Consider the following 118,773-nt stretch of genomic DNA (forward strand, 5'->3'; position numbering starts at 1 on the left):
GGGCGTGCAAAATTATTCAGCCCCCTTAAGTTAATACTTTGTAGCGCCACCTTTTGCTGCGATTACAGCTGTAAGTCGCTTGGGGTATGTCTCTATCAGTTTTGCACATCGAGAGACTGAAATTGTTTCCCATTCCTCCTTGCAAAACAGCTCGAGCTCAGTGAGGTTGGATGGAGAGCATTTGTGAACAGCAGTTTTCAGTTCTTTCCACAGATTCTCGATTGGATTCAGGTCTGGACTTTGACTTGGCCATTCTAACACCTGGATATGTTTATTTTTGAACCATTCCATTGTAGATTTTGCTTTATGTTTTGGATCATTGTCTTGTTGGAAGACAAATCTCCGTCCCAGTCTCAGGTCTTTTGCAGACTCCATCAGGTTTTCTTCCAGAATGGTCCTGTATTTGGCTCCATCCATCTTCCCATCAATTTTAACCATCTTCCCTGTCCCTGCTGAAGAAAAGCAGGCCCAAACCATGATGCTGCCACCACCATGTTTGACAGTGGGGATGATGTGTTGCTTTTACGCCAAACATAACGTTTTGCATTGTTGCCAAAAAGTTCAATTTTGGTTTCATCTGACCAGAGCACCTTCTTCCACATGTTTGTTGTGTCTCCCAGGTGGCTTGTGGCAAACTTTAAACAACACTTTTTATGGATATCTTTAAGAAATGGCTTTCTTCTTGCCACTCTTCCATAAAGGCCAGATTTGTGCAATATACGACTGATTGTTGTCCTATGGACAGAGTCTCCCACCTCAGCTGTAGATCTCTGCAGTTCATCCAGAGTGATCATGGGCCTCTTGGCTGCATCTCTGATCAGTCTTCTCCTTGTATGAGCTGAAAGTTTAGAGGGACGGCCAGGTCTTGGTAGATTTGCAGTGGTCTGATACTCCTTCCATTTCAATATTATCGCTTGCACAGTGCTCCTTGGGATGTTTAAAGCTTGGGAAATCTTTTTGTATCCAAATCCGGCTTTAAACTTCTTCACAACAGTATCTCGGACCTGCCTGGTGTGTTCCTTGTTCTTCATGATGCTCTCTGCGCTTTTAACGGACCTCTGAGACTATCACAGTGCAGGTGCATTTATACGGAGACTTGATTACACACAGGTGGATTGTATTTATCATCATTAGTCATTTAGGTCAACATTGGATCATTCAGAGATCCTCACTGAACTTCTGGAGAGAGTTTGCTGCACTGAAAGTAAAGGGGCTGAATAATTTTGCACGCCCAATTTTTCAGTTTTTGATTTGTTAAAAAAGTTTGAAATATCCAAAAAATGTCGTTCCACTTCATGATTGTGTCCCACTTGTTGTTGATTCTTCACAAAAAAATACAGTTTTATATCTTTATGTTTGAAGCCTGAAATGTGGCAAAAGGTCGCAAAGTTCAAGGGGGCCGAATACTTTCGCAAGGCACTGTATCTAGTAAACTTGTTAACTACTTCATTGGATGTTTCCAGTGGCAAATGGGTTACTGCATATCCTTGGACATCCTGCAATAATTTTCTGTTTAGACAGTTCTGTATTTTTTTTTTTTTAATTCATGGTAATTCACCCTTACGAAAAAAATATTGCAGTCAGAGAGTATAACTGCAGTACACTACAGTATAACTGCAGTTAGTGTGCAGTAATAACTCCAGTTAGAGTGCTGTATAACTACAGTATGCTGCTAATACTCCGTCCAAAATCACATTTAATTTACTGCAGTAATTTTGCAGTTCAACTGCATTTACAGCGCAGTATAACTGCTGTTCAACTGCAGTTATTCTGTAATTGCTGAGTCCAAAATACCACAGTCGACTGCAGTTACTGCGCTTTTACTGCAGTTTTAAACTGTTATAATTTTGTGGGTGTGGCTTGAAGCAATGAGTGACGTATTTCAAGGGCAGTGGCCATGCTGACAGCAGTCATTCAGTACAGCACTGTTTCTGTTCAATGGAATGTTCCAGAACGTAAAAATGTACTGAACCCAGTCCTGGCTTGCTCCCCCGTTCTCACCAACCTGCATCTAATTGGTTCACTCTCCTGTCTCCGCCTGCTTTGCTTACCTGAGCTTTTCACCTGATTAGTTCCTCTGTATCAACAGTCCTTTCTCTGATTGGTTCACCTGACTGGCTCCGCCCTGTTTACCTGATTGGCCCCACCTTGCTGACCCCCGGGCTGTGATTGGCTCCCTTGCCTGGCAGGCTCCACCCTACTGACAGTCAAACACAGCAGCTTCGCAGTGCTTCTTTTACTATTAAGTTTTTTGTTGTTTTCTCTTTGTCAGAGATAGCCTGCTCTCTTTCCACATATTTAATGAAGTGCCGTACAGTTACAGCTTTAGTTCACATTTACATATGCGTTAACAGCTAACCTACTTCAGAGGAAGTTCCTTTGCTGTGTCTCTAAAAGTGAAGTTGTGCTACTTATTTTATTTATTTTTATGTGTTGAGTGTGTTTCATTTGCAGTGCTAGACCATGGCTATGAGTGCTTTGTGCAAAGTGAATCATAACAAGGAAGAGCTCTTATCTGAATAAAATAGCCACTAGAGCTCTTATCTGACCAATGGGCAGCCACGGGCCTTGCCTCGACTACTGAAGGTTTCCTTGTGCCGTTAATGTGCAGTCTGGCATGGCCTTATGGGCAGGGCCCTGTCTTGGGGGTGTCGCAGGGACTTTGGGCTTAGGGCTGCCATCTGTGTATCTCTCCTGTTACCTCAGTTGAACCAGATGCAGTCAGAACTCCAATCTATGCAGACGTCAGAACTAATAATGCCACTTTGAATCCAGTCATGAGTCAAGGGCACCAATCAAAAAGTGTTTAGATGTATTAAAGCAGCATGAGTACCAATCAGAATGGTCTATTCAGAACATACACCAATCAGATTCCGTTGTTATAATGTGTTTCTCAGAATGATTTGCACCTATGCACCTCCTCCTCCCCTGTTGCAGGGATACTTCTAATGGTGCTTTAGATCACTGGTGCTCACACAACATGGTGTCCAACCAGAGAAACAGCTGAGAGACATGGACATTGTACATCCATGTCATACAATAGGGAGTTGATCCCAAAACCTGGTGTGCTTATATACGGTAGAAGACTGTGTTGTACATAGAATCAGCTGGAGAGACTCTGAGGAAATGGTGCAAGGAGGCTATAGATTTTATATGTTTGATGCCATCCATGGACACCCATGAGATTTCCTGCCATACCTTTACAGCCGTCTCTCCTGCTCATTGACTCCCTCCTACCTCCTCCTCATCTTCTTCATCCCCCCCTTTCTTCTTCTCTTTCAGCAGCCTGTGCTAACCCAAATCCAAACCGAGTGACTCATTTTGTCCTCAACAAGGAGGCCTGTGCCTCATTCATATTGTATACACATATACAGACACATATATATATATATATATATACAGACACACACACACACACACATACATACATACACACATATATATATATATATATATATATATATATATATATATATATATATATATATATATATATATATATATATATATATATATATATATGAGAGAGAGAGAGACCGAAACATCTATGAAGTGTGTCTATGTGAGTTCAGAATTCTGTCAATAACAAAACATATTGAGCATTAAAACAAGTTTTTTTTTTTTTTTTTTTTTTTTTTTTTTACTGGCCAAAGGATAGTGTGTGGAGTGACTTATGTGACTTTCCTCTGTTTTGTACATTACAAGAAAAAACTCATCAGAAAGCACTCAACTGTCACATATGTCACCACATCTGGGTACACCAGGACAACAGAATTGAAGATGACAACAAACAAAACACACAACACAGAGACTGGCTGGACAATGCATATGCAATGACGAAGTCACTCCAAACCTCCACTTTTACAAAGGTAGTGATAGTCCTCACTCACAAGTGCAAATTTCTATCCGCTGTGCTGCAGAAAATAATATCTTTGATACTTTAGTGAGCTGCAAAAATAGGATGTATTCCCCTCTGTACAGAAAGACTTCCCTGTCTGTGGTTCTCACAAAGAATAGTCTGGCCTAAGAAACCTTGAGACACAGGCCAAAGGAAAGGAGTGAGAAAATGATTCCATTCTCATTTAGATGAGCTAATGTTACAGTGTGCGAAATCTATTTTGAGACTCTCTCACATACACACACGTGCACGTTCTCTTTCACACACACACACACACACACACACACACACACACACACACACACACACACACACACACACACACACACACACACACACACACACACACACACCATTGGGTTAGAGTGAGACCTGAGTCTCTGTACAGAGGGGAATTGGCTATGCCGGATTAAGTGATATGACATGCTATTCTATAGAATAATTTCTCTGTAATTAATATTACCTGATTAAACTAATCATGTAAATGTAATTAGCTAGAAAGCCGGGGAAATAATGTTTATAGAGCTGTTATCTTCTGAATACACTCTTAAAAACTTCTTAGTGATCCTTTCGTGCGCCAATCCCGTTTACGGGATTGATTTGACAACACCCAGTGAAATAGCAGCGCGCCAAATTCAAAAACAGAAATACTCATAATAATAATTCATAAATCATACAAGTGTTAACAATAGGTTTAAAGATGAACTTCTTGTTAATCCAGCCACAGTGTCAGATTTCAAAAAGGCTTTACAGCAAAAGCAAACCATGCTATTATCTGATGACAGCGCCCAGCATACCAACACATGAAAATCATAATTCAACCCGCCAGGCGCGACACAAAAGTCAGAAATAACTATTTAATTCATGCCTTACCTTTGAAATTCTTCTTCTGTTGGCACTCCAATATGTCCATTAAACATCACAAATGGTCCTTTTGTTCGATAAATTGTCGTTATATCCCCAAAATGTCCATTTATTTGGCACGTTTCATTCAGAAAATACACCGGTTCCAACTCGCGTAACATGACTACAAAGTATCTAATAAGTTACCTGTAAACGCTATCCAAACATTTCAAACAACTTTCCTAATCCAACTTTAGGGATTTCTTAACCTGTTGAACGTAGGGGGCAGTATTTTGATGTTTGAATGAAAAACGTACCCAAATGAAACTGCCTATTTCTCATGCCCAGAATCTAGAATATGCATAAAATTAGAAAACACTCTAAAGTTTCCAAAACTGTCAAAATATTGTCTGTGAGTATAATAGAACTGATATTACAGGCGAAAACCTGAGGAAAATCCAACCCGGAAGTGTTGTTTTTCCTGAAAGCTCTCTGTTCCATAGCCTGCCTTCGTTCCATTTAAAGGGATATCAACCAGATTCCTTTTCCTATGGCTTCCCCATGGTGTGAACAGTCTTTAGACATAGTTTGAGGCTTTTATTTTGAAAAAATGAGCGAGAAAGATCACATCGCGTCATTGGATGGCTGGGTGCCAGCAGCGTTTTGCATGTGCAATAGCTTCTCTCTCTCTCCTATTGAAGAAGCTACAGTCCGGTTGAAATATTATTGGGTATATATTGTAAAAACAACCTGAGGATTGATTATAAAAAACGTTTGACATGTTATAACGAACTTTACGGATACTATTTGGAATTTCCGTCTGCCCGATCTTGACCGCTCGAGCCTGTGGATTTCTGAACATAACGCAGGTATTTTATATATAATTTATTAATTGTATATTTTATATATAAAAATAATCTTTATGGAACAAAAGGAACATTTCTTGTGTAACTGGGAGTCTCGTGAGTGCAAACATCCGAAGATCATCAAAGGTAAGTGATTCATTTTATTGCTTTTCTGACTTTCATGACCATTCTACTTGACTGCTAGCTGTTTGTAATGGTTTTTCTGCTGAGAGAGATGTCCTTACATAAATGCTTGGTATTATTTCGCCAAAAAGCTTTTTTGAAATCTGACACGCCAGGTGGATTAACAACAAGCTGTGTTTAGCTATATTGCACTTGTGATTTCATGAAAATGACATATTTTTTGTAATTTAATTTGAATTTGGCGCTCTGCAATTCAGCGGAAATGATCCCGCTAACGGGATGGGTGAATCAAGAAGTTAACGTAAATAATCAATAAAATTTAATTATTAAGATGGGATAAACTGTGTTCAATACAGGACGAAAACCAAGTGGAGCGAGCTTTCAGGTCATGCGCCACAGTACACTAGACTCGACCCTCGTTCTGAACAGCCATACTTCTTCATTACTCAAAGGAAAAACATCAACCAATTTCTAAAGACTGTTGACATCTAGTGTAAGTGATAGAAATTGCAAGCAGAAATAGAATAGAAATCTAGATCCACATAGAAAACCAATTGAAAAGAGTGACCTCAAAAAAAAAATAATCCTGGATTGTTTGTCATCGGGATTTCGCCTGCCAAATAAGTTCTGTTATACGCACATACATAATTTTAACAGTTTTAGAAGCGTTAGGGTGTTTTCTATCCAAATTTATTATATGCATATCCTAGCTTCTGGACCTAAGTAGAAGGCAGTTTACTTTGGGCACACTTTCCATCCTGATGTGAAAATAGTGCCCCCTAGTCTTAACACGTTTTTAAAGACCTAGTAATCTTTACATCATGTAATGGTGTGTGTGAATGGTTTAACATAACCCAGCGTAACCAGCCTCACGTGCGCATACATGAACAGATAAACACTCACAAACAAACATGGGGGAACAGAGGGTTAAATAATGAACAGGTAATTGGGGAATTGAAACCAGGTGTGTAAGACAAAGACAAAACAAATGGAAAATGAAAAGTGGATCGGCGATGGCTAGAAGGCCGGTGATGTTGACCGCCGAACACCGCCCGAACAAGGAGAGGGACTGATTTTGGCGGAAGTCGTGACACATCAGTAGCAGTCAATTATCAATCGTCACCTTATTCAGTTTAATCTGAACATTGTAGAATTCTTGGTAGAATCTTCACAAACCCTGGCGAACAAGTTGAATCAGCAATACAACATTTGGTTTATTTGTTTATTTATTAAATAGCTAAATAATCACACAGAATTAAATTAAACACAGAATGGATAGTACATTGATTACTAATTATGTCATAAATGAAAAACGTCCCTTGTGGACAGAAACGATATGCCCGCTGGTTACACAAAGAGAGGGGGTTAGGTTTGAATGAAAGCGAGCAAAGACGAGGAACAAAGAGTTTTGGGTGTCAATGTGTCACGTTCTGACCTTTATTTCCTTTGTTTTGTCATTATTTAGTATGGTCAGGGCGTGAGTTGGGGTGGGCAGTCTATGTTTGTTTTTCTATGATTTGGGTATTTCTATGTTTCGGCCTAGTATGGTTCTCAATCAGAGGCAGGTGACATTAGTTGTCTCTGATTGAGAATCATACTTAGGTAGCCTGGGTTTCACTGTGTGTTTGTGGGTGTTTGTTTCCGTGTCTGTGTTTTTCACCACACGGTACTGTTTTGGGTTTCGTTCATTCCACGTTTATTGTTTTTGTATTTGGTTGTTCATGTGTACATTTTCGTATTAAAAGAACCATGGACACTTACCACGCCGCATATTGGTCCTCTGATCCTTTTCGCCTCTCCTCTTCGGAGGAAGAGGGGGAAATCCGTTACACATTGGGACCTCGTGAGCCATGCTATTGTAAATACTGAATCCTATACATTCTACATAACAGTCCATTTGGAAAAGGAAAATGCTAGGAATATTTACTCTGAGCTGCGCTTCAATAGGTTGGTTGTAGATGGAAGGCCGTGTTGCCCAACAGAGATCTTCTTGTCCTCGGAAGAATGTCTCTGATGGTAAACTGGATACGTCGTCCGGCCTTTCGTGGCTGCAGCTAACTCAACTGGCTAGAAGGTATCACTTCCAAAGTGAATAAGAGTTCAAAGTTCATACCAAGTTGCCATACTTTTAAGCTTGTGCTATATTCTGTTATCATCTGAGCCCTTTTAACGTGGGACCGTCGTCCTCACGTCCTCGGAACAGAAAGGTACATTTTCGTCAAGGGCTTTATATAAGAGGGGAGAGAAGGGCGTGTTTCATAGATTATAACCAATGTCTCTTCACATGGGCGGGCCACTGAGCAGAGCTTTAACCTTATGAAAACCCAATTCTCTCATTTGGAAGCTAAAATTACATTTAATCTTTTCACAAGTAGTTTCATATTTAAACATTTAAATTGCACAACAATTCCATGTGAATCTGAAAGAATGTGTAGACTTTCCAAGATACAGTTTATGTCGTCCTGTCATCAGTCATAATGTCTCAGATGCCAACTTATCTGGCATCATATTCATTGAGTACCAATGCATATTTTCAACTGGTTGGATTACCGAAATATGGTTCCTTTCCCCCCACCTTTTGATGTTCCCAGACTCTCTATGTTTAACAAAGGCTTTTCAAGAGTCCTTCGGTAGAGACAAGAGAGAGGAAAGGGAGAAAGGTATTTATGGGGTGGGGTCATAAACCTTACCCAAATCCCAACGTCATGACACTGTCATCTGTTCAGTAAAAGGCTAGTTAACTTAATATGGAGATGTCATTCACTGTCTCTCAGTGTTCTATGTTTGTGGGTACAATGATATTGATGAAGGGAACATAAGACTTAGACAATATTTGAGTTTTAACACATCGCCGTAGTGTGAAATATTATTCACAGACTTTCCTCAGCCTAGTCTGACAGTGTGTCCTGCAGTCATCAGAGAGAGAGAGACTCCGTTTAGTTAAGCTGAGCTGTCTGAATCCTCCTTTTGTCTCTGTAACTCAAGTGTTTCTTCTACATAGTGGGAAGAGTGAACTTACTCTAGCTTCATTCTGTAGACATACACTCACAGGAGCTCAGCTGCTCAGATGAACAGGTCAAAGTTCACCAGCTGAGGTCAAAATACAATGGCAGTACAGTGCTACAGGTTCACAGTTTAGATCCATATACAGTGAGCCTTCTGCAGTCTCAATGCAGGGTAAGAAGACTATTTGAATGGTTGTAAACCACGTACTGTTGTGCCATGACTACCATGTTCCTCTTGGGATATTTCATCATACTGTTTGTTGTCATAAGCTATTACATGAAGCAACTAAGGAATATATTATCTCCTTAATTTCCCATACTGTCGCTGTATGAGGTAATGGACTCAAGATCCGTAAATGGAGGGTATGAGATTTAGTCAAGTAAGCCCTTTTTCTACTTAGCCAGAGTCAGATGAAATCAGGGAAACTAAGGTGAAGGTAGTTTCGCAAGTTATAACTAGTGCTAACCCTAGTTAGCAAATAAAATCCACAAAATGCCAACCCCTTAATTATTCTATTTTCACAGACCTTCCTCAGCTGAAAGTGAGTTCTGGAGTCATCAGAGAGAGAGAGACTCAGTGCAGCTGAGCTGTCAAACTCAAATGTAATTGAAGCCATGTTATGCAACATATCAGCTGTTAAAGACAAATACACTGAGAGAAAAATAGTGACTGAGAAATGATTCTGAATGTTCCTCTGCAACATTAGCCACACTTTCCATATGAGACTGGTTTCTGCTATCTGTGGTTTTCCTGTGAACAAGTTCCACATCTACTTCTCTATTCAAACAATCCCCTCTGACACAGTCACCATCTTCTGTGAAGTTAGACTAACAGTCTGTAGATGTCTGATAAATGGTGTTGTTCATCCCTGATATGGCTGGTCATCTGTTTTTGGTCATCCTCCTTTTCGGTGAGTTATTCCTCCATTCCAAGTTCCATCATCTGTTAGTTCTTCAGGATTCTCTCTCCTCTTTTAATATTTTACTTCAGGAACTCTTTATATATTTCAGAATCTCATGGCTGTAATAATTGTGTCTTATTCCATTGATCATCTTATTGATGTATTTTTCTCTATCATTATATTTTGTTCAGATCAGAATGACTACTGCTTGATAACATGCACATGGATCTATTGTTGTATATGATACTTTACCAACTTCTACAAAGTGTTCTTGTCTATCATGCTATTTTTGAATGGCACATTTACCTGATCAAGACCTATTGTGTTATTTCCAGTCACCTTCCAATACATCGAAGCCCAAGGTCCTTGTGAGTGTTTTTAACTTTTACTAAATAATAATACCATCAATCAATCAAAGTTATCTTGTTAACCCAAACTACATAATTGTGGATGCATTGCTATCATCTAAAAGACAACATTGAATTAACTATTTTTCTTTTTCAAACGTATATCAGGTGCTGCGATATCTATGAGAACTTACATTTTGAAAATTAATTTATAATTAAATGACAAGTGACACACTCCATCAACCCCCACACACTCCATACATGCATACCAAATAGTCAATCCGATTTACTTTCATTTCACACGCAAGAATGTAAGGAATTAAGTGAAAGGAAATCGTTGTAAACACAGCACCCATGATTAAATGGAACTCATAAATAGGCATGATATCAAATAAGACATGCTGTTAGTTAATATAAAGAGAATGACAGGCTCTAGTTTAGTAAGAGTGACATATACAGTGGGGCAAAAAAGTATTTAGTCAGCCACCAATTGTGCAAGTTTTCCCACTTAAAAAGATGAGAGAGGCCTGTAATTTTCATCATAGGTACACTTCAACTATGACAGACAAAATGAAAAAAAAAAAAATCCAGAAAATCACATTGTAGGATTTTTAATGAATTTATTTGCAAATTATGGTGGAAAATAAGTATTTGGTCAATAACAAAAGTTTATCTCAATACTTTGTTATATACCCTTTGTTGGCAATGACAGAGGTCAAACGTTTTCTGTAAGTCTTCACAAGGTTTTCACACACTGTTGCTGGTATTTTGGCCCATTCCTCCATGCAGATCTCCTCTAGAGCAGTGATGTTTTGGGGCTGTTGCTGGGCAACACGGACTTTTAACTCCCTCCAAAGATTTTCTATGGGGATCTGGAGACTGGCTAGGCCACTCCAGGACCTTGAAATGCTTCTTACGAAGCCACTCCTTCGTTGCCCGGGCGGTGTGTTTGGGATCATTGTCATGCTGAAAGACCCAGCCACGTTTCATCTTCAATGCCCTTGCTGATGGAATGAGGTTTTCACTCAAAATCTCACGATACATGGCCCCATTCATTCTTTCCTTTACACGGATCAGTTGTCCTGGTCCCTTTGTAGAAAAACAGCCCCAAAGCATGATGTTTCCACCCCCATGCTTCACAGTAGGTATGGTGTTCTTTGGATGCAACTCAGCATTCTTTGTCCTCCAAACACGATGAGTTGAGTTTTTACCAAAAAGTTCTATTTTGGTTTCATCTGACCATATGACATTCTCCCAATCTTCTTCTGGATCATCCAAATGCTCTCTAGCAAACTTCAGATGGGCCTTTACATGTACTGGCTTAAGCAGTGGGACACGTCTGGCACTGCAGGATTTGAGTCCCTGGCGGCGTAGTGTGTTACTGATGGTAGGCCAGCTCTCTGCAGGTCATTCACTAGGTCCCCCCGTGTGGTTCTGGGATTTTTGCTCACCGTTCTTGTGATCATTTTGACCCCACGAGGTGAGATCTTGCGTGGAGCCCCAGATCGAGGGAGATGATCAGTGGTCTTGTATGTCTTCCATTTCCCAATAATTGCTCCCACAGTTGATTTATTCAAACCAAGCTGCTTACCTATTGCAGATTCAGACTTCCCAGCCTGGTGCAGGTCTACAATTTTGTTTCTGGTGTCCTTTGACAGCTCTTTGGTCTTGGCCATAGTGGAGTTTGGAGTATGACTGTTTGAGGTTGTGGACAGGTGTCTTTTATACTGATAACAAGTTACAGGTCTGTCAGAGCCAGAAATCTTGCTTGTTTGTAGGTGACCAAATACTTATTTTCGACCATAATTTGCAAATAAATTCATAAAAAATCCTACAATGTAATTTTCTGGATTTTTTTTCTAATTTTGTCTGTCATAGTTGAAGTGTACCTATGATGAAAATTACAGGCCTCTCATCTTTTTAAGTGGGAGAACTTGCACAATTGGTGGCTGACTAAATACTCTTTTGCCCCACTGTACATTACATTCAAATAGAGTGATGCAAAAAGGAGTCTCTGTCCTTTCCTAACAGATCCAAAACCAGACATTACAATCAAATTTGATGAGGACCTCAACATCATCTGTTTGATTCCTGGATCCTTCAGTCCTGACACCACCTGTAACCTGTATGTTGGAGAGGAGAGTCAGCCATCCCTCTCAGCAAAGATCATGAAGAGAAAAGCTATCTCAGCATCCGGACAGCAGTTCTGTCAATTCACTCCAAAACATAGTGATCTGATCAGTCGTCTTCAGTCAGTGAGGAGTAAGGAGGTGAGCTGTGACTACAGAGTGAGCTCAGGACCTAACTCTCTCTCTCCACGCAGTGATGGGTACAACTTTACAGGTGAGTCATTATCTAAACAAATGTATCAGTGCTGCAGGTCTTCATGATCTGACTCACTTTGATTTTAGCATCTTCTTAGTATGACATACTCATTCTGACCAACAAACTAAATACTACATTTCAATCCCAAATGATTTTAGAGCTGGTGGGAGTTAACATTAGTGATCCAGCAACTAAACCCTTTCCAGCAGGTAGGCTACACATTCACAATAAATCCATGTAATATAGCCTACACCTTCACAATAAATCCATTATGTATTTTAGACAGGTCTGAAGAAGCATGACATGAAGAACATTTAGTCTATTTCAGAAGAAAATAATATTGTACTCAGAGTCAGAGTGACAAATGGCTGTGGTTTACACTAGTTCATTTAGCAGACAAGATTTTCTTATAATCCCGTGGTATTATTTTATATTATGAAGAATACAATGGAACAAATGCTTAATTTAGAGTTATTATTAATTAACTTTAGTTGTTCTACAAACAATGGGCTACATGTTTAGATTTTTAGTTGATAGTAAGGCTGAATGATGAGACTAATGATGATTTGAAAAAAGTTTGTTGAAAGGCATGAGCTCTGCTCAGTTTTTTTGTGCAGGATGTACACACTCCAATAGTGTAACGGTTTTCTTCTGGTGAAAGAGAGGCGGACCAAAATGCAGCGTGGTTAGTTTTGTACATCTTTAATAAAGATGAAAGTACAACAATCTACAAAACAAGAAACGTGAAAAAAAACGAAACAGTCCTATTTTTTTTATTTTTTATAAAAATAATTTATTATCATCAATACCATTCATTCTGTACAACTCATAATTTCCATACAAACTCAAATAGTGGTATTTTAATTTAAACAAAACAAAAACCCCAAACAAAACCTCAGGGGAGCATCTTCCCTCCCCGTCATCCTACAAACTACCTTTCCCTATCTCCCCGTCCCTAATCTATCCCCTTACAAATCTAAATGACACCCAGCCCTAAACCCCCCTTCCACCTCTCCCGGGCAGCATGCTGCCCCCACTTCCTTTCCTCCCTCTTCATCCTCCCCCTCAAATCTCCTTCCACCCTCCTCACTATCCCTTCCACCCCCCAATCTCTCCCTGTCTTCACCATGTTCTGCCTGGCTTCCCACAGCCCCCGTTTAAAGAGACTCATGAGAAGCCAGAGCAGAAACCTGTCCCTATCCGTCCCTCTCGCTCTCCCTACACCTCTCTCTAACCTGGCCCACGTCAATACAAAATCCCCCCTTACCAAACCTAACAACACCCGTGCCCTAGCCCATACTACTCCGGCAAAGGCACAGTCCCAAAAGACATGGCGCACAGTCTCCTCCCTGCCACAAGAAGATCTTGGACAGGTGGGGGATTGCACCAAACTATACCGGTACATGATGGAACGTACCGGCAAGCACTTATGGAGGCTCAACCAATTCAGGTCCTTGAGACTGTTGTCCAGACCCCGCGCCTGCACTCCCTCCCAGACCACTTCCGAGATGCCCACTACAGGCGCCAGACTCCCTGCCTTTCTGACCTCCTCGTACAGGTGCCTGTGATCTAAACCTACTCGGGCAACTTCAACCTCAGGGTGCTCACGCAGCCACTTGGCCGCATGACCAAAGTGCCACGGCAGCTGTTCCGCCCGAGGACCCGTGTTAGACCACACCATTACGCTTCTCGCCTGATACGAGAAGAACACCCGCAGGAGGTAACCGGACGGGTGTATCACTGGATGTGCAAGCTCCGTTAACAAGAAAGAAACAAAAATTGCGTCCAGCTTGAGGGGGAAATGTGGTACCCCCCTACCTCCCTCCCCGATGGGACAAAGCATGCGTGCCCTGGCAACCCACTCGCACCTGCCACTCCACATGAACTGAAACACAAGCCTCACTAGAGGCCTCCTCAGACTAGCCGGCAATGGGTAGATGTACGCTAAATACAAAAGAGACGGCAACACATCCACCTTTAGAACCAGGACTTTGCCCATAAAAGACAAATACCTAGCCTTCCACATTGCTAGCTTCCTCTGTACCACTGCGATACGCATGTTCCAGTTTAGCGTCGCTGAGCCGGAGGTCTCAAAATGGACCCCGAGAATCCTCAGGGCCCCCTCACAGAGAGATAACCCCCCGGGCACATCCGTTCTACCGCGCCATCTTCCGAAAAACTTGACGGAAGACTTTGCATGGTTCAGAACTGCTCCCGACGCTCGGGTGAAATCCCCAAAGATGGCAAGGGACCTTGTCAGGCACGAGTCCTTGCACAGCAGCAAGGAAGTGTCGTCGGCGTACTGCATCATCTTAACACGCAGCCCACCACTTCCAGGGATCAACAAGCCTTCCACCCCTGTGTCTGCCCTAATGGCAGCCCCCAGAGGCTCCATGTACAGAACGAAGAGGAGAGCCGAGAGTGGGCAACCCTGCCTGACCCCAGACGAGAGGTCAAAAACGTCACCCAAGTGACTATTTACACTAACTCGGCACCCCGCTCCGACATACAATGTACGAATCCATCCTATGAACTTCTCCCCAAATCCTAATCGACCTAACACTCTGAATAAAAATGATCTATTCACACGATCAAAGGCTTTCGCCTGATCTAGCGCTGCTACCATTAAAGGCAGTCCTCTATCTTCAACCCAAGCGATGGAGTCCCTGATTAACTGTAGGTTCCATCTAATAGAGCGGCCCTCTACCCCGCACGTCTGATCCTCATGGACGACGTAGGGAAGGGCTGTGCGCAACCGGTCTGCTAAAACCTTTGCAAGTAGCTTGTAATCTACACACAGCATGGTCAACGGCCGCCAGTTGCCAAGGTCTGTTACTTCCCCCTTCTTACATAAAAGTGACAGCACACCAACAGCCATTGATCCCCCCGGGACCCCCGTCTCAAGGATGGCCTTCAAGACTTCGAGGACCACTGGTCCAAGTATACCCCAAAACTTGAGATAAACCTCAGCCGGCAGCCCATCTATCCCAGGCACCTTCCCTTTTCCCATCCTCCTAAGAGCGCTCTCAACCTCTTCTAGTGAGATCTGGGCCTCCATCACTTCTCTAATGTCCTCCGGCAACCGCCTGGACAAGTGTTCTAAAAACACATTTCCCTGCTCTACATCTATTTCCCTTTCCTTAAATAAACCTTGGAAATGATCAGTTGTCACCCTGACCATATCCTCTGGTTCTCTAACTATACTACCATTTTCTTCCCTAACGCCATGCATTACCTTCCTACTCTGTCTGGCCCTAACCGACTTAAAGAACATAGCAGAACAAGTCTCATTGTGTTCTAGAAAGCCACTATGCGCACGCTCCAGGAAAGCTCGAGCCTTCCGCTCCTGCAACTCCCTGAGCTGCGCCTTTAGGGTTGCGGATCTCTCCCAGTCAAACGACCCGCCGAGGTTGCCTGCCTCGTACTCGAGTTCAATTAACCTTTGGATACGATCCACCTCCCTCCTCTCCTCCCTTTTTTTCCTCTTGCAATATCCTATTATAAAAGCCCTAATCCTCACCTTAACTAATTCCCACCACTCTAACACCCCCTCGCACATGGACCGGAGACCCTCAAGCCTCCAAAAGAAACCATAAAACCCGTCAACAAAAGCCTGCTCCTCCAGCACATCCCGATCTAGCTTCCAGTACCCCCTACCAAAGAGGCAGACTGGCGACCCCACCTGCAGGAGCACCCCGTCGTGATCCGAAAAGAAAACAGGCAACAGCCGCCCAGACAACTTACCCAAAGACTTGGGTACAAAAATATAGTCGAGCCTCCGCTCAACCCCCCTGGAGTTGCGCCATGTAGGACCGTCCATTTTCGGAGTAGTGTGCAGACCACCATCTACCAGACCATGGCAAGCCATTAGCCTGGCAATGGCGCCTGCACTGCTATCCCCCCCTCTTCCTAAATCTCTATTAAAATCCCCCCCTATCACTAATTTCCTATTTGTGACACACAGGGGCATCAGACAGTCCACCATCTCCCTCCTGTCTGCCACCACCTGTGGTCCATACACCACCACTAATCTAAAATTACAATCCCTTATCGTGACATCCACCCCTATAACCCTCCCCTGCATTACCACAAAATAATCCTCCACTTTAACCTCCCTGTGCCCACACAAAATCCCTACCCCCGATGAGTGCACCCCCCCAACACCCCAAACCGACTCCCCCTTGTCCCACTCCCTCTTAAACCTATTAACATCCCCTCCATCCCTCAGGTGAACCTCCTGTAAAAAACAAAAATCAAACCCCACACCCTCCAAATAACTAAAAACCGCCCTCCTCTTAACACAATCCCTTAAACCCCTTACATTTAAACTAACAAAAGTAAAATCAGACCCCATGAAAGAATAAAATAAAAACATGTAATACACTCAAATTCTAAACCCAGACAGAAAAAAACAAAAACAGGAGACTCACCCGATGCTCCCCTGCTCCATATCTACCGGTGATGACACCATCTGTACTCCCAACATCCCCCCCTCTTCCTCCATCTCACCAACCCAGGATGCAGGAATAGTGTTTGGCTCCGGGGTGCCCTGCACCCTGGGTCTACCCCCACAATCCTCCCCCTCCCCAGTGCTGCAGCTGGATTGGAAAAAAATTCGGGGAGGCTGAGTCCCCAAACAAAAAACTCCCCACCTCCTCCTGTACCCAGTCCTGAGTCCTGTTAGGTGTGTCCCCACCCAACAGATATTGAGAGCCTGTGGAAACCAGCAGCAACCCAGAGGTTTCTCCCACCCCCATCACTCTCTTGGCCATCCCCTCCCTCTCACTGTCGGCCAATCGCTCCCTCCTCTTCATTCTCTTCTTTGGTGATGACGGCAGTGGAGAGATACCAACCCCCCCCCCCCCCGCCAGCTCCTCCACCATACCCCTCATCTCTTCCACCAGGGCACATTCCCCCCAGTCCACTTGCTCTTCCACCGTCTCCTTCTCCACCACTCCTCCATCGCTTTCTTCTCTCTCATGCTCCTCCACTCGGTTGCCGTCTTCCGCCGCTTTTCCTGGTTCTCCTACTCCCGTGCCTTCCGTTTCCTTCTCTCTTCCTTCCGCCGCTTCTTGCTCCTCCTCCTTCCTTGTGGCCTTCCCCTCTGGACCTGTACTCTGATCATGAGGCGTGCTTCCTTCCGCTCCTGTTCTTCCCCCATCCCCCGCCCCTGCTCCCCCCCCAGCCGCAGACGCATATGACCGCTGACGGGCTGGGCACCCCCGCCACAGGTGTGCTGACGAGCCACACCCATGGCACGTCTTAGGCTTGTCACAATCCCTCGCCTCATGATCCTCAGATGCACAAAATCTGCATTTTCTTGTACTGCATGAGGCGAATATGTGACCGTAGGCCATACAGCGTCTGCAAAATGGGGGCTGATGTGCATAAAACAACGTCCCCCTGTCAGCCCCTAGGGAGAACATAGCAGGAGGATGGAGGTAGCCACCATGTCCCTTTGGGTCCTCTCTGAGGAGGGCCTGGAAACCTCTCCTCCCATTCCAAAACCCAAGGGAGTCTTTGAGGTGCCTTGATGAGGAGACGTTATCCATATATCTCCCCAGAAAAGCCCTCACCTCTTCGTCCTTAACGTAAGGGTTGTAAATGTTGACAGTTACTACCCTAAAATTATTCTTCGCCAGGCTTGTTATTTCGTAGTGGCACATCGGCCTCTCACCTCCCACTGCTCTTGCCCTTCTCAGGATATCATCGTGTTTTGCCTCTGTATATAGTGCCACGTCGTATGCTCCCTCCAACGAGTTGCCTTGGAAACAAAACACGTCCTTCACCGTCAGCTTTAGAATCCCCATCAATATTATCCTTCCAAAAGATTCCCGTCCTAAAGGCTCCATCTCCTTTTCCTTCCAAGCAAACCTAACTGTGTTAGCCAGCCCAATCCCAGGGACCGACCGTGTTGATGTATTTAGCACCATCTCCGCAAGGAGAATGGCGCTCGTTCTCTTCTCTTCCAAAACAAGTGAAAAGAAAAAAAAACAAATGACTGAGCCTATCTGGTGCAAACAAACACAGAGACAGGAACAATCACCCACAAGAGACCTAAAGAATATGGCTGCCTAAATATGGTTCCCAATCAGAGACAACGATAAACACCTGCCTCTGATTGAGAACCACTCTAGGCAACCATAGACTTACCTAGAGGACTACTCTAACCACAATCCCATAATTACAAACAACCCCAGACAAAACAAACCACATAAATCCCCATGCCACACCCTGGCCTCACCAAAATACTAACGAAAACACAGAATACTAAGGCCAGGGCGTGACAAATAGTCTCTCATTCACAATTTGACAAGCACTTGATAATGCCTCGAATTCCACGGTGGCATCCTCTATGTGGCCGTAATGCACCCTAAAAAAATCCATGCCTTTTGCGGCCCGGAGTGCTGCGTTGCGCCCTTCTCCCTGAGTGTGCTGCCAATTCAAAGCTCTCTCACTCATACAGCTCTCTGTCACATGATAGGGTCTTTCTCACAGGCTACAAGTTAAGACAGACACAGAGACGCAACTGTGCACGTCCTTACCCAATTGCGAGGTGCCTATTGAAGGTATTGGGAGAACTGTCCACATTTATTTATCGTCAGCCAACAAGATATGTTGGCTTAACGAACAGAAAAAGCACTAGCCTGTGTCAATCTGCTATCCCCCATTGTACAAAAATCAACCTATTCCATTCTGTGCAAGAAATAGATATACCAAACATAGTCTGGGACAGGTGTACGATGCGATAGTGTTACGGTTTTCTTCGGTTGAAGGAGAGTCGGACCAAAATGCAGCGTGGTATTCTTGATACATATTTAATAAAGAAGAAAACACGAACAATACAAAAACAACCCATAAACCCATGTCACACCCTGGCCTGACCAAAATAATAAAGAAAACACAAAATACTAAGACCAGGGCGTGACAGATAGGTCCCAAATTAATACAACCGCTAGCATCCCAAAAAAAAAAAAAATATTTTATGCAATGTGGCTGACGCAACAGATCAGAACGTTTAGCTTAAAATGTTGCTAAACTATTTGGCAATTTCTTCACATTATAAGAGCAGCAATGCGCACATGGTAGTAGGCTATACGTGCGATTGTTCCATTAGCGGAAAACACTATTATCAAAAATGACCGCTTGTAAATGTAAAAAAAAATTGACCTCTTGTAAGTAAGCATTTCAAGTTAAGTTCTACACCTGTTGTATTTGGCGCATGTGACAAATAAAGCCAGTGTAGCGGTAACACGGTCACCGCAACAGCCCTACTGCTGCTGTTATTCTATTGCAGAGCTTGTTACAGCAGTAAGAAATTCCCTGGTTCTGCTTTGCCCCTCATCAACACAGTGAGTCCTACAACAGGTGTATTGGTCCTCTAAGGGACCGTCTTTGCAAATACAGTTTCCAACTGTACATTCAGTCAAAGGTCTGGGTGTCAACTATAATGTGCCACATTATGCTTTGTAAACATGCCATATTTCTGTTGACTGAGTTGTGTTGTTTTCTAACTAAATGATGAATACCTTAATTCTTGTGTAATCAGATACACAATTAACTTGTATTGTAATGCTTCCCAGCAGGTTCAACTGTTAGTTCTACTTGGACCCCAAACACCCCAGCGAGACCAACTACCAATAGTCCCACTAAATGTAACTTAGTTTGCAGTTAAACATTTTCTGTTCTCATTAATTCACTAAAGCTCCAACCGGTTTACTAGAATACCTATTCATAGCTGCTTGTAATTTCAGTCCAGATTTGTGTACTTTTAGTCCATCTGATTTGTAGGTAATGTGTAATATACTTCTCTTTGTCTGCTTAATTATTGACTTTCTGGTGTAATGAGTTCTCTTCTCACCAGGTTTGACCTCTCCTTTGACCCCCAGTACAGCACTGAATCCATCATCAGGTGCGTTAGTCATCTTTACCTAGTTAGCAGATAGAACCGAAACCAATAGAAATGCTTTATGTTCCTCGGGTTTTTGTATGGTTTTTTTTCATTCGAAATTTGCCTGATTATAAAAAAAGAGGTTCATACTTTACTAATTAAATCAACCCATTTAGATACATTTAGATACATTTAGGTAATACGTTTTGTGTAATTAGAATGACTTCCTTTCACAAGGTTCGACTGTTAGTTCTACTTTGACCACTGACACTCCAAGTAAAGGTAAGTATATTCACTACATTTTAGTCTGTGATAAATTGTGTTGTAGTTGTTGATAAAGGGTATCTCTCTTCCATGTGCACATAAGGTCAAAGCTCCACAGACATTGTTGTGAATTCAAACAGTCAAGAAAGCGTTCCAGTGTCCTTCTATGTGTCCTTCTCTAGCTGCCTACCTGTCTATTTTACACAACTGAGACATGCAACCTCACAATTTAATGCCACATTTTCTGAGATCAAATGAAGAGATGTATTATTGACCCTGGGGATTTTTTAAACTTTATTTAACTAGGCAAGTCAGTTAAGAACAAATTCTTATTTTCAATGGCGGCCTAGGAACAGTGGGTTAACTGCCTTGTTCAGGGGCAGAACGACAGATCTTGTTAGCTCGGGGATTTGATCTTGCAACCTTTCAGTTACTGGCCCAACGCTCTAACCACTAGGCTTCTGGAGGGGGCGTTCAAATACTTTTTCCAATTGTACATTCAGGAAAGGGTCTAGATTTTAACAATAATGTGCCATATAATGAAAATCTGAACATTTAATCTCTCTACTGACTAAGTTCTGATGTTATCTGACATAAATAATGAATAGCTTTATACTTGTGTAATCAGATATACAATCACTTTATTTCTCCCATCAGATTCGACTGTTACTTCTACTTTGATTACTGGCATCACAGTGAGACCAAATACCAGTAATTAGGCCCTAAGTTTAGCTTAGTAACTAGAATATTGTTGTTCACATTAATTCAGTAAACCTCCAACTGGTTTACAAGAAAAATATACCTATTCATAGCTGCTTGTCCTTTTAGTCTGTAGGTAAAACATTGGATGCTTTTAACTTTCTTCTTAAAATGACCATAGTAGATACAGTGCCTTGCGAAAGTATTCGGCCCCCTTGAACTTTGCGACCTTTTGCCAAATTTCAGGCTTCAAACATAAAGATATAAAACTGTATTTTTTTGTGAAGAATCAACAACAAGTGGGACACAATCATGAAGTGGAATGACATTTATTGGATATTTCAAACTTTTTTAACAAATCAAAAACTTAAAAATTGGGCGTGCATAATTATTCAGCCCCCTTAGGTTAATACTTCGTAGCGCCACCTTTTGCTGCGATTACAGCTGTAAGTCGCTTGGGGTATGTCTCTATCAGTTTTGCACATCGAGAGACTGAATTTTTTTCCCATTCCTCCTTGCAAAACAGCTCGAGCTCAGTGAGGTTGGATGGAGAGCATTTGTGAACAGCAGTTTTCAGTTCTTTCCACAGATTCTCGATTGGATTCAGGTCTGGACTTTGACTTGGCCATTCTAACACCTGGATATGTTTATTTTTGAACCATTCCATTGTAGATTTTGCTTTATGTTTTGGATCATTGTCTTGTTGGAAGACAAATCTCCGTCCCAGTCTCAGGTCTTTTGCAGACTCCATCAGGTTTTCTTCCAGAATGGTCCTGTATTTGGCTCCATCCATCTTCCCATCAATTTTAACCATCTTCCCTGTCCCTGCTGAAGAAAAGCAGGCCCAAACCATGATGCTGCCACCACCATGTTTGACAGTGGGGATGGTGTGTTCAGCTGTGTTGCTTTTACGCCAAACATAACGTTTTGCATTGTTGCCAAAAAGTTCAATTTTGGTTTCATCTGACCAGAGCACCTTCTTCCACATGTTTGGTGTGTCTCCCAGGTGGCTTGTGGCAAACTTTAACCGACACTTTTTATGGATATCTTTAAGAAATGGCTTTCTTCTTGCCACTCTTCCATAAAGGCCAGATTTGTGCAATATACGACTGATTGTTGTCCTATGGACAGAGTCTCCCACCTCAGCTGTAGATCTCTGCAGTTCATCCAGAGTGATCATGGGCCTCTTGGCTGCATCTCTAATCAGTCTTCTCCTTGTATGAGCGGAAAGTTTAGAGGGACGGCCAGGTCTTGGTAGATTTGCAGTGGTCTGATACTCCTTCCATTTCAATATTATCGCTTGCACAGTGCTCCTTGGGATGTTTAAAGCTTGGGAAATCTTTTTGTATCCAAATCCGGCTTTAAACTTCTTCACAACAGTATCTCGGACCTGCCTGGTGTGTTCCTTGTTCTTCATGATGCTCTCTGCGCTTTTAACGGACCTCTGAGACTATCACAGTGCAGGTGCATTTATACGGAGACTTGATTACACACAGGTGGATTGTATTTATCATCATTAGTCATTTAGGTCAACATTGGATCATTCAGAGATCCTCACTGAACTTCTGGAGAGAGTTTGCTGCACTGAAAGTAAAGGGGCTGAATAATTCTGCACGCCCAATTTTTCAGTTTTTGATTTGTTAAAAAAGTTAGAAATATCCAATAAATGTCGTTCCACTTCATGATTGTTTCCCACTTGTTGTTGATTCTTCACAAAAAAAATACAGTTTTATATCTTTATGTTTGAAGCCTGAAATGTGGCAAAAGGTCGCAAAGTTCAAGGGGGCCGAATACTTTCGCAAGGCACTGTATGTAACAAATTTGATTAATACATTTGTTTTTATGTAATATGAGTTCTCTTCTCACCAGGTTTGACCTCTCCTTTGACCCCCAGCACAGCAGTGAATCCTACATCAGGTGTGCTAGTCATCTTTACCTAGTTAGCAGATAGAACCTAAACAAATAGAAAATCTTCCCCAGGTTTTCTTACTCACAAACTTCCCCTGATTTAAAAAAAGAGGTTGATATTTCATTAATTAAATCAACCCATTTAGATAAAAAAAAAATTATAATCAGATCCAAGGACTTTACTTTGCACCAGGTTTGCCTACTAGTTCTACTTTGACAACTGACACCCCAAACAGTCCTAATGATTTTAGTTTAGTGGCGTAATAAGTTGTGTTGTGTGTTAACTGTTATTAAACAGTCTCTCTCTTGCATGTGCCCAGGAGGTCAAAGCTCCACAGAAAGCGTTCTGGGTAAGCATCCATCTCTAGCTGACTACCTGTCTTTTCCTACACAAATCAAACAACTGAAACATACAACATCACAATTAACATTTTTTATAAACTCTTGAGATGTGGTATTGACCCTGGGAACACAAGCTAATGACCTTCCCAATGTCACCAAACAGCAATTATGTCAGGCAGCAGTGGGTGTGGCTTCTGGGGGGGGGGGGGGGGGGGGCATTCAAATACTGATTCCAATTGTACATGCAGTCAAGGTTTTAACAAATTATAAAATAGTGAACATGTCATATTTCTACAAAATCAGTTGTGTTCTACTGACTCAGAAATAAGGAATACATTTTGTCTTGTGTAGTCAGATACAGAATTAACTTGTATTACTTTCCAGCAGGTTTGACTGTTACTTCTACTTTGACCCCTGGTATCACAGTGACAACAACTTGTAAGTATCGCTTAGCTTGCGACTTCATTTTTATTCACTCGAATTCACTGAAGCTCCAACTAGTTTACTCATAAACCTATTCATCGCTGCTTGTACTTTCTCTCTAAACTGTTGTACTTTTCTTAGATATGAAACATATTTTTTCATCTCCTGCATCAGGTGTGTCGGTCAACTTTAGCTAGCAAAACTGAAACAAATACAATACCTTTATCTTACCCATGTTTTTGTATTTAAACTTCTTTTATCACATATTTGCACACAGGAGGTCAAAGCTCCAAAGACAGCGTTGTGAATTCAAAGTGTAAAAAAATAGTTTTGGATAAGTATCCTTACTTAGTAATCTCACAACAAAAATGAACGTGTGTGTTCCTACTAGCGCTGACTTTGCTGATAACTACTTTGTTGGGGGAACTTGATACGATTGTGATATGTTGTTGTCTCACTAAGAGCGTCTGCCGAATGACTTAAACGTAAAGGTCAAATGTTTAGCTGACTAGCTGTCTTTTCTCACACATATGAAAACAGAAACATTTTCTAAGACTGACAATAATATGGTTTACCATTTAAGTATTTACTTTGGGATTTAGAGCTAATGATCTCTCCTGATGACATCATGTCACCAAACAGCTGTGCAATCATGGCAGGCAGCAGTGGGTGTGGCTTCTGGAGTGGGTGTGTTCCTGATGGGATTGACAGCTATCTGTCTCTGCTGGAGGACCAGTGAGTACTTCTGATTCTGTATATCAAACATTTTCCTTTGTCATGTAAGTGAGTAGGTGCCTTTGACATGGTCATTTGGTGATATTGTATAGGGTATGCTATATTCAATATAATATGGTCCAATTTGTTTTTCAGAGAAACATTCTCAGAGGTAAGAATTCTCCTTGTGAATATGATGCAGATTCTATCTCAACCTTTATTTCTCTATTGTCCATGATGAGATGTTCTTACCACAACCTTCTTATATACTTTTATGTTGTACAGACCTACATCCAGACAGGATGATCACAGCCAATGTATGTTCCAAACAAAATACATCAAACACTGCACACATTACTAACACAACTACACACATGCATGTACAGTCACAAATTGTATTTACATTTTAATTTTGTTTATGTTGTAGGTGATTTGGTGATGGGAGCTATGAGCAGTGCAGGCATGTTGGATTCAAAGGATGCTGGGATCTATTCTCTCGTCACCTCTGTACCGTCCACGTTTTTGCCCTCAGGTTAGTTTGTAACATAACGTCTTCTGTCCTTGTCTTCCCCACCTGGCACGTGAATATTGGACCCTCAACACAATAACACTTTGTCACTCAATGTCAACTCATTAAAGAAGGTGTTAGCCACAGCATCTTGAAAGAGTGAGAACAGAGCTGTAAGTCCACAGAGTGGTTTGAGACAGGAAGAGAAGTGTGGAGTGACATTAAGCACAGCAAATTAACACGCACAACCACAACCACACACACACACACACACACACACTAACTCAGTCTCCCTCTGTGTTGTACAGGCCCTGTTGAAGAGAATGGACAGTCATCTGAAAAAGACAATGTAAGTTCAGAATCACTCACTGTGTTTGGTGATTGTGAACGACTCAGTTTCAGATTGATGTTACATCCACTTAGTATACACGGTTACATTTACAGTACTGCATATTCAAGGGGCTGAAGTTAAACTGCCTGTTTCTTTTCTCTAGTCTGATACGTACCACGTATACAGCTCAATCCCCGACCGACCAGCAACATCAGCCCAGCCGGATGGGTTGTACAGTCTTCTGCAAGCACACTGACACTACACCACTGGCTCTCTGTAGCTATTTCTCACAGAAATACTCTTTCTTGCAGGATGACCTTTATTTATCAAACATCATGTTACTGTAAATAAGTATATAATACATCTGCTGCAGTACCGTTTCTATTTATAAGCAACATAAGTGGCTGCCATCCCATAGCAAAATGTGTAGAACTGCAGGAAATAAGCTTTAAAACTGAATTTCTTTCTACCCCAAGGCATAATGTGTACAAATGCGGGAAATTAGCTTTATAACTGCAAAGTTCCCTCCGCCCCATGGCAAAATGAGTAGAATTGCAGGATATTAACTTTAAAGCTGCACATTTTTCACTAAAATGTTTTTCTCGCTTAGGGCCCCGAAAATGCTAGAAACTGCCCTGATTTTCTGTAGCACACATGGACACCTGGCTTCGTTTACTGTTTTAGTATTTTTATTTGGGGGTGTTGGAGGGGTCCGGGAATACTCCCCAAAATCTTGAAATCAAAATAGATCAAAATGAATATTTAGGTTTTAACATTTTTTACATCGTTGGTAACATCAACTCTGAAAAATATAGATTTCCTAAATGCTTAAAATCTCCCCAGTACCCCATGCGTACATGTTATTTGACGTCAATTTACTCAGCACTTCAGAGTCTCCCTTTCAATGTGCAGTGTTGTAGACACATTCTACCATTGTAGTTCAATGACTGCAAAGCAGTTAAGTTGTAAATGGTGTGAGACCATACCTTTCATGCCAATTATTTTCTCCAGTTAACTTTGGAGATGAGCCTATTTTGACCATCCTGATCTCGCGAGCCTTAATTTGATCCTAAACCTGTACAGCAAAAATGAATCCTGCAGCAAATGAAAATGTGAATTAACATGTGGATTGTAATTATTGGACATTTTTGTAGGGGTTAATACATTCAAACCTAAATACACTATACATTTGCATTTCCTGCTGTACAGGAAAATTCTCATAAAAAAATAATGATCAAATTAAGATCCTACATCTGTACAATGTTTCGAAACACACTATAGCCCAACAGTAAAGATGGTGGATCAGGCTATGGGGATGGCTTATTTTGTTTAAAAAAGTGGTGGGTCCGCCCTCACCTCCTAATCCCTCTTCTATAAGATTCTTGATATACAGTAAATACAAAATCATACACTTTTTTACTCTGTTCGAAACGCTCTCTTCTGTAAAACAAAAAAGCATGCAAAATACATTGAATTCAACCATTCCCTCGTCTTTGTTAGTATTTTACATTATTTGATTTTGATCTTGATTATTCAAGATAATGCTAAAAATATGTACTGTTATCAATGTCATTGTTTTCAGGCCGTTGGTGAAGATCAAGGTGCTATTTTCCCTAAACGTTTTTTTCAGTCCATATAACTACCTTGTCATCTTAACCAAACCTCTTTTGGTCTGTTTCCCAGAGACAGTTTATGCTTAGTTCTGGACTAAAAAGCATGTTCAATGGAAAAGTTACATATTTTTGGTAAACTTAATCTGGGTCTGGGAAACCAACCATTGGTGTTATGGACTACAGGTAGTCAAGGACATTGATAATTTTGCATCCAGATTCTCTGTATTGTGGTTAGTTCTACTGTGAGGGGGCAAAGATGACTACATTCTCCTGCAGCAGTCACAGACAGTTTGCAGATCACATACCAACCAGTTCATGTATGCTGTCACGTATCTACACCTACAAACAGGTGCACGAGTGCACAATAAACACAAACCACAGCAGGGTGGAAAGGATGACATCTTGTCCTCTTGAAACTTCAGCCTATCACATTTGTGACTCGTTTCAGGAAACTAGGCATATGTCAGGCGTCACTACTTCACAGGAGAGGCATTGACTTTAAAAAAAAATCTAAATGCATTTTTTGGGCAGAAATGCCATCTGGAACATGTATGCTATCTGTAAATATGAATACAATTGTTAAATGATGAACCTACTTGATTTAGCCACGGAAAAAGACAGGAACATTGTGAGATGGTGACACAGATATGGCAGCTCTGCTTCTAGCTACTAAGCAACTTGGCAGTTATTTCTTACATTATTACCCCAGGAAATGTTTTGTGTTATTACATACAGAACTATTCGATATCAGAGCGGCGGTAACTCACCAGCAAAATTACCGGGAATACTTTCTCAAATTGGATCCTGTGTTCGTACCCCCCGGGTCAATTGAACTGTTTCCAGAGGCTGATCCAAAACAATGCCATTGGAGAAGAGGTATTCGGACTTCTAGTCCAACTCAGGTGGCGCGCACACCATCCACCGCTTCCAAGAATATTACTCGCTAATGTTCAGTCTCTGGATAATAAAGTAGATGACCTCAGGGCAAGAATCTTCTTCCAAAGAGACATCAGGGATTGTAACATACTCTGTTTCATGTAAACATGAATCTCTCGGGATATACTTTCCATACAGCCAGCTGGGCTCTCAATATGTCTTGCTTCAAGATGTCAACCATTGTTCTGAGACCAAGAAGGCAAAAGTAACTGAAATAAATTACTCTCGCCCCGTAGCACTCACTTCTGTCATCATGAAGTGCTTGGAGAGGCTAGGTGATCATATCGCCTCTACCTTACCTGACACCCTAGACCCACTTAAATGTGCTTACTGCCCTGATAGATCCACAGATCACCATCGCACTGCACACTGCCCTATTCCATCTGGACAAGAGGAATGCCTTTGTAAGAATGCATTTCATTGACTATAGCTCAGAATTCAACACCATAGTACCCTCCAAGCTCATCATTAAGCAACTGGGTCCTGGACTTCCTGACGAGCCGCCCCGAGGTGGTGAAGATAGGAAACATCACCTCCACTTCGCTGCTCCTCAACATAGGGGCCCCACTAGGGTACGTGCTAAGCCCCCTCCCTGTTCACTCATTACTGGTTGGCCACTCACAAATCCAACTCAATTATCAAGTTTGCAGACGACACAATAGTAGTAGGACTGTAGTAGGACTGAAACCCTGGGAGTGTGGTGCCAGAAAAACAACCTCTCACTCAATGTCGACAAAACAAAGGAGCTGATCGTGGACTTTAGGAAACAGCAGAGGGAGTATGCCCCTTTTCACTTTGACGGGACCGCAGTGGAGCAGCTGGAAAGCTTCAAGTTCCTCAGCATCACTGACAATCTGAAATGGTCAAACCACACATACAGTGTGGTAAAGAATGCGCAATAGCACCTCTAAGAAATTCGGCTTGGCACCTAAAACTTTTACAGATGCACAATTGAGAGCATCCTGTCGGGCTATATCACAACCTGGTACTGAAACTGCACCGCACGTAACCGCAGGGCTCTCCAGAGGGCGGTGCGGTCTACCCAACGCATCACTGGTGGCAAACTACCTGCCCTCCAGGGCACCTACAGTACTCAATGTCACAGGAAGGCCAAAAATATAATCAAGGACAACAACCACCTGAGCCACTGCCTGTTCACCACGCTATCATCCAGAAGGCAAGGTCAGTACAGGTGCTTCAAAGGTGGGACCGAGAGACTGAAAAACAGCTTCTATCTCAAGGCCACCAGACTGTTAAATAGCCCTCACTAAGCGCCTTCCACCCGGTTACGTAACCCTCCACCTTACTGTCACGACTTCCGCCAAAGTCGGTCCCTCTTCTTGTTCGGGCGGCGTTCAGCGGCCGACAATCACTGGCCTTCTAGCCACAGCTGATCCACTTTTCATTTTCCATTTGTTTTGTCTTAGTCTTACACACCTGATTTCACTCGCCCAATTACCTGTTTATTATTTAACACTCTGTTCCCCATGTTTGTTTGTTGTATTGTGGTCCGTATTGTGGGCTTGGTAATTCTCTTGTAGTTTGATGACTTTGAGTAAAGTAACTTTTATTCACTCATCTCTGCTGTCCTGCGCCTGACCTCCTCTGCACCAGCTACACACAGACCCTTAAAAAAATCACTCACCTGAAGAATGGAGTCAGCAGGTGCAGGCACCCTCCCAGGTGCAGTGGAGGAGCGCCTTCATGTTGCAACGTCTGGGCACAGCCATGGATCGCGTGCTGCAGACGATGGATCGTTGGGAGAAAGGGGGAGGTTTTCCAGCACCTCCACCAGTCCCACTACAACAGATCCCACTGTCCACCCTTCTTCCACCTGGTCACAGCGGGATTCGACTCGCGCTTCCGAAGGAGTATGATGGGATGGCTGCCGGATGCCAGGGGTTTCTACTACAGCTGGAGCTTCACCAGGCAACCGTCCACCCGGCTCCTTCGGGGCGTGAGAGTTTGTCCGCCCTTGTCTCCTGCCTCACAGGCAAAGCCCTCGAGTGGGGCAAAGCCCTGGAGTGGGCCAACGCCGTTGGTCCATTACGCAGAGTTCACCCGCTGCTTTCTGGGAGTGTTCGACCACCCGCCAGAGGGTCGAGTGACGGGTGAACGTCTGAGGCAGGGGCCATTCCCTGCACCATCTGTGGCCGCAGAGGGCACACTGCTGGTCGGTGCTGTGGGGGTTCCTCAGGGAGTCGAGGCAGCAGGCAGGGCACTATCATGTCATCCCAGGTGAGTCAGCACCAGGCTCACCCAGAGCCCCCTGTTGCTCACATGTATGCGTTTATTTCATTTCCTGAGTTTTCCCCGCATTCCCAGCATAAGGCGCAGATTCAGGCGCAGCTGGGAATTTTATTGACCGTTCATTTGCTCGTAGTTTAGGGATTCCCCTTGTTCCTGTGGATATACCCTTCCCTGTGCACGCCCTAGATAGTCGAACATTAGGGTCAGGGCTAATTAGGGAGGCCACCGCTCCACTTGACATAGTTACGCAAGAGGGTCACAAGGAGAGAATCAGTCTCTTCCTTATTGATTCTCCTGCGTTTCCCGTGGTGCTGGGCCTACCCTGGTTGGCCTGTCATAACCCCACTATTTTGTGGCAACAGAGGGCTCTCAAGGGGTGGTCACGAGAGTGCTCAGGGAGGTATGTGGGGGTTTCCATCGGTGTGACTATGGTGGAAAGTCCAGACCAGGTTTCCACCGTGCGCATCCCCTCAGAATATGCCGATTTGGCTCTCACATTCTGTAAGAAGAAGGAAACCCTATTACCACCCCATCGAAGGGGGGATTGTGCGATAAATCTCCTGGTAGACGCTGCCCTTCCCAGGAGTCACATGTATCATCTGTCACAAGCGGAGACGGTGGCTACGGAGACATGTCTCCGAATCCCTGCGTCAGGGGTACATTCGGTCCTCCACTTCACCCGAGTTTCGTTTTTGTGAAGAAGAAGGATGGAGGTCTGCGCCTGTGCATTGATTCTAGAAGTCTCAATCAAATCATGGTGAGGTACAGTTACACGCTACCTCTTTTCGCCACGCCGATGTCGTCAATGCACGGGGCGCGCTTCTTCACTAAACTGGATCTCAGGAGTGCGTACAATCTGGTGCGTATCCGAGAGAGAGACGAGTGGAATATGGCGTTTAGTACCACCTCAGGGCATTATGAGTACCTCGTCATGCTGTACGGGTTGATGAATGCTCCATCAGTATTCCAATCCTTTGTAGACGAGATTTTCAGGGACCTGCACGGGCAGGGTGTAGTGGTGTATATCAATGATATTCTGATATACTCCTCTACACGCGCCAAGCATGTGTCCTTGGTGGTGCGCAAGGTACTTGGCGACTGTTTGAGCATGACCTGTACGTCAAGGCTGAGAAATGCCCGTTCTTTCAACAGTCTGTCTCATTCCTAGGGTATCGCATTTCCACATCAGGGGTGGAGATGGAGAGTGACCGCATAGCAGCGGTGCGTAATTGGCTGACTCCCACACGGTAAAGGAGGTGCAGCAATTTTAGGGTTTGCCAATTATTACCAGCGATTTATCCTGGGTTTTGGCCAGGTGGCTGCTCCGATTACCTCACTGCTGAAGGTGGGTCCTGTACGTCTGCAGTGGTCAGTTGAGGCGACAGGGCTTTTGGGCAGCTGAGAACTCTGTTTACCTCGGTTCCTATGCTGGCCCATCCGGATGCCTCTTTGGCATTCATAGTGGAGGTGGACGCGTCAGAGGCTGGGATCCGAAGCTCCGCCCCTGTGCTTTCTTCTCTAAGAAGCTAAGCCCGGCGGAGTGGAACTATGATGTACGGGACCGGTTGCTGTTGGCTGTGGTTAAGGCTTTGAAGGCGTGGAGACATTGGCTTGAGGGGGCTAAACACCGTTTCCTCAACTGGACTGACCACCGCAACCTGGAGTACATCCGGGCAGCTAGGTGGGCCATGTTCTTTACCCGTTTTGTGTTTACACGGTCTTACAGAGCAGGTTCACAGAATGTTAAGGCAGACGCACTGTCCCGCCTGGTAGCGCCGGTCTAGTGGGAGCTGGACGCGGATATTGAGCGGGCTTTGCGTGCTGAACCCGCTCCACTCCAGTGTCCCGTCGGACTTCAGTGTCCCGTCGGACTTTAGCTATTTCTCACAGAAATACTCTTTCTTGCAGGATGACCTTTATTTATCAAACATCATGTTACTGTAAATAAGTATATAATACATCTGCTGCAGTACCTTTTCTATTTATAAGCAACATAAGTGGCTGCCATCCCATAGCAAAATGTGTAGAACTGCAGGAAATAAGCTTTAAAACTGAATTTCTTTCTACCCCAAGGCATAATGTGTACAAATGCGGGAAATTAGCTTTATAACTGCAAAGTTCCCTCCGCCCCATGGCAAAATGAGTAGAATTGCAGGATATTAACTTTAAAGCTGCACATTTTTCACTAAAATGTTTTTCTCGCTTAGGGCCCCGAAAATGCTAGAAACTGCCCTGATTTTCTGTAGCACACATGGACACCTGGCTTCGTTTACTGTTTTAGTATTTTTATTTGGGGGTGTTGGAGGGGTCCGGGAATACTCCCCAAAATCTTGAAATCAAAATAGATCAAAATGAATATTTAGGTTTTAACATTTTTTACATCGTTGGTAACATCAACTCTGAAAAATATAGATTTCCTAAATGCTTAAAATCTCCCCAGTACCCCATGCGTACATGTTATTTGACGTCAATTTACTCAGCACTTCAGAGTCTCCCTTTCAATGTGCAGTGTTGTAGACACATTCTACCATTGTAGTTCAATGACTGCAAAGCAGTTAAGTTGTAAATGGTGTGAGACCATACCTTTCATGCCAATTATTTTCTCCAGTTAACTTTGGAGATGAGCCTATTTTGACCATCCTGATCTCGCGAGCCTTAATTTGATCCTAAACCTGTACAGCAAAAATGAATCCTGCAGCAAATGAAAATGTGAATTAACATGTGGATTGTAATTATTGGACATTTTTGTAGGGGTTAATACATTCAAACCTAAATACACTATACATTTGCATTTCCTGCTGTACAGGAAAATTCTCATAAAAAAATAATGATCAAATTAAGATCCTACATCTGTACAATGTTTCGAAACACACTATAGCCCAACAGTAAAGATGGTGGATCAGGCTATGGGGATGGCTTATTTTGTTTAAAAAAGTGGTGGGTCCGCCCTCACCTCCTAATCCCTCTTCTATAAGATTCTTGATATACAGTAAATACAAAATCATACACTTTTTTACTCTGTTCGAAACGCTCTCTTCTGTAAAACAAAAAAGCATGCAAAATACATTGAATTCAACCATTCCCTCGTCTTTGTTAGTATTTTACATTATTTGATTTTGATCTTGATTATTCAAGATAATGCTAAAAATATGTACTGTTATCAATGTCATTGTTTTCAGGCCGTTGGTGAAGATCAAGGTGCTATTTTCCCTAAACGTTTTTTTCAGTCCATATAACTACCTTGTCATCTTAACCAAACCTCTTTTGGTCTGTTTCCCAGAGACAGTTTATGCTTAGTTCTGGACTAAAAAGCATGTTCAATGGAAAAGTTACATATTTTTGGTAAACTTAATCTGGGTCTGGGAAACCAACCATTGGTGTTATGGACTACAGGTAGTCAAGGACATTGATAATTTTGCATCCAGATTCTCTGTATTGTGGTTAGTTCTACTGTGAGGGGGCAAAGATGACTACATTCTCCTGCAGCAGTCACAGACAGTTTGCAGATCACATACCAACCAGTTCATGTATGCTGTCACGTATCTACACCTACAAACAGGTGCACGAGTGCACAATAAACACAAACCACAGCAGGGTGGAAAGGATGACATCTTGTCCTCTTGAAACTTCAGCCTATCACATTTGTGACTCGTTTCAGGAAACTAGGCATATGTCAGGCGTCACTACTTCACAGGAGAGGCATTGACTTTAAAAAAAAATCTAAATGCATTTTTTGGGCAGAAATGCCATCTGGAACATGTATGCTATCTGTAAATATGAATACAATTGTTAAATGATGAACCTACTTGATTTAGCCACGGAAAAAGACAGGAACATTGTGAGATGGTGACACAGATATGGCAGCTCTGCTTCTAGCTACTAAGCAACTTGGCAGTTATTTCTTACATTATTACCCCAGGAAATGTTTTGTGTTATTACATACAGAACTATTCGATATCAGAGCGGCGGTAACTCACCAGCAAAATTACCGGGAATACTTTCTCAAATTGGATCCTGTGTTCGTACCCCCCGGGTCAATTGAACTGTTTCCAGAGGCTGATCCAAAACAATGCCATTGGAGAAGAGGTATTCGGACTTCTAGTCCAACTCAGGTGGCGCGCACACCATCCACCGCTTCCAAGAATATTACTCGCTAATGTTCAGTCTCTGGATAATAAAGTAGATGACCTCAGGGCAAGAATCTTCTTCCAAAGAGACATCAGGGATTGTAACATACTCTGTTTCATGTAAACATGAATCTCTCGGGATATACTTTCCATACAGCCAGCTGGGCTCTCAATATGTCTTGCTTCAAGATGTCAACCATTGTTCTGAGACCAAGAAGGCAAAAGTAACTGAAATAAATTACTCTCGCCCCGTAGCACTCACTTCTGTCATCATGAAGTGCTTGGAGAGGCTAGGTGATCATATCGCCTCTACCTTACCTGACACCCTAGACCCACTTAAATGTGCTTACTGCCCTGATAGATCCACAGATCACCATCGCACTGCACACTGCCCTATTCCATCTGGACAAGAGGAATGCCTTTGTAAGAATGCATTTCATTGACTATAGCTCAGAATTCAACACCATAGTACCCTCCAAGCTCATCATTAAGCAACTGGGTCCTGGACTTCCTGACGAGCCGCCCCGAGGTGGTGAAGATAGGAAACATCACCTCCACTTCGCTGCTCCTCAACATAGGGGCCCCACTAGGGTACGTGCTAAGCCCCCTCCCTGTTCACTCATTACTGGTTGGCCACTCACAAATCCAACTCAATTATCAAGTTTGCAGACGACACAATAGTAGTAGGACTGTAGTAGGACTGAAACCCTGGGAGTGTGGTGCCAGAAAAACAACCTCTCACTCAATGTCGACAAAACAAAGGAGCTGATCGTGGACTTTAGGAAACAGCAGAGGGAGTATGCCCCTTTTCACTTTGACGGGACCGCAGTGGAGCAGCTGGAAAGCTTCAAGTTCCTCAGCATCACTGACAATCTGAAATGGTCAAACCACACATACAGTGTGGTAAAGAATGCGCAATAGCACCTCTAAGAAATTCGGCTTGGCACCTAAAACTTTTACAGATGCACAATTGAGAGCATCCTGTCGGGCTATATCACAACCTGGTACTGAAACTGCACCGCACGTAACCGCAGGGCTCTCCAGAGGGCGGTGCGGTCTACCCAACGCATCACTGGTGGCAAACTACCTGCCCTCCAGGGCACCTACAGTACTCAATGTCACAGGAAGGCCAAAAATATAATCAAGGACAACAACCACCTGAGCCACTGCCTGTTCACCACGCTATCATCCAGAAGGCAAGGTCAGTACAGGTGCTTCAAAGGTGGGACCGAGAGACTGAAAAACAGCTTCTATCTCAAGGCCACCAGACTGTTAAATAGCCCTCACTAAGCGCCTTCCACCCGGTTACGTAACCCTCCACCTTACTGTCACGACTTCCGCCGAAGTCGGTCCCTCTTCTTGTTCGGGCGGCGTTCAGCGGCCGACAATCACTGGCCTTCTAGCCACAGCTGATCCACTTTTCATTTTCCATTTGTTTTGTCTTAGTCTTACACACCTGATTTCACTCGCCCAATTACCTGTTTATTATTTAACACTCTGTTCCCCATGTTTGTTTGTTGTATTGTGGTCCGTATTGTGGGCTTGGTAATTCTCTTGTAGTTTGATGACTTTGAGTAAAGTAACTTTTATTCACTCATCTCTGCTGTCCTGCGCCTGACCTCCTCTGCACCAGCTACACACAGACCCTTAAAAAAATCACTCACCTGAAGAATGGAGTCAGCAGGTGCAGGCACCCTCCCAGGTGCAGTGGAGGAGCGCCTTCATGTTGCAACGTCTGGGCACAGCCATGGATCGCGTGCTGCAGACGATGGATCGTTGGGAGAAAGGGGGAGGTTTTCCAGCACCTCCACCAGTCCCACTACAACAGATCCCACTGTCCACCCTTCTTCCACCTGGTCACAGCGGGATTCGACTCGCGCTTCCGAAGGAGTATGATGGGATGGCTGCCGGATGCCAGGGGTTTCTACTACAGCTGGAGCTTCACCAGGCAACCGTCCACCCAGCTCCTTCGGGGCGTGAGAGTTTGTCCGCCCTTGTCTCCTGCCTCACAGGCAAAGCCCTCGAGTGGGGCAAAGCCCTGGAGTGGGCCAACGCCGTTGGTCCATTACGCAGAGTTCACCCGCTGCTTTCTGGGAGTGTTCGACCACCCGCCAGAGGGTCGAGTGACGGGTGAACGTCTGAGGCAGGGGCCATTCCCTGCACCATCTGTGGCCGCAGAGGGCACACTGCTGGTCGGTGCTGTGGGGGTTCCTCAGGGAGTCATGTCATCCCAGGTGAGTCAGCACCAGGCTCACCCAGAGCCCCCTGTTGCTCACATGTATGCGTTTATTTCATTTCCTGAGTTTTCCCCGCATTCCCAGCATAAGGCGCAGATTCAGGCGCAGCTGGGAATTTTATTGACCGTTCATTTGCTCGTAGTTTAGGGATTCCCCTTGTTCCTGTGGATATACCCTTCCCTGTGCACGCCCTAGATAGTCGAACATTAGGGTCAGGGCTAATTAGGGAGGCCACCGCTCCACTTGACATAGTTACGCAAGAGGGTCACAAGGAGAGAATCAGTCTCTTCCTTATTGATTCTCCTGCGTTTCCCGTGGTGCTGGGCCTACCCTGGTTGGCCTGTCATAACCCCACTATTTTGTGGCAACAGAGGGCTCTCAAGGGGTGGTCACGAGAGTGCTCAGGGAGGTATGTGGGGGTTTCCATCGGTGTGACTATGGTGGAAAGTCCAGACCAGGTTTCCACCGTGCGCATCCCCTCAGAATATGCCGATTTGGCTCTCACATTCTGTAAGAAGAAGGAAACCCTATTACCACCCCATCGAAGGGGGGATTGTGCGATAAATCTCCTGGTAGACGCTGCCCTTCCCAGGAGTCACATGTATCATCTGTCACAAGCGGAGACGGTGGCTACGGAGACATGTCTCCGAATCCCTGCGTCAGGGGTACATTCGGTCCTCCACTTCACCCGAGTTTCGTTTTTGTGAAGAAGAAGGATGGAGGTCTGCGCCTGTGCATTGATTCTAGAAGTCTCAATCAAATCATGGTGAGGTACAGTTACACGCTACCTCTTTTCGCCACGCCGATGTCGTCAATGCACGGGGCGCGCTTCTTCACTAAACTGGATCTCAGGAGTGCGTACAATCTGGTGCGTATCCGAGAGAGAGACGAGTGGAATATGGCGTTTAGTACCACCTCAGGGCATTATGAGTACCTCGTCATGCTGTACGGGTTGATGAATGCTCCATCAGTATTCCAATCCTTTGTAGACGAGATTTTCAGGGACCTGCACGGGCAGGGTGTAGTGGTGTATATCAATGATATTCTGATATACTCCTCTACACGCGCCAAGCATGTGTCCTTGGTGGTGCGCAAGGTACTTGGCGACTGTTTGAGCATGACCTGTACGTCAAGGCTGAGAAATGCCCGTTCTTTCAACAGTCTGTCTCATTCCTAGGGTATCGCATTTCCACATCAGGGGTGGAGATGGAGAGTGACCGCATAGCAGCGGTGCGTAATTGGCTGACTCCCACACGGTAAAGGAGGTGCAGCAATTTTAGGGTTTGCCAATTATTACCAGCGATTTATCCTGGGTTTTGGCCAGGTGGCTGCTCCGATTACCTCACTGCTGAAGGTGGGTCCTGTACGTCTGCAGTGGTCAGTTGAGGCGACAGGGCTTTTGGGCAGCTGAGAACTCTGTTTACCTCGGTTCCTATGCTGGCCCATCCGGATGCCTCTTTGGCATTCATAGTGGAGGTGGACGCGTCAGAGGCTGGGATCCGAAGCTCCGCCCCTGTGCTTTCTTCTCTAAGAAGCTAAGCCCGGCGGAGTGGAACTATGATGTACGGGACCGGTTGCTGTTGGCTGTGGTTAAGGCTTTGAAGGCGTGGAGACATTGGCTTGAGGGGGCTAAACACCGTTTCCTCAACTGGACTGACCACCGCAACCTGGAGTACATCCGGGCAGCTAGGTGGGCCATGTTCTTTACCCGTTTTGTGTTTACACGGTCTTACAGAGCAGGTTCACAGAATGTTAAGGCAGACGCACTGTCCCGGCTGTATGACACAGAGGAGCGGCCCATAAATCAGATTCCCAATCTCCCGGCCTCCTGCCTGGTAGCGCCGGTCTAGTGGGAGCTGGACGCGGATATTGAGCGGGCTTTGCGTGCTGAACCCGCTCCACTCCAGTGTCCCGTCGGACTTCAGTACGTTCCGTCTGCTGTCCGTGACCAGTTGATCTATTGGGCCCACACATCACCCTCCTCTGGTCATCCGGTGATTGGTCGAACGGTGGGCTGTTTGTCTGGGAAGTACTTGTGGCCCAACTTGGTTCGGGAAGTGAGGGTTTATGTTTGCTCCTGCTCGGTGTGCTCCCAGTGTAAGGCTCTTAGACACCTGCCCAGAGGTAAGCTTCATCCCTTACCCATTCCACAACAGCCTTGGTCACACCTGTCGGTTGATTTTCTAACGGAACTTCCTCCCTCACAGGGGAACACCCCGATCTTGGTCGTTGTGGATCGTTACTCTAAATCCTGTCGCCTCCTCCCTCTGCTCGGTGTCCCTATGGCCCTACAAACTGCAAAGGCCCTGTTTACACATGTCTTCCGGCACTACGGGGTGCCTGAGGATATACTGTCTGATCGGGGTCCCCGGTTCACTTCGAGAGTCTGGTGGGCGTTCATGGAACGTTTGGGGGTCTCGATCAGCCTTACCTCGGGTTTCCACCCCGAGAGTAATGGGCAGGTGGAGAGAGTGAACCAGGATGCGGGCAGGCTTCTGCGGTCCTATTGCCAGGACCAGACGGGGGAGTGGGCGGCGTTTGTGCCCTGGGCGGAGATGGCGCAGAACTCGCTCCGCCACTCCTCCACTAACCTCTCCCCCTTTCAGTGTGTATTGGGGTACCAGGCAGTTCTAGCACCGTGGCATCGGAGTCAGACCGAGGCTCCTGCGGTGGACGAGTGGTTCAGACGCGCGGAGGAGACCTGGAAAGTCACCCATGGTCATCTCCAGTAGGCCGTGCTGCACCAAAAGACAAGCACGGACCGGTGTTTGCACCAGGGGACAGTGTCTGGTCCCGACCCGAAACCTGCCCCTCCGCCTGCCCTGCCGGATGCTGGTCCCACGGTTTGTGGGGCCATTCAAGTCCTGAGGAGAGTGAATAAGGTATGTTACAGGTTACATCTTTCCCCCGATTACCATATTAACCCCTCGTTCCATGTGTCTCTCCTCAGGCTGGTGATGGCTGGTCCGCTCCAGGACTCTGAGATACGGGAGGTTCCTCCGCCCGCTCTGGAGATCGAGAGGGCCCCGGCGTACTCTGTCAGTTCCATCCTGGATTCTAGGCGTCGGGCCTTCAGTACCTCGTGGAGTGAGAGGGGTATGTTCCGGAGGAGAGGTGCTGGGTTCTGGTGGCTGATGTATTAGACCCTGAACTAGTGCATGAGTTCCACCATCGCCAGCCGGATCGCCCTGCGCCTAGCCCTTCGGGTCTGTCATGACTTCCGCCGGGGGACAGTCACGACTTCCGCTGAAGTCGGCTACTCACCTTCTTCGGGCGGCATTCGGCGGTTGACGTCACCGGCTTTCTAGCCATCGCCGCTCCATTTTTCATGTATCCATTTGTTTTGTCTTGTTCCCTGCACACCTGGTTTTCATTCCCGAATCAATTCATATGTATTTATTCCTCTGTTCCCCATCATATCTTTGTGTAGGATTGTTTGTGTTACCTGCATTTTGATATTGTGGATATTGTTATGCGCATTGCTTTTGTCTATGTTCCGTGTTTTGGGCACATTTTATGTTTTTTTGTGCTGTCATTTTGACCGGAATAAAAGTGTGCCTGTTCACTACACTCTGCTCTCCTGCAACTGACTTCGCCTCCGATACACACTCCTAACACAAATACAGTTGTCAAACACATGAAACCAAAAGGCCTAAGACAAATCTTTTACTCAGACAGTTAATTTGTTGGTTTTGAAAATGTAATTGAAGCCATCTGTCACGGTATTCTAGGTGTGAAGGAGAGTCGGACCAAAATGCGGCGTGTCTATTGCAATCCATGTTTAATGAAGAAACACACTAAACACAAACACTACCAAAACAATAAACTTAACGAAAACCGAAACAGCCTATACTTGTGTATCCTAACACAGAACAATGACACTAAGGACACTAAGGACAATCACCCACGACAAACTCAAAGAATATGGCTGCCTAAATATGGTTCCCAATCAGAGACAACGATAAACACCTGCCTCTGATTGAGAACCACTTCAGACAGCCATAGACTTAGCTAGAACACCCCACTAGCTACAATCCCCATACATACCACCTACAAAAACCCATGCCACACCCTGGCCTGACCAAATAAATAAAGATAAACACAAAATACTTCGACCAGGGTGTGACAGAACCCCCCCCCTAAGGTGCGGACTCCCGAACGCACCTCAAAACAATAGGGAAGGTCCGGGTGGGCGTCTGTCCATGGTGGCGGCTCCGGCGCGGGATGTGGACCCCACTCAATCAATGTCTTAGTCCCCTCTCCTCGCGTCCCTGGATAGTCCACCCTCGCCGCCGACCATGGCCTAGTAGTCCTCACCCAGAACCCCACTGGACTGAGGAGCAGCTCGGGACTGAGGGGCAGCTCGGGACTGAGGCAGCTCGGGACTGAGGGGAAGCTCAGGCAGGTTGATGAATCTACCAGATCCTGGCTGGCTGGCAGATCCTGGCTGACTGGCAGATCTGGAAGAGTCTGGTCGACTGGCAGATCTGGAAGAGTCTGGTCGACTGGCAGATCTGGTCGACTGGCAGATCTGGAAGAGTCTGGTCGACTGGCGGATCTGGAAGAGTCTGGTCGACTGGCGGATCTGGAAGAGTCTGGTCGACTGGCGGATCTGGAAGAGTCTGGTCGACTGGCGGATCTGGAAGAGTCTGGTCGACTGGCGGATCTGGGAGAGTCTGGTCGACTGGCGGATCTGGGAGAGTCTGGTCGACTGGCGGATCTGGGAGAGTCTGGTCGACTGGCGGATCTGGGAGAGTCTGGTCGACTGGCGGATCTGGGAGAGTCTGGTCGACTGGCGGATCTGGGAGAGTCTGGTCGACTGGCGGATCTGGGAGAGTCTGGTCGACTGGCGGATCTGGGAGAGTCTGGTCGACTGGCGGATCTGGGAGAGTCTGGTCGACTGGCGGATCTGGGAGAGTCTGGTCGACTGGCAGCTCTGGCTGCTCCATGCTGACTGGCTGCTCCATGATGACTGGCTGCTCCATGCAGACTGACAGCTCCTTGCAGGCTGGCAGCTCCTTGCAGACTGGCAGCTCTGGCTGCTTCATGTAGACTGACAGCTCTGGCTGCTCCTTGCAAACTGACAGCTCGGGCTGCTTCATGCAGACGGACAGCTCAGGCTGCTCCATGCAGACTGACAGCTCAGGCTGCTCCATGCAGACTGACAGCTCCTTGCAGACTGGCAGCTCCTTGCAGACTGGCAGCTCCTTGCAGACTGGCAGCTCCTTGCAGACTGGCAGCTCCTTGCAGACTGGCAGCTTGAGCGGCATCCTGCAGACAGGCAGCTCTGGCGGCTCCTTGCAGACTGGCAGCTCCTTGCAGACTGGCAGCTCCTTGCAGACTGGCAGCTCCTTGCAGACTGGCAGCTCTGGCTGCTTCATGTAGACTGACAGTTCTGGCTGCTCCTTGCAAACTGACAGCTCGGGCTGCTTCATGCAGACGGACAGCTCGGGCTGCTTCATGCAGACTGACAGCTCAGGCTGCTCCATGCAGACTGACAGCTCATTGCAGGCTGGCAGCTCCTTGCAGACTGGCAGCTCCTTGCAGACTGGCAGCTCCTTGCAGACTGGCAGCTCGGGCTGCTTCATGCAGACTGGCAGTTCTGGCTGCGCTGAACAGGCGGGAGACTCCGACAGCGCAGGAGAGGAGAGAGGCTCCGGCTGCGCTGAACAGGCGGGAGATTCCGGCAGCGCAGGAGAGCAGAAAGGCTCTGGCCGCGCTGAACAGTCGGGAGACTCCGATAGCGCAGTAGAGAAGAGAGGCTCTGGCTGCGCTGAACAGGCGGGAGACTCCGACAGCGCAGGAGAGGAGAAAAGCTCTGGCTGCGCTGAACAGGCAGGAGACTCCGATAGCGCAGGAGAGAAGAGAGGCTCTAGCTGCGCTGAACAGGCGGAAGACTCCGATAGCGCATGAGATGAGAGAGGCTCTGGCTGCGCTGAACAGGCGAGGCGCACTGTAGGCCTGATGCGTAGTGCTGGCACAGGACGTGCAAGGCTAGGGATGGGCACAGGAGGCCTGATGCGTGAGACTGGAACTAACTTCACCAGCCGACTAAAACGGACCTCAGGACGAGTATGGAGCGCTAACCCAGGTGCCATCAAATCCCTGACACGTTCCGTCAGGCGAATTCTATGCAAAATGCACCAACACAGCAACTCCCTCATTTCTCTCTCCTCCAATTTCCCCATTAACTCCTTCACAGTCTCTGTTTCACTCACCTCCAACACCGGCTCTGGTTCTGGTCTCCTTGGCTCCTCACGATAAACAGGGAGAGTTGGCTCAGGTCTGGCTCCTGACTCTGCCACACTCTCCCTGAGCCCCCCCCCAAGAAATTTTTGGGGCTGACTATGGGGCCTCCATCCGCGCCGCCTTGCTTGCTTCGCAAACTCCATTCTCCTATATCCTTCCGCGCACTGCTCCATCGAATCCCAGGCGGGCTCCGGCACTCTCCCTGGGTCGGCCGCCCACCTGTCGATCTCCTCCCAAGTCGTATACTCCTCTTTGGGCTGCTCCTGTTGTTTCTTCTCCCGCTGCACCTTTGGGCGGCTACACTCCCCTGGTTTAGCCCAGGGTCCTCTCCCGTCGAGGATTTCCTCCCATGTCCAGAAATCCTTATTGCGCATCTCCTCGCACTGCTCCTGCCTGTTGACACGCTGCTTGGTCCTTTTGTGGTGGGTGATTCTGTCACGGTATTCTAGGTGTGAAGGAGAGTCGGACCAAAATGCGGCGTGTCTATTGCAATCCATGTTTAATGAAGAAACACACTAAACACAAACACTACCAAAACAATAAACTTAACGAAAACCGAAACAGCCTATACTTGTGTATCCTAACACAGAACAATGACACTAAGGACAATCACCCACGACAAACTCAAAGAATATGGCTGCCTAAATATGGTTCCCAATCAGAGACAACGATAAACACCTGCCTCTGATTGAGAACCACTTCAGACAGCCATAGACTTAGCTAGAACACCCCACTAGCTACAATCCCCATACATACCACCTACAAAAACCCATGCCACACCCTGGCCTGACCAAATAAATAAAGATAAACACAAAATACTTCGACCAGGGTGTGACACCATCTGATGCAAAAATCATCTGTTGAAGACAAATAGCTACAGACAACAAAAATAACGACTGATAAATTATTCTGACTGTTCCTCTGCAACGTTAGCCACACTTTCCGTATGAAACTGGTTTCTGCTATATGTGGTTTTCCTGTGAACAAGTTCCACATCTACTTCTCTATTCAAACAATCCCCTCTGACACAGTCACCATCTTCTGTGAAGTTAGACTAACAGTCTGTAGATGTCTGATAAATGGTGTTGTTCATCCCTGATATGGCTGGTCATCTGTTTTTGGTCATCCTCCTTTTCGGTGAGTTATTCCTCCATTCCAAGTTCCATCATCTGTTAGTTCTTCAGGATTCTCTCTCCTCTTTTAATATTTTACTTCAGGAACTCTTTATATATTTCAGAATCTCATGTCTGTAATAATTGTGTCTTATTCCATTGATCATCTTATTGATGTATTTTTCTCTATCATTATATTTTGTTCAGATCAGAATGACTACTGCTTGACAACATGCCCATGGATCCATTGTTGTATATGATACTTTACCAACTTCTACAAAGTGTTCTTGTCTATCATGCTATTTTTGAATGGCACATTTACCTGATCACGACCTATTGTGTTATTTCCAGTCACCTTCCAATACATCGAAGCCCAAGGTCCTTGTGAGTGTTTTTAACTTTTACTAAATAATAATACCATCAATCAATCAAAGTTATCTTGTTAACCCAAACTACATAATTGTGGATAAATTGTTATCATCTAAAAGACAACAGTGAATTAATTATTTATTTTTTTCAAACGTATATCAGGTGCTGCAATATCTATGAGTACTTAAATTTTGAAAATGTATTTATAATTGAATGACAAGTGACACACTCCATCATCCCCCACACCATACATGCAAGCAAAATAGTCAATCCGATTTAATTTAATTTCACACGCAAGAATGTAAGGAATTAAGTGAAAGGAAATCATTGTAAACACAGCACACATGATTAAATGGAACTCATAAATAGGCATGATATCAAATAAGACATGCTGTTAGTTAATATAAAGAGAATGGCAGGCTCTAGTTTAGTAAGAGTGTCACTTGTGACATATACAGTGGGGCAAAAAAGTATTTAGTCAGCCACCAATTGTGCAAGTTCTCCCACTTAAAAAGATGAGAGAGGCCTGTAATTTTCATCATAGGTACACTTCAACTATGACAGACAAAAATGTTTAAAAAATCCAGAAAATCACATTGTAGGATTATTTATGAATTTATTTGCAAATGATGGTGGAAAATAAGTATTTGGTCAATAACAAAAGTTTATCTCAATACTTTGTTATATACCCTTTGTTGGCAATGACAGAGGTCAAACGTTTTCTGTAAGTCTTCACAAGGTTTTCACACACTGTTGCTGGTATTTTGGCCCATTCCTCCATGCAGATCTCCTCTAGAGCAGTGATGTTTTGGGGCTGTTGCTGGGCAACACAGACTTTCAATTCCCTCCAAAGATTTTCAATGGGGTTGAGATCTGGAGACTGGCTAGGCCACTCCAGGACCTTGAAATGCTTCTTATGAAGCCACTCCTTCGTTGCCCGGGCGCTGTGTTTGGGATCATTGTCATGCTAAAAAGACCCAGCCACGTTTCATCTTCAATGCCCTTGCTGATGGAAGGAGGTTTTCACTCAAAATCTCATGATACATGGCCCCATTCATTCTTTCCTTTACACGGATCAGTCGTCCTGGTCCCTTTGCAGAAAAACAGCCCCAAAGCATGATGTTTCCACCCCCATGCTTCACAGTAGGTATGGTGTTCTTTGGATGCAACTCAGCATTCTTTGTCCTCCAAACACGACGAGTTGAGTTTTTACCAAAAAGTTATATTTTGGTTTCATCTGACCATATGACATTCTCCCAATCTTCTTCTGGATCATCCAAATGCTCTCTAGCAAACTTCAGACGGGCCTGGACATATACTGGCTTAAGCAGGGGGACACGTCTGGCACTGCAGGATTTGAGTCCCTGGCGGCGTAGTGTGTTACTGATGGTAGGCTTTGTTACCTTGGTCCCAGCTCTCTGCAGGTCAGCAGTTTGGAGTATGACTGTTTGAGGTTGTGGACAGGTGTCTTTTATACTGATAACAAGTTACAGGTCTGTCAGAGCCAGAAATCTTGCTTGTTTTTTAGGTGACCAAATACTTATTTTCGACCATAATTTGCAAATAAATTCATTAAAAATCCTACAATGTAATTTTCTGGATTTTTTTTCTAATTTTGCCTGTCATAGTTGAAGTGTACCTATGCTGAAATTACAGGCCTCTCATCTTTTTAAGTGGGAGAACTTGCACAATTGGTGGCTGACTAAATACTTTTTTGCCCCACTGTACATTACATTCAAATAGAGTGATGCAAAAAGGAGTCTCTGTCCTTTCCTAACAGATCCAAAACCAGACATTACAATCAAATTTGATGAGGACCTCAACATCATCTGTTTGATTCCTGGATCCTTCAGTCCTGACACCACCTGTAACCTGTATGTTGGAGAGGAGAGTCAGCCATCCTTCACAGTAAAGATCAAGAAGAGAAAACACCTCTCAGCATCCGGACAGCAGTTCTGTCAATTCACTCCAAAACATCTGATCAGTCGTCTACAGTCAGTGAGGCGTAAGGATGTGAGCTGTGACTATAGAGTGAGCTCAGGACCAAACTCTTTCTCTCCACGCAGTGATGGGTACAGCTTTGCACGTGAGTCATTATCTAAACAAATCTATCAGTGCTGCAGGTCTTCATGATCTGAGTCACTTTGATTTTAGCATCTTCTTAGTATGTCTATACTCATTCTGACCAACGAACTAAATACCACATTTCAATCCCAAATGATTTCAGATCTGGTGGGAGTTCATATCAGTGATCCAACAACTATGCAGACACCTTCTATAGCAGGTAGTCCACATGCAGCTGTTACACATGTTTACCTTTGTTTCAATATGATTTTTAACAGAACACTGTTGTTGTGATCAAATTTTTTACATTATCCTAGCATAACAGTGAATACTACAGCAGGTGTGTTGGTCCTCTAGAGACAATTTTTTGTTGTTGTTGCAAATATCCAATTATAAGTACATAACACGTCAACCCTATACTTATTAGCAATCTTGAGTATAAATATGAATAATTCATGATTAAAGAATGATTAATATGAATAATGTACCTCAACTCAAACCACAGATTTTAAAGGAATCAACAACTCTAAATAAGATAATGTCAATTGATGTTGTTCTCATTTCAGAAACCGTATTTGTCATCCTGACTCCTCATTCTACTGAATCAACCGCTCCACTCGTCACAACCTCAGAGATCTCTACAGGAAACACCACTGACCCCACACGGACTCCAATGGAGAAAGGTAAGAATAATATACAGCATTGTGGTTTAACAGGAATTGAGAGGCTGCTGGTGATTCTCTGACAACAAGTACAAAATGTGTAACACTTACAGTATATAGTTACTTTTAGAATGATCTTATACTGTAGCTCCATGTTTAGCTCCATGAACAATCCAATGTCAACTTCAACCGCTGTCATTCCCAACATAGAAAAGACAATGTGACTGAAAACAATGTTACAGGACACTACCGTCTTACACTGAGTTTACAAAACATTAAGAACACCTGTTCTTTCCACGACCTAGACTGACCAGGTGAATCCAGGTTAAATATATTATCCTTTCTTATTGATGTCACTTGTTAAATCTACCTCAAAAGGCTAAAGATTGTCCACACTCTACAGTTTCCCATTTGTATCAAGCACAGGAGGTTTATGGCACCTTAATTGGTGATGACGGGCTCGTGGTAATGGCTGGTGCGGAATGAGTGGAATTGTATCAGGCATTCCATTTATACCGTTTCAGCCATTACAATGAGCCATCCTCTCCTCAGCAGCCTCCACTGGTATCAAGAATTGTCCACCACTGAAAGGACATCCAGCCAACTTGACACTACTGTGGAAATTGGAGTCAACATGGGCCAGCATCCCTGTGGAACGCTTTCGACACCTTGTAGAGTCTATGACTCAACGAATTGAGGCTGTTCTGACGGCAAAATGGGGTGGGGGAGGTGCAACTCAATATTTAAGGAAGCTGTCTCCAATGTTTGGTATACTCAGTGTATATCCCTAAATCAATGAAGTAGCATTTTACTACATTCTACAGTACATATATCATAAAGATATCCCTCTCCTCTCTCTCCATCAGAGCCCCTTGATTTCCTGTGGCGTCACATTCTCACTGTGCTGTTCCTACTGGCTACTTGTGGAGTACTTATATCCTATGTCATCTCCCATCAATGCCCTAAAGGTCAGTTTACCTGTCAATCACTTCCTATAAGCCAATAGGAAATAGTAATGTATAGATTGTAATGTATGATGATTTGGGCCATAGCAAGGCTAAGTAAAAAAATAAATAAATGTGATTTGTGTACATGTTGTTTACGCTAAAGGTGTATGTGAATATGACACTAAAATGTACACCGTACATCTGTCTTTTCAGCTGTTCCAAAGAGAAGCAGGAGGGTGGACCAGAGCAATGAAGACTTTTCGTTGACAGTGTGCTAAATCACTGTGCATACCTACAAACATACAGGCACGCACGCACATGCCACACACACACACACACACACAATTATATTTTTACATTTAAAAAAAAAGTTTTACGCTTTATGCATCTTTGAGATTTGTCATTTTTCTTTTGAAATTGAGTGCATGATAGCGTTGCACGGCAAGTTGAAAACTTAATGTACATAGTGTACATACATACATTGACTGTACAAAACATTAAGAACACCCTCCCCCCAGTTTGAAGTTAGTTACTAACTAGTGTTAGGGGCATGGACTCTACAAGGTGTTGAAAGCGTTCCACAGGGATGCTGATTCCAAGGCTTCCCACAGTTGTTTCAAGTTGGTTGGATTTCCTTTGGGTGGTGGACCATTCTTGATACACACAGGAAACTGTTGAGAGTGAAAAACCCAGCAGCGTTGCAGTTCTTGACACAAACAGGTGCGCCTGTCACCTACTACCATACTCCGCTCAAAGGCAAGTAAATGTTTTGTCTTTCCCAATCAATGTCTCAATTGTCTCAAGGCTTAGAAATCCTTCTTCAAATCTGTTTCCTCCCCTTCATCCACAATGCTAGAAGTGGATTTATTAAAGAAAAGGTCTGTGAGAGCCGGAATTCTTACTGGTTGGTAGGTGATCAAATACTTATGTCATGCAATAAAATGCAAATTAATTACTTAAAAATCATACAATGTGATTTTCTGGATTTTTGTTTTAGATTCCGCCTCTCACAGTTGAAGTGTACATATGATACAAAACTACAGACCTCTACATGCTTTGAAAGTAGGAAAACCTGCAAAATTGGCAGTGTATCAAATACTTGTTCTCCCCACTGTATATATATATATATATATATTATATAAACTTGCATCAGTGAATCATTAAACATCTTTATAAACCCCTAGCAACCACCAACACTTCTCTACAGGAAAAGTGGAGATTACATTCTACAGCAGCTAGGTCTACACTTAAATGCCACAAACAAGTAGTAGAAAAAACTGCTTTATTTAAAAACATACAAAGTGGATAAACGGAGTACACTCTGCTGCTGCCCTCTTGCCTCGTTTCCCTGCGGTTTTAGTTTCAGGAGCAGCAGTGTCCACTTCGACACCCTCTGCAGGCTTCTGGAAAGCTTTGGCCTTTGCACCCTTCTTGGCTGCCCCTTCACCCTTGGTAGTCTTCTGTGCTTTGGGTTGATCCTCAGCTGTCCTCTCTGCCCCTTTGTCCTCTTTGACTTGATCTTCTTAGCAGGGGCCACCTTGGAAACAGATGCTTTTGCGGACTTCCTGAGTTTTCATCCTGAAAGATGAAAATGACAGGTTTGCAATGCTGCTGGTTTGTGGTAGCATTTAAAACATGAGATTCAATTTGAGATTCAATTCAACCATGGTAAAGCCCAAATAGGGAACAGTACCCATGACAAAAGTGTAAAAAAAAGTCCCTTATAACCCAAAACCACTTGAACAATGCCAATAGTCAGAACATAACTGAAACCACACTTGCCTCTGAAGGTTTCTCCTTCTGCTTTTTGGCTGTAACCTTTTTCTTCTCAGCTTCTAGAGACAAGAGTTAGTGATGTGTGTATATGCATGCAATCATAGACACAATAAGGAGAAGAGGGATACCCATACAAGTCATTGAATGAGCAATGTTAAATGTCCTCCATTGCAATAGGTGTAGCTCAATGACAATGATCCCATACAATTGGGCAGATTATAGGGTGATGTCTAAATCCTAGGAGTGATGAGCACAATCAATTCAGTGGATTCAGTTTACCGGCTTCCTTGTCCTTAGTCTTCTTGGCTCCAATCATGGCAGCCTTTGGAGCCTTCTCCACATTGGGATCAGTGTCGTCAGTGGCCTTTGGCTTGGGCTACTTGACCCTACCCCTGACTGCCAGCTGGCAAGGGAGAGTGATCACACGTTGAGCTACATTATATTAAACAGCAAGCCCATGTCCAATATGTTTGTCATATAATGTTGACTTATCTAATAAACACACCACTTTATATTCAAAACTGGTACCATGAAGTTGGCTCATTTGGCAGGTAAGCTACTACCACATTCAGAAAATAAAGTCCATTCACCTTGGATCACATTATTCTTGATTTAATGACTTGGGTTAACAAAGCCTAGTTGCCACAAGGAGCCTATTAAAGTATATTTCCAGTGGAGATCTCACTTTAAAAAAAATGTATATTCTGTTAATTTGTACCCAAATAATGTTGTGGACTCATCCGGTATAGTGATGTTATGTTTGATGCCTGAGCTCTGAGGTATGCGTTGAAATCGTAGTGTGCCGATGCCCATATCACCTTATCACAAGCACGTGATCAATGACGTCAAAAGCTTTGTTTCGTCAAACAACCACCTGATTGGTAGAAGACAAAAAGGCTACACTGCACACACACTATGGGGTGTGGGACATAATCTATAATAATTTGGCTGCTCTAAATTCGATGATCAGCAGGTGGCACTAGTGTGCACTTGATCAAAGCCTTGAGTAATTGTCAACAACAATCAACACCTTATCTGTCCTGAAAGACTTGATTACCTTATGAACTGGTTTTATCATCTCTATAATGAGGAGAAATATAATCTACCAGGGCAGGAAGCAATCTGTCCATAGTGATTTTATAGTCCTACTTTTCCCACTTTAAAAAGACAAGTCATGATGGTGTTTCAAAAGGCCAAAAACACCATGATGATCATTAATACGATCATTCATAAAATTCTAATTTCGCTAATATGTGTTTTCTCAGTGAGTTTGACTCCAGGTCCTAGATCTACTTTGCCGCCCAGCACGACAGCGAGTCCTACAGAAGGTGTGTTGGGCCTCTAAATGACCATCTCTGCAAATAGTAATTATACAGTCAAGAGTTTAGATTACGGGCCTGTAAAATTAAGTGACCCAAATGTGAATGTAAAACCTTATTCTTGTGTAGTCATATTGCTTCCCACTAGTTTCAACTGTTACTTGTACCTTTTACCCCAGACACCACAGTGACACCATCTACCAGTAAGTAGATCCACCAATTTTAACTTAGTTTGCAAATACAATCTTTGTTCACATTCATTCACTAAAGCTCTGACTGGTTAACTAATAGATGTATTCATAGCTGCTTGTATTTTCAGTCCAGATTTTGAACCACTTTTAGTCCATCTGATTTGTAGGTAATGTGTAGTGTACTTCTCTCTTCATGCTTATTGAAAGACCTTAGATATTACATTAACTTTCATTTGTTCTTGTGTAATATGAGTAATATCTTCTCACCAGGTTTGACCTCCCCTTTGACCCCTAGCAGGGCAGTGAATCCTTAATCAGGTCTCTTAGTCATCTTTATCTAGTTAGCAAATATAATTTAAACAAATAGAGTAGCTTTATCTTCTCCATGTTTTGTTTTTCCACATCACAAATTTGCCTCATTACAAAAAGAGGTTGATATTTGATTGATTCAAATCAACCAATTTAGATGTATTTTTGTATAATCAGATCCAATGATTTGTTTTGCATCAGGGTCGACTGTTTGCTGTACTTTGACCACTGACACCCCAGCAAGACTGAAAGTAAGTTTAGCCAATAGGTTTATTTTAGTTTGCTAAATATTTTTGTATATTAAAGCAAAAACCAATTTTGCAAATATAGCCAAATGTAAATTCAGTCAAGGCATTAGGATTAATCAAACAATTTGTCTCTTCTTTACACAACTTTGTTATTAAGTTGTCCTTCTCTCTTGCATGTGCCCAGGAGGTCAAAGCTCCACAGAAAGTGAAGTGGAATCAAACAGTCAAGAAAGCATTCTGGGTAAGTATTCTTTTCTAGTTGTCTTTTCTCACATGAAAACAGAGCTGTGCACATTTTCTTAGAAGAACAATAATGTGGTCCAAGAGATAATGACCTCTCCCGATGTCATCATGTCACCAAATAATGGGGCAATTATGGCAGGCAGCAGTGAGTGTGGCTTCTGGAGTGGGCGTGTTCCTGGTAGTATTGACAGCTGTCTGCCTCTGCAGGAGGACCAGTGAGTACATTTGATTCTGCGTAACAAATCATTTTTCAAATTTACCCTGCGGACATTAATGTAAGTGCCTTTGGCAACTCCTTTTGACGATATTGTATAGGTTAGACTATATTCAATTTAATTAATTTAGCCTCATTTAATTTTCAGAGAAAACCAATTCTCAGAGGTAAGAATTCCCTTGTGAATATGATGCAGATTGTATCAACCTTTAGTTCTGTATTGTCCATGATGAGATGTTCTTACCACAACCTTCTTATACTTTTATGTTGTACAGACCTACAGCCAGACAGGATGATCACAGACAATGTATGTTCCAAACAAAATACATCAAACATACACACACATATGACTTACAGAACTATATAATCACATGTATAAACACTGTAATTACATTTTCATTGTGTTTCTGTTGTAGATGATTTGGTGTCTATGGGAGCGGTGAGCAGTGGAGTCATGGTGATTATTCTACATTACAGTGGAATCTGTACACATGTACCCCTCTGACAGAGGAGGCTGGTGGGATGAGTTATAGGAGGACAGGCTCATTGTAATGGCTGGAATGAAATTAACGGAACAGAGTCAAACACATCACACACATCAAAACTATTTGTTTGACTCCAAGTCAAACAAACAAGTTAGTTTGTTGGTTTTAGAAATTGAATTGCCTGCAATAATGATACAAAATACATTTTGTTGAAGACAGGTAGCTTTTGAATCTAAAAAGAATTACCGATAAATTATTCTGAATGTTCAGCCTCCTTGTCCTCTGCAACATGACATTAGCCCATAGTTGTCATATGAGACATCTGTGGTTTTCTTGTGAACAAGCTCCACATCTGCATTTCTATTGAAACAACAGTTAATCTTTGTCCCAGTCACTGCCACCATCGTCTGTGAAGTCAGACTAACAGTATATATGTAGCTGTCTAAAAAAATGACATTGTTCATCCCTGATATGGCTGGTCGTCTGTTTTTGCTCATCCTCCTTTTCGGTGAGTTATTTTTCCTTCCATCTGTTTGTGCGACAGGATATTCCATTCTTCTTTCCCCTCTTTTAGTCTTTTACTTTAGGAACTCTTAATATTTCAACATGTTATGGTTATAATAAGAGTGTCTTATTCCATTGATCATCCTATTGATTTTTAATTTCTCTGTCATTATTTTGCATTTTATACAGATAAGAATGACCACAGCTTGTTAACATGGCTGTGAATACATTACAGACTGTTCTGCTTCGCCAGCTTGTGTAAAGTGATTCCATCTCATGTTTTCTTATTTTTCATAATGGCAAAAAGAGCATGATAATGGCCCATTTTGTAATGTCTAGATACCTTCCAGTACCTCAAAGCAAAAGGTCAGTATCATTATTATGAATTTAAAGCTGCAATATGTAACTTTTTGGGCTACCAGACTAAACAACGGGTTACCAAAATATTCAAATGATTGACATATTTTCAATAAAAACGTTATTTTGATGAATTCATCCATACAATTTCATCCTTCCATGAGATGCTGTATACACTGGGTATACAAAAGATTTACATGACATAGACTGACCAGGAGAATCCAGGTGAAAGTAATGATCCTTATTAATGTCACTTGTTAAAGTCACTTAAATCAGTAAATAGATGAAGGGGAAGAGACAGGTTAAAGACATGGATTGTGTATGTGTGCCATTCAGAGGGGGAAAGGGCAAGATACAATATTTAAGTGCCTTTGAACGGGGTATGCTACTAGGTGCCAGAACTGTAACAGTGCTGGGTTTTTCACGCTCAACAGTTTCCTGTGTGTATCAAGAATGGTCCACCACCCTAAGGACATCCTGCCAACTTGACACAACTGTGGGAAGGATTGAAGTCAAAATTGGTCATCATCCCTGTGGAATGCTTTCTACACATTGTTAAATCCATGCCCCGACTGTTTGGTATATTCAGTGTAATCCTGACACAAATCTAGGGTTGGTACCCAAGCCAGCTGGTCGATCCATGATGGCTGTCAACGTTCTTATTCCTTGCTTGCTCGCTAACACTGTTAACACTGTCACGTCAAACAGTGCAACCAGAAAAACAGCAAAGAAGCTGTATTTGCATTTCGTTAAGCTGTTTTCTATATATTTTGGGGGGATACATCCAAAACAATGAGCTAATGACTCGATGCGAGGTTTCGCCTGGCATAGAAAATGTGCTCTCTCTCCAGGACATTATTCAGTGGAGCTAGCCCACTACAATACAAAATTCAATATTGAAACAATGTTGCAAATGTCGGAGACAGACAGCAAGGTGAATACAAATCTACACTGTTGAAAAACAAATGCCAGTCTAAAATAAATGGGATATAATATCTAAATACTTTTTACAGTAGAGATCAAGTTTATAAATTGAATGGTGATGTCTGGTTGTCTGATGGAATAGTGAATAGACAATTTTTTTGTGTTTGCAAACGTTGTACGCATCGCCCTCGTGCAGTTCTGGTCAGAAAGAAATCCCTCACTTCCGTTGTTTGGCTGTGCCCATATAGCAACGTTCCAAAATGAGCATATGTCCTGGTGGAAGGATGTAAATAAAACACATTTAGTCAGAACAATAATACGTCTTTAATGAAAGACATGTCCTTAATCTTTTGTTTAAATGTTGGCAACCGTTTTATAAAAGCAAAATGTCCATCTAAGCCGAGGATTATTGTGTGATAGCTCCCTCCTAAGGGCTGTTCCTGGCACAGGTTCTCATTGTTTATTGCTTAAATAGACAACAGCATCTTAATTGTTTTTCCCTTTCAAACTCATATAATATTAAGTTGTACATTATCTGTATGAGTAGTTAAACATTGAAAATGAATTTATAATTCAATTTAAAAAGTCACTCCATCATCCCACTGATCTCACAGATCCTCCTCAGCCCAGTCTAACAGTGATTCCTGCAGTCATCAAAGAGAGAGACTCAGTTCAGCTGAACTGTCAGACTCCTCCATCTGTCTCTGAGTGTTACTTCAAAATAGAGGGGAAAGTAGAATTCACCCTTCCATCACCCTGTCAACACACACTCACAGGAACACTACTGGTGAGGTGGACAGGTCAGAGTTCACCAGCTGAAGTCAAACTCCAATGTCAGTACAGTGCTACAGGTTCACAGTTTAGATCCATATACAGTGAGCCTTCAACAGTCACAATTCAGGGTAAGAAGACTATTTGAATGGTTGTAAACAATGTACTGTTGTGCCATCATTACCATGTTCCTCTTGTGATATGTTATCATACTGTGTGTTGTCATAATCTATTACGTGAAACAATCAAGCAATATATTATATCTCCTTAATTTCCCATACTGTCGCTGCATAAAGTAATTGACTCAAGATCATTAAGTCTGAAATAACAAGGAGGGATTAGACTATCAGTACATTTCTCAAAACCACAAAATGCTAAATGCGTAATCCCCCTATTCTCACAGACCTTCCTCAGCTGACAGTGAGTTCTACAGTCATCAGAGAAACAGAATCAGTTCAGCTGAGTTGTGAGACTCCTCCATCTCTCCGTGTGTCTCACTGTTACTTCTACATAGAGGGGAGGAAGAATCTTCCAGACTCATCCTGTACTCAGACACTCACAGGAACAGAGCTGCTCAAGAGGGCAGATCAAACGTTTCCAGATGTGGTCAAAGTGACGTGTTACTACACTGTATGGAAGTCTCACACATCTCCTTTTAGTGACCCTGTCTCAGTCACTGTTCAGTGTAAGTAGGTGGTTTAAACAATGATACACTTCACTGTTATACCGTATTAATTATGCTCTTTGTGAAAATTAGATTTTCTGTCGTATTTCTTAAACGTCTGCATTTCACATAATGATATTATTTACTGTACCTTATACAAACATAAATGCTGACATAGTTGAACATTTTATTAATGGATTTTCCATACTGTTAGTATGGATGGATTACCTGTAATGTTTTTTTAAATGCAAAGTTCAAAGAGACCCACCTCCTCCCAGGCTGACAGTCAGTTCTACAGTCATCAGAGAGAGAGACTCAGTTCAGCTGAGCTGTCAGACTCCTCCATCTGGTTCTGTGTCTCAGTGTTACTTCTACACAGAGGGGAGAGATCCTAAACACTCACCCTGTACGTGATCACTCACAGGGACTGAGCTGCTCTCGTGGGCAGGTCAAAGTTCATCAGCTGAGATCAAACTGAGATGTTTTTACACAGTAGAAACTTATTATCCATTGATGCACAGTGGTTCTGTCCCTCTTACTAGTCTTGGTATGAAATGTTATATTCAGATTGTCTTGAATGATTCTGTTTAAATCACAATCCCATCCAATGTCATTTCAAAATAGTTGTTGTGAAGACAATAAATATTTGAAATGTAAATGTTAAAAGTAGAGTTCTAAGATCCCACGCAAACAACCACAGAGAGGCCAAAGTACAATCAAAGGTTCTTTATAAAATCAGCTTTACACAGTAATACACAGTATCACTACAGTCCTATTAGAAAAGTATAAATAGGCTGGGATTTAGGGCTCTAGGCTAACTAGAAGCAACGGGACAAACTAACACAGCAGGTGATTCCCGGGTCCTTCCGAGCAGGGTTTGTTAATTCGTTTCTACACGAGCAGGATTAGTTCGGCTCTACCCGAACAGGGTCCGGCTCTTCCTCCCGAGCAGGGAGAGGAAGATCTGTGGAATCACTGCACACCATACAAGCAGGCAAAATTGTCCGTGCGATTCAATTTGATTCAATTTGATTTCACACGTGAGAATGTAAGGAATTAAGTGAAAGGCAATCGTTGTAAACACACAGCACACATGATTATTTGGCACTCATAAATAGGCATGATATCAAATAAGACATGCTGACACGTAATATAAAGAGAATGGCAGGGTCTAGTTTAGTAAGAGTCAGTGTCACTTGTGACATATACATTATGTTCAAATACAGTGATGCAAAAAGGAGTCTCTGTCTCCCTAACAGATCCAAAACCAGACATTACAGTCAATATTGATGAGGACTTCAACATCATCTGTTTGATTCCTGGATCCGTCAGTCCTGACACCACCTGTAACCTGTATGTTGGAGAGGAGAGTCAGCCATCCTTCACAGCAAAGATCATGAAGAGAAAAGCCACCTCATTATCCGGACAGCAGTTCTGTCAATTCACTCCAAAACATAGTGATCTGATCAGTCGTCTACAGTCAGTGATGCGTAAGGAGGTGAGCTGTGACTACAGAGTGAGCTCAGGACCAAACTCTCTCTCTCCACGCAGTGATGGGTACAGCTTTACAGGTGAGACATTATCTAAACAAATCTATCAGTGCTGCAGGTCTTCATGATCTGACTCAGTTTGATTTTAGCATCTTCCTAGTATGACTATATTAATTCTGACCAACAAACTAAATACCACATTTCAATCCCAAATGATTTTAGATCTGGTGGGAGTTCACATCAGTGATCCAACAACTATACAGACACCTTCTATAGCAGGAAGTCCACATATTTGTGTAAATATGTGTATGTGTAAATATGTGTAAATGAAGCTGTTCTGTTAGATAATTAAGCTGTTCTATAGATATGACACCAGCCTCAACACCAACGCCTGGGATCATCAGCACAAGTATTATAATGTCTGTGTTCATCTAGTCGAGTGTTTAGATCGTATCTATACTCTGTTAGGCTTCTGCTGTTAGATAACATGGTGACTTTATTCTAGGAAGCTGTCAACAACAATCAACAGCTTATCTGTCATGAAAGACTTGATCACCTTATGAATTGGTCTTATCATCTCTATAATGAGGAGAAACATAATCTACCAGGGCAGGAAGCAATCTGTCCGTAGTGATTTTATAGTCCTACTTTTCCCACTTTGAATAGACAAGTCATGAAGGTATTTCTAAAGGCCAACAACACCATGATGATCATTAATACAAACCATGAATAATATGCTAATTGTATTATTATGTGTTTTCTCAGTGGGTTTGACTCCAGGTTCTCGATCTACTTTGCCTCCCAGCACGACAGTGAGTCCTACAGAAGGTGTGTTGGGCCTCTAAATGACCATCTCTGAAAATAGTAATTATACAATCAAGAGTTTAGATTACAGGCCTGTAAAATGAAGTGACCCAAATGTGAATGTAAAACCTTATTTTTGTGTAATCATATTGCTTCCCACTAGTTTCAACTGTTACTTGTACCTTTACCCCAGACACCACAGTGACACCAACTACCAGTAAGTAGATCCACCAATTTTAACTTAGTTTGCAAATACAATATCTTTTTTCACATTCATTCACTAAAGCTCTGACTGGTTAACTAATAGATGTATTCATAGCTGCTTGTATTTTCAGTCCAGATTTTTAACCACTTTTAGTCCATCTGATTTGTAGGTAATGTGTAGTGTACTTCTCTTCATGCTTATTGAAAGACCTTAGATATTACATTCACTTTCATTTGTTCTTGTGTAATATGAGTAATATCTTCTCACCAGGTTTGACCTCCCCTTTGACCCCTAGCAGGGCAGTGAATCCTTCATCAGTTCTCCTAATCATCTTTATCTAGTTAGCAAATATAAGTAAAACAAATAGAGTAGCTTTATCTTCTCCATGTTAATGTTTTTTTTTTACATCACAAATTTGCCTCATTACAAAAAGAGGTTGATATTTGATTGATTCAAATCAACCAATTTAGATGTATTTTTGTATAATCAGATCCAATGATTTGCTTTGCATCAGGGTCGACTGTTTGCTGTACTTTGACCACTGACAATTCAGTCAAGGCTTTAGGATTAATCAAACAATTTGTCTCTTCTTAGAAATATTTTCCTAACTCTGTTATTAAGTTGTCCTTCTCTCTTGCATGTGACCAGGAGGTCAAAGCTCCACAGAAAGTGAAGTGGAATCAAACAGTCAAGAAAGCATTCTGTGTAAGTATCCTTTTCTAGCTGTCTTTTCTCACACATGAAAACAGAGCTGTGCACATTTTCTTAGAAGAACAAGAGCTAATGACCTCTCCCGATGTCATCATGTCACCAAATAGTGGGGCAATTATGGCAGGCATCAGTGGGTGTGGCTTCTGGAGTGGGTGTGTTCCTGGTAGGATTGACAGCTGTCTGTCTCTGCAGGAGGACCAGTGAGTACATTTGATTCTGCGTAACAAATCATTTTTAAAATTTACCCTGCGGACATTAATGTAAGTGCCTTTGGCAACTCCTTTTGATGATATTGTATAGGTTAGACTATATTCAATATCATTCATTTAGCCTCATTTGTTTTTCAGAGAAAACCAATTCTCAGAGGTAAGAATTCCCTAATGAATATGATGCAGATTGTATCAACCTTTAGTTCTGTATTGTCCATGATGAGATGTTCTTACCACAACCTTCTTATACTTTTATGTTGTACAGACCTACAGCCAGACAGGATGTTCACAGCCAATGTACGTTCCAAACAAAATACATCAAACATACACACACATATGACTTACAGAACTATATAATCGCATGTATAAACACTGTAATTAAATTTTCATTGTGTTTCTGTTGTAGATGATTTGGTGTCTATGGGAGCGGTGAGCAGTGGAGTCATGGTGATTATTCTACATTACAGTGGAATCTGTACACATGTACCCCTCTGACAGAGGAGGCTGGTGGGATGAGTTATAGGAGGATAGGCTCATTGTAATGGCTGGAACGGAATTAACAGAACAGAGTCAAACACATCACACACATCAAAACAATGTGTTTGACTCCATTCTCTTCATTCCATTTCAACAATTACAATGAGCCTGTCCTCCTATAACTCCTCTCACCAGCATCCTCTGCTCTCTGACTGTCTGATCTGAGGATCAAGACCTTAATGTTACATTAGTAGTGCTTCAACATATGAATGTTCAAAGTATCAAATCAACAGCTATATTTATTTACATATTTATATGGCAATTTATATTTATTATCAAATAAGATGTTTTTCCCCAGAAATAATTTCTTAATACATTAATTCATATTAAACCTTGTAAATGTGTTCCTAAGTAGGTACAGAGTTCAGTCTTATAAACTATTTTTGATCAAATAACCTACATCTTGCATTGGACATGTGTAGACCTCAGAATAACACAAAACCCACAAACACTTCCTGTGATACAAAAGAGGGTGCCGTTCATGTCTCGAGTTAGAGAATAGAATAGACAGACAGTTTGTTACGACTGGAGGATAAAACGTCTCTCTCTTCTCCCTCTCTCTCCACTACAGGTGGATTCAGGGGATGCTGGAATCGATTCTCAGATCACTTCTGTACTGTACACATTCATGCCCTCAGGTTTGTCCCTCAGAACTCAGAACCATCTGCACGTGCACAGCTACCATACATGCTTAAACTTTGGGCCTAACCATATCAACCTTATCAAAACACATATATGACACTTAAAATTAAAACACTTAATTAAAAAATGAATGTGTCAGAGCATCTGTGGAGCGTGAGAATAGAGATGTAGATCTGCAGAGGGGTTTGAGTCATGAGGAGAAGTGTGAAATTACATCAAGCCTTGTTACTTGCACTTCTTATGTTTGGCTGTTACTAACGCAAGAGGGCAAACTCGACTAAGTAACACACATGCAATGTAGACATGTGAAATACACATGATCCCACCTCAAACACACACTCATACATAGTTGTACAATTCATTGTATTATATTGTTATATTATGATATGTAGCATTGTTTTCACAGACAGACTGACTAGAGGATTACAGTATCTCTCTCTCTCTCTCTCTCTCTCTCGTCGGAGTGCATGCTGGGAGTGAGTCGTCAAGCAGAGTGTTTGCGAGAGCGAATGGAATTTATTTTCACTCTATTGGGTTTTGGTATGTACATATATATATATTGATTAGTTTAGTTGTTTTAAGGGTATATTGTTTAACTATCACTAAGCACATATAGGGGTGGTGGGATCTTTGAGGTTGGTTTTTCGCGAGGGCACAACCAGCGGGTGGGGCTGGTTGCAATGGCCACTCGCGGGAATGTAGAGTTTGAAAAACTTAGTCGGAGGCATGGAGTAAAAATTCCTGCTGCGGCTGGGTGTTCAGTGGAAGAATGTAGCTTGGCTGTGGGTGCTATCATTGGGTATGATAGCATCAAATCAGCCTCAAGGATGAATAGCGCTGTAGTGATATTCTTAGATTCAATTGAAAAGGTGAATAAGATAGTTGAGAGGGGTGTTGTGTTGCGGGAGACACAGACGCCGGTATTTCCGCTTATGAATCCTGCGAAGAAAGTTATGCTTTCTAACGTGCCACCATTTGTTAGAGATGAAGTGTTAGAGCGAGAATTATCTCGCCATGGTCAAATCGCATCTACAATAAAGAAGGTTCTTTTTGGATGCAAATCTCCGTTGTTGAAACATGTCGTGTCTCATAGGAGACAAGTGCATATGATTTTAAAAAAGGAAGGAGATGAACTGAATTTAGCGTTTAGTTTTAAGATTGATGGATTTGATTATGTCTTCTATGCATCTACTGAATCAATGAAATGTTTTGGATGTGGAAGAGAGGGGCATTTGGTGCGTAATTGTTCCGAGAATGAGCGCGCTGAGCCTGGTAGTAGCTTTAGTGCGGGTGCAACTGACGTACCACAGCGAAGGGATGAAAATACTACAGGTGTAGGGGAAGAGAGAAGGTGGGCAGATGTGGTTGGAAAAGTAGGAGAGGAAGGCATTGTGGATACGGGGGCAATTGTGGTAGATCAGAACAAAGAGGGAGGGGAAACAGTAGGTGAGATTGCGACTGCCGTCGCTGAGGTGGTGCTGGAAAATGAAATTGAAGGTCAAGAGGAGATTGAAATAACGGAAAAGGAAGCGGATGTTTTCAAAATACCGAGGAGTAAAAGGAAGAATTTAAGGGGTGGTGAAGGGTCTAATTCTAAGAGAAAGGTAGAGATGGATAAATCAGGTGAAGATGAACAGGTTGTAGAGATGGGGTTTTCTTCTGGGGAGGATAGCGAGAGTGAGTCATCTGACGCGTCACAACAATATAGTGAGATAGATGGGGTGGAAGGGAGGTATGGGATCGAGAAGATACGTCAATTTCTGAAGTTGACAAAAGGGAAGAAATATATGCAGGATTACAATGTAACTGATTTTTTCCCTGAACGTGAATTGTTTATTGAATCAGCAAAGTTTCTGATGTCAAAAATTACAGGGGGAGGTTTGAAAAGCCCTGAAATTGCTAGACTCAAGAAAGTGGTCACGAGAGTAATAAGTGATGTAAATTCTAAAGAAAATGAAAGAGTTCAGTTGCAGTTTTAATTCTGTAAAGAGATGTGGTCGCTGTATCTTCCTCTGTTTTTTTTTCTTATCCATGAGCAGTTTTAAGATCTCTTCTTTAAACGTAAATGGGGCAAGAGATGTTAAAAAAAGAGCCATGGTGTATGAGTTAATGAGGGGAAAGGGAAGTGACATAATTTTTCTGCAAGAAACGCATAGTAATTTGGAAAATGAAGTTATGTGGCAACAGGAGTGGGGGGGGGACAGTGGTGTGTAGTCATAAAAACTCAAAAAGTGGGGGTGTGGTTATCTTGTTCTCAAAAGGGTTTTTGCCTTTGTCATACGAGGTTGAAGAGGTAGTTGAGGGGAGGTTATTAAAAGTTAGAGCAAGGTATGAAAATATCAATATGTGTCTGATAAATGTATATGCCCCAGTGGTGACAGTTGAGAGGGTATGTTTTTTAGAGACATTATCAAATACCATTGAGAAATGTAACAAAGAAGATTATTTGTTTATTGCTGGGGATTTTAACTGCACAGTTAGCGATTTAGATAGAAATCACCAAGAACCTCATATAGCCTCAAGGACATTTTTAAAACGCCTTATTGTAACAAATGAACTGTGTGATATTTGGCGGAGTCAACATGAAGGAACAAGGCAGTACACCTGGGCGCATGTGAGAGAGAACATCATCTCTATGGCCAGGTTAGATAGGTTTTATGTTTTTGAGCATCAATCTCAGGTCTGTAAATCAAGTGTGATAACTCCAGTGGGATTTTCTGATCATTGTTTAATAACAGAGGTGGTGTTCATTAACGATGTAAAACCTAAAAGCGCATATTGGCATTTTAATATAACTTTATTGAGTGATGCTCACTTCAGGAAATGTTTCAGTATTTTTTGGGAGAGGTGGAGGTCTCAAAAGGCCAGTTTTGTATCCCTTCAACAATGGTGGGATATAGGGAAAATCCAGATTCAACAATTTTGTAATCAATACACGAGGAATGTCACCAAGGATATCACCAGATCAATGAAAGCCCTAGAGATTGAAATAGTGGAACTCATGACGTTGGTTGAGACCACAGGAGATCGAGGCCATACTCAGGCCCTCAAGAGGAGAAAAGCTGCATTGGCAGATCTGCTGGGTATCAGAGCACAGGGGGCACTGGTGAGAAGTAAATTTCAGGGCATATCTGAAATGGATGCCTCATCCAAATTTTTCTTTAGTTTAGAGAAAAAGAATGGACAAAGAAAAATTATTCATTGTCTCAAATCAGCTGTTGGACAAGAGCTCACTAGCCCTAGTGAAATTAGAAAGAGGGCAGTAGAGTTCTATGCTGAGCTCTACAAGTGTGAGTACAAAGAGGACAAAACAGTGACACAGCAGTTCTTTGATGGGCTCCCAAAGGTGCCTGCAGAAGCTCAGGTTGAGCTTGAGCAACCATTGTCTTTGCAGGATTTATACACTGCATTAAAAGGCATGGAAAATGGAAGGGCACCAGGCATTGATGGGCTTCCCGTTGACTTTTTTAAGTCTTCTTGGGCTATGTTGGGAGAGGATTGGTTAGAAGTAGCTAATGATAGTTTAACCGGAGGGTTACTACCAATAAGCTGCAGAAGGGCTGTCCTCACCCTACTGCCCAAAAAGGGTGACCCGAGGGAGGTGAAGAACTGGAGGCCGGTGGCTTTATTGTGTACTGATTATAAGATATTGTCAAAGGCTTTGTCCAACAGGCTGAGGGAGGTGATGGGGCAAATCATACATACGGATCAGTCCTACTGTGTTCCTGGCAGGCAGATAGGGGATAACATTTCTCTGATTCGTGATTTTTTGGACGTCTCTAGGGCTATTGGGTTGGATGCTGGTCTAATTTCAATTGATCAGGAAAAGGCATTTGACCGAGTTGAACATCAATATTTATGGCACACGTTTGAGGCGTTTGGGTTCAGCTCTGGTTTTATTGCCATGATAAAGGTGATATATGGTGACATTGAAAGTGTATTGAAAGTTAACGGTGGTTTGAGTGCTCCTTTTAAAGTGTGTAGAGGTATTAGGCAGGGATGTTCTATGTCTGGGATGTTATATGCTATTGCTATAGAGCCACTACTAAATAGCATTAGAAGTCGCATTGCAGGGGTGTGCCTTTCAGAGGATATTCCTCCTATTCGTCTTTCAGCCTATGCTGATGATGTAGTTGTGCTAGTGAAAAATCAAGCGGAGGTGGATAGCTTGAGTCTAATGGTTGATCGTTTTAGAGGAATATCCTCTGCAAAGGTAAATTGGGAAAAGAGTTGTGCTTTACAGATTGGAGAATGGTCTGGAGGGATCATGGCTTTGCCAGGGGGGCTAGAATGGTGTAAGGGAGGTTTTAAGTATCTTGGAGTGTATCTAGGAGATGAGGGGACTATGGAAAAAAATTGGAGTGGGGTGGTTGAAATGGTGGAAGGGAGGATGAGGAGATGGCGTTGGTTACTATCTCGTATGTCATATAGAGGGCGCACTATTATAGTTAACAATGTGATTGCCTCTGCACTGTGGCATCGGTTGTCAGTTTTAGAACCACCATCTGGCCTTCTGGCTAAGATACAGGCAATTATTGTGGATTTCTTTTGGGATAAATATCACTGGGTTCCACAAAGTGTTTTGTATTTGTCAAAAGAGGAGGGGGGACAAGGTCTTGTACATCTTGCTAGTAGGGCTGCTGCTTTCCGGTTTCAGTTCATTCAAAGGCTGCTTTATGGACCGGAAAATGTGGTGTGGAGAGGGGTGGCAGGTCTTATATTACAGAGGGTTGGAGGATTAGGTTTAAAGAAGGCTTTATTTCTGGTTGATAGTAGCCAGATTTCTAGGGAGGGAGTACCTCCGTTTTATAGAGGCCTTCTCAGAGTGTGGAGCATAATGAAGGTGTCCAGAAGAACTTCAGCGGAGTCAGTGCATTGGCTGTTGGAGGAACCTCTGGTGTATGGGGCGAGACTGGACTGTACAACTGCAGCTGTTCCACATTTCTCCAAGATTCTGGTGAAGGGGAAAATCATCACCTTAAGACAGTTAATGGCCATGGCTGGGCCCGCCTTAATGGATGGAAGAAGGGTGGCAGAACATTTGGGGATGAGGTCGGAAAGGATTGTCGGACAAATGCTGGGGAGCTGTAGGAAGGCTCTGTCAGCGGAAGAATGGGATATGCTTAGTAGCCACAAGAAGAAGGTGCAAGATGAAGACGTCTCATTTCCAAAACTAGGGATTACACCAAATATCCCAGAGTCAGAAAGAAAGGCGTTATTGCTGGATTTGAGAGGGTTGGAGGAGGTGGGTTTGGATGAGGTGAATGGGAAGGAATTGTATAGGGGGTGTGTCAAGGTGTTGAATAAAGATAAATTGAAAAATAGAAAAGATACTCCATGGAGGGTAAAATTGGGCATTGATGACAAGGTAAAGCCAGCATGGAGAGCACTGTACAAACCACCGTTACAAAAGGGTACTGGTGATATGCAATGGAGGGTTTTACATGGCATCATTGCAGTTAATGCTTTTGTATCTGTTATTAACTCAGATGTTAGAGATGGATGTCCTTTTTGTAATATAAGAGAAACCATTTTTCACTGTTTTATGGAGTGTGAGAGGATAAAACCGCTATTGGAAATGTTGGAATCTTTGTTTAAAGCTGTAGGGGAGTTTTTCAATAACACTGTTTTTATTTTGGGGTTTCAATATAGTAAACAACAGAAAAGAAAATGTCAAATGTTAAATTTTATTTTGGGACAAGCTAAGATGTCAATTTTTCTGAGTAGGAAACATAAGATAGAAACGGGATATGGGCAGGATGTAAGATGTGTTTTTAAAGGTTTAGTGAAAGCAAGAATAAAAGTAGATTTTGAGTTCTTTTCAGCTGTAAAAGATCTCCTATTATTTGAGGAGAAGTGGGCTTACGAAGGAGCACTTTGTTTTGTAGAGGAGGGGAAATTATTTTTTGCTGCTGAAATAAGTTGAATGTATATGTTATGTATTTATTTTTGTTTAGGAATTACATTTTGTTATTTCATTTCTGAAAAGGCAGTGTGTCATTATTTATGTTAACACTTGAGTAAAAAATAAAGGTTTTATAAAAACTCAAACTCAACTCAACTCTCTCTCTCTCTCTCTCTCTCTCTCTCTCTCTCTCTCTCTCTCTCTCTCTCTCTCTCTCTCTCTCTCTCTCTCTCTCTCTCTCTCTCTCTCTCTCTCTCTCTCTCTCTCTCTCTCTCTCTCTCTCTCTCTCTCTCTCTCTCTCTCTCTCTCTCTCTCTCTCTCTCTCTCTCTCTCTCTCTCTCTCTCTCTCTCTCTCTCTCTCTCTCTCTCTCTCTCTCTCTCTCTCTCTCTCTCTCTCTCTCTCATATACTTCTGACAACACTTTAGTGGCTCCCGAGTGGCACTGCATCTCAGTGCTAGAGGCGTCACAACAGACACCCTGGTTCAAATCCAGGCTGTTTCACACCAGGCCGTGATTGGGAGTCCCATAGGGCGGCATACAATTGTCCGGGTTTGGCCGGTGTAGGCAGTCATTGTAAATAAGAATTTGTTCTTAACTGACTTGCCTCGTAAAATAAAGGTTAAAAAAAAATGTAAAGTCTCTCTTACTGAGTTTTATGACTTTCAGTTTAAGATGGGTGTTACATCCTCGTAAAATGTCCCTTATGAATTACATTTACTGTAATGTAGATTCGAAGCCCTAAAGTGAATCTGTTTCTTTCCTCTAGTCTGATATGTACCATGTATACAGCTCAATCCCCGACAGACCAGCAACCTCAGCCCAGCCTGATGGGTTGTACAGTCTTCTGCAGACACACTGAAACTACACCTCTGGCTTTCTGTATCTATGTCTCACACGTCTCACACAAATACATTCTTTCTCACACGACATCCTTTATTATCACTCATCCAGTTACTGTAAATAAGTTGCTTAACAGGTAATATTTCTACTGTATTACACATGGACAAGTGGCTTCTGTGACATGTGAATCCATAATATCAGTTACTTTTAAAATATTTTTTATTCGGAGGGGTCCGGGGCATATTCCCCTTTGAGCATTTGACTTATTTCTTCCCCCTAGTAAATGTTAAATCTACTGTAATTATGTATATTATGTTGACTGTGAGATACCTCCTTCCATAGGGGTTGGATATAATTAATTTCCTATTGGGCAAAACATAATCTAAAACACAACCAAAACAAACTGCAAATGCATCCAACAAGTTTGTTGAGTCACAAGCTTGATGTATTTATTGGGTGCAAAGAATATAGGACCAAAATCCAAAATGTTTGACTACCTTAATACACCATAAATTAGTTTGTCCAAATACTTGTGACTTCTTCTTCTTCAAATGTTTTAATTATTTATTTTACCTTTATTTAACACAGCATTATTAACACAGCATTTGCAACATTCCGGTTACTAGTCCAATGCTCTAACCACTAGGCTACCCTGCCAAATGTGGGGTCTATATAGATAAAGTGCTTTTATATCTAAATGGTAAAACATACAATGCCTTCAGAAGGTCTTCACACCACTTGATGTTTTCCACATTTTGTTGTGTTACAGCCTGAATTTAAAATGTATGAAATTTAGATTTTTTTGTCACTGGCCTACACACAATAACCCATAACGGGGTGGCAGGTAATCCAGTGGTTAGAGCTTTGGACTAGTAATCGAAAGGTTGCAAGATGGAATTCCCGAGCTGACAAGGTAAAAATCAGTTGTTCTGCCCCTGAACAAGGCAGTTAACCCACTGTTCCTAGACAGTCATTGAAAATAAGAATTTGTTCTTAACTGACTTGCCTAGTTAAATAAAGTTAAAATAAAAAATGAAAATAAATGTCATAGTGGAATTACGTTAAAAAAAAAACAAGTGTCAATGAGTATTCAACACCTTTGTTTTGGAAATCCAAAATAAGTTCAGAAAAAAGATTTTGCTTAGCAAGGCGCATAATATGTTGCATGGACTCACTCTGTGTGCAATAATAGTGTTTAACACGATTTTTTAATAACCTCATCACTGTACCCCACACATACAATTATCTGTAAAGTCATGCAGGTAACTGCCAAAATAAAGAAAACACCAACAAAGTGTGTTAAAAAGGGTGTTTGGCCTCCACCAGCTGCAAGAACAGCTTCAATGCGCCTTCGCATAAATTCTAGAAATCGATCTAAACCATGACAGGAAAACGCACCCCACACACACTAAAAACTGTCCCAAATGTATTCAAATGTTTCCTTTATTTCGGCAGTTACATGTTGCCAACAGTCTGGAAGGCTGCCATTTGGGCAGCATGCATGCCAAATGTACAGCTTGTTGTGTTGTGGCCATAGACATAATACATCAATTTTTGGAACCTCTTACTCTGGCATTTTGAGTGGAAACTCATGGGTACACTAGCAATGGCTGCCAGTCCTGATTTGAACTGGATCTGCCATCCATGGATGATATGTAGTTGGTTGCAGCTGTTTGCACGTTTCAATATAAAAATTGCGGGAAAAACATAGTTTAGAAAGCAAATGTCTACTGCTGAAAATAGAAGACTGTCTCTAGAACCAATATAATTCTCAACTCCCAAAATGTAGTGACCAGCAACACTGTTTTTCAAAGTAGCTCATCAATAAGGGATCATAGCTTTCACCTGAATTCACCTGGTCATTCTATGTCATGGATAGAGTAGGTGTTCATAATGTTTTGTTTTGTACACTCTGTGTATATACAGACACACACACGTTCGGATGACTGACGTGCACAAAGTAAACTGCCGGTTACTCAGAGCCAGAAGCTAGGAAATGCATATATTGGTAGAAAACACTGACGCTTCTAAAACTGTTAAAATTATGTCTGAGTATAACAAAACTGATATGGCTGAATTTTTATTTACAGGCCATTTCAATGCTAGCCTATGGGATAAACAAATAGATAGGACCCATATTGCAATTCCCATGGCTTCCAATAGATGTCAACAGTCTTTAGAAATGGTTTCAGGCTTATTTTTTGAAAAATTAGCAAGTAGTTGTCTTGTTGGTGCTTGAATGAGGTGCGCGATCTTCGTTATTTATCTTCCCTATTGAACATACAATTCTCCGTCTTAAATATTATTGTTTATTCATCACACCAGAGGACATTTCTCCAAAAAGTATGATCTTTGTCCCCATGTGCAGTTGCCAACCCTGTCTGGCTTTTTTATGGCGGTTTTGGAGCAGTGGCTTCTTCCTTGCTGAGCGTCCTTTCAGGTTATGTTGATATATGACTCATTTTACTGTGGATATAGATACTTTTGTACCTATTTCCAGCAGCATCTTCACAAGGTCCTTTGCTGTTGTTCTGGAAGTGATTTGCACTTTTCTCACCAAAGTACGTTCATCTCTAGGAGACAAAACACATCTCCTTCCTGAGAGGTATGACGGCTGCGTGATCCTATGGTGTTTATACTTGCATACTATTGTTTGTACCGATGAACGTGGTACCTTCTGGGGTTTGGAAATTTCTCCCAGTGATGAACCAGACTTTTGGAGGTGTGCAATTTATTTTCTGAGTTCTTGGCTGATTTCTTTTGATTTTCCCATGATGCCTTGAAATACATGCACAGGTACACCTCCAATTGACTCACATTATGTCAATTAGCCTATCAGAAGCTTCTAAAGCCATGACATCATTTTCTGGAACTTTCCAAGCTGTTTAAAGGCACAGTCAACTTAGTGTATGTAAACTTCTGACCCACTGGAATTTTGATACAGTGAATTATAAGTGAAATAATCTGTCTGTAAACAATTGTTGGAAAAATTACTTGTGTCATGCACAAAGTAGATGTCCTAACCGACTTGCCAAAACTATAGCTTGTTAACAATACATTTGTGGAGTGGTTGAAATGCGAGTTTTAATGATTCCAACCTAAGTGTATGTTAACTTCCGACTTCAACTGTATATTTAGACCTGTTGTGACGTATATTGTGTTATTTTATGGCTGGTTGTGACAACTTCATAAGTGTGACAAAACCCACAACACCTCCCACACAAGGCAAAACATTCCATGTCACCATGTCACCTGTCAACAGCATGTTTATGTTATATTTATTTCTTAATGACCATTTTACATTTTCACTGTAATTGCGTACACATTGATGTCAGACATGCACCTAACACAGTGCTCTATTGCTTGTGACTGGGATGAATGCAGGAGTAGACTTCAGGGGCAGGACTGATATAAGGGTATGTATGTGACAGGCCTGTGTGGTTTATATGATTATGATGGTCAACATCCTTCTTGACAGTGTCATAAAGTATATTTTCTTAGTCCAAGTGACACAAGATGGTTATAATGCTTCATGACAGTTTCATAAAGTATATTTTCCGTTTAAAAAACGTGACTGTAAAGAATTCATTACAACAACAAATGATTTAAGAAACAAACTTTCAAACGAAAGGAAACTTCATGGCAGGGAAAAAAATTATTTGAAAACATGTGGGTTTTCACACTCTTATGGTGTCATAACATAATGCAATATATGTGTCAACAGGTGTAAATATATGGGTCATGACAGTGTAAAGACCATGTTATGACAGGTTATGACTAATTATGTCAGCTGTTATGACATATTATGACATGGTTATGACCATACAGGGTGTCAAGTTAAGTGTTACTCTAAAGGGTTTTCACATTAAATGTATCTTTGGTGAGTCATGTTCAATAATGCAGGTAAGCAATAATGCAGGTAACACCCTGTTGTGTGTGTGTGTCTGTATGTGCATGTGTGCATCTGTTTGTAGGTATGGATACGTGACATCATACATGTACTGGTTTTTATCTTTGCCCCCCTCACTGTAGAACTGACCACAATACAGATAATCTGGATGCAAAGGCAAAATTATCAATGTCCTTGACTACCTGTAGTCCATAACACCAATGGTTGGTTTCCCAGACACAGATTAAGCCTACCACTGGTGTAAAATATGTAAATTGTCTATTGAACATGCTTTTTAGTCCAGGAGTAGTGTCACGCCCTGACTTAGAGCTTTTTATGTCTCTATTTTGGTTTGGTCAGGGTGTGATTTGGGTGGGCATTCTATGTTCTTTTTTTTTGTATTTCTTTGTTTAGGCCGGGTATGGTTCTCAGCTGTCTATCGTTGTCTCTGATTGGGAACCATACTTAGGTAGCTTTTCCCCACAGGGTTTTTGTGTGTGGTTCATTTCTGTTTAGTACCTTTCAGGACTGTTTCGGTTATTCCCTTTGTTATAGTGTTCAGTTTTAATAATAAAAGCATGAACACTTAACACTTGGTCCGATGATTCCTCTTCTTCAGACGGCGAATACTGTTACAACTAGGCATAAACTGTCTCTGAGAAACCGACCAGAAGAGGTTCTGTTAAGATGACAAGTCGTTATATGGACTGAAATAGATATTTTGGAAAAATAGCACCTTGAACTTCACCAATGGCCTGAAAAAGGTGACATAGATAACAGTACATCATTTTTGCATTATCTTGAATATGTCACGTTTGTCGTAAAGATGAGACCAAGGCGCAGCGTGAGTAGAATTCCACATATTTTAATCAACTGAAACTCACCTAACAAACTGAACCGTGAAGCTACTGATATGCACTAAGGCAACTCAATGTAGACAAGATCCCACAACACAAACAAGGAAAATGGCTACCTAAATATGATCCCCAATCAGAGACAACGATAAACAGCTGTCTCTAATTGGGAACCATATCAGGCCAACATAGACATACAAAACCCCTAGACATACAAAACCCCTAGGCATACAAAACCCCTAGGCATACAAAACCCCTAGGCATACAACTCCCCTAGACATACAACTCCCCTAGACATACAACTCCCCTAGACATACAACTCCCCTAGACATACAACTCCCCTAGACATACAACTCCCCTAGACATACAACTCCCCTAGACATACAACTCCCCTAGACATACAACTCCCCTAGACATACAAAACTAGCGTACCCACCCTAGTCACACCCTGACCTAACCAAAATATATAGAAAAACAGAGATATCTAAGGTCAGGGCGTGACAGAATAATCTAAATCAAAACCCAATAATGTCAAATACTTACAAAGACGAGGGAATTATTCTGCTTTTATTCGGATTACTTTTGTGTTTCACAAAAGACAACATTTCGAACAGAGCAAAAAAGCATAGGAGTCACATTTACTCCATCTCTCCTGCGCTCGATGTTGCCAGTTGTCTCATCATTACACACACCTGACGCCATCGTTACAAGCACCTGCGCCTCATGACGCGCACCTAAACTCCATCACCTTCCTGATTACCTCCCCTATATCTCTCACTCCCCTTGGTTCTTCCTCAGGTGTTATTGATTCTGTCCCTGTGTTATATGTCTGCACGCTACTCTTGTTTTGGTCTACGGTTCAAGTATTATTAAATTAACTCCCTGCACTTGCTTCCTGACTCCTAGCCTACCGGTTACAATAGGAGTTTGTATTATCTGTACCTCAAGGGTCTTATAGAAGAGGGATTTATATAGGAGGTGAGGGGAGAGCCACTCCTTTTTTTCAACAAACAAAGCCATCCTCCATAGCCTGATCCACTATCCTGACCGCTGGGTTCAGGTGTGTGTTGAAACAGAATGTACATATGTACAGTATGATCTTAATTTTCTAACACAGTAACCAATATTATGGATAGGCATGTAACAGAAGCCAGGTGAGTGCTACGGTAGATCAGGGCAGTTTCTAGCATTTTGGATACCCTAAGCTAGATTTGCTCACCTCGCTGGCAAAATATTTTAGTGGCCCCGCTCATGGCAGGGGGGAGAGAAACATTTGGAGCTTTAAAGCTAATGTCCTTCAATTCTACTCATTCTGCCATGAGGTGGAGAGAACTTTGGGGTTATTAAACTAATTTCCTGCAATTCTACACATTTTGACATGGTATGGGGGTCGCTTATCAAATCAAATGTATTTATTTATATAGCCCTTCTTACATCAGCTGATATCTCAAAGTGCTGTACAGAAACCCAGCCTAAAACCCTAAACAGCAAGCAATGCAGGTGTAGAAGCACGGTGGCTAGGAAAAACTCCCTAGAAAGGCCAAAACCTAGGAAGAAACCTAGAGAGGAACCAGGCTATGTGGGGTGGCCAGTCCTCTTCTGGCTGTGCCGGGTGGAGATTATAACAGAACATGGCCAAGATGTTCAAATGTTCATAAATGACCAGCATGGTCGAATAATAATAAGGCAGAACAGTTGAAACTGGAGCAGCAGCATGGCCAGGTGGACTGGGGACAGCAAGGAGTCATCATGTCAGGTAGTCCTGGGGCATGGTTCTAGGGCTCAGGTCAGTTGAAACTGGAGCAGCAGCATGGCCAGGTGGACTGGGGACAGCAAGGAGTCATCATGTCAGGTAGTCCTGGGGCATGGTCCTAGGGCTCAGGTCCTCCGAGAGAGAGAAAGAAAGAGAGAAGGAGAGAATTAGAGAATGCACACTTAGATTCACACAGGACACCGAATAGGACAGGAGAAGTACTCCATATATAACAAACTGACCCTAGCCCCCCGACACATAAACTACTGCAGCATAAATACTGGAGGCTGAGACAGGAGGGGTCAGGAGACACTGTGGCCCCATCCGAGGACACCCCCGGACAGTGCCAAACAGGAAGGATATAACCCCACCCACTTTGCCAAAGCACAGCCCCCACACCACTAGAGGGATATCTTCAACCACCAACTTACCATCCTGAGACAAGGCTGAGTATAGCCCACAAAGATCTCCGCCACGGCACAATCCAGGGGGGGGGGGGCGCCAACCCAGACAGGATGACCACAACAGTGAATCAACCCACTCAGGTGACGCACCCCCTCCAGGGACGGCATGAGAGAGCCCCAGTAAGCCAGTGACTCAGCCCCTGTAATAGGGTTAGAGGCAGAGAATCCCAGTGGAAAGAGGGGAACCGGCCAGGCAGAGACAGCAAGGGCGGTTCGTTGCTCCAGAGCATTTCCGTTCACCTTCCCACTCCTGGGCCAGACTACACTCAATCATATGACCCACTGAAGAGATGAGTCTTCAGTAAAGACTTAAAGGTTGAGACCGAGTTTGCGTCTCTGACATGGGTAGGCAGACCGTTCCATAAAAATGGAGCTCTATAGGAGAAAGCCCTGCCTCCAGCTGTTTGCTTAGAAATTCTAGGGACAATTAGGAGGCCTGCGTCTTGTGACCGTAGCGTACGTGTAGGTATGTACGGCAGGACCAAATCAGAGAGATAGGTAGGAGCAAGCCCATGTAATGCTTTGTAGGTTAGCAGTAAAACCTTGAAATCAGCCCTTGCTTTGACAGGAAGCCAGTGTAGAGAGGCTAGCACTGGAGTATTATGATCACATTTTTTGGTTCTAGTCAGGATTCTAGCAGCCGTATTTAGCACTAACTGAAGTTTATTTAGTGCTTTATCCGGGTAGCCGGAAAGTAGAGCATTGCAGTAGTCTAACCTAGAAGTGACAAAAGCATGGATTAATTTTTCTGCATCATTTTTGGACAGAAAGTTTCAGATTTTTGCAATGTTACGTAGATGGAAAAAAGCTGTCCTTGAAATGGTCTTGATATGTTCTTCAAAAGAGAGATCAGGGTCCAGAGTAACGCCAAGGTCCTTCACAGTTTTATTTGAGACGACTGTACAACCATTAAGATTAATTGTCAGATTCAACAGAAGATCTCTTTGTTTCTTGGGACCTAGAACAAGCATCTCTGTTTTGTCCGAGTTTAATAGTAGAAACTTTGCAGCCATCCACTTCCTTATGTCTGAAACACATGCTTCTAGCGAGGGCAATTTTGGGGCTTCACCATGTTTCATTGAAATGTACAGCTGTGTGTCATCCGCATAGCAGTGAAAGTTAACATTATGTTTTTGAATAACATCCCCAAGAGGTAAAATATATAGTGAAAACAATAGTGGTCCTAAAACGGAACCTTGAGGAACACCGACATTTACAGTTGATTTGTCAGAGGACAAACCATTCACAGAGACAAACTGATATCTTTCTGACAGATAAGATCTAAACCAGGCCAGAACTTGTCCGTGTAGACCAATTTGAGTTTCCAATCTCTCCAAAAGAATGTGGTGATCGATGGTATCAAAAGCAGCACTAAGGTCTAGGAGCACGAGGACAGATGCAGAGCCTCGGTCCGATGCCATTAAAATGTAATTTACCACCTTCACAAGTGCCGTCTCAGTGCTATGATGGGGTCTAAAACCAGACTGAAGCATTTCGTATACATTGTTTGTCTTCAGGAAGGCAGTGAGTTGCTGCGCAACAGCCTTCTCTAAAATTTTTGAGAGGAATGGAAGATTCGATATAGGCCGATAGTTTTTTATATTTTCTGGGTCAAGGTTTGGCTTTTTCAAGAGAGGCTTTATTACTGCCACTTTTAGTGAGTTTGGTACACATCCGGTGGATAGAGAGCCGTTTCTTATGTTCAACATAGGAGGACCAAGCACAGTAGTTTAGTTGGAATAGGGTCCAGTATGCAGCTTGAAGGTTTAGAGGCCATGATTATTTTCATCATTGTGTCAAGAGATATAGTACTAAAACACTTGAGCGTCTCTCTTGATCCTAGGTCCTGGCAGAGTTATGCAGACTCAGGACAACTGAGGTTTGGAGGAATACGCAGATTTAAAGAGGAGTCCGTAATTTTCTTTCTAATAATCATAATATTTTCCTCAAAGAAGTTCATGAATTTATCACTGCTAAAGTGAAAGTCATCCTCTCTTGGGGAATGCTGCTTTTTAGTTAGCTTTGCGACAGTGTCAAAAAGGAATTTCGAATTGTTCTTATTTTCCTCAATTAAGTTAGAAAAATAGGATGATCGAGCAGCAGTAAGGGCTCTTCGGGACTGCACGGTACTGTCTTTCCAAGCTAGTCGGAAGACTTCCAGTTTGGTGTGGCGCCATTTCCGTTCCAATTTTCTGGAAGCTCGGGTATTCAGAGCTCGGGTATTTTCTGTGTACCAGGGAGCTAGTTTCTTATGAGAAATATTTTTTGTTTTTAGGGGTGCAACTGCATCTAGGGCATTGCGCAAGGTTAAATTAAGTTCCTCAGTTAGGTGGTTAACTGATTTTTGTCCTCTGGCGTCCTTGGGTAGACAGAGGGAATCTGGAAGGACATCAAGGAATCTTTGTGTTGTCTGTGAATTTATAGCACGACTTTTGATGTTCCTTGGTTGGGGTCTGAGCAGATTATTTGTTGCAATTGCAAACGTAATAAAATGGTGGTCCGATAGTCCAGGATTATGAGGAAAAACATTAAGATCCACAACATTTATTCCATGGGACAAAACTAGGTCCAGCGTATGACTGTGACAGTGAGTGGGTCCAGAGACATGTTGGACAAAACCCACTGAGTCGATGATGGCTCCGAAAGCCTTTTGGAGTGGGTCTGTGGACTTTTCCATGTGAATATTAAAGTCACCAAAGATTAGAATATTATCTGCTATGACTACAAGGTCTGATAGGAATTCAGGGAACTCAGTGAGAAACGCTGTATATGGCCCAGGAGGCCTGTAAACAGTAGCTATAAAAAGTGATTGCGTAGGCTGCATAGATTTCATGACTAGAAGCTCAAAAGACGAAAACGTCATTTTTGTTTTGTAAATTGAAATTTGCTATCGTAAATGTTAGCAACACCTCCGCCTTTGCGGGATGCACGGGGGATATGGTCACTAGTGTAGCCAGGAGTTGAGGCCTCATTTAAAACAGTAAATTCATCAGGCTTAAGCCATGTTTCAGTCAGGCCAATCACATCAAGATTATGATCAGTGATTAGTTAATTGACTATAATTGCCTTTGAAGTAAGGGATCTAACATTAAGTAGCCCTATTTTGAGATGTGAGGTATCATGATCTCTTTCAGTAATGACAGGAATGGAGGTGGTCTTTATCCTAGTGAGATTGCTAAGGCGAACACCGCCATGTTTAGTTTTGCCCAACCTAGGTCGAGGCACAGACTCGGGCTCAATGGTGATAGCTGAGCTGACTACACTGACTGTGCTAGTGGCAGACTCCACTATGCTGGCAGGATGGCTAACAGCCTGCTGCCTGGCCTGCACCCTATTTCATTGTGGAGCTAGAGGAGTTAGAGCCCTGTCTATGTTGGTAGATAAGATGAGAGCACCCCTCCAGCTAGGATGGAGTCCGTCACTCCTCAGCAGGTCAGGCTTGGTCCTGTTTGTGGGTGAGTCCCAGAAAGAGGGCCAATTATCTACAAATTCTATCTTTTGGGAGGGGCAGAAAACAGTTTTCAACCAGCGATTGAGTTGTGAGACTCTGCTGTAGAGCTCATCACTCCCCCTAACTGGGAGGGGGCCAGAGACAATTACTCGATGCCAACACATCTTTCTAGCTGATTTACACACAGAAGCTATGTTGCGCTTGGTGATCTCTGACTGTTTCATCCTAACATCGTTGGTGCCGACGTGGATAACAATATCTCTATACTCTCTACACTCGCCAGTTTTAGCTTTAGCCAGCACCATCTTTAGATTAGCCTTAACGTCGGTAGCTCTGCCCCCTGGTAAACAGTGTATGATCGCTGGATGATTCGTTTTAAGTCTAATACTGCGGGTAATGGAGTCGCCAATGACTAGAGTTTTCAATTTGTCAGAGCTAATGGTGGGAAGCTTCGGCGTCTCAGACCCCGTAACGGGAGGAGTAGAGACCAGAGAAGACTCGGCCTCTGACTCCGACCCGCTGCTTAATGGGGAAAACCGGTTGAAAGTTTCTGTCGGCTGAATGAGCGACACCGGTTGAGCGTTCCTACAGCATTTCGTTCCAGAAACCGTGAGAAAGTTGTCCGGCTGCGGGGACTGTGCCAGGGGATTTATACTACTATCTGTACTTACTGGTGGCACAGACGCTGTTTCATCCTTTCCTACGCTGAAATTACCCTTGCCTAACGATTGCGTCTGAAGCTGGGCTTGTAGCACAGCTATCCTCGCCGTAAGGCGAGTACAGCGACTGCAATTAGAAGGCATCATGTTAATGTTACTACTTAGCTTCGGCTGTTGTAGGTCCTGACGAATCGTGTCCAGATAAAGGGTCCGGAGTGAAAAAGTTGAGGAAAAAATAAATAAATATATGAACGGTAATTAAAAAGTGAAAACCGTAAAGTTGTCAGGTAGCAAAATAGGTTGGCAACAAAATAGGTTGGCAAGTACAGAAATTCTTGATATTGACTAGCATATATCAATTCACTGTTATCAAATACACTCAACTCATACAACAATTGTCCCACACAAAATCTATACTCCCAGCAATTATACATATATCAAAACAAAACCATTGCCTTCCCTCAGGTAAGGACACCATATATAAATACAGTGTCTTCCCTCAGGTAAGGACACCATGCGCACACAACACTTGTCACCCAGTACTGACTTGGTTCATCCTAATATATAACCAAGTTCCTCACACAAGGTTCCATTAGACCCTCAGGAATTTCTAACTATTACACCAGAGGTTCTGTGTCATTTATCAAATATCCTATTACGGGTTTGTACATAAATGTATGCATCAACTGTTCCTGTAATTATCAACCCCATGAGTGAGGTGGCACTTACATACTGGATGAAGTCATCAACCACACAGTGCTTTTTCTCATTTCAGACTTTTGGTTTAACAGCCGTCTGCTTACCGTATCCTTTGATGCGCTGCACAGTGGGACGAAGATCAGTGGTCACTCACTCCTGGCAAGCTCGTCAAATGTTGGGTGGTCCTTTGCCTGGGGTGATGTACGTTTCCTTTAACATTTATTCTTCCAGATAGATGACACAGACACAGGAACCTTGGAATACAACTCTTTAGTAATAAAATGCAATTGCAGACAGAGATTCACATACAGAATACCTCAGTAGTAAAGATCTGTGTGGCGAAACAGGAGACAACGCTCTTTATACTACTGGATGTGGACAACCTACCGTCAATCATTCCTTAACTTTGTTGCATTGGATAAGATACAATGTATCTAAGATGAGAAAACATGTCTAGACTGTGGTTTCTCAATCTTCTGTAAGCCAGCCTTGAGGTTGCGTGACTATCAGCAGGTGCAGGCAGTTCTCAGCCTGAGAACTAAAGCAGTACATCTCTATTACCCAGTACTTTTCCATCTTTGGGCATTGCAAGCATACAAAGGTTATCTCGGCAGAGTTCAGCTGGAAGCCCAAGAGGCAGCCCCAAAAATGTATTGGGAGGAGGCACACGGGGAGTGTGGCGAAGGCAGTTAGGAGACCTGCGCCAACTTCCCGTGCTTACCGGAGAGAGAGAAGGACCGGGCAGGCCCCGTGTTATGCGGTGGAGCGCACGGTGTCCCTGGTGCGTGTGCATAGCCCGGGGCGGTACATTCCAGCTCCCCGTATCGGCCGGGCTAGAGTGGGCATTGAGCCAGATGCCATGAAGCCGGCTCTACGCATCTGGTCTCCAGTGCGTCTCCTCGGGCCAGGGTACATGGCACCATCCTTACGCAGGGTGTCCCCAGTTCGCCAGCACAGCCCAGTGCGGGCTATTCCACCTCACCGCACTGGCCTGGCTACGGGGAGCATTCAACCAGATAAGGTTGGGCAGGCTCGGTGCTCAAGAGCTCCAGTGCGCCTTCACGGTCCGGTCTATCCAGTGCCACCTCCACGCACCAGCCCTCCGGTGGCAGCCCCCCGCACCAGGCTGTCCCTCCATCCCTACAGGTGCTCGCCTGTCCAGTGCTGTCAGAGCCTTCCTCCTCTCCAGCACTGCCAGAGTCTCCCGTCTGTCCTGAGCTGCCAGAGTCTCCCGTCTGTCCTGAGCTGCCAGAGTCTCCCGTCTGTCCTGAGCCGTCAGTCAGCCAGGGGCTGCCAGAGCCGTCAGTCAGCCAGGAGCTGCCAGAGCCGTCAGTCAGCCAGGAGCTGCCATAGCCGCCTGTCACGCCGGCGATGCAGGAATTGCCCTTCACTCTGGAGCTGCCGGAGTCTCCCGCCTGTCCGGTGCTGCTGGAGTCTCCCGCCTGTCCGGCGCTGCCGGAATCTCCCATCCATTCGGGACCCGTGGCTTGGGTCCTCAGTCCGAGGTTGGCGGCGAGGGTCGCCGCTTTAAAGAGGCCAAGGAGGTGGGTAGAGAGGCGGAGAAGGACTATGGTGGAGTGGGGTCCACGTCCCGCGCCGCCACCGCGGACAGACACCCACCCACACCCTCCCCTATAGGTTTAGGTTTTGCAGCCGAAGTCCGCACCTTTGGGAGTAGGGGGAGGGGAGGGGGGGGGGGGGGGGTACTGTCAGGTTCTGACCTTAGTTCCATTGTTTTGTCTTTTGTTTTAGTATGGTCAGGGCATGAGTTGGGTGGGTTGTCTGTGTTAGTTTTTCTATATTTTTATATTTCTGTGTTTGGCCTGATATGGTTCTCAATCAGAGGAAGCTGTCAATCGTTGTCTTTGTGTGTCTGCACCAGATAGAACTGTTTCGGTTTTCACTTTGTTGTGTCGTATTTAGAAGTGTTCAGTTTGATTTAAAAAGATGAACACTTACCACGCTGCACTTTGGTCCTCTCCTTCCACCGACGACAACCGTTACAGATAGAAAACACTCCAAAGTTTCCAGAACTGTTAAAATATTGTCTGTATAACAGAACTGATATGGCACGTGAAAACCTGAGGAAAATCAAACCAGGAAGTACTATTATTTTGAAAGGCTGTTTTTCCATTGAAAGCCTATCCACCATACAAAGACTTAGGACCCAGTTCACCATCTCTATGGCTTCCTCTACATGTGGCCAGTCTTTGGGCATTGTTTCAGGCTTTTACTCTGAAAAATGAGGGAGATACAGCACTTTCAATGACTGGACAGTGGAAATTTCCAGACATGAGTCCTGCGCGTGATCGGGAACGTGCCTTTCTTGTTTCTCCCTTTCTATTGACAAAGCTTTTTTCCGGTTGAAATACTATTGATTATTTATGACAAAAACAACCTGAGGATTGATTTTAAACATCGCTTGACATGTTTCTACTAACCTTTATTATACTTTTTTTACTTTTCATCTTGATGTTGAGAGCACGCATTGTGCCTTTGGATTTCTGAACTAAACGTACCAACAAAATGGAGGAATTTGGACATAAAGGTGAACTTTATCAATCAAAATGAACATCTATTGTCTAACATGGAGACCTGGGAGTGCCATCAGATGAAGATCATCAAAGGTAAGTGATTAATTTTAATGCTATTTCTGACTTTTGTGACACTTCTCCTTGGTTGGAAAATGGCTAGACGCTGACCTAACATAATCGCATGGTGTGCTTTTGCCGCAAAGCCTTTTTGAAATCTGACACAGCGGTTGCATTAAGGCAAAGTTTATCTTTAATCGTATGTTAAACACTTGTATCTTAGATCAATGTTTATGATGAGTATTTCTGTAATTTGATGTGGCTCTCTGCACTTTCACCAGATGCTTGTTTGACACAATGCATTTCTGAACACAACGTGTCAATTTCAAATAAGATTTTTGGACATAAAGATTAACTTTATCGAACAAAACACACATTTATTGTCTAACATGGAGTCCTGGGAGTGCCATCTGATGAAGATCATCAAAGGTTAGTGATTCATTTAATCGCTGTTTCTGACTTGTGTGAGCCCTCTCCTTGGCTGGAAAATGGTTGTATGGTATTCTGTGACTAGGCGCTGACCTAACATGAAGGCGCTGACCTAACACATGGTGTGCTTTCGCAGTAAAGCCTTTTTGAAATTGGACACTATGGTTGGATTTACACAAAGTGTATCTTTAAAATGGTGTACAATACTTATATGTTTGAGGAATTTTAATTATGGGATCTCTGTTGTTTTGAATTTTGCACCCTGCAATTTCCACTGGCTGTTGTCGAGGTGGGATGCTAGCGTCCCACATGTACCAGAGAGGTTAACCTCTTGGAGCTAGGGGGCACTATTTTATGTTGGGAACGTTATTTTTCCAAAAGTAAACGGCCTAATTCTCAGGACCAGATGCTAGAATATGCATATAATTGACAGATTAGGATAGAAAACACTCTAAAGTTTCCAAAACTATCAAAATATTGTCTGCGAGTATAACAGAACTGATATTGCAGGCGAAACCCTGAGAAAAATCTAACCAGGAAGTGGCTTCTATTTTGAAAACTCCATGTTCCATAGCCTCCCATTGCTCCATTTAAAGGGATATCAACCATATTCCTTTTCCTATCGCTTCCTAAAGGTGTCAACAGTCTTCAGACATAGTTTCAGGCTTTTATTTTGAAGAATGAGCCTGAACGACCACATTGCGTAAGTGGATAGGTGGGGGCTCTCAGAGTGAATTGTGCGCAAAAGAGAAAGGCGGCCATTGTTACTCCCGGTCCTAGTGAAAAGCCAACTGTCCCGGTTGATATATTATCGAATAGATATTTGAAAAACACCCTGAGGATTGATTATAAAAAACGTCTGACATGGAATTTTTGTCTGCGTTGTCCTGACCGCTCTTTCCGGTGGATTCCTGGGCATAACGCACCAAACTAACGGAGGTATTTGGATATAGAAAATATCTCTGTGGAACAAAAGGAACATTTGTTGTCTAACTGGGAGTCTCTTGAGTGAAAACATCTGAAGATCATCAAAGGTAAACAATTCATTTGATTGCTTTTCTGATTTTCGTGACCAAGTTACCTGATGCTAAGTGTACTTATTGTTTTGTCGAGCGATCGATAAAGTTACACAAACGCTTGTATTGCTTTCGCTGTAAAGCATAATTTCAAAATGAGACAACAGGTGGATTAACAAAAGTCTAAGCTGTGTTTTGCAATATTGCACTTGTGATTTCATGAATATGAATATTTTCTAGTAATATTATTTGACTGTGGCGCTATGCTATTCAGCGTTGCTGATGACAATTATCCCGGATCCAGTCGCCCATCACCATCGTAGGTGGATGAAGAGGAGTTCTCCGTGCCTCTTCAGGTGGTTTGCTAGATTCTAACAATGAAATTAGCAAATGTATCAACCTGAATCTAACCAAATAGCCGTATAATTAGGCTACTCAAATTGGCCTAAACCGCGAATGGTTTTACAAACCTGATTTAGCTTTTCCTGATACTTTTTCATATTTTTTGGGCACGTCAGAAAGTGAAGTTACTTCTTCGGAGGCTGCTGCTTTTTCTTTAGGTGGCATGATCAAACGGTTCATCTCAAAGTTAGGCTATATAAAAACGTTAGTTTAAAAACAGCAACTGTATTCTCAGCCTACACATGCCTACACATGTTATGCACTTCCAGCAAAGCACGCGGTTTGAAGATAAATATTTTTCTCAGACAGACAAGTTAGTTGGTTTTAAAAATCGAATTGCCTGCAATTATGATACAAAATAAAATCTGTTAAAGACTAATAGTTTGAGAACCTAAAAATAATTACCGATAAATGATTCTGAATGTTCAGCCTCCTTGTCCTCTGCAACATGACATTAGCCCACAGTTGTCATATGAGACTGTGGTTTTCTGTGGTTTTCCTGTGAACATGCTTTTCTATTGAAACATTTAATCTTTGTCCCAGTCACTGCCACCATCTTCTGTGATGTCAGACTAACAGTATGTATGTAGCTGTCTAAAAAATGACATTGTTCATCCCTGATATGGCTGGTCGTCTGTTTTTGCTCATCTTCCTTTTCGGTGAGTTATTTTTCCGTTCCATCATTTGTTTGTGCGACAGGATATTCCATTCTTCTTTCCCCTCTTTTAGTCTTTTACTTTAGGAACTCTTAATATTTCAACATTGATCATCCTATTGATTTTTAATTTCTCTGTCATTATTTTACATTTTGTTCAGATAAGAATGACCACTGCTTGATAACATGGCTGTGAATGCATTACAGACTGTTCTGCTTCGCCAGCTTGTGTAAAGTGATTCCATCTCATGTTTTCTTATTTTTCATAATGTCAAAAAGACCATGATAATGACCCATTTCGTTATGTCTAGATACCTTCCAGCACCTCAAAGCCAAAGGTCAGTATCATTATTATGAATTTTAAGTTGCAATATGTAACGTTTTGGGCTACCAGACTAAACAACGGGTTACCAAAATATTAAAATAATGATTGACATATTTTCAATTAAAACGTTTTTTTGATGAATTCATCCCTACGATTTTATCCTTCCATGAGATGCTGTATACACTGGGTATACAAAACATTAACATGACAAAGACTGACCAGGAAAATCCAGGTGAAAGATATGATCCCTTATTGATGTCACTTGTTAAAGCCACTTTAATCAGTAAATAGATCAAGGGGAGGAGACAGGTTAAAGACATGGATTGTGTATGTCTGCCATTCAGAGGGGGAAAGGGCAAGACACAATATTTAAGTGCCTTTGACCGGGTATGGTAGTAGATGCCAGAACTGCAATAGCTCAACAGTTTCCTGTGTGTATCAAGAATGGTCCACCACCCTAAGGACATCCTGACAACTTGACACAACTGTGGGAAGGATTGGAGTCAAACACAAAAAAATGGTCTATTCACCATTCCATTTGACTGCTCAATCCACTATGGTGACAGAACGGAATGCCAACAAAAAAAGCCTCTATTTACATGTTGCATATGAGTGCATTTCACACTTTCAGACTTAAAATTGGAGTTTAAGGCTCGTATGAATGTCCTGCTAATGTAATGTTAGTGTCATCAACTGCATTATACTTAACAATAACTTCAACTTCAACCAGTAAAATGTCTCTTTGGCTATCTTTTGCTGCAGCCTATGTCCATGTCAGTGAGTGTTTAGCATTCTAGCTAACAACTTGCTGTATCCAAAATAGTTATTTTACAAAGATCACAACAGAATATAATCTTAGTGACTGTTCAAGCAAGAATCAACACATCATTGTCAGGGTAGGAGAGCCCCCCAAAAGTTATTTTGTTTAGAAGTAATAAAAACTTAAATCTAGGCTATGTTGAACGGGCGCAGATGGCGTGGCTTTCTTACTGCAGCCAAGAGTCACGTGCATCTGTACGTGATGTCAGTGTGTCGTTCACTGGAAAGTATGGAACGTCATTTTGGTCTTTGCATTTCAAAAAAGATACATGTGAAATAACACTGTTTGATGCATCAAAGAAGCTTGTTGACCAATCAGGACCTAGATATGACTGTACATCACATAATAAATTAAGTTTGTTACTTCTTTACGTAGTTATTACAGATTGATTACACTATCACTTGTATTTCATATGTCACAGTGATTCACTGATATGTGTGATGCTGGTAAAGTTTGGTCTTGTGCACCTGCCGCTGCAGCACAAGCGCAGACACACCTCCCCAAGCTCTGGGACAGGTCTGGTCAGAAATAAATCCATCACTTCCGTTGTTTGGCTGTGCCCATTTAGCAACGTTCCAAAATGAGGATGAAAATAAATAAAACACATTTACTCAGAACAATAATACGTCTTTAATGAAAGACATGTCCTTAATCTTTTGTTTAAATGTTGGCAACAGTTTTACAAAAGCAAAATGTCCATCTAAGCCGAGGATTATTGTGTGATAACTCCCTCCTAAGGGCTGTTCCTGGCACGGGCTCTCATTGTTTATTGCTTAAATAGACAACAGTGTCTGAATTGTTTTCTCTGTCAAACTCATATAATATTAAGTTGTACATTATCTGTATGAGTAGTTAAACATTGAAAATTAATTTACAACTCAATTTAAAAAGACACTCCATCATCCCTCTGATGTCACAGATCTTCCTTATCCCAGTCTGACAGTGATTCCTGCAGTCATCAATGAGAGAGACTCAGTTCAGCTGAACTGTCAGACTCCTCCATCTGTCTCTGAGTGTTACTTCAAAATGGCTGGGCAAGTGGAATTCACCCTTCCATCACCCTGTCAACAGACACTCACAGGAACACTACTGGTGAGGTGGACAGGTCAGAGTTCACCAGCTGAGGTCAAAATGCAATGTCAGTACAGTGCTTCAGGTTCACAGTTTAGATCCATATTCAGTGAGCCTTCAACAGTCACAATTCGGGGTAAGAAGACTATTTGAATGGTTGTAAACAATGTACTGTTGTGCCATCATTACCATATTCCTCTTGGGTAATGTTATTACCCTGTGTGTTGTCATAAACTGTTACATGAAGCAATCAGGCAATATATTATATATCCTTAATTTCCCATACTGTCGCTGCATAAAGTAATTGACTCAAGATCCTTAAGTCTGAAATAACAAGGAGGGATTAGTCTGTCAGTAAATTTCTCAAAACCACAAAATGCTAAATGCTAAATTCCCCTATTCTCACAGACATTCCCCAGCTGACAGTGAGTTCTACAGTCATCAGAGAAACAGAATCAGTTCAGCTGAGTTGTGAGACTCCTCCATCTCTCCCTGTGTCTCACTGTTACTTCAACATAGGGGAGGGGGGGAGAATCTTCCAGACTCATCCTGTACTCAGACACTCACAGGAACAGAGCTGCTCAAGAGGGCAGATCAAACGTTTCCAGATGTGGTCAAAGTGACGTGTTACTATGCTGTAGGGAGGTCTCACACATCTCCTTTTAGTGACCCTGTCTCAGTCACTGTTCAGGGTAAGTAGGTGGTTTATAAAATTATACACTTCACTGTTATACCGTATTAATTATGCTCGTTCTGAAAATTAGATATTCTGTCTTATTTCCTAAATGTCTTAATTTCACATAATGATAGGATTTACTGTACTTTGTACAAACATAAATGCTGACATAGTTGAAGATTTGATTTATGTATTTTCCATACTGTTAGTATGTATGGATTACCTGTAATGTTTTTTAATTGTAACTTTCAAAGAGACACTATTCTCCTGATCTCACAGACCCACCTCCTCCCAGGCTAACAGTCAATTCTACAGTCATCAGAGAGAGAGACTCAGTTCAGCTGAGCTGTCAGACTCCTCCATCTGTCTCTGTGTCTCAGTGTTACTTCTACATAGACGGGAGAGATCCTAAACACTCACCCTGTACGAGTTCACTAACGGGGACTGAGCTGCTCTTGTGGGCAGGTCACAGTTCATCTGCTGAGATCAAACTGAGATGTTTTTACACAGTAGAAACTCACTTTCCATCGATGCACAGTGGTTCTGTCTCTGTTACTATTCTTGGTAAGAAACTATTTTTCAGATTGTGATTTAAACAGAATAATTCAAGACAATCTCATCCAATGTCATTTCAAAATTGCTATTGTGAAGACAGTAAATCCATATAATATTTGAAATGTATGTGTCAAAAGTAGAATTCTCAGATCCCACGGCAAACAACCACAGAGACAGGCCAAAGCACAATCAAAGGTTCTTTAGTAACTCAGCTTTACACAGTAATACAGTAATATACCTATTAGAAATGTATAAATTGGCTGGGATTTAGGGCTATAGACTAACTAGAAGCAACAAGCCAAACTAACACAGCGGTTGATTTCCGATCTGTGGCCAATGTTCATTTGGGTCTTTCCGAGCAGGGTTTGTTCATTCGGCTCTAAACCGAACAGGGTTCAGATCTTCCTCTCGAGCAGGGATCGCTAGCCGATGGCTGGTTCGGTGGTCAATAGCAGGACGCCTTCTGTCCCTCGCTCCTCACCGGCCTGGCTGCGTGGAAGAGTGGGGTGTAGACTCTCAGATGCGTCGGGCGTGTCCCCTGTGTCTGTAGTCGTGGGGACACAAAACAGACAATTGGATCATGTATTGGCCAACAATTGGTGTCACACTCACACGTTCAAAACAAGCACTTTCCTTTAGTAGTGCTGTAGAGTGCGTTGCGATTTGTGTCTTTCCCACAGCAGGGGACCAGCACAGAGGAGCAGCGAGTCGGTCAAGAGGTCCCTGGTCCACTTCCTTATAAGTCTAGTTCTGGGTCATGTTCGAAATCCATTTGGGGAGGGAGGAGATGTTAGAGAATTGGTAACAGCTGTCTCAATGTCACTTTAGTCCATGCAAATCTGTGTAATCACAACACACCATACAAGCATGCAAAATAGTCCATACGATTCAATTTAATTTCACAAGTGAGAATGTAAGGAATTAAGTGAAAGGCAATCATTGTAAACAAACAGCACACATGATTAAATGGCACTCATAAATAGGAATGATATCAAATAAAACATGCTGATACGTAATATATAGAGAATGGCAGGCTCTCGGTGAGTAAGAGTCAGTGTCACTTGTGACATACAGTATACATTATATTCAAATAGAGTGATGCAAAAAGGAGTCTCTGTCCCTTCCTAACAAATCCAAAACCAGACATTACAGTCCATTCTGATGGGTACTTCAATGTCTTATGTTTGATTCCTGTAACCTGCACGTTGGAGAAGAGAGTCAGCTATTATTGACAGAAATTAGATCTGGAAAGAAAAAAGAACAGTGGTTCTGTAGATTCATTGTAACTGAGAGTGGTCTTATCAGAAGTCTACAGTCAGTGAGGCGTAAGGAGGTGAGCAATGACTACAGATTGAGCTCAGGACCAAACTCTCTCTCTCCACACAGTGATGGGAAAAGCGTTGCACGTGAGTCATTATCTAAACAAATCTATCAGTGCTGCAGGTCTTTATGATCTGAATCACTTTGATTTTAGCATCTACTTAGTATGACTATATTAATTCTGACCAACAAACTAAACACTACATTTCAATACCAAATGATTTTAGATCTGGAGGGAGTTCACATCAGTGATCCAACAACTATACAGACACCTTACAGACACCTGTAAAATCCAAGATGGCGTTGCAGTCGGACGTGCGTTTTGTCTTGTCCTGTCCCGTGTAAATATAGTTATTTGTTTCGTATATATATTTCGTATATATTTTAATCTCACTTTCCATCTACGGACTGAATATACTTTCCTGCAACCCGCCTCACCCAATGTGGTACTGATCTTCTATTTATATACTTCAGAACCGGAACCCCCATCAGGAGCTTGCCAGCTAACTAGCTACTAGCTAGTAGACAGTTAGCCACTGCTAGCGGTCTTCACCGTTAAATTGGACACCAGCCAGCCCCAGCTCGGTCAATACCTGCCAGTCTGAACAGATAAACCCTTGAGCATATCGGACTGCTTTTTCTTTACCACATCTCCGGATTCCTACCACAAACTCTGAACCTAGCTAGCTGCAATCCGAGTGGCTATTCCTGGCTAACGTCTCTGTCCCGTAGCAAGTACCAGTTAGCCTTGAGCTAGCCTCGAGCTAGGCCCATCTCCCGGCTAGCTGAAGAGGTCCACTAGCTAATTATTGGGCTGCAAAACCTCTTTTACCAAATGACCTAGACCCTTTACTGCTGACACAGAGCCCTCCGATCCATCACGACTGGTCTGCCGACGAAATCGTCCGAGGTGGTTTCAACAGGCCCTTCCATTGCGATGACTCCGACGGCCCATCTGCTAGCCCCGGCCCGCTAGCTGTCTGAATCGCCGTGTCTCCAGCTCGACTAGTGTAGTAGCGACTACTGAATCAGCTCCTTGTCTCACCTATTGCTACTCATTGGACCCTATGATCACTCGGCTACACATGCCTCTCCCTAATGTCAATATTCCTTGTCTATTTCTATTTTGGTTAGTGATTATTGACTTATTTCACTGTAGAGCCCCCAGACCTGTCCAATATGACTTAGATAGCCCTTTCATCCCACCCCACACATGCAGTGACCTCACCTGGATTAACTGGTGCCTCTAGAGACAAAACCTCTCTCACCGTCACGCAATGCCTCGGTTTACCTACACTGTACTCACATCCTACCATACTCTTGTCTGTACATTTTGCCTTGACTCTATTCTTCCACACCCAGAAATCTGCTCCCTTTTCTCTCTGTTCCGAATGCACTAGACAACCAGTTCTTATAGCCTTTAGCCATACCCTTATCCAACTCCTCTGTTCCTCTGGTGATGTAGAGGTTAACCCAGGCCCTGCAGCCCCCAGCACCACTCCTATTCCCCGGGTGCTCTCATTTGTTGACTTCTATAAGAGTAAAAGCCTTGGTTTCATGCATGTTAACATCAGAAGCCTCCTCCGTCAGTTTGTTTTATTCACTGCTTCAGCACACTCCTCCAACCCTGATATCCTAGCTGTGTCTGAATCCTGGCTTAGGAAGGCCACCAAATAACCTGAAATTTCCATCCCCAACTTCAACATTTTCCGACAAGATAGAACTGCCAAAGGGGGCGGAGTTACAGCATGCTGCAGAGACAGCCTGCAGAGTTCGGTCATACAATCCAGGTCTGTACCCAAACATTTTGAGCTTCTACTTCTAAAAATCCACCTTTCCAGAAACAAGGATTTCACTGTTGCCGCTTGTTATAGTCGCCCCTCAGCCCCCAGCTGTGCCATGGACACCATATGTGAATTGATCTATCTTCAGAGTTCGTACAGTTAGGTGATCTAAACTGGGATATGCTTAACACTCCAGCCGTCCTACAATCTAAGCTAGATGCCCTTAATATCACACAATTTATCAAGGAACCTACCAGGTACAACCCTAAATCTGTAACCATGGGCACCCGCTTAGATATCATCCTGACCAACTTGCCTTCTAAATACACCTCTGCTGTCTTCAACCAGGATCTCAACGATCACTGCTTCATTGCCTGGGTCCGTAATGGGTCCGCTGTCAAACGACCACCCCTCATCACTGTCAAACGCTCCCTAAAACACTTCAGCAACCAGACCTTTCCAATCAACCTGGCCTGGGTATCCTGGAAGGATATTGACCTCATCCCATCAGAAGAGGATGCCTGGTTGCTCTTTAAAAGTACTTTCCTCACCAACTTAAATATGCATACCCCATTCAAAAAATGCAGAACTAAGAACAGATTTAGCCCTTGGTTGACTTGACCAACTGTGGAAATTGGAGTCAACATGGTCCAGCATCCCTGTGGAACACTTGACACCTTTTAGAGTCTATGCCTCGACAAATTGGGACTGTTCTGATGGGGGAGGTGCAACCCAATATTTAATGAAACTGTTCCTAATGTTTTGTATACTGAGTGTATATCCCTAAATCAGCGAAGTAGCATTTTACTGCATTCTACAGTACATATATCATAAAGATATCCCTCTCCTCTCTCTCCATCAGAGCCACTTGATTTCCTGTGGCGTCACATCCTCACTGTGTTGGTCCTACTGGCTACTTGTGGAGTACTTATACACTATGTCATCTCCCATCAATGCCCAAACGGTCAGTTTACCTGTCAATAACTTCCTATAAGCCAATAGGAAATAGTAATGTGTAGATTATAATGTATGATGATTTGGGCTATAGCAAGACTAAGTAAAATAGTAAATCAATGTGATTTGTGTACATGTTGTTTAAGCCAAAGGTGTATGTGAATATGACACTAAAATGTACACCGTACATCTGTCTTTTCAGCTATTCCAAAGAGAAGCAGGAGGGTGGACCAGAGAAATGAAGACTTTTCGTTGACAGTGTGCTGAATCACCGTGCAAACCTACAAACACACACACACACACACACACACACACACACACACACACACACACACACAGACTTATTTTTACATTTAAAAATAAATAGTTTTACGTTTTTTGCATCTTTGAGATTTCTGTGATTTTTCTTTTGAAGTTGAGTGCATGATGGTGTTGCTAGGCAAGTTGAAAACTTAATGTACATAGTGTACATACATAAATTGGCTGTACAAAACATTAAGAACACCCTCCCCCCAGTTTGAAGTTAATTACTAACTAGCGTTAGGGGCATGGACTCTACAAGGTGTTGAAAGCGTTCCACAGGGATGATGACTCCAAGGCTTTCCACAATTGTGTCAAGTTGGCTGGCTGTCTTTTGTGTGGTGGACCATTCTTGATACACATGTGAAACTGTTGAGCATGAAAAACCCAGCAGCGCTGCAGTTCTTGACACAAACAGGTGCGTCTGGCACCTACTACCATACCCCACTCAAAGGCACGTAAATACTTTGTCTTTCCCAATCGATGTCTCAAGGCTTAAAAATCTCCACCCCTTCATCTACAATACTTTAAGTGGATTTAACAAGTGACATCAATAAGGGATCACAGCTTTCACCTGAATTCAAAAGGTCATGGAAAGAGCAGGTGTTCATAATGTTTTGTTTTGTACACATATCCATCCATTTGCACACATACATTTTTGTTTAACACCACTTTCCTTCCTTTTCTATAATCTTTGTTGAAATTGACTGCATGATAGTGTTGAAGGCAAGTTGCACACAGCAATGTTTATTATTAAATATTTTCAAATAACAGTTTCTCTCAGGGGTTCTTTATTTATTTACACATATTATGTAATAGTATGTTTAGCCTGGGTGTGTCACATTCTGACCTTTATTTCCTTTGTTTTGTCATTATTTAGTATGGTCAGGGCGTGAGTTGGGGTGGGCAGTCTGTTTTTCTATGATTTTGGCCTAGTATGGTTCTCAATCAGAGGCAGGTGTCATTAGTTGTCTTTGATTGAGAATCATACTTACGTAGCCTGGGTTTCACTGTGTGTTTGTTTTCGTGTCTGTTTTTCACCACACAGTACCGTTTTGGGTTTCGTTCGTTCCACGTTTATTATTTTTGTATTCAGTTGTGTTCATGTTGAGTATTTCTTATTAAAAGAACCATGGACACTTACCACGCCGCATATTGGATTCCAACCATTGTTTACAGACAGATTATTTCACTGTATCGGAATTCAATTGGGTCAAAAGTTTACATACACTAAGTTGACGGTGCCTTTAAACAGCTTGGAAAATTGATGTAATGGCTTTAGAAGCTTCTGATAGGCTAATTGACATAATTTGAGTCATTGTGAAAATTAAAAGAAATCAGCCAAGACCTCAAAAAAAAATTGTAGACCTCCACAGACCTCATCATCCTTGGTAGCAATTTCCAAATGCCTGAAGGTACCATATTTATCTGTACAAACAATAGTATGCAAGTATAAACACCATGGGACCACACAGCCGTCATACCGCTCAGGAAGGAGACGCATTCTGTCTCCTAGAGATGAACGTACTTTGGTGTGAAAAGAGCAAATCAATACCAAAACAACAGCAAAGGACCTTGTGGAGATGCTGGAGGAAACAGGTTCAAAAATATATATCTAAATCCAAAGTAAAACAAGTCCTATATCGACAAAACCTGAAAGTCTGCTCAGCAAGGAAGAAGTCACTGCTCCAAAACCTCCATAAATAAGCCAGACTACGGTTTGCACCTGCACATGGGGGACAAAAATCCTACATTTTGGAGAAATGTCCCCGTCTGATGAAACAAAGATTGAACTGTTTGGCCACAATGACCATTGTTATGTTTGGAGGAAAAAGGAGGAGGCTTGCAAGCCAAAGAACCCCATCCCAACCGTGAAGCACGGGGGTGGCAGCATCATGTTGTGGGGGTGCTTTGCTGCAGTAGGGACTGGTGCACTTCACAAAATTGATGGCATCCTGAGGCAGGAAAATTATGTGGATATATTGAAGCAACATCTCAAGACATCAGTTAAGTTAAAGTTTGGTCGCAAATGGGTCTTCCAAATGGGCAATGACCCCAAGCATACTTCCAAATTGTGGCAAAATGGCTTAAGGACAACAAAGTCAAGGTGTTGGAGTGGCCTTCACAAAGCCCTGACCTCAATCCAAAAGAACATTCGTGGGCAGAACTGAAAAAGCGTGTGCGAGCAAGGAGGCCTACAAACCTGATTCCGTTACACTAGCTCTGTCAGGAGGAATGGGCCAAAATTCACCCAACTTATTGTGGGAAGCTTGTGGGAGGCTACCCAAAACGTTTGACCAAAGTTAAACAATTTAAAGGCAATGCTACCAAATACTACTGTTGAGAGATTTGGAAAGACAATCAATCAATCAACAATATAATAATACTCTTAGCAAAAATCTGTATTTAAATGTATTATTTAATTTAACCCCCTAGAGTCGATGTCCGTGCCCCTGTGGAAATCTAATTAGCAACCTGAAAGCACACATTTGTTTATTTTTTAATTTCTATGAGCAAATTCATACTTTCTCAAATTTTGATTGCCATATGTTGAACAATCCAGGTGTTGAAAGCTCAAGCAAGGTGCACACATGCTACATATTAATCTGTCCCAGACAAATTTTTGAGATCGGCGACAAAATCCCCATGTCGTTGTCTACTCGGGGCACGCAGCCGTCATGGAGGCTCGTTTAGTCTAAGCGGGTATGATGAGGGCTACTGATCTTGTCTTTGAGCAATACCAGACGTCACCATATTTTATCGGCACAAAATCTGCAATGCTCTTGTAGTGTGAGATGTGCAACGAACGACAAGTTTTAGAATGGTGATGAGCAATAACCAATGAGAGCTCGCCAGAAAAGAATCCAGTGAGATGAAGATGTTGTTTCACATCACCTATAATGTTTAGGCTCTCGAGAAGGAGTGATGACTACAACTAGTATGCGTTTGTACTTGCCTTTAATCAAAGCCAAAGCATGAAATCGTTACACCTCTGAAGTTCACTCATGATGTTATGTAATTTAAAATGTTGGCTAGATATTTCAGCTCTTTATGGCAAGCGTGAATGTCTGACCGAAAACATTTTAGGCTGCTTTGAGCCACAATCATATTTTATCAGGTATGCAGGTTAGACCCAGATGCAGACAATGTCGAGTTAACAATGGTTTAATAATCCAACAAGGGCAGGCAATAGACTGGTCAAGGCAGGCAGGGGTCAGAGAAACAGAGGTTTTTCAGCGGTACCGGATGGCAGGCAGGATTAGGGTCTTGGTAAGGCAGATGTCGGTAATCCAGAAGGGGGCAGAGGTACAGGCAGGCTCAGGGTCAGGGACAGACAGAGTGGTCAGGCAGGCGGGCTCAGAGTCAGGACAGGCAAGGGTCAAAACCGGGTGGGCAAGAAAAAAAGAGGCTAGAAAAAGCAGGCGCTAAGACACAAAATGCTGGTTGACTTGATCACAGACAGCCAGAAAAAAACAGGTATAAATACACAGGGGATAATGGTGAAGTTGGGCGACACCTGGGGTGGGGTGGAGACAATCACAAAGACAGGTGAAACAGATTAGGGTGTGACAATCTCTTTAAAAGTCAAATATTTGCCAACATCCAGATCACGCAAAACTGAAAGCGCGATCCACCGCATTTAAACATGAAAAGAGGTCTGGAAATATGTCTAAGTTTAAACCGTGTAGTTATTCCCTCCGCAAGGCAATCAAACAAGTGAATTACCGTACAGGGACAAGATGGAGTCGCAATTCGACAGCTCAGACATGAGACATAACATATTTGGCAGGGTCTACAGGAAATCATGGATTACAAAAACAAAAACATCCGGGGCTGACATGAGTAAAACATTATGTGTTAAACCTCGCAGGGCTGCTGGCCCGGACGGCATCCCTAGCCGCGTCTTGAGAGCCTGCGCAGACCAGCTGGCTAGTGGGTTTACATATATATTCAACCGCTCCCTATCCCAGTCTGTTGTCCCCACATGCTTCAAGATGGCTACCATTGTTCAAGTACCCAAGAAGGTAAAGGTAACTGAACGAAATGACTACCACCCTGTAGCAGTTAATTCTGTCATCATGAAGTGCTTTGAGAGTCTAGTTAAGAATCATATCGCTGCCACCTTACCGGCCACCCTAGACCCACTTCAGTTTGCATACCACCCCAACAGATCTTCAGATGACGCAATTGCCATCACACTGCACACTGCCCTATCCCATCTGGACAAAATAATACCTATGTAAGAATGCTGTTCAGTGACTACAGCTCAGCACTCAACACCATTAGTACCCTCCAAGCTCATCATCAAGCTGGAGGCCCTGGGTATCAACCCTGCCCTGTGCAACTGGGTCCTGGTCTTTCTGACGGACCACCCCCAGGTGGTGAAGGTAGGAAATAACATCTCCGCAACAATGGGGCCCCAGTGTGTGTGATCAGCCCTCTCCTGTACTCCCTGTTCACCCACGACTGCGTGGCCATGCACATCTCCAACTCAATCGTCAAGTTTGCAGACAACACAAAAGTAGTGGGCTTGATCAACAACAATAACGAGACAGCCTACAGGGAGGAGGTGAGGGCACTCGGAGTGTGGTGTCAGGAAAACAACCTCCCACTCAACGTCAACAAAACAAGGGAGATGATCATGGATTCCAAGAAACAGCAGAGGGAGAACCCACTTATTCACATCAAAGGGATAACAGTGGAGAAGGTGGAAAGTTTTAAGTTCCTGAGCGTACACATCACAGACAAACTGAAATGGTCCACTCACACAAACAGTGTGGTGAAGAAGGTGTAACACCTCCTTTTCAACCTCAGGAGGCTTAAGAAATTTGGCTTGTCACCCAAAACCCTGATAACATTTTATGGATATCCAATCGAGAGCATAATGTCGGGCTGTATCACAGCCTGGTACGGCAACTGCACCACCCTCAACAGCAAGGCTCTCCAGAGGGTGGTGTGGTCTGCACAACGTATCACCAAGGGAAAACTACCTGCCCTCCATGACACATACAGCCCCCGATGTCACAGGAAGGCCAAAAAGATCAAGGACAATAGCCAACCGAGCCACTGCCTGTTCACACCTTTATCATCCAGAAGGCGAGGTCAGTACAGGTGCATCAAAGATGGGACTGAGAGATTGAAAAACTGCTTTTATTTCAAGGCCATCAGACTGCTAAACAGCAATCACTAACTTATAGAGGCTGCTGCCTACACTGAGTCCCCATCACTGGACACTTTAATAAATGGATAACTAGTCACTTTAAACAATGCAACTTTAAATAATGCCACTTAACCCTCCTGTTGTGTTCATTTCATGTTAACAAATTCTGTGTTCCCAGTCGTAAAATGACCGCCCCATTATAGCTGATTATAAATCCAGAATAATACATACAGTTGAAGTCGGAGCTTTACATACATCTTAGCCAAATACATTTAAACTTAAGTTTTTCACAATTCCTGACATTTAATCCGAGTATAAATTCTCTGTCTTAGGTCAGTTCGGTTCACCACTTTATTTTAAGAATGTGAAATGTCAGAATAATAGTGGAGAGAATGATTTATTTCAGCTTTTATTTCTTGGATCACAATCCCAGTGGGTCAGAAGTTCACAAACACTCAATTAGTATTTGGTAGCATTGCCTTTAATTAAATTGTTTAACATGGGTCAAACGTTTTGGGTAGCTTTCCACAAGCTTCCCACAATAAGTTGGGTGAATTTTGGCCCCTAATTCATGACAGAGATGGTGTAACTGAGTCAGGTGTGTAGAACCCCTTGCTCGCGCACACTTTTTCAGTTCTGCCTACATATTTTCTATAGAATTGAGATCAGGACGTTATGATGGCCACTCCAATACCTTGACTTTGTTGTCATTAAGCCATTTTGCCACAACTTTGGAAGTATGCTTGGGGTCATTGTCCATTTGTGACCAAGCTTTAATTTCCTGACTGATGTCTTCAGATGTTGCTTCAATATATCCACAAAAAAATTCTACCACATGATGCCATCTATTTTGTGAAGTGCACCAGTCCCTTCTGCAGCAAAGCACCCCCACAACATGATGCTGCCGCCCCCGTGCTTCATGGTTGGGATGGTGTTCTTCAGCATGCAATCCTTCCCCTTTTTCCTCCAAAGATAACGATGGTCATCACAAACAGCCAAACAGTTCAATTTTTGTTTCATTCGATCAGAGGACATTTCTCCAAAAAGCACGATCTTTGTCCCCACGTGCAGTTACAAACCGTAGTCTGGCTGTTTTTTGGCGGTTTTGGAGCAGTGGCTTCTTCTTTGCTGAGCGGCCTTCCAGGTTATGTCGATATATGACTCGTTTTCCTGTGGATACAGATACTTTTGTACCTGTTTCCTCCAACATCTTCACAAGGTCCTTTGCTGTTGTTCTGGGATTGATTTGCACTTTTCGCACCAAAGCACATTCATTTCTAGGAGACAGAACGCATCTCCTTCCCAAGCAGTATGACGGCTGCGTGGCCCCATTGTGTTTACTACTTCCGGCGCCGACAGAGATGGCCACCTCGCTTCGCGTTCCTAGGAAACTATGCAGTTTTTTGTTTTTTTACGTGTTATTTCTTACATTAGTACCCCAGGTCATCTTAGGTTTCATTACATACAGTCGAGAAGAACTACTGAATATAAGATCAGCGTCAACTCACCATCAGTACGACCAAGAATATGTTTTTTGCGACGCGGATCCTGTGTTCTGCCTTACAAACAGGACAACGGAGCGGATCCCATGCAGCGACCCAAAAAAATGACTCCGAAAAAGAGGGAAACGAGGCGGTCTTCTGGTCAGACTCCGGAGACGGGCACACCGTGCACCACTCCCTAGCATTCTTCTTGCCAATGTCCAGTCTCTTGACAACAAGGTTGATGAAATCCGAGCAAGGGTAACATTCCAGAGGGACATCAGAGACTGTAACGTTCTTTGCTTCACGGAAACGTGGCTCACTGGAGAGACGCTATCCGAGGCGGTGCAGCCAACGGGTTTCTCCACGCATCGCGCAGACAGAAACAAACATCTTTCTGGTAAGATGAGGGGCGGGGGCGTATGCCTTATGGCTAACGTGACATGGTGTGATGAAAGAAACATACAGGAACCCAAATCCTTCTGTTCACCTGATTTAGAATTCCTCACAATCAAATGTAGACTGCTTTATCTACCAAGAGAATTCTCTTCGATTATAATCACAGCCGTATATATCCCCCCCCAAGCAGACACATCGATGGCTCTGAATTAACTTTATTTGACTCTTTGCAAACTGGAAACCATTTATCCGGAGGCTGCATTCATTGTAGCTGGGGATTTTAACAAGGCTAATCTGAAAACAAGACGCCCTAAATTTTATCAGCATATCGATTGCGCAACCAGGGGTGGAAAGACCTTGGATCATTGTTACTCTAACTTCCGCGACGCATATAAGGCCCTGCCACGCCCCCCTTTCGGAAAAGCTGACCACGACTCCATTTTGTTGATCCCTGCCTACAGACAGAAACTAAAACAAGAGGCTCCCACGCTGAGGTCTGTCCACCGCTGGTCCGACCAAGCTGACTCCACACTCCAAGACTGCTTCCATCACGTGGACTGGGACATGTTTCGTATTGCGTCAGACAACAGCATTGACGAATACGCTGATTCGGTGTGCGAGTTCATTAGAACGTGCGTTGAAGATGTCGTTCCCATAGCAACGATTAAAACATTCCCTAACCAGAAACCGTGGATTGATGGCAGCATTCGCGTGAAACTGAAAGCGCGAACCACTGCTTTTAATCAGGGAAAGGTGTCTGGTAACATGACCGAATACAAACAGTGCAGCTATTCCCTCCGCAAGGCTATCAAACAAGCTAAGCGTCAGTACAGAGACAAAGTAGAATCTCAATTCAACGGCTCAGACACAAGAGGCATGTGGCAGGGTCTACAGTCAATCACGGACTACAGGAAGAAATCCAGCCCAGTCACGGACCAGGATGTCCGGCTCCCAGGCAGACTAAATAACTTTTCTGCCCGCTTTGAGGACAATACAGTGCCACTGACACGGCCTGCAACGAAAACATGCGGTCTCTCCTTCACTGCAGCCGAGGTGAGTAAGACATTTAAACGTGTTAACCCTCGCAAGGCTGCAGGCCCAGACGGCATCCCCAGCCGCGCCCTCAGAGCATGCGCAGACCAGCTGGCTGGTGTGTTTACGGACATATTCAATCAATCCCTATACCAGTCTGCTGTTCCCACATGCTTCAAGAGGGCCACCATTGTTCCTGTTCCCAAGAAAGCTAAGGTAACTGAGCTAAACGACTACCGCCCCGTAGCACTCACTTCCGTCATCATGAAGTGCTTTGAGAGACTAGTCAAGGACCATATCATCTCCACCCTACCTGACACCCTAGACCCACTCCAATTTGCTTACCGCCCAAATAGGTCCACAGACGATGCAATCTCAACCACACTGCACACTGCCCTAACCCATCTGGACAAGAGGAATACCTATGTGAGAATGCTGTTCATTGACTACAGCTCGGCATTCAACACCATAGTACCCTCCAAGCTCGTCATCAAGCTCGAGACCCTGGGTCTCGACCCCGCCCTAAGCAACTGGGTACTGGACTTCCTGACGGGCCGCCCCCAGGTGGTGAGGGTAGGCAACAACATCTCCTCCCCGCTGATCCTCAACACTGGGGCCCCACAAGGGTGCGTTCTGAGCCCTCTCCTGTACTCCCTGTTCACACACGACTGCGTGGCCACGCACGCCTCCAACTCAATCATCAAGTTTGCGGACGACACAGTGGTAGGCTTGATTACCAACAACGACAAGACGGCCTACAGGGAGGAGGTGAGGGCCCTCGGAGTGTGATGTCAGGAAAATAACCTCACACTCAACGTCAACAAAACTAAGGAGATGATTGTGGACTTCAGGAAACAGCAGAGGGAACACCCCCCTATCCACATCGATGGAACAGTAGTGGAGAGGGTAGCAAGTTTTAAGTTCCTCGGCATACACATCACAGACAAACTGAATTGGTCCACTCACACAGACAGCATTGTGAAGAAGGCGCAGCAGCGCCTCTTCAACCTCAGGAGGCTGAAGAAATTTGGCTTGTCACCAAAAGCACTCACAAACTTCTACAGATGCACAATCGAGAGCATCCTGGCGGGCTGTATCACCGCCTGGTACGGCAACTGCTCCGCCCTCAACCGTAAGGCTCTCCAGAGGGTAGTGAGGTCTGCACAACGCATCACCGGGGGAAAACTACCTGCCCTCCAGGACACCTACACCACCCGAAGTCACAGGAAGGCCATAAAGATCATCAAGGACATCAACCACCCGAGCCACTGCCTGTTCACCCCGCTATCATCCAGAAGGCGAGGTCAGTACAGGTGCATCAAAGCTGGGACCGAGAGACTGAAAAACAGCTTCTATCTCAAGGCCATCAGACTGTTAAACAGCCACCACTAACACTGAGTGGCTGCTGCCAACACACTGACACTGACTCAACTCCAGCCACTTTAATAATGGGAATTGATGGGAAATGATGTAAATATATCACTAGCCACTTTAAACAATGCTACCTTATATAATGTTACTTACCCTACATTATTCATCTCATATGCATACGTATATACTGTACTCTATATCATCGACTGTATCCTTATGTAATACATGTATCACTAGCCACTTTAACTATGCCACTTTGTTTACATACTCATCTCATATGTATATACTGTACTCGATACCATCTACTGTATCTTGCCTATGCTGCTCTGTACCATCACTCATTCATATATCCTTATGTACATATTCTTTATCCCCTTACACTGTGTACAAGACAGTAGTTTTGGAATTGTTAGTTAGATTACTTGTTATTACTGCATTGTCGGAACTAGAAGCACAAGCATTTCGCTACACTCGCATTAACATCTGCTAACCATGTGTATGTGTGACAAATAAAAATAAAATTTGATTTGATTTGATTTGATTTGATTTATACTTGCATACTATTGTTTGTACAGATGAACGTGCTACCTTCAGGCATTTGGAAATTTCTCCCAAGGATGAACCAGACTTGCGGAGGTCTACAATTTGTTTTCTGAGGTCTAGGCTGATTTCTTTAGATTTTTCCATGATGTCAAGCAAAGAGGCGCTGAGATTGAAGGTAGGCCTTGAAATACATCCACAGTTACACCTCCAATTGACTCAAATAATGTCAATTAGCCTATCAGAAGCTTCTAAAGCCATGACATCATTTTCTGGAATTTTCCAAGCTGTTTAAAGGCACAGTCAACTTAGTGTATGTAAACTTTTGACCCAATGGAATTCCGATACAGTTAATTATAAGTGAAATAATCTGTCTGTAAACAATTGTTGAATCTATAGTTTGTTAACAAGATATTTGTGGAGTGGTTGATAAATGAGTTTTAATGACTCCAACTGAAGTGTATGTAAACTTCTGACTTTGACTGTATATTATCACCTAATGTTGTGTCCGATTTTTTCATCAACTTAAGTTCTTGTGAACATTACAAGTTTTACAAGTTTTGTACTTCTATTTGCTGTTTTTGGCCTGTAGACCTCATTGACCTGAGCTCATACATCTCGTTTTTGAGTTTAAAAAAAGCATAATGTGTGGATTATTTTGACTATAACAAATAATCAGATTAAACATATTGTGCTATCTATCACAGACTACTTTGTGTCAAATCTCTCCTCCTCACCAGTGTCATGATCAAAGATATGATCAAGAGCCTCACATACAGTATATCGTTTGGTCATTGTGCTGCCACAGAATGAATTATGAGCAAGGCCTCAAAAAAGCTTTATATAGGAGATCTGCGAGAAAATATCTATTTATTATTGAAACAATGTTGCGATTGTTTGTGAGAATGCCAACAGGTGTGGTTCCCATGCTTTTCCCTTAAGAGGCATTAGAAGAAGACAAAACGGATCCATCAAATGCATTTGGTGTGTCATAGTGGTCTTTGACTTGTGGTCAGACTTGCTCAGGTGGAACAAACTTAGGGCCCGATTCAATCAGATCTGCTTTAGCCGACATCCACATAGCTGATGTTTGACGGTGTCAGAGGTGGAACTGCGTTAGAGCTCCTGGCATTATACCTAAAGTGGACATTGCCATTGGCTGCTAGTAACTGAAAGGTCGCTGGCTTGAATCTCCGAGCGGCAAGGTGAATAAATCCTCTGTTCTGCCCTTGAGCAAGGAAGTTAACCCCCCAGGCACCCATGACATGGATGTCGATTAAAGCAGCCCCACAGACACCTCTCTGTTTGAGAGGTATTAGGTATCCCTTTTCCCACATTAAGAGAAACACATTCAGCCATTTATGAAAACTGGAATGCGAGACGTAATTTACACAAACACACACCTTTGTCTGTGTCCTTTTGTGTGTTGGCTGATTGGTGTAGCTTGTGTACAGTAAGAAGAGAGTTCTTCTCCTGCCGTGAGGACGCTGCTTCCCCTGCTCATTCCAACTCCCCATCTGCCCACCTGCCCCCTCATCCTCCCCCACAACCATGCTCACCCTTTATACTTCAATACCTCCACCCTACTACTCACAGTGAAACCCATCCTCTCTACACTGACCTCTCCATCGCTGTCCCTTGGTCTCCCCTGCCTGGCCCTGCCCTGCCCTCTCCCCTGCCCACTCCCCTGCCCAGCTTGCTGTGCCAGATGTAAAGGCCTAGTAGTCTGGCCTACATGACTAAATGTGCTGTGCTCCAGGTCAACTGTGCTCTGCTGAGTGAGTGAGATTCTTTAGTATGTAGGGTCTGTATGTGCTGTACTCAACCCCCCCAGAGTTTGGCTTGGTCCACAGGGGTGTCAGTCAATTGGTTGGTCCCTTCTGTCTGGTTGTCTGCCATGGCTCCCTTGACTGGTTCTCTTGCTGCCTTGCCCATTTGGGCTCCTCTCAGCCTTGCTTTCTAGCTATACCAGCTCTCTTGTCCCCCTCCCTCCTCCTAGCCTACCCCCGCTCGCTCCCCCTCTCTCTAGCTCGGATGGTGTCCTGACTGCATGCCCGGCCCGCACTCACAGGCTGTGCAGCCAGCAGCTAATGCAGGGCTCTAACCTGGCTGTCAGAGGAGAAGGTGTATCCTGCGCATCCTGCATTAGCTTTGTGTCCTGCTGTGTCCTTCAGTGACTGACTCTCATTTGGTGCTTCTGATGATGATGATCTCCCTGTCTGTCTCTAAATACACACCAACCTTTTCTGGTTCTGTCCTCTGTTGTCGTTCTGCTTTTCTGTTATGATTCTAACGTTTCAATGGTTTCTTTTACTCTTCTCCTCCTCTTTTCCTCCTGTCTCCTGTGTGAGGTGCTGCTTCCTCTTATCATGCCATCCCTCCTTCCTCCTCTTCCTCCTCCTCCGCTTGCAGCCTAGCTCCCAGGTAAGTAGCGAAACCGTTTTGGCATGCCACCCCCCCTCCCCTCCCCTCCCCACCAACACCCACCACCTACATTCCTCCACCTGAGAGATGCAACTACCCCCATCCAATTCTAACTCTTGCTGCCTAAACCTGTGAGTCATTTCTGAACATATTAACATGGATTTGTCTATGTCTCATCTGTGTCTCATTTAGGTCTGAATTGTTTCAATGAGCACTTTGTATCATCTGGTAGGCTGTTTGTTTCAGTGTCCTCTGTCTCTGTACAACCCTGTGTGGATGAACCAGTGAGAGCTGGTCAAACTTTTAGCTTTTTGCCATTCTCAGTGCAGGTGGTACATAAAGCCCTGAAATCCTTAGATCAGAGAAAGCCTGCAGGTCCTGATCTTCTGGATCCCTGCTTTTTAAATCTGGCAGCTGATTTCATAGCTGAACCACTTAAATATCTGTTCAATCTAACCCTGGAATGTAATGAAATTCCAAAGATCTGGAAATCAGCATTTGCCCTACCACTTTTAAAAGGGGGAGATCCAACTCTTTAAATAATTATAGGCCAATCTCAAAGCTGTCACCTCACAATTAAAAAATTATCAGTTTGGCTCATTGAATATGTCAGTTTGGGACTGTACTATTTGTAATAGTAAATGTTTTCTGCTGTACAGTAAAGATTTAGGAACAATTTAAATGTGTGTCCAGCATGCTGAACGATTACTTGTGTAAACGTGGGCTTATTTCCCATGATGCTCCAGTCCTCATACATGAATTGCCTCTGCATCGTGACAGTGTGATGTTGTGTTTGAGAGTGGTGTGTGTCTCCTCACCTGTTGTGTCCACCTAGTAAATCAAATCAAATTGTATTTGTCACATACACATGGTTAGCAGATGTTAATGCGAGTGTAGCGAAATGCTTGTAGACAACCTGTGCAGTGTTATGAGAGAGGCGGCACATTTTTGGGGTGTTACGCACGTGTGTGTGTGTGTGTGTGTGTGTGTGAGCGCAAGCATACGTGTGTATGTGTGCTGTGGGTGTGTGTGTGCACGCATGTGTAAGAGACAAAGAAAGAGCGCGAGAGAATCAAAGCACTCTGTTGAAGGAAACCCCCTGAGAGAAAGAGAGAGAATGTTCTGTTCAGCATGGATACTGTGTTTTAAAACCTACTGTAGGAGGCTGTGTCCACTGCCCCAGACATTTGCTATTGTATGTGCTGTATCAGAATATTACTAATGAGTGTTGGCCAGCTTGTTTATATTCATTCAATAAAGGTGACTTTCTTTCAGACGTGTATGAGGGCTGGTCTCTATGTATATAGTACTGTATGTCTGGTTATAAAATACACATGAAGAACTGAGAACACATGCATATTTTCACTATGTATCATAGCTATGATACCTCTCCTACAGTGTTATAACCACCTCTCGTCACCTCAGAAAACTAACCTGCTGGTTGGTTGACCATGCTGTCCAAATGTGCATTCATGGTACTGTATATAAAACAATTACATGATCAGCCTGTGGAATGTAAGTAGTTATGTGCTGAGTGACTGAGTTGATACTGCTAATGATCAGTCTCCATTTTACTAATTTACTGCATCTGTATAAATGCACTGTAAATGGACAACAGAAGACACATAAAACATCAAAACAAAAAAATTAAAACGTAAAACTAAAAAGTCAAATACAAATATTTTACTCAGACAGACAAGTTAGTTCATTGGTTTTGAAAATGTAATTGAAGCCATATAATTATGCAACATATCAGCTGTTAAAGACAAAAGCTACAGACAACAAAAGTAGTGACAGAGAAATGAAATGTTCCTCTGTTCCTCTGCAACGTTAGCCACAATTTCCGTATAAGACTGGTTTCTGCTATCTGTGGTTTTCCTGTGAACAAGCTCCACATTAACTTCTCCATTCAATCAACCCTCTCTGACACAGTCACCATCTTCTGTGAAGTCACACTAACAGTCTGTAGATGTGTGATAAATGTCGTTGTTCATCCTTGATATGGCTGGTAATCTGTTTCTGGTCATCCTCCTTTTCAGTGAGTTATTCCTCCATTCCAAGTTCCATCATCTGTTAGTTCTTCAGGATTCTCTCTCCTCTTTTAATATTTTACTTCAGGAACTCTTTATATATTTCAGAATCTCATGTCTGTAATAATTGTGTCTTATTCCATTGATCATCTTGATGTATTTTTCTATATCATTATATTTTGTTCAGATCAGAATGACTACTGCTTGATAACATGCCCATGGATCCATTGTAGTATATGATACTTTACCAACTTGTGTTCCTGTCTCTCATGTTTATTTATTATTTAGAATGGCACATTTTCCTGATCAAGGCCAAGACTCACACCCTTCCCCTGATATAAAAAAATGAAGTTGGTATTTAATTAATTAAATCAACCCATTTAGATACCTTTATTTTGTATGATCAGATCCAGTGACTTTGCTTTGCACCAGGTTCAACTACTAGTTCTACTTTGACAACTGACACCCCTAAGGGTCCACACGATTTTAGTTTAGTGACGTAATAAGTTGTGTTGTGTGTTAACTGTTATTAAACAGTCTCTCTCTTGCATGTGCCCAGGAGGTCAAAGCTCCACAGAAAGCGTTCTGGGTAAGCATCCATCTCTAGCTGACTACCTGTCTTTTCCTACACAAATCAAACAACTGAGACATACAACCTCACAATTAAAATGTTGATCAACTCTTGTGATGTAGTATTGACCCTGGGAACACAAGCTAATAACCATCCCAATGTCACCAAACAGCTGTGCAATTATGGCAGGCAGCAGTGGGTGTGGCTTCTGGAGTGGTCATTCAAATACTGATTCAAATTGTACATTCAGTCAAGGTTTTAACAGATGTTAAAATGGTGAACATGTCATATTTCTACTGAATCAGTTGTGTTCTACTGACTCAGAAATAATGAACACTGTTTGTCTTGTGTAATCAGATACAGAATTAACTTTTATTACTTTCCAGCAGGTTTGACTGTTACTTCTACTTTGACCCCTGGCATCACAGTGACAACAACTTGTAAGTATCGCTTAGTTTGCGATTTCATTTTTATTCACTCGAATTCACTGAAGCTCCAACTAGTTTACTCATAAACCTATTCATCGCTTCTTGTATGTACAGTGCCTTGCGAAAGTATTCGGCCCCCTTGAACTTTGCGACCTTTTGCCACATTTCAGGTTTCAAACATAAAGATATAAAACTGTATTTTTTTGTGAAGAATCAACAACAAGTGGGACACAATCATGAAGTGGAACGACATTTATTGGATATTTCAAACCTTTTTAACAAATTTAAAACTGAAAAATTGGGCGTGCAAAATTATTCAGCCCCCTTAAGTTAATACTTTGTAGCGCCACCTTTTGCTGCGATTACAGCTGTAAGTCGCTTGGGGTATGTCCCTATCAGTTTTGCACATCGAGAGACTGACATTTTTTCCCATTCCGCCTTGCAAAACAGCTCGAGCTCAGTGAGGTTGGATGGAGAGCATTTGTGAACAGCAGTTTTCAGTTCTTTCCACAGATTCTCGATTGGATTCAGGTCTGGACTTTGACTTGGCCATTCTAACACCTGGATATGTTTATTTTTGAACCATTCCATTGTAGATTTTGCTTTATGTTTTGGATCATTGTCTTGTTGGAAGACAAATCTCCGTCCCAGTCTCAGGTCTTTTGCAGACTCCATCAGGTTTTCTTCCAGAATGGTCCTGTATTTGGCTCCATCCATCTTCCCATCAATTTTAACCATCTTCCCTGTCCCTGCTGAAGAAAAGCAGGCCCAAACCATGATGCTGCCACCACCATGTTTGACAGTGGGGATGGTGTGTTCAGCTGTGTTGCTTTTACGCCAAACATAACGTTTTGCATTGTTGCCAAAAAGTTCAATTTTGGTTTCATCTGACCAGAGCACCTTCTTCCACATGTTTGGTGTGTCTCCCAGGTGGCTTGTGGCAAACTTTAAACGACACTTTTTATGGATATCTTTAAGAAATGGCTTTCTTCTTGCCACTCTTCCATAAAGGCCAGATTTGTGCAATATACGACTGATTGTTGTCCTATGGACAGAGTCTCCCACTTCAGCTGTAGATCTCTGCAGTTCATCCAGAGTGATCATGGGTCTCTTGGCTGCATCTCTGATCAGTCTTCTCCTTGTATGAGCTGAAAGTTTAGAGGGACGGCCAGGTCTTGGTAGATTTGCAGTGGTCTGATACTCCTTCCATTTCAATATTATCGCTTGCACAGTGCTCCTTGGGATGTTTAAAGCTTGGGAAATCGTTTTGTATCCAAATCCGGCTTTAAACTTCTTCACAACAGTATCTCGGACCTGCCTGGTGTGTTCCTTGTTCTTCATGATGCTCTCTGCGCTTTTAACGGACCTCTGAGACTATCACAGTGCAGGTGCATTTATACGGAGACTTGATTACACACAGGTGGATTGTATTTATCATCATTAGTCATTTAGGTCAACATTGGATCATTCAGAGATCCTCACTGAACTTCTGGAGAGAGTTTGCTGCACTGAAAGTAAAGGGGCCGAATAATTTTGCACGCCCAATTTTTCAGTTTTTGATTTGTTAAAAAAGTTTGAAATATCCAATAAATGTCGTTTCACTTCATGATTGTGTCCCACTTGTTGTTGATTCTTCACAAAAAAATACAGTTTTATATCGTTATGTTTGAAGCCTGAAATGTGGCAAAAGGTCGCAAAGTTCAAGGGTGCCGAATACTTTCGCAAGGCACTGTACTTTCCCTCTAAACTGTTGTACTTTTCTTAGATATGAAACAAATGTACATTTTTCGTCTCATAATGTTTCTTCTCCTACATCAGGTGTGTTGGTCATCTTTAGTTAGCAAACTGAAACAAATAGACTACCTTTATCTTACCCGGGTTTTTGTATTTTAAAAAAAAAATGTATCACATATTTGCACACAGGAGGTCAAAGCTCCACAGACAGTGTTCTGAATTCAAACGGTCAAAAATGAGTTTTGGATAAGTATCCTTATTTAGTAATCCCAAGGCAAAATTGCACTTGTCTTTTCCTACTAGCACTAACTTGGTCGATAACTACCTTGTAGTTGTCTCACCTAGCTATTTTAAGATTAATGCACTGGATAAGAGCGTCTTCTGAATGACTCAAATGTAAATGTCAAACGTTTTGCTGACTAGATGTATTTTCTCACACATATGAAAAGAGAAATGACAAATAACAATATGGTTTACCATTTAAGTATTTACGTTGGGATTAAGAGCTAATGATCTCTCCTGATGACATCATGTCACCAAACAGGTGCAATTATGGCAGGCAGCAGTGGGCTGTCACGCCCTGACCTTAGTTGTCTTTGTTTTCTTTATTATTTTGGTTAGGTCAGGGTGTGACAAGGGGTGGTTTGTTGTGTTTTGTCAGTCTGTACTGTTATTATAGCTTCATGTTCGTTTTCTTGTTTTGTAAGTTTGTTTAAGTTTGTTTGTTTCATTAAAGAAGATGTATTCTCATCACGCTGCGCCTTGGTCTCATCGCTATAACAAACGTGACAATGGCTTCTGGAGTGGGCATGTTCCTGATGGGATTGACAGCTGTCTATCTTTGCAGGAGGACCAGTGAGTACTTCTGATTCTGCATAAAATGTTCCCTTGTCATATTAATGTAATTGCCTTTGACATGGGTTAATCTTTCAACTCATTTTGGTCATATTGTGTAGGGTAGGCTATATTCAATCAAAAAATATTGCCTGAATTGTTTTTCAGAGAAACAATTCTCAGAGGTAAGAATTTCCTTGTGAATATGATGCAGATTGTATCAACCTTTAGTTCTGTATTGTCCATGATGAGATGTTCTTACCACAACCTTCTGATACTTTTATGTTGTACAGACCTACAGCCAGACAGGATGATCACAGTCAATCTATGTTCCTAACAAAGTATCAAGCACTGCACACACTGCTAACACAACTATACACATGCAGGTACAGACACAAATTGTCATTACATGTTCATTTTGTTTCTGTTGTAGGTGATTTGTTGATAGGAACTGTGGCCAGTGCAGGCATGTTTGATTCAAGGGATTCTGGGATCTAATCTCTCATCACCTATGTACCATCCAAATTATTGCCCTCATGTGAGTTTGTAACAGAATGCCTTCAGTACCTGTCTTCCCGACCTGGGACGAGAATTTGTTACCCTCAGCACAATAACACTTTGTCACTCAATGTCAACTGTACTAACATAAAACTAAAATAACTAAAATAAGGTGTAAGTCAGAGCATCTTGAAAGCTTGAGAACAGAGCTGTAAGTCTACAGGATGGTTTGAGTCAGGAGGAGAAGTGTGAAGGTACATTAAGCACAGCAAAGTAACACACACATCCAAACTTACAGTACGTGTGAGGGCACACACACACAAACACACATACACACAAACTCTAACTCAGAGTTGTATAGGCCCTGTTGAAGAAAATGGAAAGTCACCTGAAAATGACAATGTAAGTTAAGAATCACCCACTGTGTTTGGTGACTGTGATCGACTCTCAGTTTTCAGATTGATGTTGCATCATTTTAGAATACATTACATTTACAGTACTGTAGAATTAATCGACTGAAGTTAAACTGTTTGTTTCTTTTCTCTAGTCTGATACGTACCACGTATACACCTCAATCCCCAACAGACCAGTAACCTCAGCCCAGCAGGCAGTGGTGTACAGTCTTCTGCAGACACATTGACACTACACCTCTGCCATTCTGTAGCTGAATCTTACAGAAACACTCTTGCTTTCAGGATGTCCTTTATTTATTAAACATCATGTTACTGTAAATAAGTATCTAATACATCTACTGCTGTACCGTTTCTACATAAGCGGACGCCATCCCATTGTAAAATGTGTAGAACTGCAGGAAATTAGCTTTAAAACGAACCAATTCTCTCCGCCCCATGGTAGAATGAGTCGAATTGCAGTACGATAACATTAAAGCCACTAAAATTGGGGCCACTAAAATGTTTTGCCTGCGAGGTGGGCAAATCTCGCTTAGGGACCCCAAATTGCTAGAATCTGCTCTTATCTACTGTATCTCACATGGACACCTAGTTTCTGTTACATGCCTATCCATAATGATGGTTACTGTGTTAGTGTTTTTATTCAGGGGTTTTGGAGGGGTCCGGGGCATACTCCCCTTTAAAAAAAATGTCTCATTCCCACCCTCCAGTAAATGCTAAATTTATATATATTCTGTCATCTGTGTTAAAAGTTAACATGGGAGATTAGCCTCGTTTTACCTTTCTGATAAGACTCTTGAGGTACAGTAAATTCAAAATCATATGCTTTTTTTGCTCTGTTTGAAATATTCTCCTCTGTAAAACATAAAAGCAAACAGATTAAATTGACTTCAACCATTCCCTCGTCTTTGTTAGTACTTTACATTTTTCGATCTTGATTATTATAGGTAACAGTACATATTTTTAGCATTATCTATGTTATTTCAGGCCATTGGTGACGATCCAGGTTCTATTTATCGTTAATGTTTTTTTCAGTCCATATAACTACCTTGTCATCGAAACAGACAGTCTGCAGATCACATACAAACCACGTATCCATACCTACAAACAGGTGCACACACACACACACACACACACACACACACACACACACACACACACACACACACACACACACACACACACACACACACACACACACACACACACACACACACACTCACCACAACAGGGTGGAAAGGCTCTTACCGCATCCTATACTTCTGAAACTTCAGCGTCTCACATTTCAGAGCCTCGTGTTCAGAAGGCGTTGATGTAAATACTGTTGAACCAAACCTCAGAAACATTTGACTTTCATCCTCTAAAAATAGCAATATGAGAGATGTATTCATGTTTCTGACTATTACAACAAGCATCTCACGAGTGATGAAACCCCACTTGTCATGTTATATTTCCATGGAACTATTCAGTGTTTTCTGCTTACGTATCTGCACCCCTATCTTATTAAGCTAATAACTACAGTAGATAGGAAAAATATTGCCTCTAATGCACACCGTGGAGTCATATGGAGCCACAGCAAGAATGTTTCTGATTTTTACTTATGGGATGTTGGCAATATATATCGTGGTTGTACATGAAACCTGCTTTTTATTGTGTATGGTAGTTGTCAAAGTCAAAAAGGTGTAAAAAAAAAAAAAAAAAAAGGCTGACTGAAATATAGTGATTTCCTCTGACAGAAAAGCAAATGGTTTTGGATTATGTTAGAAGGAGACATTGACCTCTCCCCAAACACCCATCACACCAGTTGATGCGTTATATCTGGTTTTAATGTGAACAGCCTCATCTTCCTCTCTATTTAAACCATTCTCTCAGTCATCGTACTTATTCACACAAGTTCTTTACAAAATTACGTCAGATCAGACATTTGAATTTATCTCACATCTAGTGTGAGCAATGGAAATGCATTTCTAGAATATTGAGTTGCACCCCCCCCCCCCCCCATGTGGATTCCAATGCTGCCCACGGTTGTGTCAAGTTGGCTGGATGTCCTTTGGGTGGTTGACCATTCTTGATACACACGGGGAAAATGTTGAGCATGAAAAACCCAGCAGCGCTGCAGTTCTTGACACAAACCGGTGTGCTTTGCACCTACTAACATAATCACTTCAATATTTTGTCTTGTCCATTCACCCTCTGAATGGCACACATACACAATCCATGTCTCAATTGTATCAAGGCTTAAATATCATTCTTTAACCTGTCTCCTCCCTTTCATCTACACTGAATTAAGTGGATTTGACAAGTGATATCAATAAGGGATCATAGATTTCACCTGGATTCACATAGTCAGTCTATGTCAAGGAAAGAGCAGGAGTTGTTAATATTTTGTATACTCAGTGTACAATATTTACATGAGCAGTGGAGGCTCCTCAGAGGAGGAAGGGGAGGACCATCATCCTCAGTGAATTTCAATAAAAAAGATTGTGCAACATTAAGGTATAGGGAGCAGCATTTTCACTTTTGGATAAATAGCATGCCCAATTTCAACTTCCTGCTACCCATGCCAAGAATATAAGATATGCATATTATTATTAGATTTGGATAGACAACACTCTGAAGTTTCTAAGACTGTTTGAATCATGTCTGTGAGTATAACAAAACCTATGTAGCAGGCAAAACCTTGAGGACTAACTGTTCAGAATTTTTTTTTTTAGGTCTCTGTCTGTTCAGTGAATTCTCATTGGGAAACTACATTTCTTAGGAACTTGTTTTCCTACCTTCCCTAAGTTCCTACGCTTCCACTGGATGTCACCAGTCTTTGGAATTTGGTTGAGGTTATTCCTTTGTGCAATGAAGAAGTATGGCCATCTCGGAACTGCGTAACACTGTTGAGAGTTGCGCAAGACTTGAAAAGTAGCTTGGTTTGTTGTCTTCCTGTATTGAACATAGATAGACCCGTCTTTAATTTGATCGATTATTAACATTTAAAATTACCTAAAGTTGTATTACAAAACTAGTTTGACATTTTTTGGCAAAGTTTACAGGCAACGTTTGAAATATTTTGTAGTGACGTTGTGCAATTTGTAAGCTGTTTTTTTACTGGATCAAATATGCCAACTAAATGGACATTTTAGATATATATGGACGGAATTAATTGAACAAAAGGACCAATTGTGATGTTTATGGGACATATTGGAGTGCCAACAAAAGAAGCTTGTCAAAGGTAAGGCATGTTTTATATTTTATTTCTGCATTTTGTGTAGCGCCTGCAGGGTTGAAATATGCTACCCTCTTTGTTTACTGTTGTGCTATCATCAGATAATAGCTTCTTATGCTTTCGCCGAAAAGCCTTTTTCTGACACGATGGCTGGATTCACAATGAGTGTAGCTTTAATTTAGTATCTTACATGTGTGATTTAATGAAAGTTTGATTTTTATATAATTTTATTTGAATTTGCCGCGTTAGCACCATTATGTAGCCGGAGGACAGCCAGTTTCCATCCTCCTATGGGTACACTGATTTCAATCCAAAACCTAGGAGGCTCGTGGTACTCACCCGCTTCCGTAGACTTATACAGTAATTATTACAACTTCCGGAGGGCGTCCTCCAACCTATCAGACCTCTTGCAGCATGAATTGACATGTTGTCCACCCAATCAAAGGATCAGAGAATCAATCTAGTACTGAAAGTATAAGAAACAGCTAGATAGCACTGCAGTGTATAAAAGGGTGGTTAGTAGTTGAGACAAAGAGAGTGAAAGCCAATAGTTGAACAGTTTTGAACGAGAGAGAGAGATATATTTTGTAGTATGTTTTTTTCTGTTTCACTTACTTAGCTAGCAAATGTGGCTACATAGTTTAGCCTACTCAAACACCCGGTTAAAACAGAGGGATGCTAAATTAGCTCGCTGACTATGGCAATCCAACACGGGAACTCTTCCATTTCAAGGTACGCTTTTGGTTTTATTAATTTAATCCCACCGAGGCCCGCCGGTGTAACTGCTAACCTGCTTGCTGCTGACTGTATGCTGTACTGTATGTTTTACTAACACATTAGTTTTAGTAGCTATGTTGACAATGACGTTAATATGGTGACAACTATGTAGGCTGTGTGTAGAAGTTAGCGGTTATGATATGAAGGTTTGCCTTGGAAAGGTTTCCATCAATTTCCATTATTAAAGTGGCTGGAGTTGAGTCAGTATGTTGGCAGCAGCCACTCAATGTTAGTGGTGGCTGTTTAACAGTCTGATGGCCTTGAGATAGAAGCTGTTTTTCAGTCTATCGGTCCCTGCTTTGATGCACCTGTACTGACCTCGCCTTCTGGATGAACATGCAGTGGCTCGGGTGGTTGTTGTCCTTGATGATCTTTTTGGCCTTCCTGTGACATCGGGTGGTGTAGGTGTCCTGGAGGGCAGGTAGTTTGCCCCCGGTGATGCTTTGTGCAGACCTCACTACCCTCTGGAGAGCCTTACGGTTGTGGGCGGAGCAGTTGCCGTACCAGGCAGTGATACAGCCCAACTGGATGCTCTCGATTGTACATCTGTAGAAGTTTGTAAGTGCTTTTGGTGACAAGCCGAATTTCTTCAGCCTCCTGAGGTGGTGACTGGGTGGATGAGGGAGGGGGGGGGGGGGGGGGGGGGCTCAGGGGACAACTGGAGGGTTTTGGGTGTTTGGAGCAGCTTCTCTTCGGTCTGGAATGTATGTTTCAAAATCTTAAAAATAAATAAATAAAATACATTGAGAGGGAGAAAGAGATGGGGGGGCTGTGTGTGTTTGTGCATGCGTGCGTCAGTTTGTGGTGTGAGCATGTGTGGTTAGAACACTTACCTCTGGGTAGCTGTTTCTGCACACAGACTGTTTTTTTTTGCATGTGAAGCATTCAGCACAGTCACAGTGGAATGAACCGTCCATTTCTCCAAGCTCAAGGTTAGTCAGATAACATTGTTAATGGTGACATAGTAAGATGTCCACACACTTTAGTTTTACAGTAGTTTTCCAATTTAACAATTTTAGTTTCCCCATTAAATTAAATGTGCTAACAATATTTTAGTCAGTCACTGTCGTCTGTTTAGTAAAAGTCTAGTTAATTTAAAACCTCTTAGGGATCCTTTAACACTCCAATCTCGTAAGCAGGATAGATTTGACAACATCCGGTGAAATTTCAGAGCGCCAAATTCAAATTACAGAAATATAAATATTCAACATTCACAAACATATAAGTGTAATACATCAAAATAAAGCTTAACTTCTTGTTAATCCAGCCGCTGTCAGATTTCAAAAAGGCTTTACGGCGAAAGCACACCATGTGATTATCTGAGGACAGCGCCCCACATACAAAAACATGAAAATAATTTTTCAACCAGGCAGGAGCGACACAAAAGTCAGAAATAACGATATAATAAATGCCTTACATTTGAAGATCATCATATTTTTGCAATCTCAAATGTCTCAGTGACACAATGAGTGGTCGTTTTGCTCTCAATTTATTTGGTGCGTTTGATTCAGAAATATACCGGTTCCAACTCGCCCAACATGACTACAAAGTATCTGATAAGTTACATGTAAACATGGTCCAAACATTTCAAACAACGTTTCTAATATTACCTCAGGTACACTAAAATGTAAATAATCGATATAAATTAAGACGAGATTATCAGTTTCCAATATAGAAGAAAAACAACACGCTCTTGTTCACGCGCACCAAAAGACTAGAGACCTTCTGAGTGACACATAGAAAGAATAGGACTACTGCTTCATTTCTCAAAAGAAAAACATCGAACAATTTCTAAAGACTGTTGACATCTAGTGGAAGCCATAGGAACTGCAATCTGGGCCCTAGTATTTATGCTGCAGTAGTTTATGTGTCGGGGGACTAGGGTCAGTCTGTTATATCTGGAGTATTTCTCCTGTCTTATCCGGTGTTCTGTGTGAATATAAGTATGCTCTCTCTAATTCTCTTTTTCTTTCTTTCTTTTTTTTCTTTCTTTCTTTCTTTCTTTCTTTCTTTCTTTCTTTCTTTCTTTCTGTCTCTCTCTCTGAGGACCTAAGCCCTAGGACCATACCTCAGGACAACCTGGCATGATGACTCCTTGCTGTCCCCAGTCCACCTGGCCGTGCTGCTGCTCCAGTTTCAACTGTTCTGCCTGCGGCTATGGAACCCTGACCTGTTCACTGGACGTGCTACCTGTCCCAGACCTGCTGTTTTAAACTCTCTAGAGACAGCAGGAGCGGTAGAGATACTCTCAATGATCGGCTATGAAAAGTCAACTGACATTTACTCTTGAGGTGCTGACTTGTTGCACCCTCGACAATTACTGTGATTATTATTATTTGACCATGCTGGTTATCTATGAACATTTGAACGTCTTGGCCATGTTCTGTTATAATTTCCACCCGGCACAGCCAGAAGTGGACTGGCCACCCCTCATAGCCTGGTTCCTCTCTAGATTTCTTCCTAGGTTTTAGCCTTTCTAGGGAGTTTTCCCTAGCCACCGTGCTTCTATACCTGCATTGCTTGCTGTTTGGGGTTTTAGGCTGGGTTTCTGTACAGCACTTTGAAATATCAGCTGATGTAAGAAGGGCTATATAAATCAATTTGATTTGATTAATGAATCAGGATTCCATTAGAAAAGCATTGGAAAACACAATGACCTCCAAAACATTTTTCCCTGGATGGACTGTGCTCGGGGATTCGTCTGCTAAATCAGTTCTGTTATAGTCACATACATTATTCTACAGTGCCTTGCGAAAGTATTCGGCCCCCTTGAACTTTGCAACCTTTTGCCACATTTCAGGCTTCAAACATAAAGATATAAAACTGTATTTTTTTGTGAAGAATCAACAACAAGTGGGACACAATCATGAAGTGGAACGACATTTATTGGATAATTCAAACTTTTTTAACAAATCAAAAACTTAAAAATTGGGCGTGCAAAATTATTCAGCCCCCTTAAGTTAATACTTTGTAGCGCCACCTTTTGCTGCGATTACGGCTGTAAGTCGCTTGGGGTATGTCTCTATCAGTTTTGCACATCGAGAGACTGAAATTTTTTCCCATTCCTCCTTGCAAAACAGCTGGAGCTCAGTGAGGTTGGATGGAGAGCATTTGTGAACAGCAGTTTTCAGTTCTTTCCACAGATTCTCGATTGGATTCAGGTCTGGACTTTGACTTGGCCATTCTAACACCTGGATATGTTTATTTTTGAACCATTCCATTGTAGATTTTGCTTTATGTTTTGGATCATTGTCTTGTTGGAAGACAAATCTCCGTCCCAGTCTCAGGTCTTTTGCAGACTCCATCAGGTTTTCTTCCAGAATGGTCCGGTAATTGGCTCCATCCATCTTCCCATCAATTTTAACCATCTTCCCTGTCCCTGCTGAAGAAAAGCAAGCCCAAACCATGATGCTGCTGCCACCACCATGTTTGACAGTGGGGATGGTGTGTTCAGCTGTGTTGCTTTTACGCCAAACATAACGTTTTGCATTGTTGCCAAAAAGTTCAATTTTGGTTTCATCTGACCAGAGCACCTTCTTCCACATGTTTGGTGTGTCTCCCAGGTGGCTTGTGGCAAACTTTAAACCACACTTATTATGGATATCTTTAAGAAATGGCTTTCTTCTTGCCACTCTTCCATAAAGGCCAGATTTGTGCAATATACGACTGATTGTTGTCCTATGGACAGAGTCTCCCACCTCAGCTGTAGATCTCTGCAGTTCATCCAGAGTGATCATGGGCCTCTTGGCTGCATCTCTGATCAGTCTTCTCCTTGTATGAGCTGAAAGTTTAGAGGGACGGCCAGGTCTTGGTAGATTTGCAGTGGTCTGATACTCCTTCCATTTCAATATTATCACTTGCACAGTGCTCCTTGGGATGTTTAAAGCTTGGGAAA

The 118,773-nt window shown here is 42.7% G+C and overlaps 4 protein-coding genes and 1 long non-coding RNA gene across 13 annotated transcripts; all 5 read left to right on the forward strand.

Moving 5' to 3' along the window:
* The first annotated feature begins 9,362 nt into the window (after positions 1-9,362).
* On the forward strand, positions 9,363-26,871 carry LOC110494028 (uncharacterized). Of its 7 annotated transcripts, none has more exons than XM_090205236.1 (16): positions 9,363-9,646; positions 9,973-10,005; positions 12,016-12,327; positions 12,468-12,518; positions 19,893-19,964; positions 20,174-20,221; positions 20,438-20,482; positions 23,033-23,080; positions 23,392-23,421; positions 23,798-23,851; positions 24,479-24,571; positions 24,707-24,722; positions 24,836-24,867; positions 24,978-25,082; positions 25,367-25,407; positions 25,553-26,871. In XM_090205236.1, exons 1-16 carry the CDS (start codon positions 9,589-9,591, stop codon positions 25,643-25,645), a joined length of 1,131 nt encoding a protein of 376 aa, XP_090061362.1. In that variant the 5' UTR covers positions 9,363-9,588; the 3' UTR covers positions 25,646-26,871. The 7 variants fall into 7 exon arrangements, with proteins under 7 accessions (XP_090061362.1, XP_090061363.1, XP_090061366.1 ...); XM_090205237.1 differs by having other exon boundaries at positions 23,801-23,851; XM_090205238.1 differs by having other exon boundaries at positions 9,404-9,646; positions 19,896-19,964.
* A 16,912-nt stretch (positions 26,872-43,783) lies between these two features.
* LOC149975910 (uncharacterized) lies at positions 43,784-50,252 on the forward strand. The gene is made up of 7 exons (XM_090205246.1): positions 43,784-43,938; positions 44,265-44,297; positions 46,063-46,368; positions 46,510-46,566; positions 46,913-47,029; positions 47,875-47,976; positions 48,169-50,252. Exons 1-7 carry the CDS (start codon positions 43,881-43,883, stop codon positions 48,231-48,233), a joined length of 738 nt encoding a protein of 245 aa, XP_090061372.1. The 5' UTR covers positions 43,784-43,880; the 3' UTR covers positions 48,234-50,252.
* A 3,224-nt stretch (positions 50,253-53,476) lies between these two features.
* On the forward strand, positions 53,477-67,410 carry LOC118940041 (uncharacterized). 3 transcript variants are annotated; one of them, XM_090205245.1, is made up of 12 exons: positions 53,477-53,610; positions 55,140-55,427; positions 55,700-55,981; positions 57,220-57,531; positions 58,216-58,278; positions 58,448-58,471; positions 59,108-59,164; positions 59,278-59,370; positions 59,518-59,536; positions 59,645-59,676; positions 59,786-59,826; positions 60,488-60,883. In XM_090205245.1, the coding sequence occupies exons 4-12, from the start codon at positions 57,357-57,359 to the stop codon at positions 60,653-60,655; spliced, it is 672 nt and encodes a 223-aa protein (XP_090061371.1). In that variant the 5' UTR covers positions 53,477-53,610; positions 55,140-55,427; positions 55,700-55,981; positions 57,220-57,356; the 3' UTR covers positions 60,656-60,883. The 3 variants fall into 3 exon arrangements, with proteins under 3 accessions (XP_090061371.1, XP_090061370.1, XP_090061369.1); XM_090205244.1 differs by lacking the exons at positions 53,477-53,610; positions 55,140-55,427 and adding an exon at positions 66,890-67,410 and having other exon boundaries at positions 55,675-55,981; positions 60,488-60,554; XM_090205243.1 differs by lacking the exons at positions 53,477-53,610; positions 55,140-55,427 and having other exon boundaries at positions 55,675-55,981.
* Positions 67,411-86,184: 18,774 nt separating this feature from the next.
* On the forward strand, positions 86,185-91,973 carry LOC149975911 (uncharacterized; the record flags this gene model as incomplete). The annotated part of the gene is made up of 4 exons (XM_090204182.1): positions 86,185-86,518; positions 86,859-87,074; positions 91,580-91,681; positions 91,874-91,973. Coding segments are annotated over 4 exons (717 nt in total), but the record flags the coding sequence as incomplete, so codon positions are not given.
* A 15,387-nt stretch (positions 91,974-107,360) lies between these two features.
* Positions 107,361-111,781, forward strand: LOC149975912 (uncharacterized). The gene is made up of 2 exons (XR_016487883.1): positions 107,361-107,420; positions 109,879-111,781. It is a non-coding gene; the product is annotated as an uncharacterized LOC149975912 (long non-coding RNA).
* The last annotated feature ends 6,992 nt before the right edge of the window (positions 111,782-118,773 follow it).

Source organism: Oncorhynchus mykiss, chromosome 17, assembly GCF_057628025.1.
Source record: "Oncorhynchus mykiss isolate SJ-2025 chromosome 17, ASM5762802v1, whole genome shotgun sequence".
Classification (NCBI taxonomy): domain Eukaryota; kingdom Metazoa; phylum Chordata; class Actinopteri; order Salmoniformes; family Salmonidae; genus Oncorhynchus; species Oncorhynchus mykiss.

What these genes read in the sequence shown, in the direction of transcription:
- LOC110494028 (XM_090205236.1), top strand. Translation starts at nt 9,589, where the DNA reads ATGGTGTTGTTCATCCCTGATATGGCTGGTCATCTGTTTTTGGTCATC. An exon ending in AACTAAACCCTTTCCAGCAG is followed by an intron (nt 12,519 to 19,892) that starts GTAGGCTACACA and finishes AATGCTTCCCAG; the next exon opens with CAGGTTCAACTGTTAGTTCT. An exon ending in AGCACTGAATCCATCATCAG is followed by an intron (nt 20,222 to 20,437) that starts GTGCGTTAGTCA and finishes TCCTTTCACAAG; the next exon opens with GTTCGACTGTTAGTTCTACT.
- LOC149975910 (XM_090205246.1), top strand. Translation starts at nt 43,881, where the DNA reads ATGGTGTTGTTCATCCCTGATATGGCTGGTCATCTGTTTTTGGTCATC. An exon ending in TTTGGTCATCCTCCTTTTCG is followed by an intron (nt 43,939 to 44,264) that starts GTGAGTTATTCC and finishes TGTTATTTCCAG; the next exon opens with TCACCTTCCAATACATCGAA. An exon ending in CTCCCATCAATGCCCTAAAG is followed by an intron (nt 47,977 to 48,168) that starts GTCAGTTTACCT and finishes CTGTCTTTTCAG; the next exon opens with CTGTTCCAAAGAGAAGCAGG.
- LOC118940041 (XM_090205243.1), top strand. Translation starts at nt 55,675, where the DNA reads ATGCGTAATCCCCCTATTCTCACAGACCTTCCTCAGCTGACAGTGAGT. An exon ending in GACAGTGAGTCCTACAGAAG is followed by an intron (nt 58,279 to 58,447) that starts GTGTGTTGGGCC and finishes CCTTTACCCCAG; the next exon opens with ACACCACAGTGACACCAACT. An exon ending in CGGTGAGCAGTGGAGTCATG is followed by an intron (nt 59,827 to 60,487) that starts GTGATTATTCTA and finishes TCTCCACTACAG; the next exon opens with GTGGATTCAGGGGATGCTGG.